The sequence below is a fragment of the Ranitomeya variabilis genome, chromosome 6 (assembly GCF_051348905.1).
Source record: "Ranitomeya variabilis isolate aRanVar5 chromosome 6, aRanVar5.hap1, whole genome shotgun sequence".
NCBI lineage: Eukaryota > Metazoa > Chordata > Amphibia > Anura > Dendrobatidae > Ranitomeya > Ranitomeya variabilis.
In genome coordinates, this window is record NC_135237.1 from 71,532,713 (window position 1) to 71,676,891 (window position 144,179).

Below are 144,179 nucleotides of genomic sequence, written 5' to 3' on the forward strand. Positions count from 1 at the left end.
TCAGATTTAGCATTTAGTGAATTCCAATTCAGACAAAATGATCTGTACCACTGCAACATATATGCAAAGCTATTTGTAAACATCCAATCTGCTTTATGGCTGCCCAGTTTGGACTCCTGGGTGCCCACTCATGAAAAAACAAAGCAAATGTCCATGCAGCAAGTAAGAGAAGAGTGGCACTCAGGACCTGTTGAAGCACTTGTGCGCAAAACGATCGTCGTCCAGTTCTTAGTTCCACCGATTACTCTCTTGGCCTGGATGTTTTAAAAATTGCCGAAATAATGTGAGTGCCTCTCTTCTCTTACTTGCTGCATGGACATTTAGCATTTAGTGAAGCTGGTAAAAAAGCCAAACAAAAAAACAAGTGTGGGATTGCACTTTTTTGCACTTTTTTTTTCCCCAGTACATGACATGGCAAAACCAATGATGTAGTTCAAAATACAACTCGTCCTGCAAAAAACAAGCCCTCCTATGGCCATATTGATGGAAAAATAGTTATTGCTCCGGGAAGAAGGGGAGCGAAAAACGAAAACGCAAAAACGAAAATACCTCCAGGGGTTAAGGGGTTAAAAGAACAAAATCAGAAATGTCAGGATGCATAATAAAAATAGTTGTGGTAAATAGACTAAGAAGTGTAAAGCGGAGTTTAAAAGTTTTGAAAGAAAACATCCAGCTTAATTAAATATTTAGCTAAATAATCCTAAAATAATAATATTCTCATAAGGGCATGTTATTCCTTTAGTTTTGTAAGGAACCAGCATATGGTTTGTAAATGGAAAGTCCGATTGCATTAGTGCACTAATAAAAATGAGGCACTGGCTATATTTCATTATTAGAAAATCTGTAGAAAACAACACAAAGCCTGGAAGTTAAGATTCTCCCCATATTAGGGTTTAATTGGGGAACACATCTGCTCCGTACATTTTTCATTAATGATTTCGGTGCTGTCCAGCAGAGGGCAAGCTCAGTCTATCATTTTCCTGCCTTATGGAGGAGACTTCATATTTCTTAAACACTTTTTTTTGCTTTTCATTGGTGTCACAGTACAGCAGGAATGGCTTTTATTACATGAAACTGCTCTCACTTCTGGTGACATAGCGGATGCAGCTGGAAGAAACTAAGACACTTGCTGCAAATAAGAACAAGTGCACATTGCTCATCTGATCTGGGTATGTTCACAAATGACAGGAAGTTACTGTAACTTATGCAACAGAAAATAGTTAGAATTCCAATCGGAATAGTAAAATTGAGATGAACATTGTAGAATCAATTATAGTTAGGACCGTGGGATGTTTTTTTCCAGTCTTATAAATGTATATAAAGATCTGCCATATGTGATCATCATCCACTGTCTCTCTGACCTAAGTTATACAAAGGTAAAACACATAATAAAAAAGGGCTTCATTTTGTGTTTTATAGTGTTATTGTGCCTCCAGTTTTTAAAAACAGGTCATGGTCGACAATTAAAGAGACTCTGCTCAAAATGGACGTTAATTTTCAAATGCTCCAGGGGCGGATTTATAATTGGTGCATAGGGGCCAAAGAGGTAAGGGGTGCCAATTCCAGCCCCAAAGAGGGTGGGGTTGTGCATTACGATGAGCTTTTGGACGGCAAAGGGCCCATATATTGTTCTTTCACAGGGACCCACTTATGTCTGTGTCTGACAGTGAAATATTCCATATGCAAAGTAGACCGTTCCAGCCCAACCCGAGACCCATCGGTATACGGCACTGTTTTGGGGTACATGACCCTTATCGGAAGGCAGCAGAATACTAATTGGCTGAATGAGGTACTTTAAAAGCAACTCAAGTGGATATTAAAGATCTCACTGAGCTAGCCAGTTTCCTCTTTTGTACTGATGAGGGGAAAGAACTCCCGAACAGTGCCGTCTAAATATGGCTCCCTGTTTTGGTTGCATGCATACATTTTTTTTCCCCGTTGACTATTGCTTGAAAATAGGTTCCCTCTCAATATTAATATGGTTCTCTTCAATAACAGCCAGTATTCTTTTTGAGCAGCATGTAATTCATATAATTCAACTAACCAGTACTCTATACTGAAGAGGGGCAAAAAACCCCAAACAGTGCTGTTTATACTGTATATGAGTTTGTAGCTTGCCAGGTATAAGCAACTTCACATATAGGTAATTTTTAAATAAAGATTAAAATGTAAGTTCTGCTTTTTTGAAGCCTTGTAGTTTTTTTTAAAGAAAATGTGTATTCATATTATTAATTATTATGCTACAATTTTCCAATTGTAGTATATACCAAATGTCCATAATGGCTTATTTAAGGAAGCACAGTATCCTCTCTGCAAAACCCTGCACTAATGTTAGCGGGAATATTCATTAAATATGACTTGGAGCAAAACTGATTAGTAAGAGGAAATCTCCAACAATCAATGGATCACGTTATTTAGAAAGTGTCCCCTCTGTAAACCTTCTAAAGGGAACTTAGCTCCACAGACATGCCTGTTTTGGTAATTACTTGTATACTCCATGAAATAACAATTCTGTAGCATTTTTATACTGTTGCAGTGTTCTTTTTTCCCAGTTACTTCTCCTAGAAATGTATGAATAAATTCACAACTACGCGCAAATATTGAACATATCACGTTGTTGGGTCTATTAAAAGCATTGATTGGACAATGTTAATACGTAGATACACATCCATAACTGGTACCACCCAATTGTCAATCAGTGGCTTCATCAGTAAGGTCATCTGTGATCAGGATGTCATCATTCCGTCAGATCAGCAGTTTTTGAATGGAGGCTTTCAGTAGTAATGTTTTCCTTTCTTTTTACGTTGTAAAGATCTGTAACCTTTGCTAACTTAAGTTCTTTTCCAACATAACACTTACTAGTGTGTCTTATGTAAGGTCCCCATTTATTGAGCAGGCTCAGGAGTTGTGCCTGCATCATGCAGGAGGAATGCCATCTGTAATACATAGTTGTAAAATTGAAAGCATTCGGAAAATGGCGATGGGAACAGATTTTTTTTTTAATGAATTTCTGAATTTTTTTTTTACAATGTAAATTTTAAAATATTATTCTGACCTCTGTAATAATGTTTCCAGGTCACTTTTAGAGTACAATGAATGCAATAAGCACAAAATCCAAAACAGCATTTGAAGAATTTTCTTTTTTTAGTGCAATTTTTCAAGTTTTCCAGTACATCTTTATTTAAAGAGAACCTGTCAGCACGATTTTGTCTTGTAAAGTAAAGACACAGCCCCTTTACAATCACAATAGTGAATACATTGATACCTTTGGTGAAAAAAATCTGCTTTATTGTCCTTCTCTAATTACAATTTGAAGTTTTCTACAAATCAGATTTTGGTGCACAGGGGCCGGACTTTGCACTGGGTCTTCTATTCTGTGATTCCCTGGACCTTTCGCTGACTTTGGTCTGTGAATCACAGGTTGCTGCTGAGATTTTGAACAGAAGTGCCAGTTCAGGCAGGCGGAGGAACGGGGGAATCACAGACAAGGAGGAGAAGACCCAGGGCACAATCCGGCCCCTGTGCACCAAAATATAATTAGTAAAAAACTTCAAATGGTGATTGAAGGAGAGCCAAAAAGGAGATTTCTTCATCAAAGGTATCAATCTAATCTGTGTTACACCATTACAGCTATGTATTTACCTTACACTACAAAATCATGCTGACAGGTGATTTTTAAAATTAAAATTAGTAATCTTGCAATTTTCACACCGTCCATTCAGTAAATGTTTTCAGCAGGCTCCTTATCGTCAAGGACAGGATTACAATGTCTGATAACACCGCTATATTCAGCCAATAACATATGATCCACCCTCCGCTCTATCTCTCTTTTCAATGTCCTTTGTTCATCACACTCATTAGATGCTTCAGTAAAAAAGATAGGGTGAGAGTAGGTTCATTGTGGCTAATAAACTTGAATTTCCTGAGGCATCAGAAGTTAGATTTTAATAATGATATGGAAAAAAAAGTGTTGCCAATGTAAAAAAAAAATACATGTAACATAAAACTTTGAATTAGACAGTAGGTCATCCTTGGATGGCACATTCCCTTTAAGGCAAAAAGAATCAGAAAAAGACAACTCTCATATTGTACTCTGAGTCTTTAACACTTTGGAAGTAAATGAAAACTAAGTAACTATAAGATGAAACCAGAGATCATTTTAGGCAAGAGAACAATCCAATAAGAACTTACTGTTTACAAAATTAAACATTTCTGTCTTGAAAAAATCAAACTTGTATCTATTCTCCAAGTTGAATTGATGACGCTATCTCTTTGAGTTAGCATTGAGAGCCAAGTGCAGCATAGTCGAAGGCCTCAGAGGGCTACAGCTACAGGGATCCACTGAAATCAATTGACTCTATTTTATTTCAATGACCGGCATATACAGTAATGCTTTGATGCAGGGAAGTGGGAATAAATTAACTATACAATCATTTGCCCCAAATAAATCTGTTAAACCCAGGATGGAACTCTCTTGGGTTCTTAAAATAATGATGCAGAATGAAGAGAAAAAATGAAAATTCTGGATAATATACACTGACCAGCAAAAAGGTTACAATGATTTGAACTTCACTTTCAGACTTCATATCTCACCATCCACCATTGCTTCAAACGTGAGACTGACATCATTTAATAGACAACCGTCTTGATTATTTTATACATAAATTTGACTTGCAACTATTTAGCATATGATTAGTTATGCAGATTCACGTCTTGTCACTTTATTATTACTGTTTTGCTCCTAAAAATCAAAATTTTAATTTTTATTATTTTGCTAGCATTTTGTAAATCCACCTTTGACTTTCATCATTGCCTGAATCCTTCTGGGCATTCTCTCGATTAGATTCAAATATGTCTCCACCGAAATCTGATCCCAGGTCTCTTCTATACGTTTCCAAAATTAGTGCATCCTGGTTGACTTACTGTACTTGGGTATATATACAGCTCTTTCTTCAATTCTACTCACAAGAGTTCGATAGGGTTGAGGTCTGGGGACCGCGGAGGCCAATCCCGCACCTCTACTTCATTGTCATTGAACCATTTCTTTGCCAATCTTGACGTGTGCTTCAGGTCATTGTCCTGCTGGAACATTATTTTGTCCTTTTCTTACCAAGATGATTGCTTATAAAATTATGGTAGTCTCGTGTTGTAAGCAGTAGTGGATGGTGATATACGAAGCCTGAAAATCAAAAGTTCAAACCCTAATTTATTATTAGGCATAATTGCCATGTTATTTTTATTACGTGGGCCAAATTATAATTACAATACCAAATGTATTTATTATTTTTATGTAAAAAAAATATATACATATATTTTTTTTTGCTGTATTCTGGGACCCATAATTTTTTATTTTGTTTTACACTATTTATTAGTCCCACAAGTGGAGTTGGACATGTGATCCTTTGATTGCATAGATAATATTCAAGATTGCCTTGTGCAGGCATGTACTACGGAGGACAGAGAATGAACATCAATCCAATATTGCAGCCAGCATGCAGCCAGCGGGTAAGGAAAGGGTGAATCAAACACCCGAAAACCCCGCCCATATGACTGAAAATTGTTCCCTCCAAATTCAGGTGACAGAGTCCCTTTAACAAAAAATCAGAGTGTGTCTTATAGTCAAGTACATCTCATAGTCCAAAAAATTATTTCTTTTATGGAATACCTAAACTTGGATATGATATGACCCAACTACTATTGTAAAGGCTTCATCAGATTTTATCCATCTCTTATAATAAAGTGAGGTTTGTCTTAAATATTCTACAGTTCGAGCCTTCTGGGATCTCTTAAAGATCTCAGGCGAAAATGTTAGAAAATAGCAGTCAGCTGTTATATAGATGATTTCTCCAGTAGTGGAGACAGTAGCTGCCATAAAGAACTGCAACGTTTACTTTATACCCCATACTTAACAAACGCAAGGTACAATTCTTCAGTTTCTTCCCTCAAATGTTGCCTTGGGCAGATTCTATGGTCTGTTCCTCTGAGACATGATTACCTCAAAGAAGAGAAATGCAGTTCTGAAAGATGAATCTATTTCAATGTGGCTGTGGAACGGTTCGCTTGACAATAGTGGCTCATAAAATAATTACATGCTTTTAAAGTGAACAATGAAGTTTATAGCCCTGACATGGATCCAGTCTCTACTGTATGTCAAGAAATTAGTGATATATATTGTGCTAAGCTGTAGTAAACACGGAGATCTATTAGTAGTTGTAAGTAATAAATGTAAGGAAAAATTACAATGAAATAAAAAAATAAAGTCTTAACTGTTAAGGGTAACATTTTAGATACTCCATGTTAATATCTATTTCTGAAGAGAAAGGTAATGGCAGCCTGTATAGTAGCTCAGTGGGGATTATCGTCTGATGTTCCCTTAGAATTCTCCAAAGTGATACAGAAATAGGTATCACTAAATAACTGAGCATTCTGGACTTTAGGAACATCTTTGTAAGACCCAATATGGCCCCCATATGGGTTGTAAAATAATACAAGATAGGTATACAGATAGAAGAAAACATTGAGGCTCTGTTCCTTCCGAAGGAGCAAAAACATATTCCAACCGGTCTTAAAAATTTCAATAACTTGCAATTAGGTCCATAAGGTTTTCTTCATGGGTTTGGCCTTGTCACGACAAGAATAGCATTGCAGTCTACACTATACAATTATTTAAAAAAATTAGAGCCTCCAACAGACTAAAAATACTGTCAGAGCCTAAATAAAATTTTAAGAAGTTGTAAAAAAGACAATAAAGTTAGAACATAATGTATGTTTGCAAGAATTATATGAGGGGGTAGCCAAAAAAACAAAAATTACATATTTATATATTTTTATTCAAGATAACATCTTGAAAACATTAATCCCCTTCAAAATAAAGTACATGAGATGATATGCAGTTGTCCCAATGGATTTTCCACTAGTCTAATTTTTTTTTTATATTCTTCTGAATTAATGCTGTTAAGTGCCTCCAGCTGTTTTTTCTTAACCTCTTCTATGTCATAAAAACACTTTCTCTTCAGGTTTTTCTTCATTATTGAGACTAAGAAGAAGTTGCAAGGGGCTAGGTCGGGTAAGTAAGGGTGGTCAATCAAATTTTTTGTCAAAAGTCATCACAAGGGATGAATCTTGGTGTTACACCTATGATCCTGAAACAAAAGAGTAGTCCAACTAGTGGAAGACCGCTTCATCGCCCAGACCACAAAAAAAGATAAGTAAAATCAAATTTGAAGTCCACGATTTTTTTTTTACATCAAAGGAGTCATTCACGTTTAATTGTTTTCCTCAGGTCACCACTGTGAACCAAAATTACTATCTGCAAGTGCTGAAGCGGTTGCATGAGTCAGTGAGAAACACACTAGATGAATTGTTGAGAATTGGGAACTGGCTGCTTCATCATGACAATGCGCCTGCCAACACAGTGTTGAAACCCCACCAGTTTTTGGCAACAACTGTTTCTTACCCCCTCTAATCGCCCGTCCTAGCACCCTACGACTTCTACTTATTCCCGAGAATGAAGAAAAACCTAAGGGGAAAGCATTTTCAGGACATAGTAGAGGTTAAGAAAAAATAGCTGGAGGCACTTAACAGCATTAGTTCAGAAGAATACAAAAAATGTTTCTAACACAAATGCATATGATCTAATGAACAGTGTTTTGACAGTATTCTGTAGTGATCTGCGGTAAACTTACTGAGCTGAGCTGTGATGAACTCACTGACTTTTTCTCACGGTGCTGAGGTCACCACAGTACAGCCCAGTTGGGATCGCAGCCTCAGTGACTGGCGATAACATTTATGATGTCACCGCTGCATACTGATTCTATGCTTAAAGCACCTCATACATCAGTGGATCTCAGCTTGGACAGTCGCACCTTGGCACTGTCCAGGTTGAAAACTATAAATCCCCAGACATGGATTACAGCATGAGACAGAACGTCAGACAGGTGAGGGATATGGTTTATTTTTTATTATTTTTTCTCTATTATAGGAGACGAGGGCTTCAATGGAATGGGCATTAGGTGAGTAAAACTGTGTTTGTTATTTTGAAATAAAGATGGAAAAGTGTGTTTAGTTTTTATTTCAAATAAAAGACTTTATACTTGCTGTGTGTTTATTTACAATACAACTATAGGATTAGTAATGGAGAGGCACCATATAGATGTCTTATATGAATCCCACTTGCCATCACCACAAAGCAAGTTGAAAGAGCCAGGCAATGCACCCGAATTGGTGCATCTAATAGATGTGCCTTTTCTGTGGGCTGCTATTTTTAGGTTGGGGAGGGGCCAATATCCATTGCCCCTTATCAGCCTGAGAATACCAGCTCCCAGATGTCTGCTTTAGCAAGGCTGCATGTCAAAAATGTGGGTGACCCACAAGATATTTTTTTATTTATTTAAATAATTAAAAAGTAATAATATTCTTGATAACTAGCCTTACTAATTCTGGCAGTTGAGGGTTGTAGCCCGCAGCTGTCAGTTTTGCCAGGCTGGTTATCAAAAATACAGGGGAACCCACACCGTATTTTTTATTATTTAGATAAATATTTTTTAAAAAATGGCGTAGGGTCACCCATATTTTTTAATTTATTTATTTATTTAAAGCGCATGTGGAAGCTGATGCATAATCTCATCAGCCACCTCCTGCTCTCACTGTTATCAGCGGAATACAACTCTCACCATTCTCTCCTGCTAGCGCTGATCGCAGTAAGAGCAGGGGAGAGCAGTCTTCAGCACCCGGCATCGGGGAGCAGCACTAACAGTAACGCTGCTTCACAGGTGCCGATACGTGTGATACTGATACGGCACACAGTTGCCACATGTATGTCACAAGTATGACACACATGTACACACAGACACTGATTTCTCCAGTACTGGTTTTTCTGGTACCAGAAATATCAGGCTGTGTGATATGTCTATGGTTCAGCCCCGTGGTCTCAGCTGTTGCTTCTTGTTTTGTTGTCTCACTGTTGTCTTATAAAAGCCAATTTCCTAACCATTCTTTTCAGTGAAAGCACGGATAGACTCCGGTTACCCCTTTCTTAGTTAGGTTAGTAAGTGTTTTGGCTATCTTGGAAAAAAATGTATAAAAGCTATGGGGAATAGTGTTGAGCGATACCGTCCGATACTTGAAAGTATCGGTATCGGAAAGTATCGGCCGATACCGGCAAAGTATCGGATCCAATCCGATACCGATACCCGATACCAATACAAGTCAATGGGACTCAAGTATCGGACGGTATTCCTGATGGTTCCCAGGGTCTGAAGGAGAGGAAACTCTCCTTCAGGCCCTGGGAACCATATTAATGTGTAAAATAAAGAATTAAAATAAAAAATATTGCTATACTCACCTCTCCGAGGGAACCGGCAGCGTTGTTTGCTTAAAATTCGCGCTTTTCTTTCCTTACGTGAAGTCCCGGCTTGTGATTGGTTGCGTGCCGCCCATGTGACCGCAACGCAACCAATCACAGCAAGCCGTGACGTAATTTCAGGTCATTCAGTATTTTAAAATTACGCTCCGGCTTTGTGATTGGTTGCGTCGCAGTCACATGGGCGACGCAACCAATCACAGCAAGCCGTGACGTAATTTCAGGTCCTTAAGGATTTTAAAATTACGTCCCGGCTTTGTGATTGGATGCGTCGCAGTCACATGGGCGACGTAACCAATCACAAGCCGTGACGTCACGGGAGGCTGGACACGCGCGCATTTTAAAATGCGCGCGAGTCCAGCCTCCCGTGACGTCCCGGCTTGTGATTGGTTGCGTCGCTGTCAACCAATCACAAGCCGGGAGGCTGGACACGCGCGCATTTTAAAATGCGCGCGAGTCCAGCCTCCCGTGACGTCCCGGCTTATGATTGGTTGCGTCGCTGTCAACCAATCACAAGCCGGGAGGCTGGACACGCGCGCATTTTAAAATTCGCGCGAGTCCAGCCTCCCGTGACGTCCCGGCTTGTGATTGGTTGCGTCGCTGTCAACCAATCACAAGCCGGGAAGCCATTTTAAAATGCGCGCATGTCCAGCCTCCCGGCTTGTGATTGGTTGACAGCGACGCAACCAATCACAAGCCGGGACGTCACGGGAGGCTGGAGACGCGCGCATTTTAAAATGCGCGCGTGTCCAGCCTCCCGTGACGTCACGGCTTGTGATTGGTTGCGTCGTCCATGTGACTGCGACGCAACCAATCACAAAGCCGGGACGTAATTTTAAAATACTGAATGACCTGAAATTACGTCACGGCTTGCTGTGATTGGTTGCGTCGCCCATGTGACTGCGACGCAACCAATCACATAGCCGGAGCGTAATTTTAAAATACTGAATGACCTGAAATTACGTCACGGCTTGCTGTGATTGGTTGCGTTGCGGTCACATGGGCGGCACGCAACCAATCACAAGCCGGGACTTCACGTAAGGAAAGAAAAGCGCGAATTTTAAACAAAGAACGCTGCCGCTTCCCTCGGTAAGGTGCAGGCTGCGTCGGAGAGGTGAGTATAGCAATATTTTTTATTTTAATTCTCTCTTTTACACATTTTTACATTAATGTTGTTTCGATACCGATACCCGATACCACAAAAGTATCGGATCTCGGTATCGGAATTCCGATACCCGCAAGTATCGGCCGATACCCGATACTTGCGGTATCGGAATGCTCAACACTAATGGGGAAACAAAAAACGCACAAGATGTGGGTGTTAGCCTTTTACCAACAAGGAAAGTCAAAGGAAGGTGCTGACTTGAGCTGGTTGCATGCACACCTCATGATATCAGCTGCTGTTGCCTCATGGCTGAGAGATGATCTTCTCCAGGATAGTTGACCATTTTAGACAATAACACGATATCAGGCTGCGCTGCTATAATAAAGAATCCTTGGGACCAAGATGAGTTAAACGTTTTTTATTTCCACAACGTGTTTCAACGCTGGACTAGTGTCTTTTTCAAATGAAAAAAACAATTGCAGCGCAGCCTGATATCGTGTTATCATCCAAACTGGTCAATACATTTACAATAACAGTTTGCAAATAGTGACGGGCGAACCCGTGGATGATCAGGTCCTGCGGTTTCCGCCTAACCTTTTATAAGACGCCTCCATTACTAAACCCATAGTCAGATTGCAATAAAGAAGACACAGCCAAAATAAAGTCCTTTATTTGAAATAAAACTCTCCACCCTCTTTTACCCATTTATTTTCAAAATTAAAAATAAAAAACACCATATTCCTCACCTGTACGACAAGAAGGTAATACACATCTGTCCCATGATGCACTCCAACTCTGATACATCTGGATTTCTTGGCTGAGCGCTGACATGATGCGAGTGCTCAGCTGTGAATCCAGGACAGATACACTGAGCTGAGGCTGAGAATTCAGCTGCAGCGCCATGTGGAGATGTCAGGTGAGTGGAGTTCATAGTTGATGAACTCCAGTGACCTCACTGACGTCAGCACTGCAGCCTGCAGCTGTCAGATTTACCTGGGCTGGTTATCAAAATTAGAGGTGAACCCATGGCATTTTTAAAATGTATTATTTGTTTATTGCGCAGCCGCTGGCTGGTGAATACTCTCATCAGCCTCGCCTGCTCTCACTGCTATCAGCAAGAGCAGACATAAACTGATGAGGGTAATACTCTCATCAGCCGATGCCTGTGACTGGCGGTAACCTTTTTACTGCCGATTAAACCTGCTGGCTCACATGCTTTCATCTGTCTGACGGTGTGGCAACTGCAGCGGTAATTAACTTACTGCTCATCGGAGCAGTAGTTTGTTGCACTGTAACACAGAAGACAGTGTGGGAAGCACCTGATGTTCAGGCTGCTGAACCTTAACAGTAACACGGACTTCCTGGAGAAGTCCATGTTCAGGGTCCATGCAGAGACACTAGGTATTCAATTCAGACCCTGATCTTTACCGTTCCTGTTCAGCCATCACTATTTGTAAACCCAAGAAAACAATGCCCAGCTGCTGCACTGAAAGCTCGGGTGCTGGGAGGGAATTAACTTTATTCCTCCCGGGGGCCCCAATTTTCAGTCATAGAAGTGTGTCCGGTGTTTACCTGCAGATTAGCCCAGTATCTGCAGGTTAAAAGCATTCGGGGCTATCACAGGTTCCCTTTAATAGGTTGGATCTTAGAGGGGTCAATGCAGAAACTTTAGCAGACAAAATATATACCAGGAAGATCCCTTTCGGAGCTAATTTTTTTTTCTCAATTTAAGCAAATAAATTGTTTCTGAGTCTTTAAAGTACACTACATACTGTACATTTTGTATGTGTGATTTAATATTAGATGAATAAACCAAGATGTCATCCAGACAGACAATCACATATTGACCTCTTATATTCAGCACACACAACCTTACTGGACAGTACTACAGGTCTGTGCTACCCTAATCTTAGTAACTTGGCCTTTGCCAAACCAGACTGTTTCCTCAGATTGACATATAGAGACACTAAAAGCATCTGATCTTTAGGTTGGGAGCATTGTGGTAAATGCTTACCAACCTAATGAGCTTTATTATCCAGTTCAAAACATGTATGGGTGGAGTCAGGGGTGTAATGATCATGGTTGCAGAGGGTACGACCAGGCCCGTGTGGGAGGGGGGCCCGAAAATGACAGCGCCTATTTTTGCTGGGTGTGCTTCCGAGATATAGGGCTGTAGCCATAGCCTAAATACGTAGGCTAGGAGTAATAGTGGGGGAAGAATAATGTAAATTTAATGCCTATGTATACCAAAGCAAAGCATCAATATATGCACTTGCCTAATTTGGATTTTCATATGTCTCTTTTATTGTTTCTATGCAATAAAATGTTTATTTACAATTCATGGGTTCCAATCAGCTTGTTATTCTCAGATCAATAACGCTTAAAAAGTGAGCAAATCCAATAATATCATTTTATTAGCTAAGAATGATATTCCCTTATAGAAGATTGTTAGCTTATTAGTAAAAATGTGAAGGTCCTTGTGTTACAGACTAACCCCCATACCAAGTGATCTTCAGTACATGACAAATTAGTTGTAGCAGCTCATTGGAGGCATTTCTCCTGAGTGTTTCTACATAAAGTTGTTTAAAATTCAGAGATTTTTGCTGTCAAGAGAAAATGGCTCCAGGCAATAAATCTCCAAAATACACAATAGATGTCAATATTTAAAATAATTTCCCAAACACAGCTGAGCTTATATTTACTGTAGCTTGTCCCCCAGTGGGCTGATATTTTGTTTTACAAAAGCTAAATACACTGAATTCAATTCTATGGTTTTATGTATCAGGAGTCAGGACTTGAAAAAAAACCATTTGGTTCTTAGAAGAACTTAACATTATGTAAATTTAACCTCAGATGAACAACAATGCATGAAACTTACACTGTGTTAATCTTAGTTTAATAAAAACTAAAATAAAATGCAGAACCATTGTTTGAAAAACAAAGTACACCCTATGAGTATATTACTTGTAAAATCACCTTTAGCAGTAATAACTAGAAGTAATCTGTCATGATCTCTGCAGGCAGAGATCATAGCAAGCCTATAGAGGGACAAGCTCTCGGAAGATGGAACTATACTGACCATGAACTAAGCCTGCCGCGCAACTAGAAATAGCCAGGTAGCATTTCCTATTTATCGCTAGATGCCCAGCTCTGGCCTAAGACCTAAATAGCTAGCAGAGGGAAATATAAGACCTGGCTCACCTCTAGAGAAATATTCCAAAGAAGACAGTAGCCCCCCACATATAATGACGGTGAGTTCAGATGAAACAACAAACGCAGCAGGAAAATAGTCTTAGCAAATTTGAGGTCCGCTTACTAGATAGCAGAAGACAGATAGTATACTTTCATGGTCAGCAGAAAAACACTAACAAAACACCATCCAGAGATTACCTTAAACTCTGGCATTAACTCATAACGCCAGAGTAGCAATCCCTGATCAACGAGAGCTTTCCAGACACAGTAACAAAACTTCAGCTGTGAACTGGAACAAATAGGCAAAACAAAACATGGACAAAAGTCCAACTTATCTAGTAGTAGTCTAGAAGCAGGAACAAGCACTGAGAGGCATCAGATAACATTGTTGACCGGCAAGAAACCACCAGAGAAATGAGCTTAAATAGCGACACCCACTACTGATGGAATCAGGTGAAACAGGAAAGAGGATGACAAGTCCAATTCCACAAGCGGCCACCGGGGGAGCCCAGAATCCAAATTCACAACAGTACCCCCCCCTCAAGGAGGGGGCACCGAACCCTCACCAGATCCACCAGGGCGACCAGGATGAGCCCTATGGAAGGCACGAACAAGATCAGAAGCATGAACATCAGATGCATTGACCCAAGAATTATCCTCCTGGCCGTAACCCTTCCAGTTGACCAGATACTGGAGTTTCCGTCTGGAAACACGAGAGTCCAAAATTTTCTCCACAACGTACTCCAACTCACCCTCAACCAACACCGGAGCAGGAGGCTCAACTGAAGGTACAACAGGTACCTCATACCTGCGCAATAACGACCGATGAAAAACGTTATGAATGGAAAAGGACGCAGGGAGGTCCAAACGGAAAGAAACAGGATTAAGAATCTCCAATATTCTATAAGGGCCGATGAACCGAGGTTTAAACTTAGGAGAAGAGACCCTCATAGGGACAAAACGAGAAGACAACCACACTAAATCTCCAACACAAAGCCGAGAACCAACACGACGATAACGGTTGGCAAAACGCTGAGTCTTCTCCTGGGACAACTTCAAATTGTCCATAACCTGCCCCCAAATGTGATGCAATCTCTCTACCACCGCATCCACTCCAGGACAATCCGAGGATTCCACCTGACCGGAGGAAAATCGAGGGTGAAACCCCGAATTACAGAAAAACGGGGACACCAAGGTGGAAGAACTGGCCCGATTATTGAGGGCGAACTCTGCCAATGGCAAAAAAGCAACCCAATCATCCTGGTCAGCAGAGACAAAACACCTCAGATATGTCTCAAGGGTCTGATTAGTCCGCTCGGTCTGGCCATTAGTCTGAGGGTGAAAAGCAGACGAAAAAGACAAATCTATGCCCATCCTAGCACAGAATGCCCGCCAAAATCTAGACACAAATTGGGTACCTCTGTCAGAAACAATATTCTCAGGAATACCGTGCAATCGGACAACATTCTGAAAAAACAGAGGAACCAACTCAGAAGAAGAAGGCAACTTGGGCAGAGGAACCAAATGGACCATTTTAGAGAAACGGTCACAGACCACCCAGATGACAGACATCTTCTGGGAAACAGGCAGATCTGAAATAAAATCCATCGAGATGTGTGTCCAAGGCCTCTTAGGAATAGGCAAGGGCAACAGCAGTCCGCTAGCCCGAGAACTACAAGACTTGGCCCGAGCACAAACGTCACATGACTGCACAAAGACTCGCACATCTCGTGACAGAGAAGGCCACCAGAAGGATCTTGCCACCAAATCCCTGGTACCAAAAATTCCGGGATGACCTGCCAATGCAGAAGAATGTACCTCAGAGATGACTCTGCTGGTCCAATCATCCGGAACAAACAGTCTATCAGGCGGACAACGATCCGGTCTATCCGCCTGAAACTCTTGCAAGGACCGCCGCAGATCAGGAGAAACGGCCGACAAAATTACTCCCTCCCTAAGGATACCTGTGGGTTCAGAATTACCAGGAGAGTCCGGGTCAAAACTCCTAGAAAGGGCATCTGCCTTAACATTCTTAGAACCCGGTAGGTATGACACCACAAAATTAAAGCGAGAAAAAAATAAAGACCAGCGCGCCTGTCTAGGATTCAGGCGTCTGGCAGTCTCAAGATAAATCAAATTTTTGTGGTCAGTCAATACCACCACCTGATGTCTAGCCCCCTCGAGCCAATGGCGCCACTCCTCAAACGCCCACTTCATGGCCAAAAGCTCCCGATTCCCAACATCATAATTCCGCTCTGCGGGCGAAAATTTGCGAGAAAAGAAGGCACAAGGCCTAATGACGGAGCAGTCGGAACCTTTCTGCGACAACACTGCCCCAGCTCCGATCTCCGAAGCGTCAACCTCAACCTGAAAAGGCAGATTCACATCAGGCTGACGCAACACAGGGGCAGAGGCAAAACGGCGCTTAAGCTCCTGAAAGGCCTCTACAGCATGAGGGGACCAATTAGCAACATCAGCGCCTTGTCTGGTCAAATCAGTCAGTGGTTTAACGACATCCGAAAAACCAGCAATAAATCGGCGGTAAAAGTTGGCAAAGCCCAAAAATCTCTGAAGACCCTTAAGAGAGGAGGGCTGAGTCCAGTCACAAATAGCTTGCACCTTGACGGGATCCATCTCAATGGAAGAGGGAGAAAAAATATACCCCAAAAAGGAAATTTTCTGGACCCCAAAAACGCACTTAGACCCCTTCACACATAAAGAATTAGACCGCAGAACCTGAAAAACTCTCCTGACCTGCTGGACATGAGAGTCCCAGTCATCAGAAAAAATCAGAATATCATCCAGATATATTATCATAAATTTATCCAGAAAATCGCGGAAAATATCATGCATAAAAGACTGGAAAACTGAAGGGGCATTAGAAAGACCAAAAGGCATGACCAAATACTCAAAGTGGCCCTCGGGCGTATTAAATGCGGTCTTCCACTCATCCCCCTGCCTGATCCGCACCAAATTATACGCCCCACGAAGATCAATTTTAGAGAACCACTTAGCACCCTCTATACGAGCAAACAAATCAGTAAGCAATGGCAATGGGTATTGATACTTAACAGTGATCTTATTCAGAAGCCGATAATCAATACATGGTCTCAAAGAGCCGTCTTTTTTTGAGACAAAGAAAAACCCAGCTCCCAAGGGAGAAGAAGATGGACGAATATGTCCCTTTTCCAAAGACTCCTTTATATATTCCCGCATAGCAGCATGTTCCGGCACAGACAAATTAAACAAACGACCCTTTGGATATTTACAACCCGGTATCAAATCTATGGCACAATCGCACTCACGGTGCGGAGGTAACGACCCAAGCTTGGGTTCGTCAAAGACGTCTTGATAATCAGAGAGGAACTCAGGGACTTCAGAGGGAATGGACGACGAAATAGAAACCAAAGGTACGTCCCCATGAATACCCTTACATCCCCAGCTCAACACAGACATTGCTCTCCAGTCCAAGACTGGGTTGTGAGACTGCAACCATGGCAATCCCAGTACCAAATCGTCATGTAAATTATACAGCACCAGGAAACGAATAATCTCCTGGTGATCCGGATTGATACGCATGGTTACTTGTGTCCAGTATTGTGGTTTATTATTAGCCAATGGGGTGGAGTCAATCCCCTTCAGAGGAATAAGAGTCTCCAAAGGCTCTAAATCAAAACCACAACGATTGGCAAAGGACCAATCCATAAGACTCAGAGCGGCGCCAGAGTCAACATAGGCGTCCGTGGCAATGGATGACAAAGAGCAAATCAGGGTTACAGACAAAATAAACTTAGACTGAATGGTGCTAATGGAAACAGACTTATCAAGCTTCTTTGTACGCCTAGAGCATGCTGATATAACATGAGTAGAATCCCCACAATAGAAACACAATCCATTCTTCCGTCTAAAATTCTGTCGCTCGCTCCTGGACAGAATTCTATCACACTGCATACTTTCTGGCGTCTTTTCCATAGACACCGCCAGATGGTGCACCGGTTTGCGCTCCCGCAGACGCCTATCAATCTGAATAGCCATTGTCATGGACTCATTCAGACCTGCAGGCAAAGGGAACCCCACCATAACATCCTTAACGGCATCAGAGAGACCTTCTCTGAAAGTTGCCGCCAAGGCGCACTCATTCCACTGAGTAAGCACAGACCATTTACGGAATTTTTGGCAGAAAACTTCAGCTTCGTCTTGCCCCTGAGATAGTGCCATCAAAGTTTTTTCTGCCTGAAGTTCCAAATGAGGTTCCTCATAAAGCAAGCCCAAGGCCAGAAAAAACGCATCCACATCGCGTAACGCAGGATCCCCTGCTGGCAATGAGAAGGCCCAATCTTGAGGGTCACCCCTGAGCAAGGAAATCACAATCCTAACCTGCTGAGCAGGGTCTCCAGCTGAACGAGACTTCAGGGACAAATAAAGCTTACAATTATTTCGGAAATTCTGGAAGCTAGCTCTATTCCCTGTGAAGAACTCCGGCAAAGGAATTCTCGGCTCAGATTCCGGAGCATGTACCACAAAATCTTGTAAATTTTGTACTTTCGTGATGAGATTATTCAAACCCGCAGTTACACTCTGGAGATCCATTATTGTCAGGTGCACACAGAGCATACAGAGATTAGGAGGAGAGAGAGAGAAAAGACTGCAGCAAGGCAGACTGGAGGAAAAAAAAAAAAAAAAAAAAAAAAAAAAATTACAGCAGACTTCTTATAACTCTCCTTTCTCAACCTGGGTCTTTAACACTTTATGGGCCGGTCAAACTGTCATGATCTCTGCAGGCAGAGATCATAGCAAGCCTATAGAGGGACAAGCTCTCGGAAGATGGAACTATACTGACCATGAACTAAGCCTGCCGCGCAACTAGAAATAGCCAGGTAGCATTTCCTATTTATCGCTAGATGCCCAGCTCTGGCCTAAGACCTAAATAGCTAGCAGAGGGAAATATAAGACCTGGCTCACCTCTAGAGAAATATTCCAAAGAAGACAGTAGCCCCCCACATATAATGACGGTGAGTTCAGATGAAACAACAAACGCAGCAGGAAAATAGTCTTAGCAAATTTGAGGTCCGCTTACTAGATAGCAGAAGACAGATAGTATACTTTCATGGTCAGCAGAAAAACACTAACAAAACACCATCCAGAGATTACCTTAAACTCTGGCATTAACTCATAACGCCAGAGTAGCAATCCCTGATCAACGAGAGCTTTCCAGACACAGTAACAAAACTTCAGCTGTGAACTGGAACAAATAGGCAAAACAAAACATGGACAAAAGTCCAACTTATCTAGTAGTAGTCTAGAAGCAGGAACAAGCACTGAGAGGCATCAGATAACATTGTTGACCGGCAAGAAACCACCAGAGAAATGAGCTTAAATAGCGACACCCACTACTGATGGAATCAGGTGAAACAGGAAAGAGGATGACAAGTCCAATTCCACAAGCGGCCACCGGGGGAGCCCAGAATCCAAATTCACAACAGTAATCATTATCTGTATAACTTGATCAGTGTCTCACAATGTTCTGCAGGAATTTTGACCACCTTCTTTGCAACATACTTAAAGAGGTTGTCCACTGCTTTAGCACTGACGACCTATCCTTAGGATAGAAGAAATAAAGGCTGTGTGGCACTCCTATTAGGGGTGAACAGAAAGAATAAGAAAAAAGATGAATTTGGCACTCTAAATTGAAGCAAAATTGTTTATTTCACAGATTACTCACTTTTAGATCCATCACAGTCTGGCTTCTACCCCTTACATTCTAGAGAAACTGCACTTATCAAAGTGACCAATGACCTTGTGACAGCAAAACATAACAGTGACCACTCTCTGCTTATTCTCCTTGACTTCTCTGCAGTTTTCAACACTGTTGATCACCATCTCCTACTCTCTATGCTCAACTCAATTGGCATAAAGGACATTGCTCTCATGGTTCTCTTCCTGTCTTGCTGACCGCTCCTTCAGTGTGTCGTTCGCTGGCTCCACTTCTTCTCCTCTTCCTCTCACTATTGGGGTCTCTCAGGGCTCAGTCCTTGGACCTATTCTTTCTCCCTCTACATGACCCCAATTTGACAGACCATCAGCAAATTTGGCTTTCAACACCATCTTTATGCTGATGACAGTCAACTATACACTTCATCCCCTCACCTTACCCCACTGTACTACAGAACACCAGTGACTTTCTGTTCGCAGTTTCCATCATCATGTCCACTCTCTATTCCAAAACTGAACTTCTTCTGCTCCCTCTGTCTACTTACCTCCCTAAATCTGACATTTCCCTCTCCGTGGGTGGCACCACAATAATGCCTAGGCAGCAGGTGCGCTGTCTAGGTGTAAAGTAAGACATCAATCTTTCCTTCACCTAATATATATAATCTCTTGCCCGCTCTTGTTGCTTGCACCTAAAGAACATTTCTAAAATTTGCCCCTTTCTCAACATGGAAACCACAAAAACCCTCACTGGTGCCCTGATCCACTCGCGCCCTGACTATTGTAATTCTCTATTAATTGTCCTCCCTCTCACTTGACTATCCCCTCTCCAGTCCATTCTTAATGCAGCAGCCAGGGTGGTCTATCTGGCTAATCATTACTCAGACGCTTCTGCTCTGTGGCAGTCTGCACTACCAACAAAGGTCTCCTCAGTGCGGCACCCCCTACATCTCCTCCCTCATTTCTGTTTATGAGCCTACTCACTCTCAATGATCCACAAGGGACTTTCAACTAACATCCACACTAATCCGTACCTCCCACTGCTGGGTCCAAGACTTCTCCAGAGTTGCACCAATTCTTTACAATGCTCTACCACAAGAAATTAGGGCTAACAACACTTACACAGTTTTAGGCACTTCATAAAAACACATCTGTTAAGGTGACCTATCATGTTCCTTAATCAAAGTCCTTTTTATATATAGCCCATTCACTATTTCTCTGAAAATAATTTTCCATTAAACGCTGTTGCACCTAAAACCACTACGAATATTGGCTGGTGAAAGCTTATAGAGCTTTTATCTATCCCCATTTCCTCAAGATGGTTGGACCATCATTGTAAATAAGCACCTGTACTTTGTGTCACTCCCTCCTTTTTTTGGAAACTTTTGGCATGTGAGAAAGATTATTGCATTGTAGAAAAGGAATACTTGTTCATAAAGTGGGCAGAGGATGCATTGCGATGCTATCTGTTAAGGCAAAAATTTACATTAGTGTCAGATGATGCGCCGTTCAGGTGGATGATGGAGAAAAATGAGAAAAATTATCATGCTACCCTCTGGTTTCTATCCCTGCAGGATTTTCGCTTCTATGTGGAACATAGAGCAAGGAAGTTACATGGTAATGTAGTGATAATACTCTTGAGAATCCCATGTCTAGGGTAGAAGGTGCCAAGCCCCACAGCTTTAGGCATAAGGAGGAAGTATGTAAGGTGGCTGTCGGACACAAAGTGGATATGTATCACAAAGGTTGTTGTCCTCTGTGATATAAACCTGGAGTAATGCTCTAGTACACGTAGTACTAAGAGGGGTTAATCTGCCATGACAGGTTGATTGTGAGCAGCTCAAGATTTGGGTGGGACAGCTGCTCACCATATCTCCATCCTTGGGTGTGGTTCACATTGAAAGATGAGACTTTTTTGTCTCACACTGTCTGCTTGTGGAGGTGTGCAGATGTCCAGGATTGTGTGTCTTTGCTAAAGGACTAAGAAGCTAGACTCTAACCCAAGCGGCAAGCATGCAGTATCGTATGGCCTTGTCACTTTATGTTCCACTTTATGCCAGACAATGACATTTTTAAAGATTTATTGTAATGTGATTTATGAGGAATTAAATAAACCAGCTGGACTTTTAAATAGAAACAGTTCCTGTGATACCTCATCTCGCTCGCAATTGAGTAGTATATATACAGTGTATATATATATATATATATATATATATATATATATATACAGTATGTATATGTGTATGTGTGTGTATATATATGTATATTGTATAGATATATGTATATGTATATATGGGTAATATCAAACACTAAGTAGACATGTATGGGATAAAGGTATAGCAAGATATATTTATATAGTCAATAAATAATGAATCAGTACATAAAGGTGTATTACACTATAATATACGTAATGGGAAAAATAATGGGATCCATTTCAGATAAAGTGCACATGAATCAGTACATATGTAGAAATGATTCAAAGTAGAAAAAAGCATAATTACTAAAACAAATCTATTTATCCAGATTGGCGCTCACACTAATCACACCCCGACATGCCCTTTTTTCATACTTTTTTTTCTCAAATTTAACTGCATCAATCTTTAGAGGTTTTGATTTACTACCGCAACTATTTCTAAGACTCCTTTATTTATAACAGGAAATCTAGTGGGTTGAGCTCCTGCAGTAAAACAAGACTCTGGAAAGGATTCTTTCAATGTTTGGAAAATGTGAATAATGAGAAAATGTAATATGAATTAAATTTGAGTTTAAAGAAAAGTGTGAAAATGTAATTTGCGTTTAAAATTGTGTCCAATTGCTTTGTGTAGGGTTTCGTGCTCCCTGCATAGTGTGAGTTGTGATTGTCTATTTTTATATGTTTCACTGCACCTAATAGGTTGTTGGAATAACAGTGGCAAAAAAGATCAGGAGACTAATGCTGCAGCCCCATGAGATATCAAGCTTGACATACACTTTCTGGCTTAAATGACCAGATGATAATAGATCTAAAGAAGAAACTACGGAATTTAAAGGAAATCTGTCAGGCAGGCTTTTCTATATAATCTAAGAGCAGTGTAAGATAGGGCAAAAAAGCCAGATTCCAGCTATGTATCTGGACTTAATGGGTTGCTTGGTGCAGTTTTGATAGAATCCTTGTTTGTCTGATGTAGATATAGCAAAGTTATGACTTTTGGGCTGTGTGGAACCTCGCCCACACATCTGACTGGCAGCATCCTTTTTACACTATGCATAGGAAGAAAGCTGGTAAGCAATGGAGAGGCAGGATTACACAGATTAATCTGACTGCCTGGCAGGTTGAGATGTAGTCCTGTAGTGCTAATCTCCTGCTGATAAGACACTGATTATATTGAAACTACAGCAAGCAGACTAATAAGTGACAAATCCCTGGAATCATGGTCTCATGCCCTATATAACACTATTCTCAAATAGCAAAAACCTGCTGACAGATTCCGTTTTAAAGAAGAAGGTGTCACACGTTTACTATGCATACAGATTGTGAAGCAACATGAAACATTTGAGTTTTTGCTGGAGGTACACTTTACCACTAAATGCAGTTTAGAACAGTATATGTTTGATTAATTAGGTGAAACGTACGTGGAAGTGGAGGGACACAGAGATGGTATTTCATCTTTGGCTGAAGCGAAGTATACTATAAGTTAATATGCTAATGACTAATGTTTAAACTGATCAGCCATTATTTATAGATTACCTAGGAGGTTATTGACGCTTTGATAAGACTTATAGTTACATAATATTTACATACTTGTTGATATACGGATACCCCTTGTGGTAGATTGGCTCACTCAGCAGCACACGGAGGTAGTCACGGGAACACTCTGGCTTTAAAGATGCACTTGGTCTGGCTTTAAAGATGCACTTGGTTTATTAGACACGGCATAAACCAAGTTTAAGCACAAAATAAACACGGCCTTCTGGGCAAAACAGCAAAATAAACAGTAGCACTAGATACAGTACTTGCATTAGTGGGGGTAAGCCCACTCAGGGTTAGCAATACCCACGTTTCAGGTATAAACAAAAACACAAACCACTTCTCTGGAGTGCTCCTCTCCAGACACTGACACCCTCCCGCCTTTGGAGGCCAGCTACTTAAGCCCCAAACCATGTGACTGATCACATGACTGTAACACCACACAGGTCCTGTCAGCACACAGGGGTGCCAGCTCTGCAGATGGAGATAAGGTGGACATCCTCCCACCTACTCTATAGATGTCCACATAAAAACCATCCCATTATGCAACTTAGCTTAATCCTCACAGCACATAGTGTGCTGGAGGAAAATACTCTGGGTTTTACATCACTGACGCCATTAAGCTCAGTGACAAATATCTCCCCTCCAGTTCTTTACCAGTGACTTTGTCACACCCTGTACTCAATGCATTATTTTTGCTATTCTGTGATCTCTATACGTGGTTTCCTATCTTGAGCCACCATTTTATATTTATGTGTATTTTTATGTATGATATTCACTTTCTAATAAAGAAATATAATTATTTGTGGACTTCAGCGTTCACTAGTTTCCATGAATTTACCATATCTCTGACTTTGTTGTAGTTTGCTTTTAAGGCTGTAGTTTGTAAAAAAAACCCTTTGCATTCTTTTAATTTTTTCATACAGGAAAATTACTGATGGTAAAAATGAACACGCTGACCAAATACTGAAGGAAAAATGACTCAGCACATTGGAACCTGTTTTAGATGGGTTATCTGAGATGTACTGTATAGTCCCTGGACAGTTTTTCTATGAATGTTCACAAGAGATGAGTGGATCTTTTGAAATTCAAATTTGCCAACTTTTATGAATTTTTGCCCCAAAAATTAGTTTTGCGTGAAATAAACTTCCCTGAATCTTGATATTGGATAGCTTGCAATTGGTCAGAAAATACATGTAGAGGAGAGGAGAGAGAACTCTGCTGACTGTAAGAGCTTACACTCTGCAGGAGAGTGAGAACCCCGCTAACAATAAGAACTTACACTCTACAGGAGAAAACCTTGCTGACCATAAGAGCTTACACTCTACAGGAGAGAGAGGACCCCTGACCATAAGAGCTTACACTCTACAGGAGAGAGAGGACCCCACTGACCATAAAAGCTTACACTCTACAGGAGAGAGAGGACTCGGCTGGCCATAAGAGCTTACACTCTACAGGAGAGAGAGGACCCAGCTGACCATAAGAGCTTACACTCTACAGGAGAGAGAGGACCCAGCTGACCATAAGAGCTTACACTCTACAGGAGAGAGAGGACCCGGCTGACCATAAGAGCTTACACTCTACAGGAGAGAGAGGACCCAGCTGACCATAAGAGCTTACACTCTACAGGAGAGAGAGGACCCGGCTGACCATAAGAGCTTACACTCTATAGGAGAGAGAGGACCCCGATGACCATAAGAGCTTACATTTTACAGGAGAGAGAGGACCCGGCTGACCATAAGAGCTTACACTCTACAGAAGAGAGAGGACCCGGCTGACCATAAGAGCTTACACTCTACAGGAGAGAGATAGGACCCGGCTGACCAGAAGAGCTTATACTCTACAGGAGAGAGAGGACCCCGCTGACCATAAGAGCTTACACTCTACAGAAGAGAGAGGACCCCACTGACCATAAGAGCTTACACTCTACAGGAGAGAGATGACCCCCTGACCATAAGAGCTTACACTCTACAGGAGAGAGAGGACCCGGCTGACCATAAGAACTTACACTCTAATGGAGAGAGAGGACCCCGCTGACCAAAAGAGCTTACACTCTACAGGAAAGAGATGACCCCGCTAACCATAAGAGCTTACAATCTACAGGAGAGAGAGGAGCCAGCTAACCATAAGAGATTACACTCTACAGGAGAGAGAGGACCCGGCTGACCATAAGACCTTACACTCTACAGGAGAGAGAGGACCCCACTGACCATAAGAGCTTACACTCTACAGGAGAGAGAGGAACCCGCTGACCATAAGAGCTTACACTCTACAGGAGAGAGAGGAGCCGGCTGACCATAAGAGCTTACACTCTACAGGAGAGAGAGGAGCCGGCTGACCATAAGAGCTTACACTCTACAGGAGAGAGAGGACCCCGCTGACAATAAGACCTTACACTCTACAGGAGAAAACCTCGCTGATCATAAGAGCTTACACTCAATAGGAGAGAGAGGAGCCCGCTGGCCATAAGACCTTACACTCTACAGGAGAAAACCTTGCTGATCATAAGAGCTTACACTCTATAGGAGAGAGCGAAAACCCTGGTGACCCAAGAGACAACACTGTATAGAAAAGAGAAAGAGGACCCCCTGACCATAAGAGCTTACACTCTACAGGAGAGAGAGGACCCAGCTGACCATAAGAACTTACACTTTAATGGAGAGAGAGGACCCCGCTAACCATAAGAGCTTACACTCTACAGGAGAGAGAGGACCCCCTGACCATAAGAGCTTACACTCTACAGGAGAGAGAGGACCCGGCTGACCATAAGAGCTTACACTCTACAGGAGAGAGAGGACCCCGCTGACCATAAGAGCTTTCACTCTACAGGAGAGAGAGAGGACCCGGCTGACCATAAGAGCTTACACTCTACAGGAGAGAGAGGACCCCGCTGACCATAAGAGCTTACACTCTACAGGAGAGAGAGGACTCGGCTGACCATAAGAGCTTACACTCTACAGGAGAGAGAGGACCCCGCTGACCATAAGAGCTTACACTCTACAGGAGAGAGAGGACCCCGCTGACCATAAGAGCTTAAACTCTACAGAAGAGAGAGGACCCCACTGACCATAAGAGCTTACACTCTACAGGAGAGAGAGGACCCCCTGACCATAAGAGCATATACTCTACAGGAGAGAAAGGACCCGCTGACCATAAGAACTTACACTCTAATGGAGAGAGAGGACCCCGCTGACCATAAGAGCTTACACTCTACAGGAAAGAGAGGACCCAGCTGACCTTAAGAGCTTACACTCTACAGGAGAGAGAGCACCCCAATGACCATAAGAGCTTACACTATACAGGAGAGAGAGGAGCCCACTGACCATAAGAGCTTACACTCTACAGGAGAGAGAGAACCCCACTGACCATAAGAGCTTACACTCTACAGGAGAGAGAGGAGCCGGATGACCATAAGAGCTTACACTCTACAGGAGAGAGAGGAGCCCACTGACCATAAGAGCTTACACTCTACAGGAGAGAGAGGAGCCCGCTGACCGTAAGACCTTACACTCTACAGGAGAAAACCTCGCTGGTCATAAGAGCTTACACTCTATAGGAGAGCGAAAACCCTGGTGACCCAAGAGACAACACTGTATAGAAAAGAGAAAGAGGACCCCTTGACCATAAGAGCTTACACTCTACAGGAGAGAGAGGACCCGGCTGACCATAAGAACTTACACTCTAATGGAGAGAGAGGACTCCGCTAACTATAAGAGCTTGCACTCTACAGGAGAGAGGACCCCGCTGACCATAAGAGCTTGCACTCTACAGGAGAGAGAGGACCCCGCTGACCATAAGAGCTTACACTCTACAGGAGAGAGAGGAGCCCACTGACCATAAGAGCTTACACTCTACAGGAGAGAGAGGAGCCCGCTGACCATAAGACCTTACACTCTACAGGAGAAAACTTCGCTGATCATAAGAGCTTACACTCTATAGGAGAGAGCGAAAACCCTGGTGACCCAAAGAGACAACGCTGTATAGAAAAGAGAAAGAGGACACTGCTGATCATAAGAGCTGACAATCTGCAGGAGAGAGAGTAAATCTGCAGGAGAGAGAGTAAGAGGACATTACTGACCATACGAGCCTACACTATACAGAAGAGAGAGACTCATCAAGTGTCTCTGTAGATGGAAAACGACTCTGCTGCACAAACTGTGCTCCAATGGGGACCACTGATCTGTGATGGCCCCGGTACTGACCTCTACTGTACAAGGTATGAGAATCCGCTAGATGTCGTAGCTGCAGAGCATTATGGGCAGGCCACACTGCAATGCAAAATTACATAAACCCAATCCAGCACAATGGGAAATGGTAACAGGCAAGTATTTTTTTCTTTACAAACAATAAAATGAATCTCAAAATATCCAAAATTGGTAAAAAAAACATGGATTTCAGGAAATTCAACTCATACGCGATCGTCTGCGAATTGATAAGCTTATCTCTAATGTTTAATCGGAAATGCTGCAGCATTTTAGAATAAAACATATATAGCTGCAATAATGCTGCCGAAGTCGGGTTTATGCTGGCCATGGGTATTGACACATTCACTTCAAAGCAGTAATTGAAACATGCAGTGTCAAACCAGAAATACATGCACCTTTCAGGAGATATCTGGGATAAGCTAGAAGACACTTGGTAAATATTACCCGTTACCCGCTAAGCAGTGCATACTTTCCTCCATAGTTTTAGAAACTTAGTGCATGTAATACTGAACCATTTCATTTCCCAGCAGATTGTTTTTGTAGCAAAGGCAAGTTGTATTAATTACATTTCCAGAAGAAGTGAATTAATATGCATGTTTTTCTTCTTGATAAGATTTCGAAGAATCTATCTTGAAACAGCAGAATTATCAGAAGAACACATACAAGAAAATCATATTTTTATGCAGCTAAGCAGAGAAAATTACTCTTGTCAATTAAACCTCCTTAATAGCTCATGCTGCCAAAAGTGACTCATTTTGCCTCAATTGTATTTGGTTTTGGCATAGAATACTGAAGACCTTTGCATGATAGAGATAAGAAATGTATAGAAATATTGACCTTCTTTCTCTTCCCCCCGATAATTATGTTTGCTCTTTGCGACCTCTGATTCTTAATCTGTGCAGTAGGGTCACTATATTCAACTTCATGAAAACTGCAGCATCTAGAGGGTGCTGAGGTTGGTGCCCCACTTGAACCCTTGCAGCTAAGGTGACATGCCATATAAGAGGATGCCAAGGCTGTAGATAACAGGTAATAACTAGGGGCCCTAATACAGAAGTTGTATTGGTGCTCACTAGTGATGAGAGAATATACTCGTTACTCGAGATTTCTCGAGCATGCTCGGGGGTCCTCGGAGTATTTTTTAGTGCTCGGAGATTTTGTTTTCAGCGCTGCAGATGAATGAATTACATCTGATTGCCAGCATAAGTACAAGTGGGGGTTGGGGGAATCCCCACATAAACTTATGCTGGCTAACAGATGTAAATCTTTCAGTTGCGGCAAGAAAAACGAAATCTCCGAGCCCTAAAAAATACTCGGAGGACACCCGAGCATGCTCGAGAAATCTCGAGTAACGAGTATATTCACTCATCACTAGTGCTCAGTAAAGAAACCAATCAGATGATCAGAATAGATTGTTTTGAGGACCCATGTGCATGACCTCTCTGCCATAAAATGACACGTAAAAGTCATATCAACAATAGATTATTGGTAAATTAATTTGTAAATTATATGCCAGTTTTCTTTAACTCCTTGAATACTGTATATTTTTAAGTTTTCCCATTCTAGCTCACAAATCATTAGTTTCGCTACTTCCTATAGGTGGCACTTGAGTTCTAGTTCTCTTCCTCTCTGAAAAGACAATTTGCATATTTCCCTGAGGAGCATTGCGGTTTTAAGTCTCCTCATCTCGGCATGCTTAGCATGTCAATCTCCGCAAGGAGAAACGATTCTTCCTGGATGATAGCCATCTACAAAGCAAACTAACACAATGTTCTGTATATAGAACCATCCTTTACATCCACTTCTCTGAATTCGCTACTCAGCAATGCTTGTATCAACACCATTCCAAGCTAAATTTACATTAAAATATACCATTGATCAATCAGATCATCGATTCTTAAAGTTGATGTGCTGGAAGCAGAAAAATGGGAACCTGTAACTAATGAGTTTGACAAGGGCTGGATTGTAATGGATGAAAAACTGTGCAAAGCCTCTCTGAAATACCAGGTCTTCTGTTCCAAGTGAAGATAAATTGGTATTAGGGTCATAGATGTCTACGGCTTCATCTTCACATCCGTTTTGTTATGGGACAGCACCCAGACTCATTTACTTAAATGGATCTTTTCAGACATCCATTGAAATGACGGATCTGAGAATGAGAGTCATGAAACTCAGAGAATGACTTATTCTCATCTGAAATTGAGGATCGGAGTAGGACATACTCACTGGGTCCTTGTGGTCTCCGATACAAAAAAATCGGACAGCACTCAGACACTTTACATGGATGTATGAATGCAGCCTAAGGCCCATTAATGCAGGCAGGAGGCGAGGGCTCACCAATATGGTTGGATGCCACATAAGGTCTAATGGAGTACAAATTGAAGAATCAGTTAATGTTGGCTCTGGTAGAGAGCTGTCACTGCATTTGGAATATTTTTTTTCCATTTTCCTGTGCACGATATGATAAAATCAATGGTGTTGTTCAAAAGTACAACTAGTTTTGCAAAGAAAAAGCCTTCACACGGCCATATTGATGGAAAAAATAAAAAAGTTATGGCTCTGGGAAGAAAGGGAGCAAAAACGGAAAAGCCAAAGGTTGTAAAGGGGTTAAGATACTAGCAGTGCCCCTATTAAAGGAAATCTATCACCAGGTTTTTGCTTTGTAATCTAAAAGCAGCATAATGTAGGGACAGCGATCCTGATTCCTACGATGTGTATCTCACTAGGCCGCTTGCTATGGTCTTGATAAAATCACAGTTTTATCTGCTGCAGATGGACCAATTCTCTGAATGCTGAGCTCTGTTTCAATAAAATCTAACAGCAAAAGGTTATCACTAGAAGGGTTTGTTGTCTAGTGCTATGTAGTTCTCTTGCTTTTTGCAACCCCGCCAACACCACTGATTAGCAGCTTTCTGTGTACACTGTGCATAGGCAGAAAACTGACAATCAGTGCTGGGGGCGTGGTTACACAGAGCAAGAGAACTACCTTTTGCTGTAAGAAAAACCTTTTGCTGTTAGATTTTATTGAAACTACAACAAGCAGCCCAGTAAGTGACACATCACTGGATTCAGAGTCTATGTCTTTACATTAAGCTGCTCTCGAATTACATATCAAAAACCAGTTTCAGTTCCCTTTTAAGAACTTTTTTTTCATGAAATTGGTTCAATGCAATTTGGCACCATGTTGTTAAAACACGGGAATGCTGTTATACCCATCACAACCACTTGGCGGCCACAACTACTGTGTAAATCTATAATTGAAAAAAAGGCAAACACAACAGGCAATAATCAAAATGTATAATCATGTTATCATCGGGAAACATCCCATATAATGAGCCTGTCCCAGGAAAAGTGTGGGACACACTGCTACTCGCATAAAGCAAAACCACTAAAAGAAAATAGTGCCATAGTCCAAATACATAGAGAATCATTGAAAATTTTATTCTACAAATATAAGACAAAGAACATAGACAGACAATTGGGGGATATGTGGCAGCATACAGCATAGAAGCACGGAGCACAGTAGCAATCCCCATGTACAGATACGTTATATAGTAACAGGTCAAATGCATAAAGCTTAATGTACAGAGCTGTTCCATGTCAATAGTAGTATAACAATATCATATTTTAAGTTAGGGACATACTATGTACAAATAAGGGTATAAACATACCAGTGATACTCAGGGGATCGCAACGGGTTTGGAGCCTGCAATTCAGCTACATGGCAGTGATCTAATGATCGATGCTATGTAGCAGAGCCGATCCAGTTGTGCCAGCTTCTAGCCTCCCATAGAGGCTATTGAAGCATGGCAAAAGTTAAAAAAAAGTTTTAAAAAATATGAAAAAATAAAAAAAATTATAAAACTTTAAATTACCCCCCTTTTGCCCCATTCAAAATAAAACAATAAAAATAAATCAAACCTACACATATTTGGTATTGCCGAGTTCAGAATCGCCCGATCTATCAATTAAAAAAAAAAAGATTAACCTGATCGCTAAACAGCATAGTGAGAAAAAATTCGAAACGCCAGAATTAGGTTTTTGGTCGCCGCGACATTGCATTAAAATGCAATAACGGGCGATCAAAAGAACGTATCTGCACCAAAATGGTATCACTAAAAACAAGCCCTCACATGGCCATATTGATGGAAAAATAAAAAAGTTATGGCTCTGGGAAGGAGGGGAGCGAAAAACAAGAACGCAAAAATGGAAAAGGGCAAGGTCTTGAAGGGGTTAACTGTTATTCTTCCAACACAAATCTAGAGATATGTTGAGCCAAGACAAAAGATATGGAGGGAAACATCTGTCTGGTACTTCATGGTGTCTGTGCTTTGGATATGGCAGATCCCTATCAGTACAAGTTCTTTTTTTCAATTTGTAGACTCATTTTAAGCATCATTCACATTCCTTAATTTCCTTTTTGATTATTCTTAATGGATCCCAAATAATTGTTTTTACATTCTTTTCCCAGTGCTTTCCATCCTATCCGTAGCTCATGCGGAGCATAGCGTAATCACTTAACAGAAGCAATAAGCCTTTTTATAGCAAAATGGACTTTAAGAGAAAGTTGAATGTTAATAGGATGTGACACGATAATTTAGATGTGAATGAATTTTATCTCATTAGCATGCTGCCAACTGAATGTTGTGCTGGATTTGTACAATGTCAATTTAGGTACCATGTAACTTATTGTTTGGCTAAATGAATTATAATTGTAATTATAATGATGGCCGCCATCTGCCCTGTTCTGCTGTTTTCCCATTGCATTGAGTGTCTTGCTTTTCGTTCAGGGCATCTTAAAAAAATTTGACATTGACTGCTTTGTGATATGAGTCTAGTAGAAACATTAGAAGGATCAATGCTGAACCCCGAGAGGTAATGAGATTTTTGGGGGTCACAAAATAGTAAAGACTAAAAAGTGCGCACAAGCAGACCCTTGTTCTAGACTTGATCTTGGATGATCATATTAACCAGTCTGATATAAATGTTATTACTTTCCAAATCCGACTGCCGTTACACTGGACACATTGATTTCCTATGTGCGTGATGAGCTTTCAGTGAAATGAAGCAAATAACTGATTTTAAAATGCTGGCAGTAAGACGGTCAATCAAGACTGAAAGGCAAATCTGTCGGATTTACTCAATCATCATTAATCTTAAAGGCTAAATACTGGTCTGCATCTCTGTAATCATGATGACCACTTGACTTCCAACTCGGCTAATAATAACTAAACTCTGGATTAGTAATAGATATCTGTGCACATATCTTATTATATTAAGAGGTTATTCTCAAACAATCTATTTTTCTCCTATTCATTGGATAACGGATAACTTGATGATGGCTGGGATTTAGACCACTGAGACGTCCAGTAAGGCCGGGGTCACACTTGCGAGTGCAATGTGAGAAACTCGCATCGATACCTGGCAGGACTGGAGCTTGAAGCTGCATGTATTTCTATGCAGCTGAACTCTCTGGTCCCGAGTGCCGGGTATTGAGGCGAGAGACTCTCGCGAGTTTCTTGCATTGCACTCGCAAGTGTGAGCCCGGCCTAATACTGAGATCAGGGCTCTGGAGCCCAAAGCTGGGCTCTACAGCCTCTTCCTGAATGGAGTAGAAGTGCACATGCTTGGCTTTTACTACAATCATTGTGTACGGGACTGCTGGAAATCATCAATTCGCTGTAGTAGGCAGTCCCAAAGCCAATAAATGGAGCAGAAACCAAGCATACGCATCTCTGCTACATTCAAGACAGAGCTGTAGAGTCCTATTGTCAAGGTTACACAGCCCTGAGTTTCAGAGGTTGAGCTATCAGCAATCAGCAACTTACGCTTGATAACTTGCATTTTTTAGAATAGCCCTTTAAGGAATTAATTTCAAGCTCTTAGCCAAACCCTGCTTTACCCAAGTCTTAGCTGGCAGTAAGCTTACAGTGTCTGACAACTAATACGTTATTACAATTAAAACAAAAATTTGAGCTTTCCATACTTTTTTCAATTGCAGTTAACTGGGCTGAGTTGTGTACCTGGGGCTGAACATATTGATTGACAAGTACAAATTAATTTTAGGATATTGAAACTATAACATGGTGGAAAACAAAACAATCTTGAGAAACTACAAGAACCTACCGACTATGAGGACCTTGAATGAAACTCGTTTTGTGAGGGACACACCTTTTAATAACAGTAAAGATGACAAAATTGACTTGTGAATAATAGAACAGTGAGGTTCATTTATGTACACATGAGCACTTTAGCACTGTTTGCACTTTTTGTCTGTGTTTTTCACCCTGCCGCAGTTCAAATTTGGTAATTATCAGCCATTAAAGACTCTATTATCCTCTACCTTCTATTTTATTTGTCCACTGTTGTATAATTATCTGCCCAAGTGAGACACCAGTATAGGGTTATTGCAGGAGAACTAGGGGCAGCTGACGCTGAGCGGGGGTGCCAATCTCGTTTGTGTAGTAGGGTGCCAACCTCTGCTGCTAGGTAGTGCTATATAGGAACTGTGATAGGGGTGTGCTTAGTGAGCACGGTTGTCTGTTATGTTTGACTGTGGTTGTCCTTTCATGGTTTTATAGATATTGAATAAAGCTGTTTTATCTTATATACCAATAAGGAATAAGGTCATATAACAGAATCAGCCATTAATGGTTTGTTCTGTACTCTACACTGTTATAACTGTATGGCCGGCCTCACACTCAGCGTATGTAAATACGGTCCGTTTTTTACGGCCGTAATACGCAGAAAAGTCCCCAAAATAGTGGTCCGTATGTCCTCCGTAGGCAGAGTGTGTCAGCGTATTTTGCGCATGGCATCCTCCGTATGTAATCCGTACTGCAATATTTTCTCGCAGGCTTGCAAAACCGACATCTAATGGATTTATGTGCTCAAATGTTCGGTAAAACATATATACAGTATATATATATATATATATATATATATATATGTCATTGAGACACATATATATTCTGTATTTATATTTAATTCAGCGCGATATGTGTGAAAAGCCGGTAATTCAATTGCCGGCTTCTCATTTCTCCTTCCCAAACCCGACATGATATGAGACATGGTTTACATACAGTAAACCATCTCATATCCCCTTTTTTTTTGCATATTCCACACTACTAATGTTAGTAGTGTGTATGTGCAAAATTTGGGCGCTGTAGCTGCTAAAATAAAGGGTTAAATGGCGGGAAAAATTGGCGTGGGCTCCCGCGCAATTTTCTCCACCAGAGTGGTAAAGCCAGTGACAGAGGGCAGATATTAATAGCCTAGAGAGGGTCCATGGTTATTGGCACCCCCTGGCTAAAAACATCTGCCCCCAGCCACCCCAGAAAAGGCACATCTGGAAGCTGCGCCTATTCTGGCACTTGGCCACTCTCTTCCCACTCCCGTGTAGCGGTGGGATATGGGGTAATGAAGGGTTAATGTCACCTTGCTATTGTAAGGTGACATTAAGCCAGATTAATAAGGGAGAGGCGTCAATTATGTCACCTATCCATTATTAATCCAATTGTATGAAAGGGTTAAAAAAACACACACACATTATTAAAAAGTATTTTAATGAAATAAACACACAGGTTGTTTTAATATTTTATTGCTCTCTCAATCCACCTGAAGACCCTCGCTCGGCAAAATAATAAACCAACAATATACATACCTTCTGTTGATCTGTCACGTCCCACGAAGTAAATCCATCTGAAGGGGTTAAATCATTTTACAAGCAGGAGCTGTGCTAAAGCACTCGCTCGTGCCTGAAAACCCCGGGTGCTGAAAGGAAAGCTGGGTGATCTGTACTTACATTGAGTCGCGGTGAGGTGCCCTCTGCTGAATGTCCTCATGAACTGGAGCCTTAGAAAAGTTCCCACGCTCGAGTTCATATGAGGACATCCAGCAGAGGGCGCATCACCGTGACTACGGATGCGTAATATACGGCAGATATGAGCTGGGCCGTGTGTAATGCGAATTTTACGGACGTAGTTTATGCGCTCATATGTCCGTCAAACTCGCTAGTGTGAGGCCGGCCTATTAATATATAGTGATAACAAAGCTTTTGAACAATCAGGCAGCTCCAAAGAGTAGAGAGCCGTGATTAGCAGACTTGCTCTTTCAAGCTGTGGGCTAGTGATTTGTAACTACATCTCTTCATAAGGTGAGAATAAAATGAGAGTGGTTGAGGGATGTAAGAAGCTAACAGTTGTATAGTAATCAATGGGCTGAAGAGAGCTGACTGGTATGATAAGAGTTAACTCTTATCTTTGCACACAAAGGTCTGGAGGCGAAGCTCCATGGAAATTAGCTGTACACTATAAAAGATAAATACTGTCATTGCAGGAGAATGACAGCAGGTACAAAAAGCAAGTCAGTTGCAAACTTGCTTATTTTTATGCTAATTAACCCCTTCATGACCTTGGGATCTTTCGTTTTTCCGTAATCGTTTTTCACTCCCCTCCTTCCCAGAGCCATAACTTTTTTATTTTTCCGTCAATTTGGCCATATGAGGGCTTATTTTTTGCGGGACGAGTTGTACTTTTGAACAACATCATTGGTTTTACCATGTCGTGTACTAGAAAACGGGAAAAAAATTCCAAGTGCGGTGAAATTGCAAAAAAAGTGCAATCCCACACTTGTTTTTTGCTTGGCTTTTTTGCTAGGTTCACTAAATGCTAAAACTGACCAGCCACTATGATTCTCCAGGTCACTACAAGTTCATAGACACCTAACATGACTAGGTTATTTTTTAGCTAAGTGGTGAAAAAAAATTCCAAACTTTGCTAAAAAAAAAAAAAATTGCGCCATTTTCCGATACTCGTAGCGTCTCCATTTTTCATGATCTGGGGTCGGTTGAGGGCTTATTTTTTGCATGCAGAGCTGGCGTTTTTAATGATTTCAATTCGGTGCAGACACATTCTTTTGATCGCCCATTATTGCATTTTAATGCAATGTCGCGGCGACCAAAAAAACTTAATTCTGGCGTTTCGATTTTTTTTCTCGTTACGCCATTTAGCGATCAGGTTAATGCTTTTTTTTATTGATAGATCGGGAGATTCTGAACGCGGCAATACCAAATATGTGTAGGTTTGATTTTTTGTTTATTGATTTATTTTGATTGGGGCGAAAGGGGGGTGATTTAAACTTTTATATATTTTTTATTTTTTTCACTTTTTTTAACTTTTTTTTTTACTTTTGCCATGCTTCAATAGCCTCCATGGGAGGCTAGAAGCAGGCACAGCACGATCACCTCTGCTACATAGCAGCGATCTGCTGTTCGCTGCTATGTAGTAGAAAATCAGGTGTGCTGTGAGCGCCAACCACAGGGTGGCGCTCACAGTTCCGGCGATCAGTAACCATAGAGGTCTCAAGGACCTCTATGGTTACAGTGGAGAAGCATCGCTGACCTCCGATCATGTGACGGGGGTCGGCGATGCGCTCATATCCGGCCGCCCGGCCGGATACGGTAGTTAAATGCCGCTGTCTGCGTCTGACAGCGGCATTTAACTAGTTAATAGCGGCGGGTGAATCGCGATTTCACCCGCCGCTTTTGCGGGCACATGTCAGCTGTTCAAAACAGCTGACATGTCCCGGCTTTGATGCGGGCTCACCGCGGAGCCCTGCATCAAAGCAGGGGAGCTGACCTCGGACGTACTATCCCGTCCGAGGTCAGTAAGGGGTTAAAGAACATTTAAAACTTGAGAATACCAATTTAATTGCATGTTGTACCTATCACATTACTCCATGGATCTCAGCGCCATAAGAACTGAATACCTCCATGGTGGACCGAGGTGGTAAACGGCAGCTGCGGTGTCGTAAAGGAGTCAAGTGAGAGCCTAGGACTGGTGAGCATATTGTGTTTTTTTTTATCTTTTTATCCTATTTTAACTGCTCCCTCACTCCTATACTTAGGGTCTGAAGATACGTATGAGCATTATAGAAATATTTTTAAGGCCATCTGAACTATTTCTATTTAGAGCAAATTTTATTTGGACCAAATCAAATCTGCTGGCTGATCTGAGACAGACGATTTCAGGATATTCACCCATCTTTGATTAACAGTTTCCAAGATCTCAAACGATGATAACTTGGATTTTAATTCCTTCATTTAAATCTTAATTTAATTTTGTAAAATACTTGCATTGGATTCAATAAAAACTTCCTATTAACTTGGAAACGTATGTGACTCTTTCATTTTAATATTTTCTTCTATGTTATAGTTGCAGTGAAGGCACTAGAACACAACCTGTGTAACAAGGTGCCTAACTGGCTTTGATTACTTTCCACTCTCAGTAATTTCTTATGGAATTATAAATAGCTTGTAACCTAAATATACATGCCGCTGTCACCGAACACCTGTACAAGGAAAACACAATTAGCGAGCAGCGGGATTGCTGTGGAGGTGATCAGAACTGGCCACTTTTCAAATATATTGCGGGAATTTTCATCTAAACTGCAGATGTGTAAAACCTGGCCAGAGTAATTTACAAAAACACTTTTTCAAATTAAAATATTCCAATGTAAAAACAATTAAGTTCCTTGAAAATCACAGAGAACAGTAAATGTCGCAGCAGTAAAATTGTTTACTAGACCTTGAATATGAAGAAAAATAGTCCAGCGGTTTATCCTTAGCTACCTGGGTCTAGCGGGAAAACCTTGAAAGTGGTATAAGGAAAAGGTAGGTCACAGTGGTAGTCACATCACCAACCTATCCACCATTTCATAAAAATCAAAAGTTCAACTAAATCTTTCTCAGTAAGGATGAGCAAATCTGAGAAAATTTGAAATCACCAGATTCAGGGCTGTCAGGATGGAAAATTCACTTTGCCTTAAATTTATTTTTTATGCTTGGATGTCTTTCCAGTCCCCAAAGCATAATGAACAAAAGGGGTAAAAAAAACCCCAGAACATTATACTCACTTCATTTCTAAACTGTCTTGGCACTGAAGCTCCACACCCAGTCTTTTCTTTGCTTGCTCTCTCCATCTAGCTCCGGCCTTCTCTTCCATCATCTTCTTCTCCCTTTAGCCCCCCCAAAGTATGATGAACAGAAGGGGTAAAAAAATGATACTCCCCTCAAACCAAAGCTGTATTGAACTGGTTTTGTGCTCGCTAGTTCCCTCTGTTCAGCTCTGTCCTTCTCTTCCATCTTCATCTTTGCTTTTTGGCACCTCTGACCTCACTTGAAGTCATGATGCACACTAGCTTACATAATCATGATGCTACATGAGACCTAGTCAGTGTTAAAGGAGCCAAAGTGCAAGGATAAAAATGTAAGATCGGACCCAAAGTTAAAGAGCAAGCAAGTGATCTGCACAAAATTGAATCACAAAAAAACTGACTTCCCAGCAAATCTGAATTTTGTGAAATTCAAAGCAAATTTTATTCAACTCAAGTCGATTCACTCATTTTTAGTATTCAAGGTTCAGTGGGCTGTCTATTCCATAGAGATGGCATTGTGGTGAGTCAGTTGATGTGGATATCTGAGTTCAAAGACAGAAAACTCAGTAATTAATTAGTCCTCCATGTCAGAGCTCCCGTTATTAATTTCCTATCTCATGCGTCAAACCACGATTCATTGTTTGACCTGACCCCCTTGGTTTAAAATGATGAAGGACATATGAGAAAGGCATTATGTTGTGTGTTCTGTAAAATTGGTAACAATGGTTGAATGTGAAAGAAAGGTTTCAGATCAGAGACAGATTAGAATTTCTCTGTAAGGTTTCTTGCTAGTTTGTGTTTTCATGGACTAAGCAAGTATTAACAAAAATATTAAAAAAGAGCCTATGGCAGTAAATAGGCTATGATATCTACACAAATCCAAGACACCAAGGAATGGGCTTTGTTGGTACATTGGCTTTATTGTTTAGTAGCTAAAAAAATGCCTTGTTGAAGAATCACTAAATTTGTAAAGATCACTTGTTGCTCAAGAAAACTTCCTTAATACTATACCGGAAAATTCTGCTTGATCGTAAACTGTAAGGACCGTTTCTCACTGCGTTCTTCGCCACATTCAGCGGTAACGACGAGCCTGATCTTTCCACAAAACTGTAATCAGGCATTTTCATCAAATGGGGACATTGACTAGAATGGTGCAGACAGAGTCACCGTGTGCTCTGTCATGCATGCTTTTTGGGGGAATACACCTACTGGAGGCAGACACCCAGACATAGTAGACTATGTGTGAGTGTCTACGCTTGAAAATGATGCATGAAAGAGCACATGGTGACTCCGTCTGCATCAATATAGTAAATGGTGCTGTTGGTACATATGTCCAAATCCCGTTTTGCGGTTGGTTCAGACATATCCCTTGACAAGACCACTGAACGTGGCAAGGAACGCAGTGTGAAATCACCCTAACTAAACTTTTCTTTTATTTTTAAGCAGCCATCGCAGAGTTATTAATTCTTTTAATATGCTTCTTTATCTCACTTTTCATCCTTTGATTTTAAACACCATTCTAAGAGTATTGATTTAACTGCCTAGTTTCATACTTTTTTAGAAGCTGCTTTGTTCTACTGCTCTAGCAAGAATCCATACACAAACACTATTTATAAATGCTCTCACTGTCTGATTATGATAGAGGGAAGCATAGGAACTCACACATAGAGGTATTTGTAAGTAGTTATAAATTCTCCAGCTCACCCAGTTACTCTATGCTCATCCACCTGGGGCTCAGACACCAGCCTCGCCCTGGCCTCACATCAAGGATAATAGAAAAAATTGGAGTCTGGCTCAACAGGACTGGATTTTTCTTTTATTTTATTTTTCAAAAGAAAATATAGTGCATACAAAAGAAAAATGTACATGGTCGACAAGACCCAGTCAACGCATTTCGACTGCACTAGGCAGTCTTACTCATAAAAAAAGAAAAGAAAAGGAAAATCCAGTCCTGTTGAGGTGGGCTCCAATAAGTAGTGCTTAAGAACTAATTCTTGCTAGAACAATACTGTAATTCAAAGCAACTTCTAAAAAAATCTTGAACTAGGCAGCTAAAATAGCATTTTTTACATGTTATTTGAGAGAAAGGGAAGAAAAAAATAAGGTATTAGACTATGTTGCAAACAATTAAAGTAACCCATTATCTACCAATGTCCTTTTTTTGGGACGCCTAATCTTTAGCTTCTAGCAACTAAGATTTTATAATTTTTATAATTATGTCCAATTTTTTGTGTTGTGTTTGTAAAATGAATGTTTTCAAAATAGGAAATCATGTCATTTTCATTTTTTATTGAATATTGGGATGCCCTTTTTGAAAAATCTGTACTTGCAAAAATTTGAATTTGGCAAGTACTGGGTTAAAGGCAATCTACGGAAAGTTGCTCTTTAAATAATCCATTCAGATAAAAAAGGGAATGAGCCAAGCCAATAACAGAAAGGAATATTGTACATGCAAGGCTCTTTAATTCAATACATATTAATTTTCTTTTATCTGAGTTTGCTTAACACACAGAACATGATTCGGGATACAGCTGAACAACTTTGAACATCTCTTATACCAAAGTCATTTTTGTGATAGATACTAATACGTTTTTTCTTCTTTCCTGTCAGGTAGGATTGTTCTATAACATTTTGGGGTTTTTTTTCTCGTGGATTTGTCTATGTCTGTTCCATTGTTTTCTACATCCAGTGATATTTTTCAGCCTTTTCATTATACAAAAAGGGACCTGTATTCTTCGTTTGAATGGTAAAACCTCCATCCCTAGATGAGATTTGTATTGTTACATTACCAAAAGAAAAGTCAGAAATAAATCAATATGACTCCAGGGTGTGATGAGAACATTAATATCTTGTTCATATGTAGATAGCATAAAGATTATGGAGAAGGAGCAAAGGCTTGAAAGGAATTATGTGAGCGGAATACAAAATTAATAATGCTGGTCAATTAATGTAAACACACACGGATTTCATTTAACAGAGGTGATAAGGCAATGTCTTTCAATCAATTACTGCCTGTAGGTGGAAGGTAATTTTACTTGCATTTATCCTTGATATGGTGCCTTGCATCAATGCATCTTTTAATTCAGTTGAGCTCTAAGGCCAATTTGTAAAATTTCTCCAGTGTAATAAATTGCTATTTATTATAAAAGTTTTAAAAATTATTAAAGAGATCTAGTTAAAATCTTGCAAATGATGAAGGACGGCACTTTTTCCTAAAATCATACAGCATAAAGGCTGTAAGGACAAGGCGGCGCTGGAAGGGAAATAGAGCTGGAGTACCAGAGGCTTCAGATCTACAAATAGATCAAATATCAATTTCCAGCTTTGATTTCTCGGTAACAGAGGAATGGACTGCCCAAATAAAGCTATTGCTAGACTTGTCTTTGAAAGAGCTACATGAGAAATGTTTGGAGTTGAAATCCTGGCGACAGATTCTCTTAAATATGATCATTAGGACCCTAAACAATTTGCATTTTGTAGGCAGAAATCAGATAATTTTGCCAACTTTACTAGTTCACTCCGAAAAAATTAAATAGGTTGTTCGGCACTTAAGTATTGATTTAGTATTATCCTTTGGTTAGGTAATCAGTATCAGATCAGTGGCAGGGTGACACCCAACACCCCTGCTGATCAGCTGTTCCTGCTTCTGACAATGATCAGATGTTATTTTTTCCAAAATGGAACAGAATAGCTCTAACTGCTTAGCGGCCACAGTGGCTACTTCAGATTCACCCCTATTCATTTGAAGACGGACAGGTGTGTATGACCCGGCTGCTTCGACTATACAATTGACTGAACTGTGCAGCTCCTCAACTAATTAAATCCGGCGATCACCGACAGTGGGGACAGGTAATTAGCCTGGGTTGCGAATGTTGCACCCCCACCAATCTTTTATTGATCACTTGTTCATCATTATTAAAGTACAGGACATCCTCTTTAAGCAGTGTTTACCAAACTCCAATCCTCATGGCCCCTAACAGTGTATATTTTCAATATTTTCTTAGTTTTGCACATGCAAAAAAACCTGTGGCAATTTCTGATGCCTTGATAATAATTCCATCACCTGTGCAATACTATGGAAACCCTGAAAACATGATATGTTGGGGGGCCATGAGGATTGGAGTTTGGGAAACATTGCCTCTAAAGGACAATATGCCAGCAATGCTTCTAGCTGCAATAGTAATTTTATACTTGATACTATAAGTGTGAAATTAAAATATTTTCTATTTTTACAGGTATATTTTAGTATTTTCATATACTAATAATTTTATTTAGAGATGAGCTAATCAAGCGAAAATTTGAATTTGTCTGTTTGCATGGATTTTCCCAGGAAATTCAATTTGCAGAGAAGTTATTTTCTGTTAATTTAATATCCCTTATTATACCTTGAAGTCTCCCCAAACTCCAGAGCATAATAAACATAAAATGTAAAAAAAAAGAATTCCTTGTACTCACGTTACCGCTCGCCTTTCCTCCCTTACTGCTCTTCACTGTCTCCTGTGCAGTCCTCGCTGTTAGTGATGGGCGAACCCCCCAATGTTTGGGATTGGCGGGTTCACCCAAGTTTTTTGTAAAGTTCGAGTTTGGGGCCGGACATGACACAAACTTGCGTCTGAACCCCGAATTCGGACTTTACATATATGTGATGGGGCTGTAAAAAAAAGCAGAAAATTAATAATAAACATTAGACTTATACTTACCTGTCCAGCGACGTGTCCTCCCGTCCCACTGTCTCCCGGCCGCATCTGCTTCCGGGGCTGCTCATTATCTATAGGCAGTATTCACTGCACTCAGCAGTTTTTGGCTTTTTCCGACAGACTTCGTGTGGTGACGTCACAGAAGGTGATGAGCGGACCCGGAAGCAGATGCGGCCTGGAGACAGCGGGATGGGAGGAGGCGTTGCTGGACAGGTAAGTATAATTATAATGTTTATTATTAATTTTCAGGGGGGTTTTTTACAGCCCAAACTGTAACATGGGTTTCCCATGGAAACCCGTGTTCAGAACCGTGTAACCGAACACTATGTGTTTGGTACGGTCGTGAACTTTACAGTTCAGGTTCGCCCATCCCTACTCACTGCATCTTCTTATTATCACCACTCATGCTAAAATCACTGGTTGGGACTTCTGGGTCTGATGAGGCCAGGGAAGGTTCTTCAGATGAACTTAACAGGTCTCAACTAGAAATGGGCCCATTTTTTGAGTGAAATTAAAATCTCCTTGAATTTTGCCAAAATCTGCAGTCTGAAGAAAACAGATTATTTGTAATTTGCTAAACACAAATTCAGTAAAATGGATTATGTATTTTTTAAAATCTTACATTTATTATGCTCTACTGTCTGGAGAGACTTCAGTGCATAAGAAAGTAAACTAAATTTATGGAGAAATACTACTTTCTGAATTGAATTTTCCAGAAAAAATCCACACGAACAGTTGCTTTCGAACTCTACCTGGTCCACTCATCTGCAGTCATGATGTCACGATGTGCACCATGACCTAACAAGTGTGTGCATGGAGCCCTCCTTGGTCTCTTAAGAGCAGCAAGATAAGGCAAGGGGCAGATGTGTGATGGTGTGGAGTGGGGGGAACTGGAGAGGTGAGCGGTAAGGGAAGTATAGGGATATTTTCAACTTTTAACTTTTTGATGGCCCATTTACAGTTCAGGAAAATGAAGAGAAAGCAGATTTTGTAAAAATTCAAATAGAATTCAATTTCACTCGAATTTATTTGCTCATCTCTAATTTTGTTGCATAAAACATTACACGATTGCTTTACCGACTTCTGAAAATTCTGAACACAAAAGATAATACAATTAATAATGCAACATCCATATTATACGGAAATACTGTTTATGACGTTCCCTATTGTTCTAAGACCTTTAGACCAAATAAATTCCAAAATATGTCACTTTTGCTCTGCCTACAGTTACAGTAAGTCGTCCCTTACCTTTTGTCTTGGCTGGAAATATCCTGAGATTTATGGCACGGGATTATTAATGTCGAAAAGAAAACATATGCTTTTGCAATACTCTGTCGGAAGATGTTTTTGTTATATCTATTTATGTGTCCATCCAGTGACCTTACAGCCTGTTGAGGGTTTTGCTAGTATCTCATAATATTGTATTCTATTATAACAAATTGGAGTTCTGAAAAATATTCTTAAAAGGCTAAGGGCGGTCATACATATTTTCCAATGCATCTAAATAGCACATTATTGATTGGAGATATTGGTTATTCTAAACCATATATGCTGTTTTGAACTTTTCATATGTAAATCGGCAGTGGGAAATTCTTGTTCCTACCTAGATATTAATGGCTTGTAGCCTACAGCATAAAGCTTTTCTGGGGGGTTAATCAACAACAGCAAAATACACATTTTGGAAGGAACTAATATTTCCCGAAACAAAGCAGCAATCAGTCAGAGCAGTAATTTGGCAACAGTGACTCACTTAGATGATCAAAGGTCTCTCCTGGTGGCAGCTGACAGGGTAGCGGGATGATTCTTCTCGGTGGAAATGAACAATAAGTAGAATCTATTTTTTTGACAGCAGCACTCCAAGGAGTTGAAACCGTTGACTTCTTTGTGAACTACTAAACGCAATAGCTATTTTAAACCAAACCTAAAGTTCGAGTCATTTTTTTCTGCAATTGTTGGTAGTTACGGAGGCAACTTTTTTTTCTCAAGGGTCAACAGCTCAGTCATCAATGATTTTTTCATGCTATGGAAGATGAATTAACTCCTTAATGGCCAGGATTATTAGGCCTTTTTTTTTTCATTGCATTGGCTTTTTTTAGTGCCTGATGAATTGTATTATTTTTTTAGTTCTGTTTTTTATTACTTATAAATTTCAGTGTCATTTTTCTTTTATTGAAGAGGCAAATATAGAAAAATGTCATTTTTGGATTAGGTATTTTGGTTTATAAGCTTCATGCCAAATAACCTGTTTAATGTATTCTCCAGTTTATTACAGCTGCATGGAAATGTAATATGTGTACTGTGATGCAGTGACCCCTGTAACAGGTAGGGGGCGCTGCATAGTCTCTCCAGTATACGCACGGAGGCATATTGAGGCCACGGGTATGCATGGATGTGGTAGTGAGACAGTGTCCGACATTGTGGTTAATGGGAGGTATGTGTCACAGGGATGGATGCTCCCTGCGATGCAACCCGGAGTATCTTGTCATTAGAGCACATAAGCACTGAAGATGTCATTTAGTGTACCTGGGTCCGGGTTGCGGGTAGCTATGAGAGATGGGAGGGTCTGGCTACCCACATACCTCACCACTGGGTGAGGGCACTCACTGTACCTTTTTCCCTGCAGGAGTATGAGGACCTGCAGTGATGTCATGATCACATGATCAACCCATGTGATATACCTTACCTATGGGGTGCGGTTACAAGGTACATAATGTGACCAGGGTGTGGGTCACGTGGGTCCCTGTGTATGTTCCTGTGTTGGAAGACCTGGGAGGAGGCTTCCTGAAAGCACATGCTGGTGTTGGGAGGTCTGTTATGATGCTTAGTGGTTGAGGATCACAAATTACTCCAGCTAAGTAACAAACATAGGACAAGCTCTAGGGAGGTGGCAAACTGGACTGACCGCAAATCTGAACCTATCCAAACACACTAGAAGTAGCTGGTGAACGTGCCTAAAATTCCTAGACGTCTCGAGCCAGCCTGAGGAACTAACTACCCCTAGAGAGAAAGAAAAGACCTCTCTTGCCTCCAGAGAAATAATCCCCAAAGATATAAAAGCCCCCAACAGATAATAACGGTGAGGTAAGAGGAAGGCACATACACAGGGGTGAAAGCAGATTCAGCAAATGAGGCCCACTAATACTAGATAGCAGAAAATAGAAAAGGGAATCTATGCGGTCACTAAAAAACCCTTACAAAATATCCACTCTGAGATTTCAAGAACCCCCACACCAACTAACGGTGTGGGGGGAGAAACTCAGTCCCCTAGAGCAACCAGCAAGCGAGGAAATCACATTTTAGCGAGCTGGACTAAAAACATAATGAACACTGATAATCAAAAATGATCAAACAAAAACTTAGCTTGTCTTGGAGAGACTGGGAGCAAGGTAGACACAAGGAATCTGAAGAGCACTGAATACATTGATAGCAGGCAAGGAACTGAGTATCCAGGTGAGCTAAATAGAAAACCAACCAAGGATAACGAACCAGCTGATGCTGCAACCTGCAGAAAGACAACACTACACAGTACCGCTCGTGACCACTAGAGGGAGCCCAAAAATAGAGTTCACAACAGAGGTCCTGGGAGTAGGACCGGATCCCTGAGAAGCGCACAGTGAAACTTGAGGAAGCTACCGTCTTCCGGTGGGTCTGGACTGACTAAGATATGCCGCAAAGGCAAGTTGGTGATTCCCGTAAGGCAGTTTTCCCAGTGGACTGACAAGGAGTCAGCAGGTGGAGCAGGAGCTCCCGTAAGTTACCTCCATAAACTGTTGGTGCTTATTGTATCAGGATCCATGTGGTAACCAACGGCAACTGGTCAGAGAGAACCAGCGTGTTTAGTTGCCACAGACTAAGGATCTGAAACTTGATGTGATGTCCTGGTTCAGTGTGTAAATGGACTGCTCATGATATGGTTTATGAGGCTTAATAAACCGTATGGACTGATTTGTTTGAAAAAACCGTGCCCGTGTGCTGAATATCGCGGCCAAGCGAGTGTCCCCCAATACACTCAGTAAGAGCAATCTTACAGTACATTTTTTATTACACATATGTAATAATATATATTTTAAATGAAAAAAAAATCAATAATAATTAAATTAATTAAATTAATTAATCAATTTAAATTTGTTTCCATGGGAACTTATTTTTTACTCTTTTTTTTTATTTAAGATGTTTTATAATTGAATATATTTTTTAAACTTTTTCCTTAATGAGCGTATTAATCTTTGGGGATTTTTTTTTCCCTTTTCATTGATCTTTTTTTCCAGCATAACTGGGGCATCCACAGAAGCCACGGTTAGAGAAAAAAACATCCCACTGAAATCGCACAAGTTACTGACAGAGCTAATCTGGGTTTATGCAACCCCGACGATTCTGTACGCTCCATAATGCTTATTGGGTGCTGTATAGATGGTTAAATAGAAGACAGAAGGGATAATAAACCATTTTTTCTTCTCCCCAGGTTCTTAGCCTATGTTATTGCCAGAGGAGAACCTTTAACATTGCACCACAAAATTAAAATAGCAAAGTTAAAACCATAACTTTCCGGCATCTGTTCTTTATGGGGTAAGATTGTTCTGCTATTTGGGCATCTCCAATATGATTTTTCCAAAACAGTGTGTATGATCCTTTTACTATCTATAGAGAATCGTAAGTAGTATTTTAAAAATAAGCTGAAAGGCTTCCCCAATATTACAGGTTGTCTATAGATAAAACTGATATGAAAAGATGAGTTGCTTTGTAAATTCTTTGTATTACTGATTTTGCCCTAATTCTGCTTTATGATCTCTAGAATAGTCCAGAGCAGCATTCATAATTCTACTAGATGTCATTGAAAGTATGGATATGATGACTAACTGCTCAGCTGAGTAATTTATATTCTATACACTTTGCAGAAGGTAAATTAGCAAGTTATTTGTAGACATTGAGCTGCAAGGAATGCTGTGAAATTTTTAGCTATAAAATCTGCAGAATTGTAAATGCTACCCTGAAATATACTACAGGCTTTTAGGATTAATTTATCATGGATTTATATAACAATAGGATCCTAATAAGCAACCTTAGATCTGCCAACTTTAAACTCCTAACTTGTCACTCTGGAGGCAAGAACTAATAGGATGGCACCTAGCTGCTTCCCTTACTTTCCTCAGCTTAGTCCCCATCTACATAGGCTCTGAGTGCGATACCGTCAGCAGAAATCTATTTTACCAGTGCCTTTTCAATAGTGTGTAAAGCCAGGGAGCAATTATGTGAGCATACCATGTGACCACCACTATCCTAATTACTATAGATGTGGGGAGCACTGCACCCAATATTTACACTTTCCATTCATAAGCCATAGAAAGCCTTTAAACTTCTGGAATATGCAATGAGATAAGAACTATTTGGCAGAAAACAAAAATATGGCATATTAAAAATTTGGCCACAAAGTGTCCATGGGTCTAAGAACTAAAAGGCAGGTAGTTGTTAACTACCTGCTTCTTCTACCCGACACCGGTTGTGCTGGCGATTATGTTACTTCAAGTCAACAGAGCAGCTCTTCCTTTTCCAGGCTGTTCTGTTGGTGGGGCATGACTACCAACATAATGTTGATCAACAGCCAGCTCCCCACAGTTAGTCAGTGGGGAGCCAGCTGTAAATTAGCATGATATCTGCAATCCCTCTCCGTCAACAGAACAGAGGGAAGAGAAGCAGCTGTTCTTTCAACATGAAGTCAGCGGAAGCCCCAGAATTACCGGTAGGAGCGGTCTGTGACTGCTCTGAACTGGCAAAGATTGACGCAGGCAGAAGAGGGAGGTAGCAACTATCTGTCAGTTCTTTGGCCCATCGTAAAAAAAAAAAAACTAAAATAGTCCTGGAAAACCCATTTAAGCGTTAAATCAAATTTCTAAAGTAGTTTTGAAGGTTTTAAGATTTTCAGCATTTTGGACATAGAGCAACACAGATATTGCAAAACAGCAGCTTTCCAATACCTTCATATAGTAAATTGACCTATATAAGACCTTATAGCATTTTTACTGAACTAAAAATTGCTAAGGATATTCTAGGATGACAACAGCTGACAAATAAAGATGATGAAATCTTTTGAAATTCAAATTAGCAAGGTTTGACAATGTTTTGTCAAACAATTTCATTTTCAGTGAATCAATTGATTTTCAATTCTAATACTGCAAAATAATGCATTCCCTTCTTAAAAATAAAGAAATAAGAAATTAATTAATTAAGCAGCGGCGTCTTCAAATAAATGAATTAGTTAGCAGCTGTTGGAGGTTCAATGCAAGCCCCATGTATACCCCTCGTACGCAAAATTAAATATAAATCTAAAATAGGAACCGCCGCGCTTCCTGATGGAGTGAACAATACACAAAACATAACAATGCAAAATACTAAATGTAGTAATAAAAAGAATCTGAGATAATCTTACCTGCATTGAAATGTCAGTGGATCCTTCATGATGGACAAAATGCAAATGGAAAATCCCATTAAATATATGTTGTGTTCATGGATCGCTGGTGGAGTATGGTTATATAGTTTGTAATCCACAGTATTGTGCTTGATCATGACATCCTGGGGGAGATTCTGCAAGATAGTTCAGTGCATACATGGTATAATGAACCAAGGACACTATTCTTCATCACATAACCATACTCCACCAACAATCCATGAACCTTCTGTAAATTAAATCAGACTTTCCATTTTATAGGACCTCCATTTGCATTTTGTTCAATCTCAGGAACGGCTGACACTCCATTAAAGGTGAGATTATCTCAAATTTATTGTTATTGATACATTTAGTATGTTTTATCTTTTGTGCATTGGTCACTTTATCAGCAATCTTGGTAGGACATATTTTAGATTTGTAAACTAAGAAATGCTAGGTAGTTTAGGTTTATGACTAGAAGCCAGCACCTTCAAAAGGTTTCAGCATTGATGCGGCAAGTACAAATGTATAATTTAACTAGTAAAACACTTTATGAGGTAGACAATCAGTTAAATGTTTGGGTGTTGGGATTTTTTTTCATTTTTAACAAATTCCCCCTTCACGAAAAGGAGTGTACAAGAAGTGCAAAAACTCAGTACAGTTGCTTATAAACAAAAATGCAAGCACACTGTTTCTGACACTGATTTTTATTTTTTGGTTAGAGTAAAATCTATTGTGCTGCCCTGCTACAGCTTTCTAGTGCTTTAACAATGAAGAAAAAATGTGTAATTGTAAATCAAATGCAGCAGGATAAATGCCAGATACACAATATTGCCACTCATATCTCCTTATCACCTCTCCTGTCTCCCCCTATGAATTGAATATCTGTATTATTAACAGACTACTACACTTATCTTCTTCACTGCTCCAGTTTTATAAGACATTAATGTCTTGAGTATTTTTCCAGTGTTTTAGGTCTTTCTCTTCCTTTTTCTATTGCTGAGTTGTGAGATCTGTCGCCCTCTCATAACCTGAAAATGGTTGCTGCATTCCTTGCCTAGGCTTTTTACACAGGCTACACTAGATCTTCCTGATTAGCTTCACTGTACAATGTATTTTGGTAGTTACAAGGCAGTAGAGGGAAGCTGTGTGGTCATGCCTGTAGTCATGTAAGCTTTCTGATGCTGATGCAATCTTTTACCATATATAGAAAAAGAGAGCTGGCATTTTTTTGGTTGATTCATGTGAATCGAATCCCAAATTGTTCAAATTCTTCAAAACCTGCAATTTTTATAAGATTCATCACGAATCCAAATCACATCTATACTCTCATTTCTACTGATAAATCGATAATAGCTACCAGATTTAAAAAGAAAATGACGATTCATGTTGTTTGGTACTACATCGATTTTACAACTTTTTACAGAGTTGTTCACCTTCTTATTTCATCCCTTTTGTGCTCAGTATGCAGTTTCTTTGTGGATTTGTAACATATAGGCAATGGGCCAGGCGTGTGATGGGAAAAATATGCCCGAAATGTTATAGAAATACTAGCTGCAGTATGTGAAAAATGCTGATAAGAATATATTGAATTAAATATATGCTTATGGTGAATAGGAATGAAAAATTTCCAGTGCTTGGAGCACAGTACACAGCCATTTGATTCGGGTTATCTGCTTTCGTGCGTGACAAATCTGTAAAGCGGATAGAGCGGTGCCTTGCAAACTTTGCATCGCTATGAACCCAAAAACACAAGGTTACTGATAGCATATGGGTCTAGTAATCTGATTAGCTACGGATTCATGAGACGGCGGCTATATTTATATCTTCAGGCAACTGCTTTTGTACAATTTGATTAAAATTGCTGTTAATTGCATTGTTGACCCAGTGAATGTGCAGCGAATGAAGGTTCTCAATAATAAGCATTAGACATTTGCATGGGTGTTCTTCATTATAAATGTATTTGCTTAAAATAAATCTCAGTTTTTCTCTTCCACCACCTAACACCGGATTGCAGCTCCTAAAACCTTCTCTTTGACATTATCTGTTGGTAAAAAGAAGATTAAAGGCTTACTTTTTCATTACGCACTGCTTATATAGCGTATGGGAAAGCGCTGTGTTTACCACATCACCCAGCCACCATCTCAAGAGCAAATGATTGGAATATATAACTAACGTCATTCCATTAATGAAATATCTCTGTGTGCTCATTATTCAATATATACAAGTATATGCTCAATAACACCTCGGGAAGGGGGATATTATCAAGGAATTCAAGTGGAGGATTAAATAATCTTGGATCTGTGCCAAAACAAATCTAACCTACATCTCTGCTTCTCTTATTTTATGTCCACTACAGCCGGGATTATTTAGTCACCTTGAATAAAATTCCAATAATCCCACAGTAGTAGGACTAATAATAAATATGAAATGACCTCTAGAGTAATTCTATTAGTTCAGTCATCCACCGTGGAACACAATTTGTCTTTTATCATGCAAATAGATGTTGACTTCATTTTTGTGCAAAGTTCAACATTTTCTGCGTAGGCATAGGTTTCAAGCAACATTTTTGCTTCCTACAGCTTACACCTAAGGCCTCATTCATGCATAAGTGAAAAAACTCAAAAAAAGTGGCAATAAAAAATTACCAAAGTGTATTATTACAAATAAATAAACAACAATTTAAATAAATACAAAAAATAAATACAAAAAGTATATATGATACATGGGTTGTAACTGGAAAAAGTTATTAAATCCGTAGGTGTAAAAAAAGGGGCCGAAAAGAAGGTCATGATTTGTGATGAAGTGCAAACAGAGGGAAAATGGGGTCATGTAATCCAATTCCAGGGACTTAGTAAAAACGTGTGTCAAATGCTTATATTCCACGTGAGCATTAAATATTTGAGTAGCCACGACTAAATGCATTCAACATAGTAGTCTCTAAATCCCTCTGTTACACCCCATACCCAGTCAGAATAATGTTAATAACATAGGAAATAATTACCCATTTTAATGATCCGTCCTGCCTTGACCTCGGCCACGCGTTTCGCGTTTAAATGTCGCTCCCTCAGGGGGGGGTGCTAAGTAAAAAAAATTGTACAATTGTCATCAGTGTTTGGCCCATGTGTCCCTTTTTGCCATGAGTGTCATTAGTGTTTTTCACAAGTGGATAAATAAATTAATTACAAAGTTTACGATATTCTTTGCAGTGTTAAATATGAACTGTGCTTATATGGCACATGGATGCCATCCATGTGTTGTACATGTTTTTATAGACCTATACACTTATATTGGTACTTTTCATCCGTGATACCGGAAAAAAATGGGCATGTCTCCTTGATCTTTGCACAGATGGTGAAAAATAACAGACATGTGAATAGCACCAAAGAATATAATGGATATGTGTTCTATTCATGAAAAACACAGATAGAGCACGCATGTGCAAAACGGACGTCTGAACGAGTCCCTAAGCCTCATTCAAGTTTCTCGTTTTTCAATGTATGAGTTAAACGGATAAGCTTTTTGGATCAGACTTTGATCAGAGTGTGTTCTAATTCTCATCAGTTTTTCTCATACTTGGAAAAAAAGATGTTTTTCCACCTTTTCCATTCTGACAGTCCAGTCCCTTAGACTTGCATTGTCAATTTTTATTCAACCCTCGGATCAAAATCAGACATGTCTCTGTGATTTTCTGCGGACTGTTTGAAAAATTAAGGACTTGTGAATGGCCTAAATACTATCACAGGTACTAGTGCTCTCAGTGAAAGCACTTGTACACGAAACACGGATGTCTGAATGAGGCTTAAGGTACCATAGATGCCTACTGCATAAGGTTATACTTTAAAGGCTGGTCTGATAACAGAAAAGGTTCTTTAGTTTTGAAATCTAAAATAAATTCTCTTACAAAAAATACTTACATTTTAAAAACTGCATTGTTGTCCTACATCAGTGCTGGGTCTCAGAACTTCTGTAGCTTTCCTATTCCAATGCAGACAAAGAGCTATGACTAGAAAAAGAATCTAATATATCTGGCATAGGGAAATAAAATTATCTGTCTTATTGATTCTCCATTAAAAAATGATTTAACGAGCATCACAATTGATGAATAAAGTAATACTTACTGTACTTGTTCATAGTCAACGACCACACTTGAAACATGTAAGCACTGTTTTTAAGATATTTTTATTTCCCTCTGCTGATCACATTGGGTGTTTATTCCATTCAACTTTTCAACTAAGCCAAAGGTGTGGTCTGAGTAGGAAATTCCAGTTTTGGATGGGATGAATCAATGCACATTTTTTCCATCTATTATTCCAAAGAACGAAGACTGCTTGCTTCTATGCTTCCCAGCCACGTCTGGGTAAATACTTTTTTGAGAAACCCCCTGTTATGTTAGGGCTAGCGGAACGTATATATTTTATTAGGATAGATGCGTTCGCAGCCCGGGGTCCACCGTGCAGGAGAACCTGCTGCTAACGAATAGCGGAACTAAAAGGCGGTGTTCGCTAACTCTGTTACTTCACAGAGCAGCCGCGAACTCAAAGCACTGTGCCCTGTTAGACTCCACAGAGGCACAGGCTAACTGTCTAAACAAGAACAGTCAGTGGTCTTGCATGCACACGAAACTCCTCGCCGGAGGTGCCAGCATTCTAGGGGCTTATTTCGGCCAGGTCCCTGAACACACAAGCATACAAACTCCTCGCCGGAGGTGCCAGCATTCTAGGGGCTTATTTCAGCCGGATCCCTGAACTCACTCATACAAGACCACACTGGCGCAAAGTACATAAATGAAAGCAATAATAGCGCATGGCCATGAGGCCATGCAAGCCTTAAATAGTTGCAGCACGTACAGGACCTTCCAAGAAGGACCAATGAGAGGCTGCCACAGAGCGTGAGAACCTACAGGACCTTAGCTGCAGTGTCTGATCATGTGACCCTCGATCTCCACTGAGAGATCTTACTCTGGGCATGCTCAGAACGAGAAAAGCAGGACTTAGTCCCAGAAGCGTCCGCTCGCTGCAGCCCAGCACTGACTTCAATGGCAGAAGCAGGAAATGCAGCAGCAACTCTCTGTACAGAGTCAGACTGAGCGAGACGCTGGGACCGACGTCTCTGCTGAGCAGACTCCACTGCAGCAGGAGAAGAATGGGAGACCGCAGCAGAGATGGCCCGAGATTCCCCCTGTGCAGAGACGGGAACTCGACCCCTAACACCCCCTTAAATATCAATGATATCAAAGTATTAAGTAAGCTCCAATAGAAATTAAAAATCGGTTTGCCACAAATTGATTTTTGCTAACTTTTTAGGAATTTACTGAACTCCACAACTTACAGTGTGATTCGTATTGATCATCTAAAATGGCCATTGTCATTTCACACAATTCAGAAAATTGCATTAGCCAGAGGATGCTCACAGGGTCAGGAGGTCTTACCTTTCATTTATTACATTCATTCTTAGTATAGAGCAGTCAGTAAGGAGGGATGCTTAAAGCCTGTATAAAAGCTGAAAAAAGGAATGCAGCAGCCATTGTGCATTGAATATGACTAGTTTTTGAATTTCCACAAAAATTTAAAATAACCAATACATTTCGTTCAACTTCACAATTGTGTTCCACTTGTTGTTGATTCTTCACAAAAAATTTACATTTGGTATCTTTATGTTTGAAGCATGATATGTGGGAAAAGATTGAAAAGTTCCAGGGGGCCGAATACTTTAACAAGTCAAAGGGATTCCTAACTGGTAGGAATTCTAACTCCAACACTAACCCCAACACACCCCTAACCCTAATCCCAACTCTAGCCATAACCCTAATCAAAACCCTAACCCCAACACACCCCTAACCACAACCCTAACCCCGACATACCCCTAAACCTAATCCCAGCCCTAATCCTAACCCTAATCCCAACCCTAACCACAACCCTAACCCCAACACACCCCTAACCCTAACCATAACCCTAATCACAAGCCTAATCTTAACCCTATTTAAAACCCTAGCCCTAATTCCAACCCTAACTCTAATTCCAACCCTAACCCTAAGGCTATGTGCCCACGTTGCGGATTCGTGTGAGATTTTTCCGCACCATTTTTGAAAAATCTGCAGGTAAAATGCACTGCGCTTTACCTGCTTATTTACCGCGGATTTCCAGCGGGTTTTTTGTGCGGATTTCACCTGCGGATTTCTGTTGAGGAACAGGTGTAAAACGCTGCGGAATCCACACAAAGAATTGACATGCTGCGGAAAATACTATGCAGCGTTTCTGCACGGTATTTTCCGCACCATGGGCACAGCGGATTTGGTTTTCCATAGGTTTACATGGTACTGTAAACCTGATGGAAAACTGCTATGAATCCGCAGCGGCCAATCCACAGTGGATCCGCAGCCAAATCCGCACCGTGTGCACATAGCCTTAGGGTATGTGCCCATGCTGCGAATTCCATTGCAAAATTTTCAGCAGCGGAATTGATAAATCCGCAGTGCAAAACTGCTGCGATTTTTACTGCGGATTTATCGTGGTTTCTAGTGTGGTTTCCACTGCGGGTTTACACCTGCAGTTTTCTATTGGAGCAGGTGTAAACCCGCAGCGGAATCCGCACAAAGAATTGACATGCTGCAGAATATAAACCGCTGCGTTTCCGCACATTTTTTCCGCAGCATGTGCACTGAGGATTTCGTTTCCCATAGGTTTACATTGTACTGTAAACTGATGGGAAACTGCTGCGGAAACACTGCGGTTCCGCAGCGAAATCCGCAGCGTGTGCACATACCTTAATTCTAACCCTAACCCTAATTCTAACCCTAATTCTAACCCTAACCCTAGCCCTAACCCTAGCCCTAACCCTATCCCTAACCCTAACCCTAGTTCTAACCCTAACCCTAGTGTAAAAATAAAAGTAAATATATTTCCTTTATTTTTATTATTGTCCCTACCTATGGGGGTGATAAAGGGGGAGTTCATTTACTATTTTTTTATTTTGATCACTGTGATAGGTTTTATCACAGTGATCAAAATGTACCTAGAACGAATCTGCCGGCCGGCAGATTCGGTGGGCGCACTGCGCATGCGCCCACCATTTTGAAAGGTGGCGGCGCTCATGGAGCAGATGGACAGACACCGGGAGGCTCGGTAAGTATGAGGGGGAGATCGGAGCATGGGGGAGTGGACAGGAGGACGGGGGAGCGGGCAGGCGGACGGAGGGGAGCGGAGCACAGGACGGAGGACTGGGGAGGCGATCGGTGGTGGGGGGGGGGCAGATCAGGGTTTCCAGCCATGGCCAATGATATTGCAGCATCGGCCATGGCTGGATTGTAATATTTCACCATTTTCATAGGTGAAATATTACAAATCGCTCTGATTGGCTGTTTCACTTTCAACAGCCAATCAGAGCAATCGTAGCCATGAGGGGGTGAAGCCACCCCCCCCCTGGGCTGAATTACCACTCCCCCTGTCCCTGCAGATCGGGTGAAATTGGAGTTAACCCTTTCACTCGATCTGCAGGGAAGCGATCCCTCCATGATGCCACATAGGCATCACAGGTCAGATTGACACCGACTTTCATGATGCCTACGTGGCGTCACAGGTCGGGAAGGGGTTAATAAATAAATAAATGAATGAAAAAAACTCGAGGCTGCATAGATCACTTATACTCGAGGCTACTTAAGTCACTCGTGGTAATTTCTCTTGAGCAATGATTTCAGTAACATCATTGATCGTGAGACGTAACAGAGTAACCTATGAAGCATCGATCTCAGAACGATGCTCTATAGGTCACAGTAAAGAATCACTGGATTTCGTGGGAACCACAGTGGATTACGTTGGGACTGCTGGAATTATTTTTTAACAATATATAAATGGGTAAACCAGGAAATTAAAATAAACTTTTTTTCCTGCGTGTTTCTTTTTATTTTCCAATATGGAGTTAGTAATGGGGATATTCAATAAATGGCTCTACATTACTAACCCCTGGGCTTGATGCCAGCTGACATTACACAGCTGACATTTACTGAGATGACTTTGGGGTTTTCATTGGCTGCAAGCCATAATCATCAACATTAACAAAAATAAACACTTGAAATAGGTCACTCTGTTTGTAATGACTCTATATAATATATGAGTTTCACTTTTTGCATTGAAGAACTGAAATAAATTAACTTTTTGATGATATTCTCCTTTTGTGAGAAGCACCTAAACATACATTTTCAACCTAAAAAAAATAATTCAAACTTTTGTTCTTTTACATAATCCTTCTTTCTTTGTGATCAAACTATGGTAAATTTATTTGTTTCGCATTTTCTATGTATTTGTTGTGTCTGTCATCGGATTTGTAATAATGCTCTTGCTGTGAGTGAAATTAAGTCCTCAGTTCCATCATAAACCATGGAGTAAGTATGTAAAATTTTGATTTCTAAAAATTTCTACATCACTTCATATTTTTCTTCTGAAGGTGTTGGCTATGCACAGAATAGGCTTCATGCATCTACTGTTGGTTGTCACTTGAATTTTAAATTTTACAAACTACATACATCTGCTGCTGTCCTCCCACTTTCTCAGAATGTATGTGATACATCTGAAGGTGGAGAGAGTAAAGCCAGTGCTGATTAACTACAGTGATAACATGGCTTAATATCATGCAATCCCTGGGAGAACTAGTGCTGACACCGATCGAATGGTGCCGGGAACGGAGGTGAGTATAGCTGTTGCAATTTTGCAAGGGGAAAGCATAAGGATTGAGAAGGGGATATCCGAGTAGTGGACAACCCCTTTAAAATAATTTGCATTGGTTGAGGCTGGATTCACACATTTGTTTTTTGCGACACGAGTATAGATAGTGATGCACAGATTGACCATGAATCTCTTGAACTCGAGTGCCTCATTTATGCCCCGAAGTCTGTTGAGTTCAGGTCATTAGACTCATGACAGGTGAATTTGTGACAGTCCTTACTATGGCCACGAAACAAGAATGTATGAATCTGACTCAAGCATTATCTCCAGTGGTCTTTTGTATTACCATTGAAGTTGTGCTTCTAATCTAAGTTCCATGACCCTGGTCTTATACTTACCTGTTGCTATCTTCCCTTTCTATTACCTCTGCTCCCATAGGTCTACAACAGTTTGTGATCTGCTGGATCCTTCCATTGTTTTATGGAGAAAGACGGAGGTCACAACTTAAAACAAGTCTATGAGAACCATGTTCTGGCTTTCATAGACTCACATGCTTGTGGCATAACTTCTGAAATCCAGCCAGTCAGAAGTCGCTGTCACAACATTTTTCAGCTCCGAAAGAAAGTGAAGATGCTGGAGGGTGCGTATAAGACCGCAAGCAGGAACTTTACATTAGAAGCACCACTTCAGCGTTAAAAAAAAACTGCTAAAGTGGTGCTTTAATTAAATAACTTTTAGGGAAGAATGGGGCCATGAGGTTGATTTACAAATGGATGTTTTCAGAGATGTTTTAGAATTCACCTAATTCACAGTTTTGATTTTCGTATTGCAAAAAAAAGGGAAAATGTACAAGATATAAAAGACTTGTATTTTCCAAATTGAAAACATGGGCTATGATGACATTTATTTATTTTATTTTATTTTTTTTTCGCAAGAGCTCAGTATTGTAGACATGACTACTTGCTACCTTATGGCTACATTTAATTCTTACAGCACACTGTAGCTCAGATTAGTGTAGTCTCCGAGCTGCTTGAGGTTTCCTGCAGCTGAAAATGTATTTGTAGTAATGCAATTGCCAAAGGTGAAGAAACTTCAAAAGGTCCCGATCTTCACTTTCCACTCTGTTTGACTGGAGATTAATTGCGTGGCACCTGCTAAAAGAGTCTGTCATTCTGTATTTATCAGCACAAGGAAAAAAGCGCATTTTAATTTGGCAAGAGCAATAAAATGGATTTTACAAAGTCGGGCTTTTTCTAGTTGGGCTGTAGCCTAATGGGCCAATTCAAATGTTGTGCTGTCTGTATAAAGCAAGTTCATTTTAAATTAGCAGGTTGATAGTGAGTGCATTGAAGGGTGCTGTACAAGAAACAAGACCTCGAAATGTATTATTTATATGAGTAGACAAAGATACTTGTAATTTATGATCCAGCTCAGCGTGATTGGTGAACTAGATCTGTGTTCTACAAAAATCCTCCTCGAAGTTTGACAGGTGTCACTGCGAATACAATGAACCTCTATTAGTACATAGCAGATCGCACCAATCCCAAATACACTGTGTGTATAATTCTATGGGCCTGTAGTGTCCTTCTATGATGCTAATTTACACAGGCACACTGAAGTTATTTCTTGCTGATTCTGTAAGTTTAGGCATTGCTTATAGAGGAAAGTATGGTACCTCTACAAATCCTTTTAGTGATGCATTGCGTATGTAATTGTCATGGCAGCTGAAATATACACCAAACTGTCACAATGTGATTGGTCATAACCAAGGTTACCCAAGGTCCTACAATGCCCTGTACATGGGTTAAGCAACATAGCCAATCAAAAGAACTATACTACCTTTTAGGAAGTGCACATTGAACAGCAAGGTGGATTGCTGCTGAGGGAAAAAAGAAAAAAAAAGAATCTCTTTATATCTTCAGCTTAGTGAGTGTGAACGGAGCGTAAGTGTGAACCGTGGTAAGTGTGACTTGTGATTCAGTGAAGAGGTATTTGGAAAACCTTTAACAAATACCTGTGTGAATTGGTGTGAGTTACTGAATTGGGAATAGATATATTCACAAGGGGTTAATTTAGGGTGGGGGCTCATAATTAAGTGTTTATAAGGGGCAGCTGGTTGGGGCTCAAGTCCTTTTTGGTAGCGCATTAAACAGCAAGGTGGATTGCTGCTGAGGGGGAAAAAAAAAGAATCTCTTTATATCTTCAGCTTAGTGAGTGTGACCTGAGCATAAGTGTGAACGGAGGTAAGTGTGACTTGTGATTCAGTGACTTTGGATTCAGGGAGTTTCCAAGGGAGGAATTGTTGTCTGTATTTTATTGATACTTTGCATTTATTTTTTATTTAACGTTTCTGTCTGGTGCAATCCCCATTAGGAAACGTGCTCCACTATTGTTAATGCCATCCAGTGCACATCTTGCCACATGTATGCAATCCTCTATCAGCCGGTCGAGGGTGCATACTGCTGTGCGAGATGTGAGCACATTGAGCATTTGGAAGCCCAGATTCTGAATCTAAATGTGCAGCTGGCAACACGGAGATCCATTGACAATATGGAAAGGAGTCTTCTGCTCACTGAGCAGACGCTCAATGGGATAGATGGGGGGATGGTAGGATGGAGGTGCAGGACAGTGAAGCAGCAAGCTGGGTGACAGTTAGAAGGCCGGGTAGAGGGAAGAGTGCCAGGGAGGCTAGTCCTGATCTGGCACACCCCAATAAGTTTGCTAAGTTGGCAGATGAGGGGGGTGCCAGTACAGGGGTAGCACTGCTGCAGCCAGGCATGTCCTCTGAAAGCCGGAGGAGTGACTGCTACAGTAAGGAGGGAAATAGGAGAGCAGGGCAGGCCAGACAAGTGCTGGTAGTGGGGGACTCAATTTTTAGGGGAACAGATAGGGCAATCTGTCACAAAGACAGGGATCGTCGAACGGTGTGCTGCCTACCTGGTGCTCGAGTCCAACACATCGCTGATCGGGTGGACAGATTACTGGGAGGGGCTGGTGAGGACCCAGCGGTCATGGTGCACATTGGCACAAATGAGAAAGTTAGAGGTAGGTGGAAGCTCCTTAAAAACGATTTCAGGGAATTAGGCTGCAAGCTGAAAGCAAGGACCTCCAGCGTGGTATTTTCTGAAATACTGCCTGTACCACGTGCCACGCCACAGAGGCAATGGGAGATTAGGGAGGTTAATAAGTGGCTCAAGATTTGGTGCTGGAAGGAGGGGTTTGGGTTCCTGGAGAACTGGGCCGACTTCTCAGTTGGCTACAGATTCTACGCTAGGGGCGGGCTGCATCTCAATGGGGAAGGTGTCATGTTCCCAATGGCAGGGAATTAAACACATAACACGGGCAAAAACAGGACGAGCTCTAGGGTGATGGAACCTGAGCTGACCGCGATCCTGAACCTCAACACTCAACTAACAGCAGCCGGGGAACGTTCCTGGGGGGACTCTAGACGTCTCGCACCAGCCGGAGATCTAGCTACCCCTATCAGAAGAATCACAGACCTATCTTGCCTCCAGATAAATATTCCCACAGAAATAGCAGCCCCCCACATATAATGACGGTGAAATGAGAGGAAGGCACAAACGTAGTTATGAAAACAGATTCAGCAAAATGAGGCCCGCTTAAGCTAGATAGCAGAGGATACAAAAGGTGAACTGCGCGGTCAGCTTAAAACCCTTCAAAATACCATCCTGAAATTACTTGAACTCATGTGCCAACTCATGGTACATGAGTGGTAATTTCAGCCCACTAGAGCAACCAGCAGCAGAGAATTACATATCTGCAAGCTGGACTAAAAACATGAAAGCAAACATGAAACAGGGAAATCCAGACTTAGCTTGTCTTGAAGGCCTAGGAGCAGGTAGCAAAGGTAACAGAGACACACTGATACATTGATAGCCGGCAAGGGAATGACAGGAAATCCAGGTTAAATAGGAAACACCCAGCCTCTGATGGACAGGTGGAAACCAGAGACCGCAACCCACCAAAGTCACCCAGTACCAGCTGTAACCACCAGAGGGAGCCCAAAAACAGAATCCACAACAGTACCCCCCCCTTGAGGAGGGGTCACCGAACCCTCACGAGAACCCCCAGGGCGATCAGGATGAGCTCTATGGAAGGCGCGGACCAAATCAGTCGCATGAACATCAGAGGCGACCACCCAGGAATTATCCTCCTGACCATAACCCTTCCACTTAACCAAATACTGGAGTTTACGTCTGGAAACACGAGAATCCAAGATCTTCTCAACAACATACTCCAATTCTCCCTCCACCAGCACCGGAGCAGGAGGCTCAACCGAAGGAACAACGGGCACCTCATACCTCCGCAATAACGACCGATGGAACACATTATGAATAGCAAACGATGCTGGGAGATCCAAACGAAAAGATACAGGGTTAAGAATCTCCAAGATCTTATAAGGACCGATGAACCGAGGCTTGAACTTAGGAGAAGAGACCTTCATAGGGACAAAACGAGAAGACAACCACACCAAGTCCCCAACAAGAAGTCGGGGACCCACGCGGCGACGGCGATTAGCAAACTGCTGAGTCTTCTCCTGAGACAACTTCAAATTGTCCACCACCTGATTCCAGATCTGATGTAGCCTGTCCACCACCACGTCCACTCCAGGACAATCCGAAGGCTCCACCTGACCAGAGGAAAAACGAGGATGGAACCCCGAATTACAAAAGAAAGGAGAAACCAAAGTAGCAGAACTAGCCTGATTATTAAGGGCAAATTCGGCCAGTGGCAAAAAGGCAACCCAGTCATCTTGATCAGCAGAAACAAAACACCTTAAATAAGTTTCCAAGGTCTGATTAGTTCGCTCCGTCTGGCCATTCGTCTGAGGATGGAATGCAGACGAGAAAGACAAATCAATGCACATCTTAGCACAAAACGTCCGCCAAAATCTAGACACAAACTGGGATCCCCTGTCAGAAACGATATTCTCCGGAATCCCATGCAAACGAACCACGTTCTGAAAAAATAAAGGGACCAACTCAGAGGAGGAAGGCAACTTAGGCAAGGGTACCAAATGAACCATCTTAGAAAAGCGGTCACACACAACCCAGATAACGGACATTTTCTGTGAGACAGGGAGATCTGAAATAAAATCCATGGAAATGTGCGTCCAAGGCCTCTTCGGGATAGGCAAGGATAACAACAACCCACTGGCCCGAGAACAGCAAGGCTTAGCCCGAGCACACACTTCACAAGACTGCACAAAGGTGCGCACATCCCTTGACAAGGAAGGCCACCAAAAAGACCTGGCCACCAAGTCTCTAGTACCAAATATTCCAGGATGACCAGCCAACACAGAAGAATGGACCTCGGAGATGACTCTACTGGTCCAATCATCCGGAACAAACAGTCTTTCTGGTGGACAACGATCAGGTTTATCCGCCTGAAACTCCTGCAATGCACGTCGCAAGTCTGGGGAGACGGCGGACAATATTACCCCATCCCTAAGGATACCAGTAGGCCCAGAGTCTCCAGGAGAGTCAGGCACAAAACTCCTGGAAAGAGCATCTGCCTTCACATTCTTTGAACCTGGCAGGTATGAAACCACAAAATTGAAACGAGAAAAAAACAACGACCAACGAGCCTGTCTAGGATTCAGATGCCAGGCAGACTCAATGTAAATCAGATTTTTGTGATCAGTCAAGACCACCACACGATGTCTAGCACCCTCAAGCCAATGACGCCACTCCTCAAATGCCCACTTCATGGCCAAAAGCTCCCGATTACCCACATCATAATTGCGCTCGGCGGGCGAGAATTTTCTAGAAAAGAACGCACATGGCTTAATCACCGAGCCATCGGAACTTCTCTGTGACAAAACCGCCCCCGCTCCAATCTCGGAAGCATCAACCTCAACCTGAAAAGGAAGTGAAACATCTGGTTGACATAACACAGGAGCAGAAGAAAACCGGCGCTTAAGTTCCTGAAAGGCCTCCACAGCCGTAGGAGACCAATTAGCAACATCAGCACCCTTTTTAGTCAAATCAGTCAAAGGTTTAACAACACTGGAAAAATTAGTAATGAACCGATGATAAAAATTAGCAAAACCCAAGAACTTCTGAAGACTCTTAACAGATGTAGGTTGTGTCCAGTCACAAATCGCCTGAACCTTGACGGGATCCATCTCAATAGTAGAAGGAGAAAAAATGTACCCCAAAAAAGAAATCTTCTGGACTCCGAAGAGACATTTTGAGCCCTTCACAAACAGAGAATTGGCCCGCAGGACTTGAAACACCTTCCTGACCTGTAGAACATGAGACTCCCAGTCATCAGAAAACACCAAAATATCATCCAAATACACAATCATAAACTTATCCAGATATTCACGGAAAATATTGTGCATAAAGGACTGAAAGACTGAAGGAGCATTAGAAAGTCCAAAAGGCATTACCAAATACTCAAAATGGCCCTCAGGCGTATTAAATGCGGTTTTCCACTCATCACCCTGCTTTATCCGCACAAGATTATACGCACCGCGAAGATCTATCTTAGTGAACCACCTAGCCCCCTTAATGCGAGCAAACAAATCAGTCAATAATGGCAATGGATACTGATATTTGACTGTAATCTTATTCAGAAGGCGATAATCTATACAAGGCCTCAGGGAACCATCTTTTTTTGCCACGAAAAAAAAACCTGCTCCCAGAGGGGACGAAGATGGACGAATATGTCCCTTTTCCAAGGACTCCTTAATATAATTCCGCATAGCAGTATGCTCTGGCACTGACAGATTAAATAAACGACCCTTAGGGAACTTACTGCCAGGAATTAATTCTATAGCACAGTCACAATCCCTATGAGGAGGGAGCGAATTGAGCTTAGGCTCCTCAAAAACATACCGATAGTCAGACAAAAACGCAGGGACCTCAGAAGGAGTAGATGAAGCGATTGAAATCAGAGGTGCATCATCATGAACCCCCTGACATCCCCAGCTTAACACAGACATTGTTTTCCACTCCAGGACTGGATTATGAGTTTGTAACCATGGCAGACGAAGCACTAGTACATCATGTAAATTATACAGTACAAGGAAGTGAATCACCTCCTGATGAACGGGAGTCATGCGCATGGTCACTTGTGTCCAGTACTGCGGTTTATTCATAGCCAATGGTGTAGAGTCAATTCCCTTCAAAGGAATAGGAACTTCTAGAGGCTCCAGACTAAAACCGCAGCGTTTGGCAAATGACCAATCCATAAGACTCAGGGCAGCGCCCGAATCCACATAGGCATCGACGGAAATGGATGACAGTGAACAAATCAGAGTTACAGACAAAATGAACTTAGACTGCAGAGTACTAATGGCAAAAGATTTATCAACCTTTTTTGTGCGTTTAGAGCATGCTGATATAACATGAGCTGAATCACCACAATAAAAACACAATCCATTTTTCCGCCTATAATTTTGCCGTTCACTTCTGGACTGAATTCTATCACATTGCATAGTCTCAGGTGCCTGTTCAGAAGACACCGCCAACTGGTGCACAGGTTTGCGCTCCCGTAAACGCCGATCAATCTGAATGGCCATAGCCATAGACTCATTCAGACCTGTAGGCGCAGGGAACCCCACCATAACATCCTTAATGGCCTCAGAAAGACCATCTCTGAAGTTTGCAGCCAGGGCGCACTCATTCCACTGAGTAAGCACCGACCATTTCCGAAATTTTTGACAATATACTTCCGCTTCATCATGCCCCTGAGAGAGGGCTAATAAAGCCTTTTCAGCCTGAATCTCCAGGTTAGGTTCCTCATAGAGCAATCCCAGTGCCAGAAAAACGCATCCACACTGAGCAATGCAGGATCCCCTGGTGCCAATGCAAATGCCCAATTCTGAGGGTCGCCCCGCAGGAAAGATATTACAATCTTGACCTGCTGAACAGGGTCTCCAGAGGAGCGAGATTTCAAAGAAAGAAACAATTTGCAATTGTTCCTGAAATTCAGGAAGGTAGATCTATCTCCAGAAAAAAACTCTGGAATAGGAATTCTAGGTTCAGACATAGGAGTGTGAACAACAAAATCCTGTATGTTTTGAACTTTTGCAGCAAGATTATTCAGGCTGGAAGCCAAACTCTGGACATCCATGTTAAACAGCTAAGGTCAGAGCCATTCAAGGGTTAAGAGGAGGTAAGAAGCAGCTAGACAGCAATTAAGGGCTAGGCAGCAAAACTCTGAGGGAAAAAAAAAAAAAATTTCCCTTCAACACTTCTTTTTCTCCTGCTTCAGCCCAAACAATTAACACTTTGTGGGCCGGCTATACTGTCATGTTCCCAATGGCAGGGAAATAAACACATAACACGGGCAAAAACAGGACGAGCTCTAGGGTGATGGAACCTGAGCTGACCGCGATCCTGAACCTCAACACTCAACTAACAGCAGCCGGGGAACGTTCCTGGGGGGACTCTAGACGTCTCGCACCAGCCGGAGATCTAGCTACCCCTATCAGAAGAATCACAGACCTATCTTGCCTCCAGAGAAATATTCCCACAGAAATAGCAGCCCCCCACATATAATGACGGTGAAATGAGAGGAAGGCACAAACGTAGTTATGAAAACAGATTCAGCAAAATGAGGCCCGCTTAAGCTAGATAGCAGAGGATACAAAAGGTGAACTGCGCGGTCAGCTTAAAACCCTTCAAAATACCATCCTGAAATTACTTGAACTCATGTGCCAACTCATGGTACATGAGTGGTAATTTCAGCCCACTAGAGCAACCAGCAGCAGAGAATTACATATCTGCAAGCTGGACTAAAAACATGAAAGCAAACATGAAACAGGGAAATCCAGACTTAGCTTGTCTTGAAGGCCTAGGAGCAGGTAGCAAAGGTAACAGAGACACACTGATACATTGATAGCCGGCAAGGGAATGACAGGAAAGCCAGGTTAAATAGGAAACACCCAGCCTGTGATGGACAGGTGGAAACCAGAGACCGCAACCCACCAAACTCACCCAGTACCAGTTGTAACCACCAGAGGGAGCCCAAAAACAGAATCCACAACAGGAAGGTGCAGCTGTGCTGGAGGAGAAAATGGCTAGAAGGTTGCAGGAGTGTTTAAACTAGGGAATGTGGGGAGGGTATTCATTTTATAGCAGGGGAAGATGGAGATGCAGGTAGAGACCTGGGCAGGGCACAAATAAGGAAGGTGGGGGTGGCAGTGGCATGGGGGGTGGGTTTAGATCAATTAATAATGGTACACCATAGAACAAACGTGGCAGCACTCACCGGTCCTGTAGTCAGAAGTTCCTTTATTCAAATATCAATAAACATCTTTATGGCTCGGGGGAACAGGGCAGTGAGAGGAGTGTGCAGAAGGAGACGACGGCCGTTTCCCACTTGAAACAGCGCTTCTACGGGTCCAATTAATCAATTAATAATTTAAGAAAGAATAGAGGAACAGAGAGATACATAAAGTGCATGTATACTAATGCCAGAAGCCTCGCCAACAAAATGGACGAATTAGAACTAATGGTGTTGGAGCATAATTATGACATGGTGGGGATATCTGAAACGTGGCTGGATGAGAGCCATGACTGGGCTGTTAACTTGCAGGGCTATAGTCTGTTCAGAAATGACCGAATGGATAAGCGAGGGGGAGGGGTGTGTCTCTATGTAAAATCATCCTTAAAACCCATCCTGCGTGATAATATAGGTGAATCTAATGAAAATGTAGAGTCCCTGGGGGTGGAGATAAGGGGAGGGGGAAAAATAATAAATTACTGCTAGGTGTTAGTTATAAGTCTCCAAAAATAATTGAAGCAACAGAGAATATCCTCATAAAACAAATAGATGAAGCTGCGACTCAAGGAGAAGTCATTATTATGGGGGACTTCAACTACCCTGAAATAGATTGGGGAACAGAAATCTGCAGTTCCAGCAAAGGTAATCGGTTTTTGACAACTATGAGAGACAATTCCCTTTCACAACTGGTTGAGGACCCAACAAGAAGGGGGGCACTGTTAGACCTATTATTAACCAACAGGTTTTGCATGCCCCTGCCTCCCTCACTGGTGATGGACACTGCTAGTCTATCTTCTATGTAGACAGTGCCTGATCTCAGCATGCCAGCTCTTTCAGTATGCAGTGAGGAAGACAAGGCATGCAAAACCAATGCACTTAGCCTCTTGGCCACTGCAAGGGTGCACCCTAAATACCATATTTGATTAAACATCTGTCTCTGCAAAGAGTCAGCAATTAGAACACTAAGGGTAGGTGCAGACGACCGCAGTTTTGGTCCAAGCTCGATTTGACAAATCATTAGATCGCACTCCGACCAATGTTAGTCTATGGGGCAGTGTACATGTCCGATTTTTTTTCTCAGACAGAATCTGTCCAAGCTAAACAGTCACAGGATGCTCGATTTGCATCCAATATTCGGATCGTATTCGGCTATGCAAGTCAATGAGTCCGTGGGAAATTCAGACTGCACTCACATGATGGAATGACAGAAGGGAGAAGATGATTATTTTTCCATCTTACCTCATGTGAGAACATCGGATCACATCGTCTTCACAATTTGGTCAAACTCTAACCATAGTTTGATCAGAATGTGATTAGCACAATTGACCTGTATCTCTTAGATGAGAGAAAGTATGGTGCTTTAACCTCAAGGTGAGTCTTTTATAAGGGTGATATCCTCTATACGACCATGGAATTAGCTTATACTTTTGGTTTGGGCTGACAGGCTCCCTTTAACAAAAATGTTCATGGAGATTATACCTTCAACAGTTGTACATTGACAGAATAAGCCAATAATATGTCATCAATCTCTTTCAGAATGGATAATTTTTCAGCACCTGAATGGGAGCACTACATGGGAAGGATACAAAGATGGGGGTAATAAAATGTTGCTGTTCACTAACCTTATTTCATCATGATCACATATGATCTGTGAGGGAATAGTTCCTGTCTCTGCAATATTGTGTGCTCACATTTCTGCTGACGGCCATGTCATAGCCTGAAATGTAGTCAGAGGTGCTCTAAGTGAATTTTCAATACTTTTACAACTGCAAGTCAGCAGGTTAGTTCTAGCCTCTCTGCCCTGCAGTCACTTCCTATGTTGTGATGCATTTTCTTCTGAAATACAATAATGTTTAAGAGGAAAAGAAAATATAGCAAAAATAAAACAATTGCATTTCCCAACATATCAACCTGGTAAAAAAACATGTTCCTAAATGCTCCAAGAGTAGCAGGGTTTACATTGTGAAAGCTTTTAGTTGACTGTGTGTCAGACTGTAATCAAAGAGCACCTGAATTACACCAGTGACTAACCTTTCCCAAAAAGTACTCAATATAGCAGATATAATTACTAAGAGCTATATTAAAAATGAGAAAAATAGTGGCTTATGTGCAAAAAAGTTAGTTTAATTGTGGGAGATGTTGGGTTCTAATACAAGGAATAAAGGTATGGAACTACTTATTGCCTGCAGTCATAGAAAAAGCTTTCAAATAAATTATTTCACCAGTTGTGACACCATCAGTGTTATGTATGCTTTGCAATGTCCCTGTAGATTTATATTGGACACACAGGTCATTACTTGAAAACTTTAATAAAAGAATACTGAAGATATATACGAAATGGAAAAATGGAGAACAGAGAATGGAGTGCAGAGAATACAGATTTGCAATCCGTTTGGTCAGATGAATGGGGATTTTAGAGGCATTGCATTTGTTCTTAAGTGAATATATGAGTTAGGCTTTCTTGAATGATAATCCACATAGGCCATAGTACTGGGGCAGCTACCCATTACACACACAGACGTTTTTATGACATTTGATTCTAAATCCATAAACATTTATATGGAGTTGGTAGGTCCTTTGCAAGTAAAACAGTTTCTGCTTTTCTGGGAAGTCTTTTTACAAAATTTTGAAATGTGTCTTTGGGCATTTTGGACTGTTCAGAAGAACATTTGAGAAGTCAGACACTGATGTTGGCCAAAAAATCCAGACTCACAATCTTCATTCTAGCTCACATGACAAACCACCCAAGGATGCCTTAATGGTATTTGATTTGCGCTTTGGAGCATTTATGCTGAACATAAAAGGGCCTTCTCCAGTTTCCAAAAGAATGGAAGATACAAATATCCAAAATATCTTGCTATTCTAAAGCATTAATGCTCACTGGAACTAACTTCTGAAAAACTACCCCATATCAATATTCCTCCTGTACCAAATGTTAAAGTTAGAACGTTAATGTAGTCAGACAATCTCCTAGTATTTCACAAGTCAAGACTCGTTGATCAAACTACCATATAGAGGAGCATGATATATCACTCCACAGACCACTTTTCCACAGCTCCTGAGTCCAGTGGTGGTATACTGTATACCACTTCATCTAAATGTATATTTTATTGTGACACACCCCATTATTGGATTATTTTCTGTTTTATTTAGCTTAGTGTAGACTGAGGCAGGATCATCAGAGCAGAAGTTTTAAGGACAGACATATTTTTTGGCCCAAAGGAAAGTTTTCAATGGCTACAAACAGGTTTGAGGGAATCTCTCAATGGGAATACTACACTCACCAGTCTTGTCTACAGGTCTAGCAGCCCTGGGGGGATTGACAGATCTAGCAAATGTTTCCTTGACTGTGATAGCACAGCATTGAAATATCACAGCAAAAAAAGTGCAAATCAACCCATAAATTGACAAGTCAATTGTTTGTGCAAAGTTAAGACATGTTAATCCTCATAAATAACTTTGCTTTCTGTGATAAATTATCACGATGGTGCATTGTGAATCACAATAACTTTTGCTACAACTATCCAGAGATTTCTCCATCACTGATTCGCCAACTCTATGAGAATGGGTTTGCTCACAATTGCGTATAAATAATTAATAATAATCAATTAATATAAATAATTAAGTTAATTAATAATCGGCCCCATTTTCATCCAGGAGAGTGGGACGATTTTTTTCTCACTTGTCATCCGTTGTTTTACTTAGTGGCTATTAATCATTTACAGGACCATTTACAGTTTCCTGTGTTACAGAATTATAATGTATCCGTAAAAATCAGATGCCATATTGATAGTTTGGTTTGCATGTGATTTTTTCTGTCACTGTCGGAGTGAAGTCACAGCATGATGCAATTTTTTTCTCATGCCGAATACAGCTGAAAAAAAACACACACATCTGCACTGCCTCATAGGGTAACATTGGTCTGAGTCAAATCCAATGTTTTATCAGATTGCACTGATCCGATTTATACGCAAGTGTGAGTGAACCATTAAAGTCATTTTCCATCAGGCTTCAGACTTTTTTGACACTTTTCAGACGATGGATAACAACTTCTATAATGGTAATGTTCCCCACCTTGATATTGTTCCTTTCTCTTAGTGAGTTCAATCGATGCACCAACAATAAGACTAATAAATCCTTGGCCAGATTTGCGTTATTTATGTATTATGAAAAGACTTTCATACAAGAGATTTAACATGTAAATGTGTTTCTCTGCTGGTTTTCACATTGTATTCTCTGTGATATATACAAAAATTGAATAAAAATGTAAAACGTCAAATTAAATATATTTGTAAATGGTTGCAACAATGGATACAAAAATATTTCAACATTATTTCACTTTTACAGATTTAAATCTCATTAACAAAATGAAATATAATGGGTGAGCTGTTACCTTGCATAAACCTGTTTGCTTAGATTAGGTAGTTTAGTCTTCTACTGGAAATAGATTGTAAATTCATTTAAGCAATTACATTTTTGGAGTATAATATTCCAATAACATGCAAAAACAATTCAATAGAATTTTACAATTTGTGAAAGAAAAGGAACTATTTAGGACTTGGAGTAATGTCTCTTATGATTATGTAATTCCATGTACACAGCATGTATTGAAATAATGTGCAATTTAAGATAGTTGCATTTTCATTTGTATCTCCAAATATAATAATGAAATCAGCCTTTGCTAAATGAATATCTGTCATCTCAAGTTTTAAAATGATGCAATAGAAAAGCGATCGTGATTAGCGTCATTGGCGCCATTACTCCCTGATGGTTATAATTTAATTTGCATTCTTGCTTTGACACAGGTGTAATTAAGTTTCTTTTTTTGTATTTCCAGTGAAATAAGAAGTTTACACACATTCTTATCTAACTTTGCTTTACATAGCCAGGGGGAATGCTGCCGGCACAAAACTCACCAAAGATGTGAGAAATATTTACCTTTAAATCCCATTTTACATTATTCTCCGAGAACCTTGAAAAATGAGTGTGAGTTTTAAAAACCTAATAGTAACCTACAAACAATGTGTAGCTGAGATAAATTTATTGCTGCATAAAGCCTTGGTTGTAATTTTTCATAAAACACAATTATAATTATTATTATTATTATTATTATTATTATTATCATTACAATATATTGTCGATAGTTTTCTAAAGAAATAATTTTTTAATTAGTGATCTACTAGGGTGCCCCCAAAAAAGGCAAATGACAAATTTGTTCTTTTTTAAAGGGTTATCTGTGAAGGAATATTTATGTTCTATAATAATTTTCTATAATGTTTACATTCATATTCTCTGACTATGAGTTGATATTCAGTCTGGCAGTCTGGACACATAACCGCTGAAGCTCATCACTGATTGTAGTTTCATTGGTTGAAAAAAGACATAAGTACATTTTGTTCAACCTATAACCTAACATGTTGATCCAAAAGAACGCAAAAACCTCATGAAGCAGAAGCTTATTGCGCCATATTAGGGGAAAAATCCCTTTCCTACTCTACACAATGGTAATCAGTATAGTTGCAATGAGAAATTTTGGGCATCGACTCACCTCTTCCTTAATAAATTCTGCAACAACTTAGACCCAGACTTGGGTATACACAAACAAATTCCAATGAAAGAGTGTAAACTCCAACATAAGGATAAAAAACTTTATTTGTAATTCAATAGTTGAAATGCATCTTGCAAAAATCTGAATAAAGTGACAGTTGCAATCTACTTACATTTGTCACTATATTCTGATTTTCGCACAATGATTTTAAATCAATAATTCCAGTATTTAAAAAACACAACAATAGCCATATACAAGTGACATAATGAGTGTGACATGATACCAATCAGGGCCGCCATCAGGGCATTACTGTCCTTAATGCTGTATGGGGGTCGGTGAGCAGCAGTAAAAAGGGGGCCTGCAGGTCCGGGGCCCCACTCTTGTGCTTTTGCTCACCGGGCCCCATCATGTACTAAAGTGCTCTGCACTGTGGCACACATGTCGGTGCTGGGGCCCAAGAGCTTTCTCAGAGCTATGCACAGCTGTCCTTGATATCTGTGCAGCTCCCCATCCTTCCATTTTCTCTGTACTTCTGGTCAGGTGAAAGCGTATGCACCGACATGTACCAGATGCTGGAAGCAGAGCTGTGTCTGCTGGGGAATGACTGAGATAAGTATAAAACTTTTTTGCTTTCTTTATAAAATGAATTAAATGGATGAGGGTAGGAGGAGGGGGACTGCAAATGATGAAATGGGGGAGTGAGACTGCACATGATGAAGTGGGGGTGAGGAGAACTGCCCGTGATAAAATGGGGGGGAGTGACATGGCACATCATGAAGTTGGGGGTAAGGGGGACTGCACATGATGAAGTGGGTGGTAAGGGGGACTGCACATGATGAAGTGGGGGAAGGGTACTGCACATGATGAAGTGGAGGGGTAAGGGAGACTACACATGATGAAGTAGAGGGGTAAGGGAGACTACACATGATGAAGAGGGGAAGGAGACTGCACAAGATGAAATGGGGGAAGGGGGACTGCACATGATGAAGTTGGGGAAGGGGACTGCACATGATGGACTGGGGGCAAGGCGGACTGCACATGATGATGTGGAGGGGTAAGGGGAACTGCAAATGATGAAGTGAGGGTAAGGGGGACTGCGCATGATGATGTGGGGGGAAGGGGACTGCACATCATGAGGTGGGTAAGTAAGGGAGACTGTACATGATGAAGTGAGAGGGAAGGGGTCTGCACATGATGAAGTGGGGTGATAAGGGGGACTGCACATGATGAAGTGGGGGAAGAGAACTGCACATGATGAAGTGTGGGGGAAGGGGACTGAACATCATGAAGTGGGGTGGTAAGGGGGAATGCACATGATGAAGTGGGGGGAAGAAGACTGCACATGATGAAGTGGGGTAAAGGGGGCTGTACATGATGAAGTTGGAGGAAGGGGACTGCAGATGATGAAGTGGGGTGGTAAGGGGGACTGCACATGATGAAGTGGGGTAAAGTGGACTGCACATGATGAAGTGGAGGAAGGGGACTGCACCTCATGAAGTGGGGAAGTAAGGGAGACTGCGCATGATGAAGTGAGGGGGAATGGGACTGCACACGATGAAGTGGGGTGGTAAAGGGGACTGCACATGATGAAGTGGGGGGAAGAACACTGCACATGATGAAGTGGGGTAAAGGGGACAGTATATGATGAAGTTGGGGAAGGGGACTGTAGATGATGAAGTGGGGGGTAAGGGGGACTGCACATGATGAAGTGAGGGGAAAGCGGACTGCATATGATGAAGTGGGGGTAAGGGGGACTGTACATGATGAAGTGGGAGAAGACGACTGTACATGGTGAAGTGGGGGAAGGGGGACTTTACATGATGAAGTGGGGGAAGGGGACTTCACATGATGAAGTGGGGGAAAGGAGACTGCACATGATAAAGTGGGGAGGTAAGGGGGCCTGCACATGATGAAGTGGGGGGAAGAGGACTGCAAATGTTGAAGTGGGGTGGTAAGGGGGACTGCACATGGTAAAGTGAGGGAAGAGGAATGCACATGAAGTGGGTTAAAGGAGACTGCACATGATGAAGTTGGGGGAAGGAGACTGCACATGATCAAGTGGGGGTAAGGGGAACAGCACATGATAAAGTGGGGGTAAGGGAACTGCACATGATGAAATGGGGGAAGGGAACTGCACATGATGAAGTGGAGGTAAGGGGACTGCACATGATGAAGTGGGGGGTAAAGGGGACTGCACATGATGAAGTGGGGGTTAAAGGGGACTGCAAATGATGATGTGAGGAGGAAGGGGTCTGCACATGATGAAGTGGGGTGGTAAGGGGGACTGCACATGATGAATTGGGGGAAGAGAACTGCACATGATGAAGTGTAGTAAAGGGGACTGCACATGATGAAGTGGAGGAAGGGGACTGCACATCATGAAGTGGGGAAGTAAGGGAGACTGCACATGATGAAGTGAGGGGGAAGGGGTCTGCACATGATGACGTGGGGTGCTCAAGAGTTTACATACCCAGGCAGAATTTTTGCTTTCTTGGCCTTTTTTAACCCCTTCATGACCCAGCCTATTTTGACCTTAATGACCTCGCCATTTTTTGCAATTCTGACCAGTGTCCCTTTATGAGGTAATAACTCAGGAACGCTTCAACGGAATCTAGCGATTCTGATTGTTTTTTCGTGACATATTGGGCTTCATGTTAGTGGTAAATTTAGGTCGATAATTTCTGCGTTTATTTGTGAAAAAAACAGAAATTTGGAGAAAATTTTGAAAATTTTGCAATTTTCACATTTTGAATTTTTATTCTGTTAAACCAGAGAGTTATGTGACACAAAATAGTTAATAAATAACATTTCCCACATGTCTACTTTACATCAGCACAATTTTGGAAACAACATTTTTTTTTGCTAGGAAGTTATAAGGGTTAAAATTTGACCAGTGATTTCTCATTTTTACAACAAAATTTACAAAACCATTTATTTTAGGGACCACCTCACATTTGAAGTCAGTTTGAGGGTTCTATATGGCTGAAAATACCCAAAAGTTACACCATTCTAAAAACTGCACCCCTCAAGGTGCTCAAAACCACATTCAAGAAGTTTATTAACCCTTCAGGTGTTTCACAGCAGCAGAAGCAACATGGAAGGAAAAAATGAACATTTAACTTTTTAGTCACAAAAATGATTTTTAGCAACAATTTTCTTATTTTCCCAAGGGTAAAAGGAGAAACTTGACCACGAAAGTTGTTGTCCAATTTGTTCTGAGTACGCTGATACCTCATATGTGGGGGTAAACCACTGTTTGGGCGCACGGCAGAACTCGGAAGGGAAGGAGCGCCATTTGACTTTTTGAATGAAAAATTGGCTCCAATCTTTAGCGGACACCATGTCGCGTTTGGAGAGCCCCGTGTGCCTAAACATTGGAGCTCCCCCACAAGTGACCCCATTTTGGAAACTAGATGCCCCAAGGAACTTATCTAGATGCATATGGAGCACTTTAAACCCTCAGGTGCTTCACAAATTGATCCGTAAAAATGAAGAAGTACTTTTTTTTCTCAAAAAATTTATTTTAGCCTCAATTTTTTCATTTTCACATGGGCAACAGGATAAAATGGATCCTAAAATTTGTTGGGCAATTTCTCCTGAGTACGCGGATACCTCATATGTGGTGGTAAACCACTGTTTGGGCGCACGGCAAGGCTCGGAAGGGAAGGCGCACCATTTGACTTTTTGAATGGAAAATTAGCTCCAATCGTTAGCGGACACCATGTCGCGTTTGGAGAGCCCCTGTGTGCCTAAACATTGGAGCTCCCCCACAAGTGACCCCATTTTGGAAACTAGACCTCCCAAGGAACTAATCTAGATGCATAGTGAGCACTTTAAACCAACAAGTTCTTCACAGAAGTTTATAACGCAGACCTTACCCAAAGTGCAACACTAACCCTAAGTGCAACCCTAACCCTAAGTGCAACCCTAACCCTAAGTGCAACCCTAACCCTAACCCTACCCCTAACCCTAACCCTAATGGAAAAAAAAAAAATTATATTTTCTGTATTTTATTATTGTCCCTACCTATGGGGGTGATAAAAGGGTGGTTTATTTACTATTTTTTTATTTTGATCGCTGTGATAGAACCTATCACAGCGACCAAAATGTACAGGGAACGAATCTGCCGGCCGGCAGATTCGGCGGGCGCACTGTTGTGAAATTGGATTTTGGGCTCCCCCGGTGGCCACTGGTGGAATTGAACTGGTGTGCATCATCCTCTCTGTTCACCTGTTTCCATCAGGATGTGGGAGTCGCTATTTAGCCTTGCTCCTCTGTCACTTCCATGCCGGTCAACATTGTAATCAGAAGCCTTTCTGTGCATGTTCCTGCTTCTAGACAACTCCCAGCTAAGTTGGACTTAGTCCTTGTTTGTTTTTGCATTTTGTTCCAGTTCACAGCTGTAGTTTCGTTTCTGTGTCTGGAAAGCTCTTGTGATCTGAAATTGCCACTCTGATGTTATGAGTTAATACTAGAGTCTTAAAGTAATTTCAGGATGGTGTTTTGATAGGGTTTTCAGCTGACCATGAAAGTGTCCTTTCTGTCTTCCTGCTATCTAGTAAGCGGACCTCAATTTTGCTAAACCTATTTTCATACTACGTTTGTCATTTCATCTAAAATCACCGCCAATATTTGTGGGGGCCTCTGTCTGCCTTTCGGGGAAATTTCTCTAGAGGTGAGCCAGGACTATATTTTCCTCTGCCAGGATTAGTTAGTCCTCCGGCCGGCGCTGGGCGTCTAGGGATAAAACGCAGGCTACGCTACCCGGCTACTGTTAGTTGTGCGGCAGGTTTAGTTCATGGTCAGTTTAGTTTCCATCCTTCCAAGAGCTAGTTCTTATGTTTGCTGGGCTATGTTCTCTTGCCATTGAGAACCAAAACAGTTTGACCGGCCAAAAAGGGTTAAATTAATTGACAGAGAAAGGAGAGAAAAGAGAAGTCTGCTGAAGTTTTTTTTTTTTTTTTTTTTTCCTTCAGTTCTGAGTGTGCTTGTAATTGAATCTCTTGCAAGTCTGCCTATATTGCAGCCTTTCTCTCTCTCTCTCCTTCTAATCCTGGAATGGCTCTGTGTTCACCTGTTTAAAATGGATATTCAGAGTTTAGCTGCAGGTTTGAATAATCTCACCACGAAAGTTCAAAATTTACAAGATTTTGATGTTCATGTTCCTATATCTGAACCTAGAATTCCTTTGCCTGAATTTTTCTCGGGGAATAGATCTTGCTTTCAAAATTTCAAAAATAATTGCAAGTTGTTTTTGTCCCTGAAATCTCGCTCTGCTGGAGATCCTGCTCAGCAGGTCAGGATTGTGATTTCCTTGCTCCGGGGCGACCCTCAGGATTGGGCTTTTGCATTGGCTCCAGGGGATCCTGCGTTGCTCAATGTGGATGCGTTTTTTCTGGCCTTGGGGTTGCTTTATGAGGAACCTCAGTTAGAACTTCAGGCGGAAAAGGCCTTGATGTCCCTATCTCAGGGGCAAGACGAAGTTGAAATATACTGCCAGAAATTCCGTAAATGGGCTGTGCTTACTCAGTGGAATGAGTGCGCCCTGGCGGCGAATTTCAGAGAGGGTCTCTCTGATGCCATTAAGGATGTTATGGTGGGGTTCCCTGTGCCTGCGGGTCTGAATGAGTCCATGACAATGGCTATCCAGATCGAAAGGCGTCTGCGGGAGCGCAAACCTGTGCACCATTTGGCGGTGTCTACTGAGAAGACGCCAGAGAATATGCAATGTGATAGAATTCTGTCCAGAAGTGAACGGCAGAATTTTAGACGAAAAAATGGGTTGTGCTTCTATTGCGGTGATTCAACTCATGTTATATCAGCATGCTCTAAGCGTACTAAGAAGCTTGATAAGTCTGTTTCAATTGGCACTTTACAGTCTAAGTTTATTCTATCTGTGACCCTGATTTGTTCTTTATCATCTATTACCGCGGATGCCTATGTCGACTCTGGCGCCGCTTTGAGTCTTATGGATTGGTCCTTTGCCTAACGCTGTGGGTATGATTTGGAGCCTCTTGAAACTCCTATACCCCTGAAGGGGATTGACTCCACCCCATTGGCTAGCAATAAACCACAATACTGGACACAAGTAACTATGCGGATTAATCCGGATCACCAGGAGATTATTCGCTTTCTTGTGCTGTATAACCTACATGATGTGTTGGTGCTTGGATTGCCATGGCTGCAATCTCATAACCCAGTCCTTGACTGGAAAGCTATGTCTGTGTTAAGCTGGGGATGTAAGGGGACGCATGGGGACGTACCTGTGGTTTCCATTTCATCATCTATTCCCTCTGAGATTCCTGAATTCTTGACTGAATATCGTGACGTTTTTGAAGAACCTAAGCTTGGTTCATTACCTCCGCACCGGGAGTGTGATTGTGCCATAGATTTGATTCCGGGTAGTAAATACCCTAAGGGTCGTTTATTTAATCTGTCTGTGCCTGAACATGCGGCTATGCGAGAATATATAAAGGAGTCCTTGGAAAAGGGACATATTCGTCCTTCGTCATCTCCCTTAGGAGCCGGTTTTTTCTTTGTGGCTAAGAAAGATGGCTCTTTGAGGCCGTGCATTGATTATCGGCTTTTGAATAAAATCACGGTTAAATATCAATATCCGTTGCCACTGCTGACTGATTTGTTTGCTCGCATAAAGGGGGCCAAGTGGTTCTCTAAGATAGATCTCCGTGGGGCGTATAATTTGGTGCGAATTAAGCAGGGGGATGAGTGGAAAACCGCATTTAATACGCCCGAGGGCCACTTTGAGTATTTGGTGATGCCTTTTGGTCTTTCAAATGCCCCTTCAGTCTTTCAGTCCTTTATGCATGACATTTTCCGTGATTATTTGGATAAATTTATGATTGTGTATCTGGATGATATTTTGATTTTTTCGGATGACTGGGACTCTCATGTCCAGCAGGTCAGGAGGGTTTTTCAGGTTTTGCGGTCTAATTCCTTGTGTGTGAAGGGTTCTAAGTGCGTTTTTGGGGTTCAAAAGATTTCCTTTTTGGGATATATTTTTTCCCCCTCTTCCATCGAGATGGATCCTGTCAAGGTTCAGGCTATTTGTGATTGGACGCAACCCTCTTCTCTTAAGAGTCTTCAGAAATTTTTGGGCTTTGCTAACTTTTATCGTCGATTTATTGCTGGTTTTTCTGATGTTGTTAAACCATTGACTGATTTGACTAAGAAGGGTGCTGATGTTGCTGATTGGTCCCCTGCTGCTGTGGAGGCCTTTCGGGAGCTTAAGCGCCGCTTTTCTTCCGCCCCTGTGTTGCATCAGCCTGATGTTGCTCTTCCTTTTCAGGTTGAGGTCGACGCTTCTGAAATCGGAGCTGGGGCGGTTTTGTCGCAGAGAAGTTCCGATTGCTCCGTGATGAGACCTTGTGCTTTTTTCTCGCGTAAATTTTCGCCCGCCGAGCGGAATTATGATGTTGGGAATCGGGAGCTTTTGGCCATGAAGTGGGCTTTTGAGGAGTGGCGTCATTGGCTTGAGGGGGCTAGACATCAGGTGGTGGTATTGACTGACCACAAAAATCTAATTTATCTTGAGTCCGCCAGACGCCTGAATCCTAGACATGCGCGCTGGTCGTTGTTTTTCTCTCAGTTTAATTTTGTGGTGTCCTACCTGCCGGGTTCTAAGAATGTTAAGGCGGATGCCCTTTCTAGGAGTTTTGAGCCTGACTCCCCTGGTAATTCTGAACCTACAGGTATCCTTAAGGATGGAGTGATATTGTCTGCCGTTTCTCCAGACCTGCGGCGGGCCTTGCAGGAGTTTCAGGCGGATAGACCTGATCGTTGCCCACCTGGTAGACTGTTTGTTCCTGATGATTGGACCAGTAAAGTCATTTCTGAGGTTCATTCTTCTGCGTTGGCAGGTCATCCTGGAATCTTTGGTACCAGGGATTTGGTGGCAAGGTCCTTCTGGTGGCCTTCCCTGTCTCGAGATGTGCGAGGCTTCGTGCAGTCTTGTGACGTTTGTGCTCGGGCCAAGCCTTGTTGTTCTCGGGCTAGTGGATTGTTGTTGCCCTTGCCTATCCCGAAGAGGCCCTGGACGCACATCTCGATGGATTTTATTTCGGATCTTCCTGTTTCTCAGAAGATGTCTGTCATCTGGGTGGTGTGTGATCGTTTCTCTAAGATGGTCCATTTGGTTCCCCTGCCTAAGTTGCCTTCTTCTTCCGAGTTGGTTCCTCTGTTGTTTCAAAATGTGGTCCGTTTGCATGGTATTCCGGAGAATATCGTTTCTGACAGAGGTACCCAATTCGTGTCTAGATTTTGGCGAGCATTCTGTGCTAGGATGGGCATAGATTTGTCTTTCTCGTCTGCTTTCCATCCTCAGACTAATGGCCAGACCGAGCGGACGAATCAGACCTTGGAGACACATTTGAGGTGTTTTGTGTCTGCAGATCAGGATGATTGGGTTGCTTTTTTGCCTTTAGCGGAGTTTGCCCTCAATAATCGGGCCAGCTCTGCCACCTTGGTGTCTCCCTTTTTCTGTAATTCGGGGTTTGATCCTCGATTTTCTTCTGGTCAGGTGGAATCTTTGGATTGTCCTGGAGTGGATGCTGTGGTGGAGAGGTTGCATCAGATTTGGGGGCAGGTAGTGGACAATTTGAAGTTGTCCCAGGAGAAGACTCAGCTTTTTGCCAACCGCCGGCGTCGGGTTGGTCCTCGGCTTTGTGTTGGGGACTTGGTGTGGTTGTCTTCTCGTTTTGTCCCTATGAGGGTTTCTTCTCCCAAGTTTAAGCCTCGGTTCATCGGCCCGTACAAGATATTGGAGATTCTTAACCCTGTGTCCTTCCGTTTGGACCTCCCTGCATCTTTTTCTATTCATAATGTTTTTCATCGGTCATTATTGCGCAGGTATGAGGTACCGGTTGTGCCTTCCGTTGAGCCTCCTGCTCCGGTGTTGGTTGAGGGCGAGTTGGAGTACGTTGTGGAAAAAATCTTGGACTCCCATGTTTCCAGACGGAAACTCCAGTATCTGGTCAAATGGAAGGGATACGGTCAGGAGGATAATTCTTGGGTGACTGCCTCTGATGTTCATGCCTCTGATTTGGTCCGTGCCTTTCATAGGGCTCATCCTGATCGCCCTGGTGGTTCTGGTGAGGGTTCGGTGCCCCCTCCTTGAGGGGGGGGTACTGTTGTGAAATTGGATTTTGGGCTCCCCCGGTGGCCACTGGTGGAATTGAACTGGTGTGCATCATCCTCTCTGTTCACCTGTTTCCATCAGGATGTGGGAGTCGCTATTTAGCCTTGCTCCTCTGTCACTTCCATGCCGGTCAACATTGTAATCAGAAGCCTTTCTGTGCATGTTCCTGCTTCTAGACAACTCCCAGCTAAGTTGGACTTAGTCCTTGTTTGTTTTTGCATTTTGTTCCAGTTCACAGCTGTAGTTTCGTTTCTGTGTCTGGAAAGCTCTTGTGATCTGAAATTGCCACTCTGATGTTATGAGTTAATACTAGAGTCTTAAAGTAATTTCAGGATGGTGTTTTGATAGGGTTTTCAGCTGACCATGAAAGTGTCCTTTCTGTCTTCCTGCTATCTAGTAAGCGGACCTCAATTTTGCTAAACCTATTTTCATACTACGTTTGTCATTTCATCTAAAATCACCGCCAATATTTGTGGGGGCCTCTGTCTGCCTTTCGGGGAAATTTCTCTAGAGGTGAGCCAGGACTATATTTTCCTCTGCCAGGATTAGTTAGTCCTCCGGCCGGCGCTGGGCGTCTAGGGATAAAACGCAGGCTACGCTACCCGGCTACTGTTAGTTGTGCGGCAGGTTTAGTTCATGGTCAGTTTAGTTTCCATCCTTCCAAGAGTTAGTTCTTATGTTTGCTGGGCTATGTTCTCTTGCCATTGAGAACCATAACAGCGCACTACGCATGCGCCCGCCATTTTCCAAGATGGTGGCGCCCATGGAGAAGACAGACGGACACCGAGAGGGACATTGGAGCTCGGTAAGTATGGGGGGGTGGGATCGGAGCACGGGGGGGAGCGGACAGGAGGACGGGGGAGCGGACAGGAGGACGGAGGGGAGCGGACAGGAGGACGGGGCAGAAAGGACGACTGGGGAGGCCATCTGTGGCAGTGGGGGGGCAGATCGGGGTCTCCAGCCATGGCAGATGCTATTGCAGCATTGGCCATGGCTGGATTGTAATATTTCACCATTTTTATAGGTGAAATATTACAAATCGCTCTGATTGGCTGTTGAAAGTGAAACAGCCAATCAGAGTGATCGTAGCCACGGGGGGGTGAAGACACCCCCCATGGGCTGAAGTACCACTCCCCCTGTCCCTGCAGATCAGGTGAAATTGGAGTTAACCCTTTCACCCGATCTGCAGGGACGCGATCATTCCATGATGCCACATAGGCGTCACAGGTCGGATTGGCACCGACTTTCATGACGCCTACGTGGCGTCAAAGGTCGGGAAGGGGTTAAGGGAATATGAATGATGACTAGTGATGAGCGAAAATACTCGGTACTCGAGATTTCTCGAGCACGCTCGGGTGACCTCCAAGAATTTGTAAGTACTCGGGAAATCTCGAGTACTGAGTGTATTCGCTCATCACTAATGATAACACCAAAACTTTTTCTCCACTCATGACTATTGTGTGGGTGAAGCTATTTATTGTCAAACTACTGGGTCTTCTCTTTTTAAATCATAATTCCAACCCAAAACATCCAAATGACTCTGATGAAAAGTTAATATATTTTGGTGATTTTGGCCTGATAACATGCACAGAAGTTGACACAAATGGGTTTGAATGGCTACTAGGGGTAACATCCTTCCCTGTGACCTGTTTGCATGTAATCAGTGTGTATGCAGAAAAGGTGAGAGAGTTTCTGGGATCTAGACAGACTCTTACATCATTCATCCAGCCACTGATGTTTCTGGATTTTGAGCCATAGGGAAAGCAAAATAATTGTCAATGGATCTGGTCCAAAGTCATGGACAGACTGGGAAGCATGTAGCTCAGGGAAATAGGCAGTGGTGTCACCCACTGACAGTGCTGGCACCAATTGTGGACCTTGGCCTTTGGCACAGAGTTGGGTGCTTAGATGACATGTGTCTGATCATGCTGGTGGTTAGGCTCTTAGTGGTCAGGCCCTTGCTGATCTCAGCATGGCACAGGTTGCAAATGATTATTTTTTTTGTTTCAGAGCACTCTAAAAAAGTGTCAGACTGAAGAACACCTAACTCTTTGATGAAGAAATTCAGGAGTTTCGTTGCTCTGCGGAACAATCAACTGCCTTCTCCCTCTGGTCACCTTACTGCCTCATAATGTTTGTTTTGTTGAGGCCAATCCTTCCCCCTTGGTGACCTCATTCTACACCGCCACTCCCTGTCCTCCGGACTTGGTGACTTAACAACAACCTGACTTTTCAGCAACTGTGTCTCATTATCATCTTCCTCCTTATATAAAAACATGCCATTCCCCACCATCATTTTCTTGTGGCCATGACTGCTCTAAGTTTTGTGCATCACTAAACAGCAAGTCCTCCTGTCTCTCTTCCAACATGCAGGGTGAGATGCCACAATCAAGATGCAATGTTGCGAAGAGCCCCTCGGAGTGTCCTAGTATGGGGTCATTAGTCATCTGGGACTCAACATGTTGGGAGGGAGGAGGATCAGAGTGATGATGAAGTGATCAAGACTATTGGTGTTAGGTGTCAAGTTCCTGCTGCTGCACAGGGGGAATCTTGAACCATGTTCGCTGCGGTCTCCCATTCTTCTTCAGCCGCAGTGGAACCTGCTCAGCAGAGACGTCGGTCCCAGCACCTGGCTTGGACAGATACTGCACGTTTGGCTACTGCTGCCCTTCCAGGTTCAGCCATTATAACCAGTACTGTTCGGCGGCTAGCTGGCGCTCCTGGGACTAAGTCCTGCTTTTCTCCTGAGCAAGCCCAAGGGAAGACCTCTCATTGGGTCGGGGGTTACACGCTCAGGTCCTGTAGCAGCTCCCATTGGTCCACTAGGAAGGTCCTGGAGAGCTACAACTATAAAAGGTTCACATGGCCACACGGCCATGCACTAGTATCATTTGTGTTTGGCTGTTGCCAGTGGATATTCTAACACTCAGTTAATATGTGGTGTGAGTCTGTTTAGCTTTGAGGCTGTACACTCAGGCAGGCAGCTAGCGTCAGTGGGGGCAATTAGCCTTGGCTTAGCATCTGGTTCCTTCATGTGTGCGGTTAGCACAGAAGAGTTCCAGAGCAAGCACAACCCTATTTAGGGTATTAATCTCTGTGTACAGCGCGACTCTGTGAGGCAACAGAGCTCACCTTCATTTCACATGGGGTGAAGTTTAACCCAAATGTGAGCTTAGTGTCCATCCGCCATTACTTTGCAGCAGGTATCTCTGCATGGTGGACCCGGGCTACGAACGCACCTTGTATCAATCTCTCTATTACTTGGTGCATTCCGCTAGCCCTAACAATTGGCTGGTGAGATTGGACTGTGTGAAAAACTGGATGGTGATGCCAAGTATATTGGAAGCATTATCTGCTATCCAACCGACCACCTGTTCACACTGGCTTCAGAACTGGTGTACCTTGCCACCTTGCAAAGTGGGACAGGAACCTATGTGTCGTGGATGGGCATGTTTCTTATGCCCCAGCAACAGGAGTAGTCACACCTGCCCCAAGTCCTTGGCATCCGCATGCACCATCATCATCAGCACTTCCCCATCCCTTTCCACATGCCTTACGCATTTCATTTTTAATTTAAAAAAAGGTCACCTGCAGCAATCAAAGAGGTTTTTTGGAGTGTTATTTGACACTGAAATGTAGCACAGACCACGTAATAGTATGTGGATGAGTTATTAAATGCAGAAAAATGTTTTAACTCTTTTTTGGACTGTCATATACCACCAAAATGTACCACAGACCTCATAGTATCTAGATGAGTAACTAATTCCAGAAAAATATTTCAATGATTTTTTGAACTGCTATGTAACACCGAAGTGAACACATAATAGTATATGAATGAGTAAATGAATACAGAAAAATTTTTCAACGTTGTTTGGAGTGTTATATACCACCTTAATGTCACAGAAAGCACTTTATGCTTTATGGATGACTATTTGAATCTAGACAAATTTTCAATCCTTTTTTGGAGGTTTAGATACCATCGAAATGTACCCCAGATGAAGTAAAATTCTATGGATGAGTTAGAGAATGCAGAAAAATATTTCAACACTTTTTTGGACTGTTATGTATCACTGAAATGCACCACGGACCACATAATAGCATATGTATGAGTAATTGAACACAGAATACATTTTCAACGATTTTTAGAGTGCTATTTGCCACCAAAATATACTACAGACCACTTAATGGTATATACATGAGTAATTTAATGCAGAAAAATGTTTCAATGCTTTTTTGGAGGGTTAGATACCACCAAAATGTACCCCAGATGCTTTAGTACTCTATGGATTAGTTGGTGAATACAGAAAAATGTTTCAACGTTTTTTTGGATTGTTATGTATTACTGAAATGTACCACCTAGATGCTCGAGTGATATCTGAGCATCACTGACCACTTTTGCTGATCCCAACTAATTAGCAATTAAACTGATCATCATTGATCTCATCTATGGTCATCTTTTTATTGAAAGGGCAAACTTGCAGCCATTTTCAACATTGTTGTTATAGGTTGGCTTGATAGACCAGTGACTTTTTCTTCAAGCTTATCGGCTGTGTTACTTTGACATATTTACTTCTAAAATTGCTTCTTTATGTATTCTGCATTTTTTTTATGTAATTTGCCGCATTTTGGTTTGCTATTTTCCCATATTCTTTCAGTTTTGATTTTTTTTTCATGTGGTCTACCCTTTTTTGAACGTCTCCTACAAATATAGTTTACATAACACAAAATATGTAAAATATTTTCAATAGCTCAATTTTTTATTTTATTTCAAACTATGATAGAAAAATGTGAAAACATTAAAGAGCCATTTATATATTTTGCCCTTGATAATAAGCTGAACAACATAAAAGGTTTGTGCTGAATTAATTATGAAAAACTCACTATGATTTTAATAATTTACTAAATAATAACTGTTCACATTGTCGACATATACTGAATTCATTGACCTAATGCTATCACGCATCAGAGCTCTTTATGGTAATGACTTGCAGATTATGAGGTTAATAAATGACTCAGATGTTTTCAGTACAATTTGTTTTCTAAATTCTTTTACAGGACATGCAAAGCATCAGATATAGCATATCATTAAAGCACCACTCCAGCATTCTTTTTAGTATTTAATTGCTGAAGTGGTGCCACTAATGTAAGTTCCCTGACCCTAGTATTATATTCAAAAGCTGCTGTCTTCAGCTCTTCTTGGTGCCACTTCAGTCCCGATCTGTCATCTTATGACAGCAACTTCTGACTAACCGGATGTCAGAGGTGTAATGGTCATGGGTAGGGTTGAGCGAAACGGGTCGGCAATTTTCAGAAGTCGCCGACTTTTGGCAAAGTCAGGTTTCATGAAACCCGACCCGACCCCTGTGTGGGGTTGGCCATGAAGTCGGTGATCTTCTGAATCTGGAATCGGAATTCCGATACCGATTCCCGATATGTTTAAGATATCGGGAATTGGTATCGGAATTCAGATTTAAGTGTAAAATAAAGAATTAAAATAAAAAATATCGCTATACTTACCCTCTGATGCGCCCTGGTACTAAGCGGGAACCTTCCTTCCTTAGAATCAGCCTTCCAGGACCTTGCGGTGACGTCGCGGCGATGTCGCGGCTTGTGATTGGTCACGCGGCCGCCCATGTGACCGCTCGCGCGACCAATCACAAGCCGCGACGTCACCGTGACGTCACCGAAGGTCCTGGAAGGGCTGATTCTTAGGAAGGAAGGCTGCCGGAAAGAAGCAGGGCGCGTCCGAGGGTGAGTATATACCTAATAGGAATATACTCACCCTCGGCTTCTTTCCGGCAGCCTTCCTTCCTAAGAATCAGCCCTTCCAGGACCTTCGGTGACGTCACGGTGACGTCGCGGCTTGTGATTGGTCGCGCAAGCGGTCACATGGGCGGCCGCGCGACCAATCACAAGCCGCGACGTCACCGCGACGTCACCGCAAGGTCCTGGAAGGCTGATTCTAAGGAAGGAAGGTTCCCGCTGAGTACCAGGGCGCATCAGAGGGTAAGTATGGCGATATTTTTTATTTTAATTCTTTATTTTACACTTAAATATGGATCCCAGGGCCTGAAGGAGAGTTTCCGCTCCTTCAGACCCTGGGAACCATTGGAAACCCAATGCACTGCATTGGGTTTCGAGTTTCGGCCGACCCCGACTTTTTTATAGGATCGGCCGATTTCACTCGACCCGACTTTTGAAAAAGTCGCGTTTCGTGAAACCCGACCCGATCCTATAAATGTAAAGGTCGCTCAACCCTAGTCATGGGCTGTCAATGTAAGTATATGAGCGCCTCCTTCTGGCTTTCATAGACTTACATTGAGAAGTGACTTCCGGATCCCCCAGCAAGCACTGGAGAGATCCAGCAGATAAAAACTGGAAAAAGACTACCAGAGTGGTGCTGATAACAGAAGAAGACGGCAGCTGGCAAATTGTATAGATAATTAGATAATGGCATCTTTTGTGCTTTGTTTTGGCCATCACTTTTCAAAGTAAGTTTTTAAAAACTGACAACAATCTTAACTTTTGTCAGGAAATGGGATTATTATTAACATTATTTATATATATTTTTTATAGTGCCATTTACTCCATGACGCTTAACATGTGTAAAGGGGTATACAAAATAAAAAGCAAGTTCAGTAATCTTAAGCAATACAAGTCACAACTGGTCTAGGAGAAGAGAGGAGAGGACGCTGCCCGCGAGGGCTCACATTTTACAAGGGACGGGTGAGGATACAATAGGTGAGGGTAGAGCTGGTCATGTAGCAGCTTGATGGATACTGCAGGTTGTAGTCTTGTGGGAAGAGATAGGTCTTCAGGTTCCTTTTGAAGGTTTCCATGGTAGGCGAGAGTCTGATATGTTGAGGTAGAGAGATCCAGAGTAGGGGGGATGCAAGGGAGAAATCTTGTATGCGATTGTGGGAAGAGGAGATAAGAGGGAAGTAGAAAAGGAGATCTTGTGAGGATCGGATGTTGCGTGCAGCAAAGTAACGGGAGACAAGATCACAGATGTATGGAGGAAATAAGTTGTGGATGGCTTTGTATGCCATGGTTAAGGTTTTGAACTGGAGTCTCTGGGTAATGGGGAGCCAGTGAAGGGATTGACAGAGGGGGCAGGCCAGGGAACAGCGGGGTGATAAGTGAATTAGTCGAGCAGCAGAGTTTAGAATAGATTGGAGGGGTGTGAGAGTGTAAGAAGAGAGACCACAGAGCAGGAGGGGCGGTGGTCAAGACAGGAGATGATAAGTGCATGGACTAGGGTTTTTGCAGATTTTTAGTTGAGGAATGTATGGATCCGGAAAATATTTTTGAGTTGAAGTTGGCAGGAAGTGGAAAGGGCTTGGATATGTAGTTTGAAGGAGAATTTGTGGGACTGGGGAGAGTGAGCAGCCACTTACTTTAATGGATAGGTCTGTTGGGGGAGTCGAGTGAGATGGGGGAAAGATGATGAATTCTGTTTTGTCCATATTAAGTTTTAGAAATACTGTATAGCGGAGAAGAAGGATGAAATAATGGACAGACATTGTGGGATTTTGGTTAGTAAGGAGGTGATGTCTGGTCCAGAGCTGTAGCTCTGTGTGTCGTCAGCATAGAGGTGATACTGCAAGCTGTGAGATTCTATGAGCTGTCCCAGGCCAAAGGTGTAAATGGAGACGAGCAGTGGCCCTAGAATTGAATCTTGTGGGACTCCGACAGATAGGGGGCGAGGTGTGGAGGTGGTGTTTGAATGTGTGGTCTTTTAGATATGATGAGATCCAAGATGAGTCTATGATTCCAAGAGATGAGAGAATCTGTAGTAATAGGGAGTGGTCCACTGTGTCAAAGACAGAGAACAGGTCCAGGAGGAGGAGGAGGACAGAGTAGTGTTCCTTGGCTTTGACAGTCATTAAGTCATTGCTGACTTAAGTTAGGGCAGTTTCAGTGGAGTGATACAGTCGGAAGCCAGATTGTAAGCGGTCAAAGAGGGAGCTGGAAGAGAGGTGGGAGGACAATTCGAAATGGACATGTTTTTCCAGTAGTTTTGAGGCTTAGAGGAGAAGTGATATGGGGTGATAGCTAGATACTGAGGATGAGTCAAGAGTGGGCTTTTTGAGGATGGGTGTGATTGAGGCATGTTTGAAACATGACGGGAAAACACCAGTTGTTAGTGATAGGTTGAAGAGATGGGTAGTAACAAACTACCAATTTTACTATTAGTTTCTAAAAAAAAGTCACTTACAACCAAAAATGATGACCACCAAAAGAATATTGACAATATAATAAGAAGCTTTAACTACTGATCTAATTTCATTTGCTAATATATAACTATTTTTTTAAATCCTCCATAGCAAATAATTGTGTTTAAAACTCACAAACGAGTCTGCAAAATTTCAATTCTGCAGTTCCGCTTGAATTTGGCCAAGAAATTTGATTCGTTTCAAATGCATCCTGTATCCTATTATCCTCTGAGGTTTTTCCAGACCCCAGAGCATACTAAATGTAGGTTAAAAAAAACAAAAAAAACATGACACCCTCCTCACACAGGCTCTCATTTATCCAATTCCTATTTGGTTGAAAATCTCTTTAAGGTCACAGTCACACATTTACTATTTGGTCAGTATTTTACATCTGTATTTGTAAGCCAAAACCATGAGTGGAACAGTCAAAGGAAAAGTATCATAGAAACAAATGCACCATTAATGCATTTTTCACCCACTCCAGGTTTCGGCTTACAAATACTGATATAAAATAGTCACAAAATACTGAACGTGTGAACGTGGTGAGCGAAAGTTGCACAATCCTCTGCTCTGGTAAGAAAGTTTGTGTTTTTGGGCAAAGGAGATGTGTGCAACCATTTCTTATTGTAACTACATGATGGTTTATATAATGAAAATGATCTTTTTTCTATTATGGGACAACATTCATACATAGAAATAAGGAAATTGGATTAATCTGTCCCATCCAGTGTCTGGATGAGTATTGTATTGTTGTGTATAACTGTTAAGGGCAAACGTGTCATCTTATACATGCAGTCAGATCTTTAGACGTCATGGTATAGTGAAGGATAGAAAAGGAGAAGCTATGCTGGATGCTATTTAATTTGTGGGAAAAGTTTTATTATAACTTGCAGTTTATTCAGTGAAATCTCTAAGGTTTGTATGTACGATACCAATTGGTGATCCTGCCCAATGATGGACAGTTATTTCTGCATACAGGGACATACAGGGAAGACTGTCAATAACGAAAAAGCATCACCCACTTATGCACTCATGCATAAAAACACCAGGGATTTCAATGAATAAAAGGCAAATTTTACTAGAAATTTCCCTGAAAAATATATATCAACCTCATCAGCTCCTCTCCATATTATGCCTGCAAATCAGATATAATTTGCAACGTATCAGATTCCCTTTAACATTTTGGGTCTGCTCTCAAGTATTATGACTTGGCCGTAGAGTACTTCACATTCTTTGTCCATTAAAGGGGTTGTCCATCCATTTTTTTATTTGAACAATGGAACCAGCGTGCTTCTACATCACCGCTGTGGCAAGTGATTGGCTGCAGCAATCATGTGCTAGAAAATGGGGAGACGTGGAGGTGACCCGGGCAGCAATATGAAGACGCAGTAGGGTATCAGTAGATGTGTCATTTTAAAAATATTTTTAGACCACACAGCATTTTTTTTCCAAACAACTAAAACAATATACATATATGCATAGATGCCTTTTTATGCAATTTACACCTTTTTTGCTAGTAGTCTGTGTAGGCAAGTCAACCTGTCATAGTTAATACTCCTCACTCATGCTGTACACTGAAGGGAATCCTGTTTGCTATTTCAAACAGGTTATATGTTTTTAGGATCATCAGATTTATATATAACCCTGAGGTTTTCTGTTTCTTATAAAATAAAATTTGTGCATCTGAACCAGTAAAATTCCAGACTTCCATCAAATCTAGAATTTACCATGACACTGAAACCATTCTATGATTGGTTATCAGATTACTGGTATTTTAATCCATTGTGTGCTCAGCTAAAGAAATTTTTATAGGATTATTATTTTGGAATTTCGGTGAATATAAATCTTTATGGTGAATGTAACATATTGATCCAATATAGCAACCTTTCCTTGTTTAAGCTACAGTATATTTGATCAATTTTTATAAAATAGCATTTTAACTGTAAAAGAAAAAGTAAAACTTGTCAGTTACAGGATCAAATTGTGCTATTGTCATCAAAAATTGCATCAACAAGGGGTCATTATTTTTCCAGCAGTGTGCGGTAATTACTTACAGCTTTGTATATTAACACACACGACAGGAAGGACAAGCAGCTACGACACGTTATTATGGACTCTCATTTCAGTTTTCTTCTGGGATGCATTTTACAGAATATTAAACAAGTAAATGGCAATTTATATACAAAAGCTCCTTCAACCCACATAGTGTGGTGGTTTATTCATGCTGCTATGCTATATATATATATATATATATATATATATATATATATATATATATATATATATATATATATCTTGGTCAATCATACTCGGTGAAGTCCCTCCCAGCGCAAGGCTAGAGTCACAAAACCACATTTTTTATCATCCGAGAAAATGGGTCCAATTATACTAATCACACTCTGATTAAATTAAGGTATTCTCAGATGAGGTGAACATGAAAAAAATAATTTCCCCATCTTCTCCATTCTGTTATTCCATGAAAATCGGACTGTATTTGGATGTCATCCAAGTGCAGTTTTATTTTTCCACTGACTAATTGACTTGCATGTCTGAGTACAATACGATTAACAGATGCAAATCTTGCATGTTGTGAATTTCTCCTTGGACAGACTTGGCTTGAGGAAAAAGAATTGATCGGACATATGCAGGGCCTCATCAAATAACATTGGTCCAATACAGTCATTTGCCTGAGCCCTAACTGTGTATTGGGAAATGTCATTGACCTGTTGATGTCATGGGAAAGGCTGATTATTACAGTGTGGAGCATATATCAGGAAGCAGCAATATGTGCGTGTGTTTTGTAACTAAAAAGAGTGATGTACTGGATGGATGGGGTTGTGTATAGACAAGAATAAAATGATAAATTCCAACTCCTTGCAAAGCAAGACTATTGAAATAAAATAAAATTAGAGTCCACATTGCAAGAAAAATGGCAACATGTTTTGAACGCACTCGGATGTTTTTGTCTGATGTGTGTTTAGAGGGAGTTGAGAAGAGTGATACACTGCAGGATGGGGCTGTATATAAAGGCGCTGAGGAAGGTGAGTTGTTTGCTGCTTTCCACTGACCAATGATGTGAAACTTTAAATGTTGCTTTTTTATGTATATGATAGATTATCCTTTTTGCCATATGCATCAACAGAGCATCATTTTCACTTTCACATCACTGATCTCTCAGTAGCAGGCACAGAGTTCAGCACTGCCTAGTAATCACAAGCTCTGTTAGGGTACTGTCACACAGTGGCACTTTGATCGCTATGACGGTACGATTCGTGACTTCCAGCGATATACATACGATATCGCTGTGTCTGACACACTACTGCGATCAAGGACCCTGCTGAGAATCGTACGTCGTAGCAGATCGTTTGGAACTTTCTTTCGTCGCTGGATCTCCCGCTGTCATCGCTGGATCGTTGTGTGTGACAGCGATCCAGCGATGCATTCGCTTGTAACCAGGGTAAACATCGGGTTACTAAGAGCAGGGCCGCGCTTAGTAACCCGATGTTTACCCTGGTTACCAGCGTAAAAGTAAAAAAAAAAAAAACGTACATACTCACATTCCGGTGTCCTTCAGGTCCCTTGCAGTCTGCTTCCCGCTCTGACTTCTCTCCCGGCCGTAAGGCAGTACAGACCACAGCGGTGACGTCACCGCTGTGATCTGCTTTCACTTTACGGCGGCACTCAGTCAGAGCGGGAAGCAGACGGCAAGGGACCTGAAGGACACCGGAATGAGTATGTACGTTTTGTTTTTTTTTTTTTTACTTTTATGCTGGTAACCAGGGTAGACATCGGGTTACTAAGCACGGCCCTGCACTTAGTAACCCGATGTTTACCCTGGTTACCCGGGGCCCTCAGCATCGTTGGTCACTGGAGAGCGGTCTGTGTGACAGCTCTCCAGTGACCACACAACGACTTTCCAACGATCAAGGCCAGGTCGTATCGCTGGTCGTGATCATTGGAAAGTTGCAGAGTGTGACAGTACCCTTAGAGTATTGCCAGAGAGTACAGCTCTGCTATAAATCAGGTACGAATCTTGTGAAACCACACAGATAGCTGTGCTAATGTAGATTGCAAGAGATAAAACTCAGCCAGGCAGGATACTGAGTGTAAACAGAAGCATAAGGTGAATTCTACACTTAAATTAGCTTGGTGATAACTCGGGGAAGGTGGGGCTAGTAAGGAGCACACAGAAGAGTGAGGGGTCCGCAGCACTGAGGAGAAGCAAGTGTTAGAAATTTTTTGTTTGCTTAGTCTGTATATTAACACTAAATATGCATCTATTCTATTCAGCAGAGTGAAAAAAAAGTGATTATGGAAATAACCCTTTAATCAATATTAATTATTTCTTGCGCTGAAGAATCCTTAAACAACCACTTAATGGCAGCTTGTGAAATAAATTGTGGTCTGATGTAAACCTTCCACCCTTGTTAGTCATCCTTTTTGTGAATACTTCTGTTTGTACTAATGTAAAACCTTTGTCTTTGACAATAAGGCAGTTGACCAATATGCCTGCCATGGGGACTCTACATTATTAATATGCCATGTGCACAGACTTGTTTCCAGACAAGTAAGATATATATCAGTATATTGTATCCTTTTGACCCTCCCCATGAGGAGGTACAATTTATTGCTGGTACATTGCAGCTGACTTACATATTAGTTGTTCAATTATAATACCCAATGTCATCCTCTTTCCTCAGAGGTTAATGTTGACATTGAACACGTCATTGATGTATTTTGAGGATTATTTTCTGACATTTCATTAGAACTTGTTAACATATACACTGTTTAAAAAGAAATAAATGTAATGATTCACATTTATCTGCATACTCACTTGTTATATACAGAACATCAATCAGTCTAATCATGAAAAAAAGAGATATTGTTGTTTGTCGAGAGACTAAGAGGCGCCAGCTACAAATCAGGGAATCTGGCAATAGTAGCAAGAATAAGCATGATGCAATATTAATGCTCTTCTAAACATAAACAACAAATTGTCTCACATAAAACTGCACTAATGTCATTCATGGAAAAGTTTCCATCCTTAATTATATACTTTACAATGTAAGCCTGCAGGCAGCCCATCTGGGAGCCAGTTGAAAAGCAGGACCACCCTTACAACAACTTAGACCAAAAAATATTCTATGCTCAGTATAAAAAACACAACCAATATGCAGCAAACATAAAAAACACGACCAATAAGAGATGGAAAGTAACTGATTTCCCAGTGGAATGTGGACATCCAGCTGTGCTCTAAACTGACCTACAATTAGTTTCTCAATGTCACATCAAATATGTAGATATCTGACACGCAAAAGTAACTGACCACAAACACAGAAGCACAAAGCTTGGCATTCAAAAACATACTGGGCACAAAAAGCAGCAAAACAATCTCAAAGGACTCACGGACCCCACATCAGTCAATAATAAATGTGCCTATATATTAAGTAGATGATTAAGCAAATTATTCAATTTCAACTTTTTTTTTGAAATTTAGTGAAGCATTTATAAAGTAGGAAAAGTAAAACACTTATTCTAAAAGGCCAGCATGTGATCATAGCTATCACATGCTGTAATTCTGGCTCAGTAAGTTGGTGCCATGATGCCAGTAGTACGGCAAGTGACCTCTGAGATTGCTGATTGGCTGCAGTGCTTACTTGTTGGTCATTTGTAAACAAGACTGGGAAGACTACAGAGCCATCAGCTCTGGACTGTCAGGAGAAAGAATTGGTGTGTATATAATATTTTATAGCATTCAACTGGCCCACGACGACCAATCCACTTTCCAGGAAACTGTTTATGTAGGAATGCTCAGACCTGACGCCCAAAATGGTGCACACCACATTATAGGTGTCAGGTCCGAGCATTCCTACATGAACAGTTTCCTGGAAAGTGGATTGGTCGTCGTGGGCCAGTTGAACTGCCACCAAGGTCTCCCAATCTGACCCCCTTAGACTTTTATCTTTGGGGTCATCTGAAGGCAATTGTCCATGCGGTGAAGATACGAGATGTGCAGCATCTGAAACAATGGATACTGGAAGCCTGTGCTAGCATTTCTTCTGTGGTGTTGCTATCAGTGTGTCGAGAGTGGGAGAAGAGGGTTGCATTGACAATCCAACACAATGGGCAGCACTTTGAACACATTTTATAAGTAGTCATAAACTTGTAAATAACTCATGAAAGAATAAAATTACATTAAATCCAAGCACACCATTGTTGTTCTTGTGAAATTCGCAATAAGTTTGATGTGTCACATGACCCTCTTCCCATTGGAAAAAATAAAGTTGGATCCAAAATGGCCAACTTCAAAATGGCTAACTTCAAAATGGCCACCATGGTCACCACCCATCTTGAAAAGTTTCACCCCTCCCTATACTAATGTGCCACAAACAGGAAATTGATATCACCAACCATTCCCATTTTATTTAGGTGTATCCATATAAATGGCCCACCCTGTATTTAATACCAGTCATGACACTTGTTAGTTGACTTGAATTATTATGTTGATTGGGTTCTTTGTCCTATTTGGAATCTGTCATGTTACTTTATAACTCTTACTTTGCACATGTTATTGGTGCTACTTCTAGGAACATTCTCTTTTGGTGTATATGTGTATTTTGTATTTAAATCTTTTTTAAGTATATTTAATAAATTGTTAGCTTTTATGAGACCTTTGTGTGCATTTGTTGTTTCATATGTAGGTTGGTAGATTAGTTTCGGAGTGTGTGTCTCTTTTATTTTCCTTTTGTTTGCTCAGTCTTTTGTGTTGGTATTCATGAGTCCTAACCTTGCCAGCACTGATTAGGCTGCAATGGTAACACCCATATATAAATGTAACCATAAGCCTCACAATACACTTGTTGCTGAGGGTAAATAACCCTCCCTGGATACCTCAAACGGGTCCAATACAAAGGACAACTCCGAATAAATATGAAACACAAGGTAAGGAGTATGAAAGTCCAAATCATCATTTAAAACAGAAACAAACCTTTATTAATTAAATAACAGACGATTTAAAATACACATATCATAATCATATATAGTATGCAATAAAGCAGAGAAATCAAGAGGGAGACTTTGAAGGTAGCCGGGTCAGATGCACACTGCAACATACATCCCAGACCTGAGTATTAGTGCAAAAAGTGGGAAAGATTATCTATGCCAGCTAGGACGCACTCATAAATAGTGTAAACCACTATGTCCACTGTCCATATAAGGCGCTGCATACATAGCCCACCGTTATAGTATCCAAATAGTCATAATTGCACACTTACCCATTGGTAATTTTAGTGGGGAGCAGTCAGCATTTCACCCGGCGGGTGAAATGCTGACTGCTCCCCACTAAAATTACCAATGGGTAAGTGTGCAATTATGACTATTTGGATACTATAACGGTGGGCTATGTATGCAGCGCCTTATATGGACAGTGGACATAGTGGTTTACACTATTTATGAGTGCGTCCTAGCTGGCATAGATAATCTTTCCCACTTTTTGCACTAATACTCAGGTCTGGGATGTATGTTGCAGTGTGCATCTGACCCGGCTACCTTCAAAGTCTCCCTCTTGATTTCTCTGCTTTATTGCATACTATATATGATTATGATATGTGTATTTTAAATCGTCTGTTATTTAATTAATAAAGGTTTGTTTCTGTTTTAAATGATGATTTGGACTTTCATACTCCTTACCTTGTGTTTCAATGGTAACACCCAGTTGTGAATTTATTAGCACAATTTAAGGAAGAATAACAGTTAAAAAACACAGCAAAAAGTTTGCAGAAAAGCCATTTCGTTAGAGGTGACAAGTTCTCTTCAACAGTTTTAACCCCTTAGTGACAGAGCCAATTTGGTACTTAATGACCGAGCCAATTTTTACAATTCTGACCAGTGTCACTTTATGAGGTTATAACTCTGGAACGCTTTATCGGATCCCGCTGATTCTGAGATTGTTTTTTCGTGACATGTTGTACTTCAAGTTAGTGGTAACATTTCTTCGATATTACTTGCGATTATTTATGAAAAAAATGGAAATATGGCGAAAATTTTTAAAATTTTGCAATTTTCAAACTTTGTATTTTTATGCCCTTAAATCAGAGAGATATGTCACAAAAAATAGTTAATAAATAACATTTCTCACATGTCTACTTTACATCAGCACAATTTTGGAAACAATTTTTTTTTTTGTTAGGGAGTTATAAGGGTTAAAAGTTGACCAGCAATTTCTCATTTTTACAACACCATGTTTTTTTTAGGGACCACATCACGCTCAAAACCACATTCAAGAAGTTTATTAACCCTTTACGTACTTCACAGGAACTAAAACAATGTGGAAGAAAAAAATTAACATTTTACTTTTTTTTGCAAACATTTTACTTCAGAACCATTTTTTTTAATTTTCACAAGTGTAAAAACAGAAATTTAACCACAAATTTTGTTGTGCAATTTTTCCTGAGTACGCCGATACCCCATATGTGGAGGTAAACCACTGTTTGGGCGCACCGCAGAGCTTGGAAGTGAAGGAGCACCGTTTGACTGTTTCAATGCAGAATTGGCTGGAATTGAGATCGGACGCCATGTCGCGTTTGGAGAGCCCCTAATGTGCCTAAACAGTGGAAACCCCCCACAAGTGACACCATTTTGGAAACTTGACCCCTTAAGGAACTTATCTAGATGTGTGGTGAGCACTTTTAACCCCCAAGTGCTTCACAGAAGTTTATAACGTAGAGCCGTGAAAATAAAAAATCGCATTTGTTTTCACAAAAATGATTTTTTCGCCCACAAATTCTTATTTTCACAAGGGTAACAGGAGAAATTAGACCACAAAAGTTGTTGCAGAATTTCTCCTGAGTACGTCAATACCCCATATGTGGGGGTAAACCACTGTTTGGGCGCACCGCAGAGCTTGGAAGAGAAGGAGTATCGTTTTACTTTTTCAATGTAGAATTGGCTGGAATTGAGATCGGACGCCATGTCACGTTTGGAGAGGCCCTGATGTGCCTAAACAGTGGAAACCCCCCACAAATGACACCATTTTGGAAACTAGACCCCCCAAGGAACTTATCTAGATGTGTGGTGAGCACTTTGAACCCCCAAGTGCTTCACAGAAGTTTATAACGTAGAGCCGTGAAAATAAAAAATCGCATTTGTTTTCACAAAAATGATTTTTTCGCCCACAAATTCTTATTTTCACAAGGGTAACAGGAGAAATTAGACCACAAAAGTTGTTGTGCAATTTCTCCTGAGTACGTCGATACCCCATATGTGGAGGTAAACCACTGTTTGGGCGCACCGCAGAGCTTGGAAGTGAAGGAGCACCGTTTGACTTTTTCAATGCAGAATTGGTTGGAATTGAGATCGGATGCCATGTCGCGTTTGGAGAGTCCCTGATGTGCCTAAACAGTGGAAACCCCCCACAAGTGATACCATTTTGGAAACTAGACCCCCGAAGGAACTTATCTAGATGTGTGGTGAGCACTTTGAACCCCCAAGTGCTTCACAGAAGTTTATAACGTAGAGCCGTGAAAATAAAAAATCTCATTTTTTCTACAAAAATGATATTTTTGCCCCCAAATTTTTATTTTCACAAGGGTAACAGGAGAAATTAGACCACAAAAGTTGTTGTGCAATTTCTCCTGAGTACGTTGATACCCCATATATGGGGGTAAACCACTGTTTGGGCGCACCGCAGAGCTTGGAAGAGAAGGAGTGTCGTTTTACTTTTTCAATGTAGAATTGGCTGGAATTGAGATCGGACGCCATGTCACGTTTGGAGAGCCGCTGATGTGCCTAAACAGTAGAGACCCCCCACATATGACACCATTTTGGAAACTAGACCCCTTAAGGAACTTATCTAGATGTGTGGTGAGCACTTTAAACCCCCAGGTGCTTCACAGAAGTTTATAACGTAGAGCCGTGAAAATAAAAAAATCACATTTTTTCTACAAAAATGATCTTTTTGCCTCCAAATTTTTATTTTACCAAGGGTAACAGGAGAAAATGGACCCCAGAAGCTGTTGTACAATTTGTCTTGAGTACGCCGACACCCCATATGTGGGGGTAAACCACTGTTTGGGCGCATGGCTGAGCTCGGAAGCAAAGGAGCGCCATTTGACTTTTCAATGCAAAATTGACTGGAATTGAGATCGGACGCCATGTCGCGTTTGGAGAGCCCCTGATGTGCCTAAACAGCAGAAACCCCCCAAAAGTGACCCCATTTTGGAAACTAGACCCCCCATGGAACTTATCTAGATGTGTAGTGAGAACTTTGAATGCCCAAGTGCATCACAGAAGTTTATAATGCAGAGTCGTGAAAATAAAAAATATATATTTTTTAACAATAAAGATTTTTTAGCCCCCAAGTTTTTATTTTCACAAGGGTAACAAGAGAAATTGGACCCCAAATGTTGTTGTCCAATTTGTCCTGAGTATGCTGGTACCCCATATGTGGGGGTAAACCACTGTTTGGGCGCATGGCAGAGCTCGGAAGGGAAGGAGTGCCATTTTGGAATGCAGACTTTGATAGAATTGTCTGCGGGCGTTATGTTGCCTTTGCAGACCCCTAATGTACCTAAACAGTAGAAACCCCCAACAAGTGACCCCATTTTGGAAAATAGACCCCCCAAGGAACTTATCTAGATATGTGGTGAGAACTTTGAATGCCCAAGTGCTTCACAGAAGTTTATAATGCAGAGTAGTGAAAATAAAAAATATTTTTTTTCCCACAAAAAAGATTTTTTTAGCCCCCAAATTTTTATTTTCACAAGGGTAACAAGAGAAATTGGACCCCAAAAGTTGTTGTCCAATTTATCCTGAGTATGCTGGTACCCCATATGTGGGGGTAAACCACTGTTTGGGCGCACGGCAGAGCTCAGAAGGGAGGGAGTACCATTTGACTTTTTTAGCGCAAAATTGGCTGTCGTGTTTGGAGACCCCCTGATGTACCTAAACAGTGGAAACCCCCCAATTCTAACTCCAACCCTAACCCCAACACAGCCCTAACCCTAATCTCAACCCGATCCATAATCCTAATCACAACCCTAACGATAATCACAACCCTAACCCCAAAACAGCCCTAATCTCAACCCTAACCATAACCCTAATCAAAACCCTAAATCCAACACACCCCTAACCCTAATCCCAACCCTAACCCTAATCCCAACCCTAATCCCAAACGTAACACTAATCCCAACCCTAATCCAAACCCTAACCCTAATCCCAACTCTAACCCTAACTTTAGCCCCAACCCTAACTTTAGCCCCAACCCTAACCATAACTTTAGCCCCCGTCGTCACAAAAAAAGTTCAATGTAACCTTTTTTTTGTACGTCGCGTCCGCCATTTCCGCGGATGCGTGGCCGTAACTCTGCCCCCTCCTCCCCAGGACATAGACTGGGCAGCGGATGCGTTGAAAAACTGCATCCGCTGCCCACGTTGTGCACAATTTTCACAACGTGCGTCGGTACATCGGGCCGACGCATTGCGACCGCCCCGTACCGACGCAAGTGTGAAAGAAGCCTTAGGCTACTTTCAGACATAGCGCATTTTTGAGCGCTATTTTGCGGGCGCTTTTCAAAAATGCGCAATGTCATTTTCGTCTGCCGGCAAAGTGAATGAGAAATTCACTTTGCCGTTCAGACACACCGCAAAAAAATGCGGCGCTTTTGTCTGCAAACACGCCGGCGTAAAAAGAATTGACATGTCAATTCTTTACGCAGCGGCGTGTCTGCGTATCCCCCTAGGGCCCCATATTACCTTCCACACACAGCGCCTTTGTCCTGGGTGTCGGCGTCTTTGTACGGAGGGGTTGACACCCAGGACCGGACGTGACGTCGGACAGGAAGAGGGAAGCCCCCGCCCCCCAGTGAAGCAGCATGGAGTCCTTCTGTGTGTGTGTGTGTGTGTGTGTGTGTGCGTGTGTGTGCGTGTGTGTGCGTGTGTGTGTCCCCATGCGACGCTAGTGCCACCATTGTGCTAAGTCGCCGTATGGGACTACTACTCCCATCCGGTATTAGGATGGGAGAGTTGTCCCTGTGTCCGGCGACTTAGCACAATTGTAAAGTTACACAAAACACCTACACACAATACACATACATGACACACAGTACATACAACATATAACACAGAGTATATACTCACCAACAGCACACTTGTAGGCGAAGCCCTCGATCCTCCAGGAAAAAATCCAAAAATAATAAACCAAATTCATACTCCCTGTCCGCAGAATCCATAAAACGAGTGTCCCATGCCGATCGGCTGCTCTCCGGCGATACACTGCCAGGAGCGAAGCTCCTAGCAGTGTATCGCGTACTGTTCCGGAGTTCAATGACTCCGGCGTCTCGGTTAACAGCAGTACAGCTGCGTTGAACTTTCCCACGCAGCACTGCCGTTAAGCGAGAGTGCCGGGGTCAATGACCGCCGGTAAACTCGCTCGCGCATGCGCAGTGACACACCGACAGGAACTATGGCTCCTGTCAGTGTGTTGCTGCAGCCGTGGAGAGCAGACATATCTCTGGATGTGTCTGTTCTCCATGGAAAATCTTGATACGTGGCACTTAAATATGTGGCAATTAAATACGTGACACGTGGCACTTATACGTGATACGTGTCACTTAAATACGTGGCACTGATATATTTGATACGTGGCACTTTGATACGTGGCACGTGTCACTTAAATACGTGGCACGTGGCACTGAAATATGTGGCACGTGGCACTTTGATACGTGGCACGTGTCTCTTAAATACGTGGCACGTGGCACTGAAAGATGTGGCACGTGGCACTTTGATACGTGGCACGTGGCACTTTGATACGTGGCACGTGGCACTGAAATATGTGGCACGTGGCACTTTGATACGTGGCGCGTGGCACTTTGATACGTGGCACGTGGCACTTTGATACGTGGCACTGAAATATGTGGCACGTGGCACTTTGATACGTGGCACGTGTCACTTAAATACGTGGCACGTGGCACTGAAATATGTGGCACGTGGCACTTTGATACGTGGCACGTGTCTCTTAAATACGTGGCACGTGGCACTGAAAGATGTGGCACGTGGCACTTTTATACGTGGCACGTGGCACTTTGATACGTGGCACGTGGCACTGAAATATGTGGCACGTGGCACTTTGATACGTGGCACGTGGCACTTTGATACGTGGCACGTGGCACTTTGATACGTGGCACGTGGCACTTTGATACGTGGCACTGAAATATGTGGCACGTGGCACTTTGATACGTGGCACGTGGCACTTAACTACGTGGCACGTGGCACTGAAATATGTGGGACACGTTGCACAAAAAAGTTACATGTAGTTTTTTTTGTGTCGACGGTCCGCCGAAGCACGACGCATCCGTCGCACGACGGATGCGACATGTGGCAATCCGTTGCAAGGCGTCGCTAATGCAAGCCAATGGAGAAAAAACGCATCCTGCAAGCACTTTTGCAGGATGCGTTTTTTCTCCAACGATGCATTGCGACGGAAGCCAAAAAACGCTAGTGTGAAAGTAGCCTAACCCTAACCCTAGCCCTAACCCTAACCCTAAATTTAGCCCCAACCCTAACCCTAACTCTAACCCTAACCCTAACTCTAACCCTAACCCTAACCCTAACCCTAATTTTAGCCCCAACTTGTCTTCTCCTGCCGGCCGGCAGATGGCAGCAGATGGCGGTGGCAGCAGATGGCGGGCGCACTGCGCATGCGCCCGCCATGATGAAAAAGCCGGCTGGCAGGAGAAGACAGAAGAGGACCCAGGGACCCCGGGTGAGTATGATAGGGTCCCCGAATCCCCCTATTTCTCTGTCCTCTGATGTGCGATCACATCAGAGGACAGAGAAATAACTGATCGCTTTTTTTTTTTTTTTTTTTTTTTGCGGTCGCCGGTAAACTGTTAATTACCGGCGATCGCAAAGCAGGGGTCGGTGCAAATCGACCCCGATCATGTTCTTTGGGGTCTCGGCTACCCCCGGCAGCCGAGACCCCAAAGAACATCCGGGTGCCGGGCGGCGGGCGCACTGCGCGTGCGCCCGCCATTTTTTCCCGGAAAAAAGATGGCGGCGCCCATGGGGAGACACGAGGAGCACCGGGGGAGGTAGGTAAGTATTGGGGGGCTATTGGGGGCCATCGGGGACCACATTTCTCTGTCCTCCGATGTGCGATCACATCGGAGGACAGAGAAATTAAACGGCAAATCACGTTTTTTTTTTTTTGTTGCGACCGCCGGTAAACGGTTAATTACCGGCGATCGCAACTCGGGGGTCGGTAAAAACCCCCCGAATCATGTTCTCTGGGGTCTCGGCTACCCTCGGCAACCGAGACCCCAGAGAAAATCCGACTCTGGGGGGCGCTATTCACTTTTTCCACAGCGCCGTTAATTAACGGCGCTGTGGTTTAAGTACCCTTAGCGGCCGCCGTTAAAAGGCGTATCGGCGGTCGTTAAGGGGTTAAGAAAGTCTGTTACCAGGTTTCAAATTACAAAATGTATTAAATATTTTCTAGACCTGGCATTTTTAGAGCCAATGAAGCCGGTATACTTACTTTGAAAACCCATGTTAGGATGGCTGTATAATCCTGAAATCAAATTGAGGATTGAGCCTAGCTTAACGCTTATTTTAATATCAGTTAGGAAAATGTGAAAAAAAAAATGATTATACACCTATTCTGACAAGGCTTTTCAAAGTTAGTACTCCAGTCTCACCAGGTGTAAGAGATCTAAATAATATTTTATGTTGTTTGTATTGTAAAATCTGGTGACAGATTCGCGTTTAAACATTTCGACCCATTTAATCTCCCTTTACTGTAACTCCTGCAGATAAACATTGCTTCCACTGTCGGAAAGAACTACTTGAATTGCTATCATCAGTTTTGACAGACTCCCAAAGAGTTCACATAGACATTTGTGAGTGGCATTTTTCGTGTCTGGTATTCTTAGCGCTACATCTGGCATCGAAAATGAACAACGCAACCTTCCACGTTAAGTAAAACCCAGACTTCTTCTGGAATTATTTGCTTCGTAACTGCTGCTGATTTTTAGGCTGCATGCAATTTCTGCATGCTTATGCCTAATAGTAGCCATAAATCACTACGGATCTTAAAAAGGAAGGAATTTCTTGTAGAACATGACTTTTCTATGAGAAATGAATAAAAGCAAAATGGAATTCATTTTAAATCCTATAAGCCTCTCTGATTTATTCAATGGCTCACATACTGCTGAGTGCTAATAGGTTCTCCACACCCACTGGATCAGCAATTTGCAACTATTTCAAATTATTTCAAGCATCTGATTAGAAAAATGAAACGGGCATCACATGAAAATTTCTTTAGGCTCTACATTTGGAGCTTAGACAGGAAAGCCTGAATTTTTCTAACTATGGAAGCAACCCGCTGTGTAATCTATTCATGTGGCCAAATTTATATTTATCTGTAATTATAGAGGCGTCAGAAAATAAATGTTTTGTATAATGAAAAATTATACAATTTTTCAATGTATTTAATTGGATTAGTTTCTAATGGTTTTAGAAATTGTTGCTTGCTATAGGATACTTAATAGGAAACTTAAAGGGAAGATACCGCATTTGTAGATCATTAATTAATCAATGTAATGTAGCATAACATGCTGATATAACAATGATTTGATTGCATTTAAAACATATTTTGTGTGTTGTAGGAGTTTGAAGAAGGCACTGGGGACTGACATCTTGGTTTCACAGTAGTAACTGGACACTATCAGTGTCATAATATGGCATCCCATGGTCATAGGAGATAACAGACCGGCGCTGACCCTATCTCTAACATTGCAGCAGCATTAGCAGTGAGCTGGGCACGCCTCTATGGGCTGCACAATTCACAGCAGTGGGAGTGTCCTGCTGCCATTTTCATGATTTGTCTCCTGTCATTAGGATCTGCTAGCAGAAGCATTACTGCTTCAGAACATATCCTAGATTGAGAGGAGTAAAATTCAGGAGAAAAGTCCGGGCACAGCAGGCAGAATATCAGAGACTGCAAAGACATCAAGGAGGAACAGTGTAGGATCAGAATTATCAGAGCCCAGTTGTCTGTGACTCATCCATCAGTAAGATGAGGAGCTCCATGTCTGCAGCGAAGGGCCAGGCATTGTGAAGGGAGGGGAGAGATACATTAGTATGGCTGAGAGAGACTGATGGGAGAGAGAGAGAGACATGTAGTATGATGCTCTGTAAACAAGCTGTGCATCCGATGCAGTAACTGCTGATGATAGCAGGTCACAGGGCAGTCACATACAAAATGGCGCTGCCCTTTGATGCTACTCTTCATTCTTCCCCAGGGATGCTAGACCACCCAAAAGGGGAGGGAAATGGTGATGTCAGCAGTTACTGCCCCAATTTTTCAGTTAACAGTAAAGCTGGTAAGTCTCACTATAGCTGCATGAGGTCTAAAACAGAAAATGCTCCCCTTAGTGGTAAACATATATATTTGTAAAAAAATATATAATATTTTTCATATAGAAATGTTTGCAAACAGTGCAAACATTGCATTAACACATTTTAATTACTATTTTAAGCTTAATTTCACAAAAAAACAAACTACAAGAAAACTGGTGGCACCTTCCCTTTAATTGGATGAAAATTTGTACAGGGCATGTGTGGGACACAGAGGTGCAGGACCTTCAGGAGATAACAATAAATTGTTCTGTTTAATAAAAGCAAATTGAGATTTCGTAATCTATGAGGAACTATGCAGAACGTATAGGATAAAGTTGTATATGATCAAATTACCAGTTTTCCTAGGGATGCAATGCGGGACAGTGTTAGGGTTAATAATAATATTAATAATAATCTCTATTTATATAGCGCCAACATATTCCGCAGAGCAGTGATGGCTTTGATTAGGGAACGTGATAGGTCGCTCTGAACAAATGTGTTGTGAGGGAGCGCCTAAAACTATGCAAGTTGTGGGGGATTCTAATTTCTTGATGTAGAGCATTCCAGAGGATTGGCGCAGCACGGGAGAAGTCTTGGAGTTGAGAGTGGGAGGTACGGATTAGTGCAGAGGTTAGTTGAAAGTCATTTGCAGAGCGCAGCAATTGGTTAGGCCAATAGACAGAAATGAGGGAGGAGATGTAAGAGGGTGCCGCACTGTGGAGGGCTTTGTGGGTGAGAACAAGTACTTTGAATTGGATCGTATAATGAATGGGCAGCCAGTGAACGCGTCCGAGTAACAATTAGCCAGGTGGATGATGCTGGCTGCTGTATTAAGGATTGACTGGAGAGGGGGAAGTCAAGTGAGGGGGAGGCCAATTAATAGAGCATTACAGTAGTCCAGACGGGAGTGGATCAGGGCGACAGGGTTAAGGTTAGTGTCACTTGATTAAGATAAGTAGGGTTATATTTAGTGCTTAGTATAGGGTTAATGGCTTTGGCTTCAGTTGAGATACCTATTGGGTTTTATTGAGCCCAGGTGTAGAGTTGCTACTGGGGCATTTGTACAACTCGTGTTAGTCAGTTATGGTTGAGCTATTGGAGAAGCAAGAAATATCACTACAGGAGTAAAGTGCAGAATGGTGATGCAGAAGCCATTTACCATCTAATGGCCGGAGTGCAGAGGTAGAAAGGAAGTTACAGCGACACACATTGACCCGTGTGACTAATATGCCAGGAAAATCCTCCACTTTCTTTAAGTACCTGCACTAGCATAAACAGAGCTGGGGTGTGATTCCCACAGGCAGCTAGTGCGGAGTGGGCTACTGACAATGTGTCAAACTAGTCCTGGAGGACTAAGTTGAATCTTTATCTGACGAGGAAGGAACAAAGTACTGCATCGTAGAAAAGGATATTGTCAGTTAGGGTATGTGTCCACGTTCAGGATTGCATCAGGATTTGGTCAGGATTTTCCATCAGTATTTGTAAGCCAAAACCAGGAGTGGAACAATTAGAGGAAAAGTATAATAGAAACACATGTACCAATTCTGCATTTATCACCCACTCCTGGTTTTGGCTTACAAATACTGATGGAAAATCCTGACCAAATCCTGATGCAATCCTGAACGTGGACACATACCCTAATAGAAAAGTATTCTGTTACTCTTCAACTGTACTGAACATCATTGTTATGCCATTTGTAAAGAAACTAAGATATGCGCCTCTGCTTTATAGGGAAAAATTGGTTAACGAAGTGCATGCAGTTTATGAGATACAGCGCCAAGATGGCGGATGACAAAACTTATCAATGGTTGTGTATTTTGTATCACCAAGTCCATACAAGTCAGATGTATTAAAATGTATTATTTAATCCATATGGTATAAGCCATACAAAATAAAACTGAAACTGAGCTGCTGGTTATGCGTCGCTACACCTCTCCAAAAATGTAATAAAAAACAATCTACACATCTTACCTCAAAATTGCACGAAGGGAAACTACAGCTTGCTATGCAAAAACATCCAAAACAAATTATTGAAGCGATTCCCATGGGAGGGTTCACTAGAATCGAACAGAACTGCAGAGATAATACCAATTTAGATGAAGAATTAGCTATTTCCAAAACTAGATGTTCAAAAAATAGGTTATCCACCATGGACCCTAAACAGAACATCACATCTAGTGAAAAAGAAAAACTGCAAGGATTTAATATGTCAATAATCATAGACTATAAATTCCATTAACACTAAACCAGTTCGTTCAATTCAGTATAGCTCCCAGTTCAACACTATTAAGTTAACAATTTGCAAGTTTTTACCAATATTATATGAAGACGAGATTCTATGTCAAATTCTTAATTCTGGCTGCTCAATCATTGCAAAAAGAGTTAAAACTTTGACGAACATCCTCTCTCAAAGTTCATTTAATTTCTCCTACCAACTTCATAAGTTGATGGATTATGCAGTATTCTTTAGATGTGGTAACAATCGTTGCAAAATGTGCACAAATGCCCATACTACTAAGGAATAGTGTTGAGCATTCCGATACCGCAAGTATCGGGTATCGGCCGATACTTGCGGTATCGGAATTCCGATACCGAGATCCGATACTTTTGTTGTATCGGGAATCGGAATCGGAAGTTTCCAGTGTATGGTTCCCAGGGTCTGAAGGAGAGGAAACTCTCCTTCAGGCCCTGGGATCCATATTAATGTGTAAAATAAAGAATTAAAATAAAAAAAATTGATATACTCACCTGTCCGGAGGCCCCTGGACATCACCGCTGGTAACCGGCAGCCTTCTTTGTTTAAAATGAGCCCTGTTATGATCCTAGTGGCAAGGATCGCAGGTTGGACTAGCTAAGTAACTGAACAGACTACTAGCTCTGGGGAAGTGGTAACTAGATTGACCGCAACCTGATCCTATCCGCAAACAACTATAGGCAGCCGTGGAACGTTACCTAAAAATCCTAGACGACTCGTCACGGCCTGAGAAACTGACTATTCCTGGAGGGAAAGTAAGTCCTCACTTGCCTCAGTGGAATGACCCCAAAGATATAGAATAGCCCCCCACAAATATTAACGGTGAGTTAAGGGGAAAGCACAAACGCAGAGATGAAATCAGATTTAGCAAATGAGGCCCGCTAATACTAGATAGCAGAAAATAGGAAGGGAACTGTGCGGTCAATAAAAAACCCTATTCAAAATATCCACGCAGAGATTGCTCGAGCCCCCGCACCAACTAACGGTGCGGGGGAAGCAACTCCGTACCCCAGAGCTTACCAGCAAAAAGAAATCACATATTAGCAAGCTGGACTAGACTCATCATACACAGAAATCATATTGCAGGCAGATGAGCAAAAAATATTCAAACAGAACTTAGCTTATCCTGAAGAGGCACTGAATACACTGACAGCCGGCAACAAGTGGAAGTGAAGCAGAGCTAAATAGGAGCCTCCCTGGTGAATAACGAGGCAGCTGATCCAGCAGACCCGCAGGATAATAAACCAAACCACCAGGGGGAGCCAAAAAACCAAAGTCACACAATACCATCTGTGACCACAAGAGGGAGCCTGAAAACGGAGTTCACAACAGTACCCCCCCCCCTTAAGGAGGGGTCACCGAACCCTCATCAAAACCCCCAGGGCGATCAGGGTGAGCCACATGGAAGGCACAAACCAAATCGGCCGCATGAACATCAGAGGCGACAACCCAGGAATTATCCTCCTGACCATAGCCTTTCCACTTAACCAAATACTGAAGCCTCCATCTAGAAATACGAGAATCCAAGATCTTCTCCACCACGTATTCCAATTCTCCCTCAACCAGCACAGGGGCAGGAGGCTCAACCGAAGGAACCACAGGCATCACATACCTCCGCAACAACGACCGATGGAACACATTATGAATAGCAAACGATGCCGGGAGGTCCAAACGAAATGACACAGGGTTAAGGACTTCCAAAATCTTATAAGGACCGATAAACCGAGGCTTAAACTTAGGAGAGGAGACCTTCATAGTAACAAAGCGAGAAGACAACCACACCAAATCCCCAACGCGAAGTCGGGGACCCACACCGCGACGGCGGTTGGCAAAGCGCTGAGCCTTCTCTTGTGACAGCTTCAAATTGTCCACCACATGATTCCAAATCTGATGCAACCTATCCACCACAACATCCACTCCAGGACAGTCAGAAGACTCCACCTGACCCGAGGAAAAACGAGGATGAAACCCTGAATTACAAAAAAAAGGCGAAACCAAAGTAGCAGAACTAGCCCGATTATTAAGGGCAACCTCGGCCAATGGCAAAAAAGTCACCCAGTCGTCCTGATCAGCAGAAAAAAAAAACTTAAATAGGTTTCCAAAGTCGGATTAGTGCGCTCCGTTTGGCCATTCGTCTGAGGATGGAAGGCCGACGAAAAAGACAAATTAATGCCCATCTTAGCACAAAAGGTCCGCCAAAATCTAGACACAAACTGGGATCCTCTGTCGGAAACAATATTTTCAGGGATCCCGTGCAAACGAACCACATTTTGAAAAAACAGAGGAACCAACTCGGAGGAGGAAGGCAACTTAGGCAAGGGCACCAAATGGACCATTTTAGAAAAACGATCACACACCACCCAAATGACCGACATTCTCTGAGAGACAGGGAGATCTGAAATAAAATCCATGGAAATGTGCGTCCAAGGCCTCTTCGGGACAGGCAAAGGCAACAACAAGCCACTGGCACGAGAACAGCAAGGCTTAGCCCGAGCACAAATTCCACAAGACTACACAAAGGAACGCACATCCCGCGACAAGGAAGGCCACCAGAAGGACCTAGCCACCAAATCTCTGGTACCAAAAATCCCAGGATGGCCTGCCAACACCGAAGAATGAACCTCGGAAATAACTCTGCTGGTCCATCTATCCGGGACAAACAGTCTCTCCGGTGGACAACGGTCAGGTCTATCCGCCTGAAACTCCTGCAGCACTCGTCGCAAATCTGGGGAGATGGCAGACAAAATCACCCCTTCTCTGAGGATACCAGCTGGCTCTGAATCACCAGGAGTCAGGCACAAAACTCCTAGAAAGAGCATCAGCCTTCACATTCTTCGAACCAGGCAGGTATGAGACCACGAAATCAAAACGAGAGAAAAACAATGACCAACGAGCCTGTCTAGGATTCAGCCGCTTGGCTGACTCGAGATAAATCAAATTCTTGTGATCAGTCAAGACCACCACACGATGCTTAGCTCCCTCGAGCCAATGTCGCCACTCCTCAAATGCCCACTTCATAGCCAACAACTCCCGATTACCAACATCATAATTCCGCTCGGCAGGCGAAATCTTTCTTGAAAAGAAAGCACATGGCTTCATCACAGAGCCATCAGAGCTTCTCTGCGACAAAACAGCCCCCGCTCCAATCTCAGAAGCATCAACCTCGACCTGGAAAGGAAGGGAGAAGTCTGGCTGACATAAGACCGGAGCCGAAGAAAACCGGCGCTTCAGCTCCCGAAAGGCCTCCACAGCCGCATGAGACCAATTAGTAACATCAGAACCCTTCTTGGTCAAATCCGTCAATGGCTTAACAACACCAGAAAAATTAGCGATGAAGCGACGGTAAAAATTAGCAAAACCCAAGAACTTCTGAAGACTCTTAACAGATGTAGGCTGAGTCCAGTCATGAATAGCCTGAACCTTGACTGGGTCCATCTCAATAGCAGAAGGAGAAAAAATGAAACCCAAAAAAGAGACCTTCTGGACTCCAAAAAGACATTTTGAGCCCTTCACAAATAAAGCATTGGCACGCAGGACCTGAAACACCATCCTGACCTGCTTAACATGGGACTCCCAATCATCCAAAAAAAACAGAATATCATCCAGATACACAATCATAAATTTATCCAGATATTCGCGGAAGATGTCGTGCATAAAGGACTGAAAGACAGAAGGAGCGTTAGAAAGTCCAAAAGGCATCACCAAGTACTCAAAATGGCCTTCGGGTGTATTAAATGCAGTTTTCCATTCATCACCCTGCTTAATACGCACAAGATTATACGCACCACGAAGATCTATCTTGGTGAACCAACTAGACCCCTTAATGCGAGCAAACAGATCAGATAACAATGGCAAAGGATACTGAAATTTGACCGTGATTTTGTTTAGAAGGCGATAATCAATACAAGGTCTCAGGGAACCATCCTTCTTAGCCACAAAAAAGAACCCCGCACCAAGAGGGGAGGAGGAGGGGCGAATAAATCCTTTCTCCAAAGACTCCTTTATATAACTCCGCATAGCAGCATGCTCCGGCACTGACAAATTGAAAAGTCGTCCCTTAGGAAACTTACTACCAGGAATCAAATTTATAGCACAATCACAATCCCTATGAGGAGGTAGAGAACTGAGTTTGGGCTCATCAAATACATCCTGGTAATCTGACAAAATCACAGGGACCTCAGAAGGAGTGGATGAAGCAATTGAAACCACAGGAGCGTCGCCATGAATTCCCTGACAACCCCAACTTGACACAGACATTGCTTTCCAATCCAGGACTGGATTATGAGTCTGCAACCATGGCAAGCCCAACACGATAACATCATGCAAATTATGCAATACAAGAAAGCGAATCACCTCCTGATGAACAGGAGTCATGCACATGGTCACTTGTGTCCAGTACTGAGGTTTATTCGTAGCCAATGGTGTAGCATCAATTCCCCTTAGTGGAATAGGGAATTTTAAAGGCTCCAAAACAAAACCACAGCGCCTGGCAAATGACAAATCCATCAGACTCAGTGCAGCACCTGAATCCACAAAAGCCATAACCGGGTAAGATGACAGGGAACAAATCAGGGTAACAGACAAAATAAACTTAGGCTGTAAAGTACCGATGGTGACAGATTTATCAATCTTTTTTGTGCGCTTAGAGCATGCTGAGATAACATGAGCTGAGTCACCACAGTAAAAGCACAACCCATTTTGCCGTCTATAATTTTGCCGTTCACTTCTGGTCAGAATTCTATCACATTGCATAGACTCAGGTGTCTGTTCAGAAGACACCGCCAAATGGTGCGCAGGTTTGCGCTCCCGCAAACGCCGATCAATCTGAATGGCCAGAGTCATTGACTCATTCAGACCTGCAGGCGTAGGGAACCCCACCATGACATTCTTAGTGGCTTCAGAAAGACCTTTTCTGAAATTTGCAGCCAGGGCACACTCATTCCATTGAGTAAGCACCGACCATTTCCGAAATTTCTGGCAGTACACCTACGCATCATCTTGCCCCTGAGAGAGGGCCAACAACGCTTTTTCAGCCTGGTTCTCCAGATTAGGTTCCTCATAGAGCAATCCAAGGGCCAGAAAAAATGCATCCACACTGAGCAATGCAGGATCCCCTGGAGCCAATGTGAAAGCCCAATCTTGAGGATCGCCACGCAAGAAAGAAATAATAATCTTAACTTGCTGAACAGAATCCCCAGAGGAATGAGGTTTCAAAGAAAGAAACAACTTGCAATTGTTCTTAAAATTCAGGAACCTAGATCTATCTCCAGAAAACAACTCCGGAATAGGTATTCTAGGCTCTGACATAGGACTGTGCACAACAAAATCCTGAATACTTTGTACCCTTGCAGCAAGATGATCCACACTGGAGGCTAAACTCTGGATATCCGTATCAGCAGCTGAACTCAGAGCCACACCAAGATTAAGAGGAGGAGAGAAGCCAGACACACAGCAGCTAGACACACGGCAGCAAAAAAAAAAAAAAAAATATCTCCAAGCTTCTTTTCTCCTGCTTCTGCCATGCAATTAACACTTTATAGGCCGGCTGTACTGTTATGATCCTAGTGGCAAGGATCGCAGGTCGGACTAGCTAAGTAACTGAACAGACTACTAGCTCTGGGGAAGTGGTAACTAAATTGACCGCAACCTGATCCTATCCGCAAACAACTATAGGCAGCCGTGGAACGTTACCTAAAAATCCTAGACGTCTCGTCACGGCCTAAGAAACTGACTATTCCTGGAGGGAAGGTAAGTCCTCACTTGCCTCAGTGGAATGACCCCAAAGATATAGAATAGCCCCCCACAAATATTAACGGTGAGTTAAGGGGAAAGCACAAACGCAGAGATGAAATCAGATTTAGCAAATGAGGCCCGCTAATACTAGATAGCAGAAAATAGGAAGGGAACTGTGCGGTCAATAAAAAACCCTATTCAAAATATCCACGCAGAGATTGCTCAAGCCCCCGCACCAACTAACGGTGCGGGGGAAGCAACTCCGTACCCCAGAGCTTACCAGCAAAAAGAAATCACATATTAGCAAGCTGGACTAGACTCATCATACACAGAAATCATATTGCAGGCAGATGAGCAAAAAATATTCAAACAGAACTTAGCTTATCCTGAAGAGGCAGAAAACGAGATAATCAGGAGTAATCAGAATAGCACTGAATACATTGACAGCCGGCAACAAGTGGAAGTGAAGCAGAGCTAAATAGGAGCCTCCCTGGTGAATAACGAGGCAGCTGATCCAGCAGACCCGCAGGATAATAAACCAAACCACCAGGGGGAGCCAAAAAACCAAAGTCACACAATACCATCTGTGACCACAAGAGGGAGCCTGAAAACGGAGATCACAACAGAGCCCGTTCAGCACCTTCCATGACGTCACGGCTTCTGATTGGTCGCGTGCCGCTCATTTGACCGCCACGCGACCAATCACAAGCCGCGACGTCATCCCTCAGGTCCTAAATTCCCTTCTAGGAATTTAGGACCTGAGGGATGACGTCACGGCTTGTGATTGGTCGCGTGAGCGGTCACATGGGCGGCCGCGACCAATCACAAGCCGTGACGTAATTCTCAGGTCCTAAATTCCTAGAATTAGGAATTTAGGACCTGAGAATTACGTCACGGCTTGTGATTGGTCGCGTGGCGGTCACATGGGCGGCCGTGACCAATCAGAAGCCGTGACGTCATGGAAGGCCCTGAACGCGCTCATTTTAAGCAAAGAAGGCTGCCGGTTACCAGCGGTAAGGCCCAGGCTGCGTCGGAGAGGTGAGTATATCAAAATTTTTTATTTTAATTCTTTATTTTACACATTAATATGGATCCCAGGGCCTGAAGGAGAGTTTCCTCAGGGTCTCTCCTTCAGACCCTGGGAACCATCAGGGATACCTTCCGATATTTGAGTCCCATTGACTTGTATTGGTATCGGGTATCGGTATCGGATCAGATCCGATACTTTGCCGGTATCGGCCGATACTTTCCGATACCGATACTTTCAAGTATCGGATGGTATCGCTCAACACTACTAAGGAATTCACCAATTGTTATGAATTGCGGAATTTTAAAATGAAAAATTACACCCAGAATGTAGTATGCATTATACGATGTGCATTGTGCTATAAAATGTATGTAGGTTGTACAATTCGGAAACTCAAGCATGAATTTCAGAGCCCATTTCAGACATTATTAATGTATCTAATACTTACCGAGCCATTTCCCACGCATCAGTGGCAAATTTCTGCCTCTGTATCGAAAGGGCCTCCACAAAATTTAGAAGAGGAGACACTTGTAAACGCCTACTCACTTGAGAGATGCTTTGGATTTATAATCTTAGTCCTAATGGTTTAAACACATGTAAGGAAATTATGTCCCATTATTAATGTATAATGTTTATTGTGCAATGATTTATAGCTATGTTTCTTAAAAGGTCTATGTACATGTGTGCAATTTGTTTTAAATTCAATCTATACCATGTTATTTGCCTGTTCAATTTCATTAGTTCATAAAACATAAAAATGCATCTGAGTATTTGTTGGAAGCTTTAACAAAGAACGCAGTGACGTTCGAAATGGGTTACCACAGTAGCATGGAAACTTTTAACTACCGTAATTCTTTCAAATAAAGATGTTTGCTATTTTATGAAGCTGGAACGTCTTTTCCGTTTTGGCTATGTTGGCGCCATAAAAATGAATAAATAAAAAACAACTGACATCACTGTAACCATTTGCTTGGTCTTGAAAGTCTGGAAATGAAATGATTAATGTGCTTGTGTATGTATGTTAACAGTGAGCTTTATTTTTAAAGTCAGGATTATATATAAAATTAGAAAGGAATGTTCATATAATGAGTCAATATTACACATGGTACAATTCAGGAAAGCCTTAAGGGGTTTAATTACTGACCTAGCATAATCTGATATTGCAAAACTAAATGTAATAGCTCCTTTCTTCTCTATATACATGAGAATAATCTCTAATAACATTACTACATTAGTAAGAAAAATCTAAAAGTATTGTCTTAAAGGAGATTTATTATGTAGTTATATGAAGTGCATACAAAGGGAGTATATTCATCTTACACTTATGGCACATCATAAATGTATTGTATTGTATAGTATGATAGATAGATAGATAGATAGATAGATAGATAGATAGATAGATAGATAGATAGATAGATAGATAGATAGATAGATATGGGATAGATAGACAGATTGATAAATAGGTATGGGATAGATAGATAAATATGGGACAGACAAACAGATAGATTGATAAATAGATATGGGATAGACAGACAGATAGATAGATAGATAGATAGATAGATAGATAGATAGATAGATAGATAGAAATGCGATATATAGATAGATAAATATTGGATAGATAGATAAGTAGATAGATAGATTGATAGATAGATATGGGATAAATACATAGATAGACAGATACCAAAAGGAATGAGGGCCCTGCTCGCAAGCTTACAATCTATGAGGTTGCATAATAACCAATTATATATTGATTGTGGGTGCACCTCTGTATTCAGATGTGTAGTGTAGAGGAAAGGGAAAAAGTGGGGAATGTGCTCTAGGTAGCTGTGTTATTTTATGCAGAGATGAGTCCTGGCTAGAAGAAGTGTGTTACTGGTAAACTGACACTTTACACTGTATACTATATACATAGCTCCTGTGTATAATGTCACCGGCAGTGGTGATCACTGCATTACCTGTACACTGACTCTTTATGCAGAGCTCCTGTGTATAATGTCATTCGTGATCCCTGCATTACCTGTACACTGACACTATATACAGAGCTCCTGTGTATAATGTCACTGGTGATCACTGTATTATCTGTACACTGTCCATAAATACAGAGCTCCTGTGTATAATGTCCCTGGTGATCTTTATATTACCTGTACACTGACACTATAGACAGAGCTCCTGTGCATAATGTCACCAGTGATCTCTGTGTTACCTGTACACTGACAATATACAGAGCTCCTGTGCATAATGTCACCAGTAGTGTTGAGCGATACTGTCCGATACTTGAAAGTATCGGTATCGGATAGTATCGGTCGATACCCGAAAAGTATCGGATATCGCCGATACCGATACCCGATACCAATACAAGTCAATGGGACACCAAGTATCGGAAGGTATCCTGTATGGTTCCCAGGGTCTGAAGGAGAGGAAACTCTCCTTCAGGCCCTGGGATCCATATTAATGTGTAAAATAAAGAATAAAAATAAAAAATATTGATATACTCACCTCTCCGACGCAGCCTGGACCTAACCGATGTAACCGGCAGCTTCCGTTTCTAAGAATGAGCGCTTGAAAGACCTTAGATGACGTCGCGGCTTGTGATTAGTCACGTGGCGGTCACATTAATTACACATTACATTACACATTAATATCGATCCCGATACCGATTCCCGATATCACAAAAGTATCGGATCTCGGTATCGGAATTCCGATACAGCAAATATCGGCCGATACCCGATACTTGCGGTATCAGAATGCTCAACACTAGTCACCAGTGATCTCTGTTACCTGTACACTGACCATAAATACAGAGCTCCTGTGTATAATGTCACTGGTGATCACTGTATTACCTGTACACTGACACTATATACAGAGTTCCTGTGTATAATGTCACTGGGGATCACTGTATTACCTGTACACTGACAGTAAATTCAGAGTTCCTGTATACAAAGGCACTTAGCATTGTGTTATTTTTTAATTAATGATCAGTATTGCAGTATTCAGTCACCATGTGGTGGTAATATGTGGTCTGGCAATGGTGTGGCGGTATTTGTTCCTAGTACAGTACAGACCAAAAGTTTGGACACACCTTCTCATTTAAAGATTTAAAGACATTCACACTGAAGGCATCAAAACTATGAATTAACACATGTGGAATTATATACTTAACAAAAAAGTGTGAAACAACTGAAATTATGTCTTATATTCTAGATTCTTCAAAGTAGCCACCTTTTACTTTGATGACTGCTTTGCACACTCTTGGCATTCTCTTGATGAGCTTCAAAAGGTAGCCACAGGTATTACAAGGATCACCAATGACATTATACACAGGAGCTAAGTATAAAGAGTCAGTGTACAGGTAATGCAGTGATCACCACTGCCAGTGACATTATACACAGGAGCTCTGTATATAGTATACAGTGTATAGTGTCAGTGTACAGGTAACACACTGACTCATAAGTGACATCTCTAGATGCAGTCCTTCATCTTTGCTTTTCTTTTTCATCCAGCACAGATTGCCATCACTTTTTCTAGCCAGGACTCATCTCTGCATAAAATAACACAGTTACCTAGAGCACATTCCCCTCTTTTCCCCTTTCCTCTACATTACACATCTGAATACAGAGGTGTACCCACAATCAATATATAACTGGTTATTATGCAACCTCATAGATTGTAAGCTTGCGAGCAGGGCCCTCATTCCTTTTGGTATCTGTCTATCTATCTATCTATCTATCTATCTATCTATCTATCTATCTATCCCATATCTATCTGTTACCTCTGTTGCTTTAATGCAATGGCCAGAGATAAGCAGGGAAATGGAGGGCCACTGCAACTCAAGGGCCACTGCCTTGTGATTGCCCCCCAGGCTGAAAAGTGCCAGCCAGCCCCTGTAGATATGGGATAGATAGATAGATAGATAGATAGATAGATAGATAGATAGATAGATAGATAGATAACCAGCATGCTTTACTGCTTTTATAATTCTTTCAAACCTCCTCTTTTCATTTTTCCAGATATAAGTATTTCTTGTATGTTGTGTTACTTACAAAGAAAAATAAATTGCATATATTAAATATAAAATGAGATAAATTATTCTTCCAGATAGCTGCTGTTCTGATATTCTGTTAAAAAAAAAAAAATCATCCAAACAGGTCAGCTACAATTCCAAGCAGCTGGGCTGATGTCTAGAATATCATGACGCCTTTCCAATCTACACCTGGAGAAAAAATGTTTCTGAAAAGTGTAATGACAATTTTCACATCAAATAGAAACTTCAGAGCAATTTAAAAATCAGCAGGAAAACAGGAAGACAAAGTTAGTTGTGAAATGGTGGCAAATAAAATATGAATTAAAAAATATCTGTACTAACAAGTTGGACAAGTACACAGTGTTTTATGCGTTTGGGCACAAACACTGTATCACTGAGATGATATTTTAACATCTCTTCAGGACAAGATAACACTTTTGTACATCTTTTGATAGATGACATGGTATTCTTGTTAAATCTGTAGTCTCGATTCATTAACTTGATTATTTAAATTGCTTTACAAAGTAACCAAATTATTGTGCAATGTGTAGTTGAGTGAAAACTTTGCAACTTTGTTTTTATGCCATTTTTTCCCAGCTACTATAAAATGGGCAAAGCGTGGGTTGGGCAGGGGTGGAACAGCTTTTCTAATTCATGACGAGCTGTGGTGTACCTTACGCAAAAAATTTTACCACAGTCATTGACTGGAGTAAGATTTGTGGCGAAGTGCACAGAGGCCATTTTTCAGATGTGCCTGATTTAATAAGAGTGGAATGCCACTTAAACATAGTAACATAGTTAGCAAGGCTGAAAAAAGCCATTTGTCCATCCAGTTCAGCCTATATTCCGTCAGAATAAATTCCCAGATCTACGTCCTTCTAAAGAACCTAATCACTGTATGATACAATATTGTTCTGCTCCAGGAAGACATCCAGGCCTCTCTTGAACCCCTCAACTGAGTTCGCCATCACCACCTCCTCAGGGAAGGAATTCCACATTCTCACTGCTCCAACAGTAAAGAATCCTCTTCTATGTTGGTGGAAAAACCTTCTCTCCTCCAGACGCAGAGAATGCCTCCTTGTGACGTCACCTTCCTTGGTATAAACAGATCCTCGGAGAGATATTTGTATTGTCCCCTTATATACTTATACATGGTTATTAGATCGCCCCTCAGTTGTCTTTTTTCTAGACTAAATAATCCTCATTTTGCTAATCTCTCTGGGTATTGTAGTTCCCCCATCCAATTTATTCATTTTGTTGCCCTCCTTTGTACTTGCCATAGTTCCATTATATCCTTCCTGAGCACCGGTGCCCAAAACCTTAAAGAAGACTTCTAATGATTTTTTTTTCATTACATCTGTGCATATATGTATGGTGTGTATTGTGAGTGTAATAATATACTCACCTAAGGTTGCCTTCTCAGGGATCCAGCGCTGTTCTGCTTTGCTTCTCACTGATATCACCTCTCTGCCGACTGCAGAGTGCAGCATGACTTGGTAGGGACATTTACAATGTAAGCCTAAGTAGCGTGAGAACGAGGCACCATAAACTTACATTGTAAAAGAGACGTCCGTCCCACACAAACAGTGACCTGGAGAATCTGAGGGGAGGAGCAGAGCAGCTGGGCCAGGAGTTGAAAATGGGGATGACTCATGTAGGCAAAAGAGACTGTCTGTTTCTATATAGAGCAGAGAAAAGATAAACTACTTTAACATTGATGGCTATCCTAAGGATGGCTCACAATGTCTGATCTGGGGGGGTACCCTACTTGACAACTCATTGCCATTCAGCTGTTCAGTTAGTGAGCTGCACAGCCCAACTCTGTCATCTGTACAGGAGCCAAGGCTAAGAACTGTACATCCGTCCCCTATTGATTTAAATAGAATAGCTGATCGGCGGGGTGCTGGGTGTCAGAATTTTTATCATAATATTACACCTTTTGGGGGGACAAGCCAGACCTCTGCCACTATGATTTGGTTCCTCTGTGCCCATATGTCTTTTATTTCTTATCTTTATCTATTCATTCTTAATTGTAATTTTTAATCTAAATAAATTTCTTGTTTATTCAAATCACCTTTAATTACTAAATCTTTGCTAAGAGCAAAAATTGTAACAACTCAAAATCCAAAACCGTATGGTAAAAACGGTAGAGTGATAAAGTGATCCAAAAAGTAAAAGCTATTTTTTATTGAAACATTTTTAAACACACGCCCCTGAAAGAAGCTGGCAGTGAAACGTGCGTCGGGGTGAGGGGATTCTGAGCGGATCACTACTGGCAGTCTAATCTCTCAAATACACAATGCACCTTCTTTTTGCATAGTGTATTTCTTCACTAAGCATTATGGTTTATTCCATTTTTGACTATAGAGCCATGAGAGTCCTTATGGATATATAGTGGATTCTGATATCTTTAAGTCTCCACTAGTTCTCCTTTTTTATACGCTTACCCTAACTGAGAACACAGCCATCTTTTGGATGATTTTCCATGTTCTTATAGCAGCTTTGCTAAGAGCGATTTTGTTATTGGTTTTGGGGTATTCAAGGGACCATGGTATGAGGGGTCATTGCACTGTACTATTATTATAACCCTATTTTCAAGTTCTCCCATTAGATTTGTTCAGTGTCCCCTTTACAGCACTTTCTGCTTCTTTAATTATATGTTTTAAAATGTTTCAATAAAAAAATGTTTTTACTTATTGGATCGCGTCATCACTTCAGACTACCATTAGTTAATAAGAGCAAAAATTTCCAAGTTAGCTAAAAATCCCCAATTGCTAATTGAGGTCCAGGAGAGACCTGAGGTGGTGCCCTATGCAACTGCATTCATGTTACAGGCATTGCACAAATTCCAGACCATTGCTGGAAGGAACAGAGGACAGAGATGATCAAAGTGTTGACTCTATCAGCAAGCACCCAGATCTTTAGTCTGGAGTCCAACTAGATCTGCATCTTCTGAATTGGGAAAGGTCAGGTGTTTTCAGTTCTTTCAGGCCTCAATTAGATATTTTTACTTATGTATTCTGTGTGTTGGATAGAACATATACTCATTATAGTCTTTGGGGCTGGTCAGAAGTTACAAGATCATGTGTCCACAAAAAAAAAGATCACATTTTTGACCCAAGTCACGAATCAAAATCACTCATACAAGTCTATGTGACCGTGGAAATTACAGACTGCAAATGGATACCCAATGTGTGCAACATCTTTGCAATTTCTTTTTTAGCTTTCTTAGGGCTGTCCCACACGTCCAGATAATTCCGGTACCGGAATAAATCGGTACCGGAGTTATCCGTGTCCGTGTGCCTGGGAACTCACGTAGGCCATACGTGCGGCACACGTGTGCCGCCCGTATGGCGAGTGGGTACCACACAGAGCGTGTGGTACCCACGCGTGTGGTACCCTGCATCGTGCTGAAGCCGCGATTCATATGTTCCCTGCAGCAGCGTTTGCTGCAGAGAAAATATGAATAATAGTGTTTAAAATAAAGATCTATGTGTCTGCCGCCCTCCCACCCCCTGTGCGCCCCCCCGCTCTTCAGAAAATACTTACCCGCCTCCCTCACTGCTTCCTGGTCTGGCCGCGGCTTCTAGTGTATGCGGTCACGTGGGGCCGATCATTTACAGTCATGAATATGTGGCTCCACCTCCCATAGGGGCGGAGCTGACTATTCATGATTGTAAATGAGCGGCCCCACGTGACCGCATACAGTAGGAGGCGCGGGGCAGAGAGGAAGGAGTGACAGCCAACGTGGGAGCGGGTGAGTATTTTCTGAACAGCGGGGGGGCGCACAGGGGGTGGGGGGGCGGCGGACACATAGATCTTTATTTTAAACACTATTATTCATATTTTCTCTGCAGCAAATGCTGCTGCAGGGAACATATGAATCGCAGCTTCAGCACCATGTGGGGGGGACAGCGCTTACTGTAGCGCTGTCTCCTGCACGCACACGGACCCCAGACGGAGAACGTCCGTGTGAGGTCCGTGTTTTACACGGACCCATTGACTTTAATGGGTCCATGTAATACGTGCGCTCCCACGAACACTGACATGTCTCCGTGTTTGGCACACGGAGACACGGTCCGCAAAAAATCAATGACATCTGAACAGATGCATTGATTTCTATGGGTCTACGTGTGTCAGTGTCTCCGGTACGTGAGGAAACTGTCACCTCACGTACCGGAGCCACTGACGTGTGAAACCGGCCTTATGGGTAGGAGAAACTTTGTAATTTCTTTCTTGGACATTTGAGAGAATCGCTGATAGCAAAATCTGACACACTGACCAAAGACTGATCAAAATCTCATCCAGAACAGTGATGAGAATCAAGCCATTTTTCCTTCATATGCGAGAAAATAAGCAGATGTCTGAATCAGGCATCTGTGTGCACACTTTAGGTTTAGTTGCCATTTTTGTCATTATTTCTGCACACCAACAACCATACAAGTGGAACTTGTAGAAAGAAAAACAAGTCATTTTTTTCTTCCCAGTCTAGATTACCTAAACAATACAATATGTTGATGTGGCTACAAGTTACAGCAGATTATTAAACAGCTTGTAAATAGAAAACTAAAATGGAGAAAGTGGCCTAAGTTTTAAGTTCTACAGTACTGTATATGCATATAGCACAATGACTCATGAAGAAAATATCCATCGCCTGTTTCCTATTACAACTGAATGTAATGTTACAAGCTGGAATGTGATTTTCATTTTTACATACTTTTCTGGACTTATTATACTCTTGCTGTATTTATGAGATTTCTATGGATAGCATTGGACATTATACCAGTAGGATATGTACTCTGTGACATGAAGCCAGAGATCAGAGGACTTTCTTCAGACCCATTGTCACCTGCTGTGCTCAAAGCTTTCATCTTATCTCTGCCGTTGTAATTTTGAAGTTGAAGACGACACATTAAAAAGGAAGAAATATATGGAAGGAGTACTTATAATACAGGAGAAATTCAATGCAAAGACCGTAAATATATAAAAATGGCAGGCAAATGTATTGTAAAGTTGCAATATTTATGCTTGTACTGCATTCATTTTATTCAATGAACACAATTGAGAACAAAACTGAATTTTATTTATTTAAATCTACAAAATTTTTTTGCATAAAGCTGAATACATGTTTCACATTACATGTGCAGCTGATCAAATTGTCCATTTGAAAGTGTCCTAAGTTTTACAGCATATGCATATAGCACAATGACTGATGACGAAAATATCCATTGCCTGTTTCCTATAACAAACTGAATGTTATTTATTTAAATCTACAATTTTTTTTTGCATAAAGCTGAATCCATGTTTCACATTACATGTGCAGCTGATGAAATTGTCCAGCTGACTATGAGTCTCCCGATCTGAAGAAAAAGCCACATAGTTATATGTGAAGCTGCTAGTTCAGTTCATTAGACCCACGATTGGATTGGGTTAAACAGTTGTCTGTATTCAGTCTTAGAGCCCAAATCAGCATTGTACTTTCAGTTTTTTTATGTGAATACCTCTGTTAGTAACTTATGAACTGTGAAAAATTCATGAAACAATTTTCGCTTTTTTAAAGTTGTTATTAGTGATTGGCGAAGTTGTGGATGTTCGCGTCCCGCGGGTTTGGCAAAAGATTTAAAAAAAGTTTGGTTTGGGTACCAGAAAGGTACTAAAGCTCCAATCCATTACCCATTCACATGAATGGGGGTCCCAAACATCCTTTGTTTGCCAAGCTGTCCTCTGCATGACAACAGGCCAAACACCAGCAATGATTGGCGGTAAGATCATTACCATGGGACAGAGAGTTACAGTTCCCAGATGACAGCGTGAGCCAGCAGCTGTAAACGGTGCTTAAAAGGTTACATCAGGTCAGATGCATCGTCTGATGAGAGAGTACTACTCCAATCAGCTTAAGCCTGCTGATGCTGATAACAGCGAAAGCAGGTGCTGCTGATGGGAGTATTCAACAGCTGGGGGCTGTGCTATAAATAAATAAATTAAATTAAAAAATTACTTGGGGTCTCTTGTATTTTTGATAACCAGTGCAAGGCAAAACTGACAGCTGCAACTATCAGTTGTTTGCTTTAGCTTGACTGGTTGTCAATAATGGGGGAGACCCCCATACTGTTTATTTTAATTATTTATTATCTAACACTAAGCTGCTGTGAGAAAGTTCTTATGCAGAGAGCGATGCCATCAGTAAAGTCACCGGGGTCCATCAGGTTTGAACTTTTTCATTGCAACTCAGCACTAGACACTGCAGGAGCGATTATGCTCCTGTCAGTGTGCTCCGGCTAATGAGGAGAGCAGTCATATCAGTGACTCCACTGCAACTCATCCAGATCATTGTGGGATAGTTTGGATTATCTTCATCGTGGCTTAAAAAACATGTAAATAATTAATTTGGGCCTAAGACTCAAGTATGTGTTTCTCATTAGTGACTGACAGCTACTGTATGGCATACAGGGAAAGTTGCCAATCAATGAATATGACTGCCAACTTGACTTGAAAACATAGAAGGAGTAGGGATTTACAGACATGGCAAGTGCCAAACAAATATTCATCCATTTACCTCTTTTGAATTAAAGTAATGTTGCCTTAAATGAATTTGTGTATTGAAGCTACTGTGATGCAATATGTATGAGTGATTGCACTATTAAAATAGTGTACAGTGATGGCAAACGGGCCAAGCAAGTTAGCTTAAGAAATGTTACATCTGTATTTTTACAGCTTATGTTATTCTTTAGGAATGTGAGGTTCAACTCAACAGGCGCGCATTGATCCTCAGAATGACCTCTTGGTATTGACGTGGCTTCCTGACCATCCACTGCTGGAATAGTCCCCTGGCCAGCATCTACTCTGTGGACCCAACTCAGGGGTCCTTGTTTAGGTTCAAATCTATATACAGGGGTTAAAGAGTGAAGGCAAGGGCAAGCCTTGAGATCTCTTAGATGGAGTGGCATGAGCTACAGTAAGTCTTTCTGTGGAAGCCCAACTAAAAGCTGCCAAGCAACCACTGACAGTTCCCCCTGACAATTGCACGCTGGCAGACAGATAAATCTATCCACATGGATACATTTTACTAGATATTCCAATGTTATTATGCATGTCTCTGTACTGGATAATCTTATATCCCTCTAAAACTGTTTATAGATTTATAATATAGGTAAACTCAATACTGTAGTTTTTTTGTATTTTTTAGAGTGACGGTAAAATGTATTAACAATTAATCCTTAAGAGGTGATAATACAAGTTATGTTATATTAGTGTCATGTAGGGCAGCATGGTGGCTCAGTGGTTATCACTGCAGCCTTGCAGCGCTGGAGTCCTGGGTTCGAATCCCACCAAGGACAACATCTGCAAGGAGTTTGCGTGGGTTTCCTCTGGGTGCTCTGGTTTCTTCCCACATTCAAAAGACATACTGATAGGGAATTTAGATTGTGAGCCCCATCAGGGAAAGCGATGATAATTAGTGTTGAGCGATACCGTCCGATACTTGAAAGTATCGGTATCGGAAAGTATCGGCCGATACCGGCAAAGTATCGGATCTAATCCGATACCGATAACCGATACCAATACAAGTTAATGGGACACCAAGTATCGGATGGTATCCTGTATGGTTCCCAGGGTCTGAAGGAGAGGAAACTCTCCTTCAGGCCCTGGGATCCAAATCAATGTGTAAAAGAAAGAATTAAAATAAAAAATAGGGATATACTCACCCTCCGACGCAGCCTGGACTTTACCGCCGTAACCTAAGAATGCGCGCTTGAAGGGCCTTAGATGAGGTCACGGCGCTCTGATTGGTCCGTAGCGGTCGCGTGACCGCTACGCGACCAATCACAAAGCAGTGATGTCACCTAAGGTCTTTCTAGCGCTTGAAATACCTTAGAAGACGTCCGCAGCCTCTGATTGGTCGCGTAGCGGTCGCGTGACCGCTACGCGACCAATCACAAAGCAGTGACGTCACCTAAGGTCTTTCAAGCGCTTGAAAGACCTTAGGTGACGTCACTGCTTTGTGATTGGTCCATAGCGGTCACGCGACCGCTACGGACCAATCAGAGCGCAGTGACGTCATCTAAGGCCCTTCAAGCGCTCATTTTTAGGTACAACGGCTCCCGGTTACGGCGGTAAAGTCAAGGCTGCGTCGGAGAGGTGAGTATATCCCTATTTTTTATTTTAATTCTTTCTTTTACACATTGATATTAATCCCGATACCGATTCCCGATACCACAAAAGTATCGGATCTCGGTATCGGAATTCCGATACCCGCAAGTATCGGCCGATACCCGATACTTGCGGTATCGGAATGCTCAACACTAATGATAATGTGTGCAATCTATAAAGCGCTGCAGAATATGTTAACGCTATATACAAATAAAGATTATGATTTATTATTATGTATCTGGGTTTGAAATCTTATGCCTGTGCCTGTGCTTTTTGTTTGGCTTCTCTGTCCGCCGAGCCTCAGCAGATACACCTTTTCGCCTGTTGTTTAGTTTCTGTTTATTCTTGTGTCAGTCTTTTTAGGGTAACATGTGTTTATATACTTTCCCCGTGCTGGTATTTTGTGCTGGTATTTCCTGCTGATGATAGTCTCATTTAGATGTCCAGGCATACTGCTGTAGTTTAAAGGGAACCTGTCACCAGTTTTTTTGCCTATCAACTAAAAATATCATCTAATAGAGTGTGAGCTATACATTCCCCAACTACTTGTGAAACCCCCCGACTTCCCATGAATCCACCATAAGAACTTTTTATATTTCTCCCGCACTGTATGGAAATATCCTCGGTCTGGTCCGATGGGCGTTGGTTCTGGCCCCTCTCCCCACCCCAAATCTGCATGCTGTATGCATTCCATTCTGTGAATAGCGTTGTTCGCATACAGGTCCCGTGTGTGCAACCTCAAATTGCCTTCTGTGCGTGCACAGTATGCTTTGCCCAACTGTGGGCAAAGCCGAAAAGCATTAGTATGCATGCACGTCCCGGAACACAGCGAAAGGCTTCAGGGACAAAGTACTTCCGGAGCATGCGCCCTAATGCTCGGGGGGTTTCACAAGTAGTTGGGGATTGTATAGCTCACACTCTATTAGATGATATTTTTAGGTGATAGGCAAAAAAACTGGTGACAGGTTCTCTTTAAGCCAGTCAGTGAGTCCTGCTATAGTTTATCTCTCTGCTGTTCATGTTCTTCACCCTGCACCTATCTTCTGTTTCTTTTCAGGAACTGTTGGCATAATCTTTAACAGTACATACTTAATCCTTTATTTTTCATTTTGTGGTTTGTTTTTCTCACTCTGGGAACTCTTCCTATTTCAGTACACTTTCCCTTCTGAGTGAATTTGCACTCTCCTATGCCCTTAGGTTCTTTACGAGGAGCATGAAGCACTTGACAGCCTTTCATTCAGCATAGGTCCGAGTTGCCATCTTCTAGCCCATGGTTAGAGCTATATCAGTTCAGGCAGGAACCACTTGGGACTTCGGGGTGTATTACCAAAGTTTCTGGTGTATTTACCAAGTGAGTTGCTACATTATCATAACAATTAGGTGGTGGAAAAATGGAGATGCTATGAGTCTTGGAAAATGGCACCTTTCTTATTTAACAAACTTTGGATTTTTTACATGTCTTAAGCAAAAAGAAACCTATACATGTTTGGTATCAACAAACTCATACTGGCCTAGAGAATCATAATGGCTGGTCATTTTTAGCATTTAGTGAACATGGTAAGAAAAACAAAAAAGTATTGTAGAATTGCACTTGTTTTGCAACTTCACCACACTTGGAATTTTTTCTCACTTTTCAGTACACTACATGGTAAAACTAATGGTGACGATCAGAAGTACAACTCGTCCTCCAAGGAATAAGCCCTCACATGGCCATATTAATAGAAAAATAAAAAAGTTATGGCTCTGGGAAGAAGGAGAGCGAAATGCGAAGAAAAATGGAAAATGGCATGGGGTGAGGGGATTAATAACCAGCAAAGGCAAAGCAGACAGCTGAAGGCTGATTTTAATAGGTTGGGAAGGTCCATGGATATTGGCCCCTACTAGACTAATAACACCAGATCACAGCTGTTTGCTTTCCCTTGGCTGGTTATTACAAATAGGGGGACCCCATGTAGTTTTTTTTATTAAAAAGGGTCTACCCTATTTTTAATAACGAGCTAAGTAAAAACAGACAGCTGTGGGGTGATATTAATAGGCTGGTTATTGGGTCATTTCCAACTTACAAATATCTGCCTGCAGCTGCCCTAGTATTGGCGTATCATATTTGATATGCCAATTCTGGCATTTACCCTCGTCTCTTCCCAATTGCCCTGATGTTTTAGCATTCGGGCTAATTTTTTTTTAGGTTGATGTCAGCAGCTGACTGACATTAAGCACAGAGGTAAGTAACAGAGACGTGTCAGTCAGACACCCCCATTGCTAACCTAGTAGTAAAAATACGCACACTGAAAAATACTTTATTTGAATACATACTTCCACCACACTCACTAGTTTACCCATTTATAAATTAAAAATAAATCCAGGAAGTTCCGATGGCAATCCAATAGTGAAATGTCAAACGACGCCCATCAGATCCTTTGGAGTCTCATTCTGAGAAAGTTCTGAGAACAAGACTTCAAAGTTCACTTGCGGTCGGTGTCAGGCACAAGCTTTATTAGTCTGCTGAACCTGAACAGGAAACTGGATGTACAGTAAGAAGTCTGTGTTTGGATTTCGATACACGGTATGGACCCTGAACTTAACAGTTTAGGTTCGCTCACCTCTACCCGTTAAACAGGATAAACAGCAAAACAGACAGACAACATTCATCTGCTACACATTTTTTTTATGGGGCCATTGACTAGTATTGGTGAGTTTGATCCATAACATGCAGTAACAGATGGCATACGTTTAAAAAACTGATTATTGATTATTAATAAATTACCTAAAATCCTTACCTTTTATCTCAAACTTTTGTGCTACTATTTTTAACAGGGGCCTCAAGGCTCTTTCATGCTCTTCTGTACAGAAGAGAATAAAAATGCATCAATTGCACAATCCCATAAGCATTTTAAAATGTAGTCTAAAATAGCACATGTGAATCTTCCCTAATAATGGGCATTATGAAATTCTCTGCTGCCTTGTTTCTGATAATCAGAATCTTCTATGTACTGAAAAAAATAAATTTTTTAGCAATGTGTTATAAAATTTCTATTCATGCAATGTTTTATAATATGTTCCAGTGGGCTTACTTAAAGGTCAACTTTATGTTTTGAAAATTTAGAGAAACAAACAGTGCAGAAAAGTAGATCATGCCTTTAAGTACTTTTGTAAACCTTGTGATACACATAATTACATTTGAGCCACACGGCATCCAATGGTTTATTTAAAGGTGCCAAAAACCTGATCTGCTCTCTAATGCTTCCTCAAACAATAGACATTCTGCCAGCTAGATTTTCTGTGCATTTTTAAACCAAACCAACCTTCCAGCAGAAGGATATCCCCAGATACAAATGTAAAACATGGTGCTGTTCAGGCTGTTTGATTCAGAGTTAATAAAACTATGCTCATAATAATATAAAAACCAAGTAATGTAGCAGGTATAGAAAATTATCAGCATGGAAAATAAGGATATAATGAAATTAAAGCTAATTTTAATAATCTAGAATACTTAAAAAGCTTTACATTTACATTCCTATAGCAATAGGTCATTATATATGTTCAATGTCCATTAACATCTTATAGCATACAGTAATTTACCAGTTTGTTGAGAAAAGGAAAGGAAAAATAATCAACTATTTGTTGGTTTTTCAAAGGGCTCCTTCTTATTTATTTTTACTATGGGGCAAAAAAATAACTGCTAACTACCTGCCTGTTCAACCCGATGCACAGAGGGTCAACAACCGCTCCGGCCAGCGATTCTGCTGCTCAATGTCAATAGGGCAGCTCATCCTCTACCAGGCTGCTCTGTTGACAGGATATGACTGCCGGTGTCATGCTGATTGACAGCTGACTCCTCCCAGTTAGGAAGTGGGGAGCTGGTCAATTAGAATAACATCGGCAGTAATGCCCAGTCTACAGAGCAGTGCGCAAGAGGAAGAGCTGCTCTGTCAATGTGACATCAGTGGAAGTTGCTGGTTTGCCTTCAGGAGTGGTCTGTGACCATTCTATGTTGGTAGTAATTGCATACAGGCACAACAGGCAGGTAGTTAGGCCTGTAGTAAAATTATAATCCTAGATTATCCCTTTAGAGGCTCCATAATTAATCTCAGATTTTGTGTGCATTGCTATTTAAAGCCTCCAATGGAAGCCCATTGGCAGTTCTGTCATTTTTTACTATATAGAGGTTGTCAAGGACTTAAATATTATTGATCTATCTGTAAGATCATCACTATCAGATTGGTGGGGGGGTTCCAAAACCCAACAGTCCTTACTGATAGGCTGTTTTCTGTGCTGGTACTTGCTGAATATATATAAGCAACATACAAGACAGAACATCGAAGCCTCCATACATTGCTTAATGGCCAATGCCAGATACTGCACCATATCTCCTAGTCACTTGAATAACGTTCATCCTGGACAACCATTGTAAGACAAATTCTGCATGCAGTAATAGACATGTCAACAGAATCCCAACTGACTATATTATCAGTCAAGGGAAAGATCCAGTAGATCATCATGGCTTAAGGTGCGAATGAAGACAATGATGTAAATAGAAACATAGTCTCAAGCAGTGCAACAAACGGCCCTTACGGCTCCATACTAAGGAGCTGTAGATGCTCCCTGTGCCCTGATATAGGCAAAAAATCTCAGCACCGAACAAATATCTCGATACAATAAATAAATATTTCTATTTTGATCCGTCAAGAAAAGATCCAATGTTTTGATCAACAATGGTATTTATCAAGGACATAACAGGTAGAAATCAGATTAGAACAAAAAAGCAAGCAGAATTATCAAAGAATATTGTGTAGTCAAATGCATTGGGGTGTAGGGAGTGGAGACTTGTAGAGGAGACTGGTATGGGGTAGATGTGGCTGCTCATTAAGTCAAGAGTGGTCCTTTCTTCGAGCACGTACACCTCTGAAGCAGTAGTGCCTATTTTTCTTCCAGAGCTATGTGCCCTGATAGTTTCATTGCATGCAACCCTAATATAAATATTTTTCAATATAAGTACAGCATGCCAAACTGTATGCCAATATGTCTCTATGGCTTCAAGCAATTTGGACTATATAGAGCTACGGTATAATACGCCATAGCAGAACAACCAAGTTGTTTCTGGCCAGATGGGCATATTCACTTTGATCAAAATGTGAACTAAATATTTCAAATTTATAAGTATAAACTATTTATCAGTAATTCCATAAAAATTTCATATCTTCAATGTGTCTTAGGGTGCGATGTATTTCTTTGCATGCTAGCCAGAAGAACCTGCACCTGCATTTTGCTAGGAAGTGCTTATCAATTTCATTTTTGCAGTATGAGTACAGCTATAATAACTCTTATTTAAGACTAGTTCCCTGTGAGAAGCGCTTGCATATGCACCCCTTCACATGTACAGTCCTTGGCTTGTTTTTTTCATGAGTTATGAGTATGATGACCCTGCCTTTCGTAGTTTCTGATGATTTTTCTTGGAAAAGTGTTTCAAGTTAAAAGGTATTTGATTGAGACATCATGGTAGCAAGGAAAAGCATTGGCAACGCAGTCCTAATCCCACTTCAACAGATTGTTCAGTCAATCTTACCATCAGGCTATGCATTATTGTGATGCAAAGCCATTAGGAAATCTAATGTAATCCATACTAATAAATTTGAAAGCAATTTCATCTGGTATACACAGAGCCAATAAAACAGCACAAGGGAGACATTATTAAATTCACACTTAGCAAAACAAACATATACAACAGTCCGGAGATCTCAGCCTCTGATGACGAGACTGGAGGACACAAAGACCTTTACTGTGTTACTCTCTTCTCATTTTGTTGTACGCAATTGATTTATGAAATGTACACCTATTGAGGAAAACTGTATTTCATGGAACATAGCATAAGAGTCAAAGAGCAATTTCTCAAGTGAAATACCATCTGGAATGAGAATATTTCATACAGTAAATAGTTTTATTGCTTTTCCTGCATTTCGGAAAAGCTACACTTCAATAATTCACGGTTTCTTGGTCAATATCGAATACACGTGTTTTTTTTTAAAAGCCATGAACAGGCGCATTACATATTAAACTGTCTGTGAATGAGTCACTTTAGGCAATATAATACAAAGGCCAGACAATAAAGTCAATTGACTTTCAGTCTTTGTCATCTCCAGTGTATGTTCAGTATATCATATGTACAGTATATTACTTTGATTCATATGTAGTGTATATACACCCTCATTTTTTACGCTTCCAATAGTTAAACTGTGAAACACGTCCTACTGTCACAACAAACTTATACCTAGAAAAGAGTTTGCAAATGTAAATATATAGTCGTAGAAAAAAAACCCATAAATATTGAGACAGGCAATAAACAGGAGAAGTAACTAAGACTGTACCTGTATATGATGTTCCCATGGTTTCCCTTAGAGATCCTCACATGTCACCTAAAAACTATGATGTCCAAATTTGCATCCAAGGATTTTGAATATTCAGAAATTTAACTAAATTATCAAAGTTATCATTAATAGCAGAGAGAGCCTGTAGGAGAATGAGTGAACCCGAACTGTAAAGTTGAAGTGCTGAAATGCTGAACTCTGAACACGGACTTCTCCTGGGAGTTCTTTTTACAGGAGTCTGGGGAGGAGAGAGATATTTTCCAGCTCTAAAGTTAGGGTCTTCATGGATTTCTTTGGGGTTCGGGTTCTGATTTAAGTTCGAGTACAGTTATGGTGCCCGACCCAAACTTTGGACTAAAGTTCGGTCGAACTTGGTGAATCCAAACTTCCATGGGTCCGCTCATCCCTAGGTTAAGACCAACCCTCACTATGGAGAAAGCCCTTGGACAAATTGTCCCACTCCTCCTTATCCTTGCACCTTTTCTATGTTTGCATGTACAACTAACAGTAATCCAATCTAATAGTCATTATGAGAAATGTCATGGCAAGATGTCATAAATAGTAGTATGCACCCCTGGACCGGAAGTGCATCGTCCAGCCCGGAAATGATGTTGCGCTGCCTAGATGCTCATACTGTGCAAGCACGGCTGAGGTTAGGCAAGCTGGATGATGCTTAGTAACAACGGCCGCACATGCGCGGTATGAACATCTAGGCAGCACAATGTCATTTCCAGGCCAGATAACGCACTTCCGGTCTGGCGGTGCATACCACTATTTATGTCACATGTAAAGCACACCACAGCAGCAAGGAGCTGGAGTGCCACTTTAGCATCTGACAGCACAAGGTAACTTAGTGCTACTATCCCCATTAGCCTTAGTAATAGGGCTCTGACCCTATAACATACCCTGAATCCCTACCGGTCACTAGCCGAGCCTGGCCCTTCACCTGCAACTAGGCACCGCAACCTAACGGATTAGGTATAGTGGACTTTGTCCAACCACTTATCTTATTCTCTCATTGGAACAACCTTTGTAACTGTATCACCATTCCTTACAGCCTCTATAGGATTCCTCAGGGACTCCAATCTTTATGCTTGTTCCTCACCTACTCACTACATCTGGATTAAGGTAAACCATGATCTCTGCTATACTACTTTCTATATTATCTTGCTCTGCTTCAACAGATACTTGTTAGGTACCATGTCACTGAATTTTTTTGAGTTGATGCAATTTTGATGAAATCCTGTTTATATGATCCTTTACCAGGGATAATTTTATGTTATTTTTTGTTGCATATTATACTTCGTATGCGCCATGTTCATTGTGACAGATTGATACCACTTTCTTTATTTTGCAGCGACAGTATGATTAAGACCCCAGAGGGGTCAAAATGTCATTGTCTGCAGTCGCCCTTTTCCAGTGTATATACTCCTTTTTGCTTCCATGTTTTTGACAATAAACTTACCATATTGTAAAAGATAATTACTAGAGTGTGCGGTGAATTCAGCTTTAGACATGCCAATAAACGACCAATGATCGGCTTCCATATAACTGATCAGTGGTCATTTATTAGGCAGGCTTCTCTTGTAGAAATGGGCAACTAAGTGTTATCTCCAATCTCAACAGTTGCCGTGAAAGACTGATCACTAATCACAGCCATCCATAGGGAGGTAATGGGGTAGACCAAATAAAAAGTAAAGGGGACTTAGTGCTAAAACAGCTCTAAAGCTGTGCTGCTGCCATTCATTCCCAATACAATAATTATTATGATACATTTCTGGACATGATATCACAAAATACCACAAGCTTTAATAAGAAATTAGCTGAGCAACATAGAAGTATCAAATACATCAATTGAATTAGAGCAGAGATCACTGTCTTCAGATCTAATTTGTGCTGCAAAAGAAAAGATTAAGTATTTTGTATTTTTAAAAAAATTGGAATATTTAAAAGTGACTGTCAGAAAGTTTTTGCTATTTAATCTGAGAGCAGCGTGATGTAGACTGAGACACTGATTTATTTCATGTGTCACTTTTTAGGATGTGTGCTGTTGTGTCAAAGAAGTGTTTTATCAGTATGAGATTATCACTACCGGACTAGGTACCCATTTCCTGGTACAACCACGCCCCCAGCACTGATTATCAGCTTACTGTCAATTTTCAGTGTATAAAGACCTCTGACCTCTGCTACATGCTGCATCTAAAAACGTAGCAAAAAAACTGGCAATAGATTCCCTTTACCATTTTATTTTCAAAGTCTTAGATGGACTAAGTCAAGAAGATCCAGTTTCCTTTACACCTATTTAGATTTCTGCTCTTTTCATTCTGCACAACGCTCAGCTATTTCCATCCGCCCATGAATAAAGTAAAAGTATGGATGTTTGACAACTGATCCATTCAAATGAAGGACATGGCATCCCTTTTATTTTGAGGGTCCCAGCATCCTAATAGATTTAAAGAGAACCTGAAAAGAGATTCATGCTGCTTGAACCACAGGCAGCATGAGACAGACTGATTGCATTAGTGAAGCCATGTACATATGAGTTAACAGCTAATTGTACATCATATTCATTCTTTTTTATTACTTAACTATTATTTACCTACCATTTAAGATTTTCCACAATTTCCTAATATTGAAATCATATACTGAGGCTCTTTGCTTTCTCAAAATATTAAAGCGGTTTCTTCTTTCCGAAATAGTTTTTCTATAAAGTTTCGATAAAGTAAAATTAATGCAACTTTTCTTTACCATTGCAAGACTAAAATTAGAACCAATTTTAAGAAAATCTTGCAGTGATATTGTGTATAAATAATTCAGAGACCATATAGAAAAGAACTTTGCTATAATGGGAATCTAAGAGCCTTTACAGAGTATTTACAGCTCTGCACAAGGAAGTTGTATAGCCCCCGAGTGAACTGTATGGCGCCTCAAACACTATATTATGAAAATGCTGTATATCCATGAGTGGGTGATGATTCTATCAGAGCATGACTATTATGACATATGTGACAGTTTCTCTGGTTAACTAAATTGAAAGATTTATGCAGCCACAGTACGATCATGTGCATGAGGCCTTACCTGTAACCTATGAAGGAATGTGCATTCTGTTACAGTTTTGGGAACAGCAGATGCCTGTTTCTGAATATTTTAAAGTATAGAGCGATAAACAGATCGATCCATGTGGGAACAATTTCAAGTTCAATTTTGAAAAGCTGTTTTCCACATTACTGAAGCATCAGAGAGTGGGCTAACAACATTTTGCGTTGCAGCGCAGTACATCCCATAATTCCCTGCAGCTTTGAAATCATAGGGATTATCATATGTTGTACAGTAGTGGTCAGTACCAGGCCCAGCGGTTCCCAGTGGAGCCCAGTTTGTATGTCAGAGTTGTTTTCCATATCCAGAATCACTGGGTCTCTCTCTATTGTATAGTGAAAGCTGCTATGGTCATCGGGGTTCTCTCTCTCTCTCTGTCTTTCTCTCTCCTGTAGAGTGTAAGCTATTATGGTCATCTGAGTCCTCTCTCTCTCTACATTAAAGTGTAAGCTATTATGGTCATTGGAGTCCTCTCTCTTTTGCCTGTAGACTGTAAGCTCTTATGGTCATCGGAGTCCTCTCTCTCTACAGTACAGTGTAAACTCTGTTGTGATTTTGCTTTTTGCTCCCTCTAGTGGTCATTAGTGATTTTACTCTGGAGCTTCTGTCTTTTCCTATATCCTCACCTGGGCCGTTAGTTCAGGGGCGTTGCTATATAAGCTCCCTGGACCTTCAGTTCAATGCCTGGCATCGTTGAAATCAGAGCTAATCTGTTGTGCTCTTGTCCTATGATCCTGGTTCCTGTATTTCAAGCTAAGTCTGCTTCCTTGCTTTTTGCTTTTGTTTTGTTTGGTATTTTTGTCCAGCTTGTTCCAATCTGTATCCTGACCTTTGCTGGAAGCTCTAGGGGGCTGGTGTTCTCCCCCCGGACCGTTAGACGGTTCGGGGGTTCTTGAATCTCCAGCGTGGATTTTTATAGGGTTTTTGTTGACCAGATAAGTTATCTTGCTATATTCTGCTATTAGTAAGCTGGCCTCTCTTTGCTGAACCTGGTTCATTTCTGTGTTTGTCATTTCCTCTTACCTCACCGTTATTATTTGTGGGGGGCTTGTATCTTGCTTTGGGGTCCCTTTCTCTGGAGGCAAGAGAGGTCTTTGTTTTCTTCTCCTAGGGGTAGTTAGATTCTCCGGCTGGCGCGAGTCATCTAGCGATCACCGTAGGCATGATCCCCGGCTACTTCTAGTGTTGGCGTTAGGAGTAGCTATTTGGTCAACCCAGTTACCACAGCCCTATGAGCTGGATTTTTGAATCTCGCAGACTTACACGTTCCTCTGAGACCCTGTCCACTGGGGTCATAACAGTATGCCAGGCCAGTATTAAATGTTTAATGCATTGCAGAAGTGGGATTATAAGAAAGAAAATTTTGAGTTTTTTTTTTCCCTCTCTCATTTTTTTTTTTTTTTTTTTTTCTTTTCCACTTTACCTCAGAGTGGCTTAAGCTTGCTGCAGACATGAATGTCCAGACCTTGATTACAAGTGTGGACCAGCTTGCCGCTCGTGTGCAGGGTATACAAGATTATGTTACCAGAAATCCTAGGTCTGAACCCAAGATTCCGATTCCTGAACTGTTTTCAGGAGACCGATTTAAGTTTAGGAATTTCAGGAATAATTGTAAATTGTTTTTGTCCCTGAAACCTTGTTCGTCTGGAGACTCTGCTCAACAAGTAAAAATTGTTATTTCATTCTTACGGGGTGACCCTCAAGATTGGGCTTTTTCGTTGGCGCCAGGAGATCCGCTCATTGGCTGATATTGATGCGTTTTTTCTGGCGCTCGGTTTACTTTATGAGGAACCCAATCTTGAGATTCAGGCAGAGAAAGCCTTGCTGGCTATGTCTCAGGGCCAGGACGAGGCTGAGGTGTATTGCCAAAAATTTCGGAAATGGTCCGTGCTGACACATTGGAACGAGTGTGCACTGGCCGCTAATTTTAGAAATGGCCTTTCTGAGGCCATTAAGAATGTTATGGTGGGTTTTCCCATTCCCACAGGTCTGAATGATACCATGTCCCTGGCTATTCAAATTGACCGGCGGTTGCGGGAGCGCAAAACCGCAAATTCCCTCATGTTGTTGTCTGAACAGACACCTGATGTGATGCAATGTGATAGAAAAACCGCAAATTCCCTCATGGTGTTGTCTGAACGGACACCTGATTTGATGCAATGTGATAGAATCCTGACCAGAAATGAGAGGAAAATTCATAGACGCCGGAATGGCTTGTGCTACTACTGTGGTGATTCTACACATGTTATCTCAGCATGCTCTAAACGTATATCTAAGGTTGTTAGTCCTGTCACCGTTGGTAATTTGCATCCTAAGTTTATTCTGTCTGTAACTTTGATTTGCTCACTGTCATCTTATCCTGTCATGGCGTTTGTAGATTCAGGTGCTGCCCTGAGTCTTATGGATCTCTCATTTGCTAAGCGCTGTGGTTTTATTCTTGAACCATTAGAAAATCCTATCCCTCTTAGGGGTATTGATGCTACGCCATTAGCAGAAAATAAACCGCAGTATTGGACACAGGTTACCATGTGCATGACTCCTGAACACCGCGAGGTGATACGTTTTCTCGTTCTACATAAAATGCATGATTTGGTTGTTTTGGGGCTGCCATGGTTACAGACCCATAATCCAGTCCTTGACTGGAAGGCTATGTCAGTGTCTAGTTGGGGCTGTCGTGGTATTCATGAGGATTCCCTGCCTGTGTCTATTGCTTCTTCTACGCCTTCGGAAGTTCCTGAGTATTTGTCTGATTATCAGGATGTCTTTAGCGAGTCCAGGTCCAGTGCATTGCCTCCTCATAGGGAATGTGACTGTGCAATAGATTTGATTCCGGGCAGTAAATTTCCTAAGGGAAGACTGTTTAATCTGTCGATACCTGAACATACCGCTATGCGTTCATATATCAAGGAGTCACATCCGTCCGTCTTCTTCCCCTCTTGGTGCGGGATTCTTTTTTGTGGCTAAAAAGGACGGATCTTTGAGGCCTTGTATTGACTATCGGCTTTTAAATAAGATCACTGTCAAATTTCAGTATCCTTTGCCGCTGTTGTCTGACTTGTTTGCCCGGATTAAAGGTGCCAAGTGGTTTACCAAGATAGACCTTCGTGGTGCGTACAACCTTGTGCGCATTAAGCAAGGGGATGAATGGAAAACCGCATTCAATACGCCCGAAGGTCATTTTGAGTACTTGGTGATGCCTTTTGGGCTCTCTAATGCCCCTTCAGTTTTTCAGTCCTTTATGCATGACATTTTCCGGAACTATCTGGATAAATTTTTGATCGTTTATCTGGATGATATTCTGTTTTTTTCTGATAATTGGGACTCGCATGTGGAGCAGGTCAGGATGGTCTTTAAAATTTTGCGTGAAAATTCTTTGTTTGTCAAGGGCTCAAAGTGTCTTTTTGGTGTACAGAAGGTTCCCTTTTTGGGGTTCATTTTTTCCCCTTCTGCTGTGGAGATGGACCCAGTCAAGGTCCGAGCTATTCTTGATTGGACTCAGCCCTCGTCAGTTAAGAGTCTTCAGAAGTTCTTGGGTTTCGCTAACTTCTACCGTCGTTTTATCGCTAACTTTTCTAGCATTGTGAAACCTTTGACGGATATGACCAAGAAGGGATCCGATGTGGTTAATTGGGCTCCTGCTGCCGTGGAGGCTTTCCAGGAGTTGAAACGTCGGTTTACTTCGGCGCCTGTTTTGTGCCAGCCTGATGTCTCGCTTCCCTTTCAGGTTGAGGTGGATGCTTCAGAGATTGGAGCAGGGGCCGTTTTGTCGCAGAGAGGCCCTGGTTGCTCTGTTATGAGACCTTGCGCCTTTTTCTCTAGGAAGTTTTCGCCTGCGGAGCGAAATTATGATGTGGGCAATCGGGAGTTGTTGGCCATGAAATGGGCATTTGAGGAGTGGCGTCATTGGCTCGAGGGTGCTAAGCATCGTGTGGTGGTCTTGACTGATCACAAAAATCTGATGTATCTCGAGTCTGCTAAACGCCTGAATCCTAGACAGGCCCGCTGGTCATTGTTTTTCTCCCGTTTTGACTTTGTTGTCTCGTATTTACCAGGTTCAAAAAATGTGAAGGCCGATGCTCTTTCCAGGAGCTTTGTGCCTGATGCTCCTGGAGTCGCTGAACCTGTTGGTATTCTTAAGGATGGTATTATCTTGTCAGCTATTTCTCCAGATCTTCGACGTGTGTTGCAGAGATTTCAGGCTGATAGGCCTGATTCTTGTCCACCTGACAGACTGTTTGTGCCTGATAAGTGGACCAGCAGAGTCATTTCCGAGGTTCATTCCTCGGTGTTGGCAGGTCACCCAGGAATTTTTGGCACCAGAGATCTGGTGGCCAGATCCTTTTGGTGGCCGTCCTTGTCTAGGGATGTGCGGTCTTTTGTGCAGTCCTGTGGGACTTGTGCTCGAGCTAAGCCTTGCTGTCCTCGTGCCACTGGGTTGCTCTTGCCCTTGCCTGTCCCTAAGAGACCTTGGACACATATCTCCATGGATTTCATTTCTGATCTTCCGGTGTCTCAAGGCATGTCTGTTATCTGGGTGATATGTGATCGCTTCTCCAAGATGGTCCATTTGGTTCCTTTGCCTAAGCTGCCTTCCTCTTCCGATCTGGTTCCTGTGTTTTTCCAGAACGTGGTTCGTTTGCACGGCATCCCTGAGAATATTGTGTCAGACAGAGGATCCCAGTTCGTTTCCAGATTCTGGCGATCCTTTTGTAGTAGGATGGGCATTGACTTGTCGTTTTCGTCTGCTTTCCATCCTCAGACTAATGGACAGACGGAACGAACTAATCAGACTTTGGAGGCTTATTTGAGGTGTTTTGTCTCTGCTGATCAGGACGATTGGGTGACCTTCTTGCCGTTGGCTGAGTTTGCCCTTAATAATCGGGCTAGTTCCGCCACCTTGGTTTCGCCGTATTTCTGCAACTCTGGTTTCCACCCTCGTTTTTCTTCGGGTCATGTGGAACCTTCTGACTGCCCTGGGGTGGATTCTGTGGTGGATAGGTTGCAGCGGATCTGGAATCTTGTGGTGGACAACTTGAAGTTGTCACAGGAGAGGGCTCAGCGCTTTGCCAACCGCCGCCGCGGTGTGGGTCCCCGACTACGTGTTGGGGATTTGGTGTGGCTTTCTTCCCGCTTTGTTCCTATGAAGGTTTCCTCTCCCAAATTTAAACCTCGTTTTATTGGTCCTTACAAGATATTGGAAATCCTTAATCCTGTATCCTTTCGCCTGGATCTTCCTGTGTCGTTTGCTATCCACAACGTGTTTCATAGGTCCTTGTTGCGGCGGTACGTTGTGCCTGTGGTTCCTTCTGCTGAGCCTCCTGCTCCGGTGTTGGTTGAGGGCGAGTTGGAGTACGTGGTGGAGAAGATCTTGGATTCTCGTCTCTCCAGGCGGAGGCTTCAGTACCTGGTCAAGTGGAAGGGCTATGGTCAGGAAGATAATTCCTGGGTGGTCGCCTCTGATGTTCATGCGGCCGATTTAGTTCGTGCCTTTCACGCCGCTCGTCCTGATCGCCCTGGTGGTCGTAGTGAGGGTTCGGTGACCCCTCACTAAGGGGGGGGTACTGTTGTGATTTTGCTTTTTGCTCCCTCTAGTGGTCATTAGTGATTTTACTCTGGAGCTTCTGTCTTTTCCTATATCCTCACCTGGGCCGTTAGTTCAGGGGCGTTGCTATATAAGCTCCCTGGACCTTCAGTTCAATGCCTGGCATCGTTGAAATCAGAGCTAATCTGTTGTGCTCTTGTCCTATGATCCTGGTTCCTGTATTTCAAGCTAAGTCTGCTTCCTTGCTTTTTGCTTTTGTTTTGTTTGGTATTTTTGTCCAGCTTGTTCCAATCTGTATCCTGACCTTTGCTGGAAGCTCTAGGGGGCTGGTGTTCTCCCCCCGGACCGTTAGACGGTTCGGGGGTTCTTGAATCTCCAGCGTGGATTTTTATAGGGTTTTTGTTGACCAGATAAGTTATCTTGCTATATTCTGCTATTAGTAAGCTGGCCTCTCTTTGCTGAACCTGGTTCATTTCTGTGTTTGTCATTTCCTCTTACCTCACCGTTATTATTTGTGGGGGGCTTGTATCTTGCTTTGGGGTCCCTTTCTCTGGAGGCAAGAGAGGTCTTTGTTTTCTTCTCCTAGGGGTAGTTAGATTCTCCAGCTGGCGCGAGTCATCTAGCGATCACCGTAGGCATGATCCCCGGCTACTTCTAGTGTTGGCGTTAGGAGTAGCTATTTGGTCAACCCAGTTACCACAGCCCTATGAGCTGGATTTTTGAATCTCGCAGACTTACACGTTCCTCTGAGACCCTGTCCACTGGGGTCATAACAAAACTCATATAGTTCCAGAGTCCACTCTTTCTCCTGTAAAGTGTAAGCTCTTATGGTTAGCAGAGTTCTCTTTCTCGCTTTCTCCTGTAAAGTGTAAGCTCTTATGGTCTGTATTGGCCCCCCTCTCTCTCTTCCACCTGTAGATTTTGAGCCTTCATAATCAGCAGGGTCCTATTGCTCTCTCTCTTTCCCTCCTGTAGAGTGTAAGCCCTTATGGTCAGCGGGGTCCTCTTTCTACAGTACAGTGTAAGCTCTTATGGTTCCAGAGTCCTCTCTCTCTACAGAACGGTGTAAGCTCTTATGGTTAGCGGAGTCCTCTCTCTCTCTTTTGCCTGTACATTATGAGCTCTTATGGTCATCGGAGTCCTCTCTCTCTACAGTACAGTGTAAGCTCTTATGGTCATCGGAGTAATCTCTCTACACTAAAGTGTCAGCTCTTATGGTTAGCGGAGTCCTCTCTCTCTCGTTTGCCTGTACATTATGAGCTCTTATGGTCATCGGAGTCCTCTCTCTCTACAGTACAGTGTCAGCTCTTATGGTTCCAGAGCCCTCTCTCTCTTTCTCTTGTAAAGTGTAAGCTCTTATGGTTAGCGGAGTTCTCTTTCTCACTTTCTCCTGTAAAGTGTAAGCTCTTATGGT